At 45.0% G+C, this 118,179-nt stretch overlaps 1 protein-coding gene and 1 pseudogene across 8 annotated transcripts; both read right to left on the bottom strand.

Annotated features, from left to right (window-relative positions):
- Positions 1–1,454: 1,454 nt before the first annotated feature.
- On the bottom strand, positions 1,455–99,358 carry Eva1c (eva-1 homolog C). 8 transcript variants are annotated; one of them, XM_063252504.1, is made up of 9 exons: positions 99,021–99,356; positions 97,829–98,253; positions 54,543–54,739; positions 51,713–51,833; positions 43,877–44,029; positions 18,139–18,282; positions 11,901–11,981; positions 10,980–11,069; positions 1,455–2,029 (listed from the first exon to the last, which is right to left on the bottom strand). In XM_063252504.1, exons 2-9 carry the CDS (start codon positions 97,986–97,988, stop codon positions 1,653–1,655), a joined length of 1,323 nt encoding a protein of 440 aa, XP_063108574.1. In that variant the 5' UTR covers positions 97,989–98,253; positions 99,021–99,356; the 3' UTR covers positions 1,455–1,652. The 8 variants fall into 8 exon arrangements, with proteins under 8 accessions (XP_063108574.1, XP_063108573.1, XP_063108577.1 ...); XM_063252503.1 differs by having other exon boundaries at positions 51,713–51,836; positions 99,021–99,354; XM_063252507.1 differs by lacking the exon at positions 43,877–44,029 and having other exon boundaries at positions 99,021–99,358.
- Positions 18,289–43,870, bottom strand: LOC134476824 (rho GTPase-activating protein 11A-like; annotated as a pseudogene).
- Positions 99,359–118,179: the final 18,821 nt, after the last annotated feature.

Below are 118,179 nucleotides of genomic sequence, written 5' to 3' on the forward strand. Positions count from 1 at the left end.
AAGAGGGTAACACCCCGGCCCACCTTGGTTTCCCTCCTTCCTTCATTGAATGGGAGCCATGGGATTTCCCTCCATGCTGCCTGTCACTGTTTTATGCAGAGTTTATGAATGTTCACAGCAGCACTATTCACAACAACCCAAAGAAACAACCCCAATATCCACGAGCTGGTGACTGGGGAAATAAATTGTGGTCCATCTATACCTGAGAATATGACTTAGCCATCACAGGTATGCCATACTGACACATGCGAGAGCCGAGAGAAGCTCGAAGACACCATTTGGGCTGAAATGAGGCAGCCACAAAAGACTATGGTGTGTGGCTCCCTTAATAGATTCAGACCAGATAAATTCATAGAAAGCGAGCAAGAGGGCAAGCAAGAGAAATATCTTTTTATCTGGCACTTCCCAGCTGTAAGCCTCCTGTCCACCAGGGAGCACCCTCAAAAGGAGCCGGCCACCAGTTCTAACAAGAGTCTGTTTCCTGGAACTCTCATTGTTCTGCTGCTTCATTGGCCCCTCTGCCCTCTGGATGATGGCTTTTGCCACCAGAAGCTCTGCTGACAGTTTTTCTCCACAGATAAGAGTATTTCAAGCTTTCTGGGCCGTACTTTTTACAAATCCAAATCCAGCCTGCTGCTTGATTCTATAGAGCTCTCAAGCTAAGTTTTTTTTTTTTCATTCTTAAATTGTTGATTTAAAAAAGAAGAAACCTAATGTGGCATGCGAGAATTAAACGCAATCCTTACTCCAGTACCTATGTGTAAAGTTCTGATGGAGCACAGCCACATTCACTGTGAGGTATCTATGGCTTCTTTTGGACCGCAATGGCTGAGTTGAGTAGTTTTGATAGAAACAATGCCTAAAAAGTTTATCATTGTGTCCTTTAAAATTTTTTGTTGGAAATAAATAGAACACACATGTAAACACTGTATTTTTTCATTTACGTGAGAAGCTGAAAGAAAAAACATGTTGAGATATATACAAAAAGAAAAAAAATTGTTGTTGATGTCTGCTTTAAACAAAGTTAGGAATCAAAATCCCTTGTGACATATTTCACTTCATGACTCAGGTCTTGTGTATCAGCTTATTTTTTATGGCTATCTGTGAGGGGTTTTTTTGGTCTTTTTTTGAGACGGGGTCTTGCTATGCAATTCAGGCCGGCCTTGAGCTCACTCTGTAGCCCAGGCTAGTCTCGAACTTGCAATGATGCTCCCACCTCAGCCTCCTGAGTGTTGGGATTACAGGCGTGAGCCACCACGCCAGGCGAGTTCTTCATGTGCTAAGTGACGATAATAGCACCGTCTTGTGAAGTTATTGTGAGGACGGAATGATTTAGTACACAGCAAGCACTTAGGCCAGAACCTAGAATTACAAGTGTCCAAGGAACTGTGAATTCTAGTTATGCATAGAGTTCTTAATGTATAGCCATGAATTAAAATAAGTACCAAACAAAATGACTTCTTCCCTCTTAATTTATTTTGGGATGTGCTGTAAACAGTTTGAAATGTCCCTTTGACAGCTTTCTGTTTTCACCAGTCTTGGGTGACATGACAAATTCTCCTTCATAGAAGGTACAAGTGAAACAGACCTGGAGGGACATTTTGGATCCTTCCCTCTTCAGAAAGTGGGATAGCTGAAGATCCATCTGGTTGTCAGTAGAACTGGGCCATATTCCTTGGGAGCGAGGCGTCCAGACCACTGTTCATCCATATTTCCTGAATGATTTGCTCCCTGCGCTCAATCCTTTCCGCCAGCTCTGCAGCTTCTATGGAGCTGTAGGCTGGGTATGAAGTCTTATGAAACCCTGAGGGTTCCCCTGGAAATTCAGAGTCAGAAGAGTCCTCTCCCTCCCCATCGTCCTCACTGTCCTCCTCAGCCTGGTCACTTCCGGGCACCAGGTGCTCCTTTCCCAGCTGCAGCTCCCTGAAGTCTTTGGTGCAGGACACTCTGACAACTAAGGCACACAATGTGAGGACCAGGCCGATGCAGACGCTGGACACAAACAGCAGGGCGGCTCTCTCGGGATGGGCTGTGGGAGGAAGAGAATATGTCAGGAGCTGGAGGGAGCCTTGGTCTTTACCAGCCCAGATCCCACAAGACTAGTCCTAAACAGCACCTTTAGAACCGACACTTAACTAACCCTGTCCTCCAGTGATTAAAGTTTTTGATCCCAGTCAGTAGATGCATGCATATGACAGGACACACACAAGAGGGACGTAGGAGCCAGATCCCCCTTGGTTTAAGCTCAGACCAGTTGTGGTCTGCATCTAAAATGACCTCAAATCCTCATGCATTTGAAAGGTGATGGGCTGGGGAGGTGGTTCACTGGGGGAGTGGCCCGGAAGGGCACATCTCTCTCCCCGGCTCCTCCCTTCTTTCCCAGTCACCATGACATGAGCAGCTCTCCTCTGCTGAGGTCCTTCCACCATGCCTTCCTGCCTTGGAGTGGGTGGGAAACCTCCCCTCCTTTAAGTGGAAGGTATTAGGTATTCATCCCAACAAGAAAGTGATAACCATGAGCTAATTCCTACAAATGCTGGCACATAGTAAATGTTCAACCACATCTTAGCTATCAGTAACAGTAGCCAATTATGCAGAATTAATTTATGTATGAAGCACCTACCTGAACGTTTTTTCCCTTTGGTATTGGGAATGGAGCCCAGGCCCTCAATGCATGCTAGGCAAGTGCTCTGCCTGCATCTTGAGCACTCACCACTTTTTGTGGTCCTGGAAATAGGGCCCAGGCTGCCTCTCTAGTTCTTTTTATTTTGTGGAGAAAAGGTTTTGCTAAGTGGCCTGGGCTGGCCTCAGACTGTGATTCTTCTGCCCCAGCCTCCAAAGTAGCTGGAATTATAGGTACATACACCACTGTGCCAGGCTATATACAAATTTAAGGAATAATATTACAGACATTTATAAAGCTTTGTCCCTTCATGCGTTAGTTTAAAAGTCAATAAAAGTTCTAGTAATTTTCCTGGTATCCAAGTGGATTTTTCTATACAATAATGACAGAAATAAAAACAATGCTAATATGTATTCTATGCCTTGGCCCAACCCTCATGAAGGCTTAGTCCATACATTCATTGGTCAGGGATGGCAAGGACTATATTACCCCTTTTCTTTTATCTACTTTGTGGTTTGTACCCCTTGAGGCTGGTACATCCATTCTGGAAAATAATGATCCAGTAAGTTCCACCCTGCTTTTGTTGTTGTGCCAGGGTCTTGCCATGTAGTTCAGGCTGGCCTTGAACTCATGGTCATCCTCCTGCCCCAACCTTCGAAAAGTGCTGGGATTACACGCATGCACCACCATGCCTGGCTAATTCTTTCCTGTTATAGAACAGAAGTTGGAAATTTTCCTGGTCAATGACCAGACAGTAACTATTTTAGGCTTTATGGGCCATTTGCATTTTGTTGCAAATATTCACTCTGCTGTTGTAATGCAAAAGCAGCCAGAGATCTTATGTCATGCAGAAGGCATGGCTGCATCCCAATAAAGCTTTATTTATACATTTGGGTCATGGGCCGTACTTTGCCAGCCACAGTAGGGATGCTGCATCTGAAGGCCAGAGGAAAGCAGCTGCCTGAGCTCAATGCACAGCCAGGGGTGGAGCTCGGATCTTAAACAGTGGCTCCTCACGGGGTTCGGGGTTTACTTGGGTGCCTTCCTGCATTTTCTCAGCACATCTCTGCTGAATGGGTCCCCCTCTAGGTGCACTGTCACTCCTTTGATTCTGGGAGAATAATGGAGACCATTGTCTTTGCAATTCCTGTTCTTCCCCAGAGGTCCAGGCTGGAGTTTCAAAACTGCTAAATTCACACAAGTCAAGGCATCCTGCCGATGCAGAGGTGGAACTGGGGCACCTTATCTTCTTGTAACTGGAAACCTCCCCAGTCCACTTCCTTCCCGGGCAGCTGAAGCCATCACTGGAGTGGCCGGACTCAGGTGTGCTGCTCTTTGTTGCCAGCGTACCCGCAGGACGGTCTCCTCACTCTGCAGGACACAGACGACTGCATTCAGCATTGAGCTTGGCTAGGGACAGGACGCCAGGTTGCATTTGCAGTGCTCTTAGTAACAGTCTGACTTTCTTCAGGGTCAGGTTTGTAAAGGGACTTGGTCAAATGGAGACATGAGTCCTTTGTGAGAGAAGTAAGGGCTGTTTTCGTCTCTAGGGGTGGTGGCAGGTTGGAGAGGTGGAGATGGTGGCACTTGGGATGAGGTCATTGAATGGTGTGGTACAAAAGATGCTAAGACCTGAGGCTGTGGCCCAATAGACAGAGCTTTTCTCCTCCTCCCCTGCAGGCTAAAGCGTGCTGTCCGACTTCCCCTCACCTCCTCCTGTAGCCTGGGTGTGGTGGGAGTGTCCCTGAGTTCATGTGTTGAAATACAGTTCCTGCCGTGAGGTATTAGGAGGGTGAACCATGATCTGACTACTGCTGTTTGGAATTGGGGCTTTGAGAGATTAGGGTTAGACAAGGTCTTCAGGGTGGAGCCCCCCAGATTGGTCCTTGTGGCTCTATAAGAAAAGAAGGCAGGCACAAACTCTCACTCTCTCTCTCTCTCTCTCTCTCTCTCTCTCTCTCTCTCTCTCTCACACACACACACACACACACACACACACACACACGCATGCCCTCTGTCTCCTGCCATGTGATCATGTGATGCCCCCTGCCTGCCTTGGGACTTGGCCAGCAAAAAAGCCATGGCCAGGCCTTGATCTTGCACCTCCAGAATCTGAGCCCAAAGAAACCTACTTTCTCTGTAACTCCCTGGCTGGGGCATCGACTTATCAGCCACATAAAATGAACTAAGACAGCTCAGTTCCCTTGAAATCTCTTCCTTCCTTCTCTCTCTGCCCAGCCCTTCCCACTGGCCCGTTTCTCCAGGGCTTTGGTGCTCCCTGCCACCAACAGGTGCAGCCACAACTCAACCTCTCTGTCTTGGAAAGCATCAACCTTGCTGGTCGCAATAATGCGGCACACTGGGGATGCTGCAGAGGGAACAAAACCCCCGTCATCTGCATCCTTTTCCAGCCACTGGATTTCTAGCTTCAGGCAGAGAGAACTTCAGGCTTCTGAAGAACAAGGATCACCCGCCCTCCCCCACCCGAATGTCCAAGCAGTGGGGTGGCAGAGGATGGAGTTGGGTTTAAGTTGGCTTTGCTACAAAGTAGATTTATTTTTGCATTTCTTTAGTTATTTTTAAAAGGATAACAGGGTTAAATTACTTACAATCATGACACATTAGTTAATACAGTCTTCCTTTGTATTTTTTTGCATGATGACTTTCAGTAGACCTGTGCTATGAATAAGCTCCCTATAGGCCTGGACCATAGCCTGTGGTTCCCTATCATTGTCTTTTTCCCTGTTGGACTGGTCAGCTGGCTGCAAGGCAGGAACATCATGACAGAAGGGCCCGGAGGAGGACAGCTGCTCGCCTCATGGCATCCAGGAAGCAGGGAGAGAAGGGGAAGAGCCAGAGAAGGCAGAGCTGGAGGCAGGCTCCTCCCTCCAGTCCATGCCTCCAGTGTGGTCCCATCTTCTAACAGCACATCAGCTATTACCTCGTTAATGGACTGGCCCACTGAGGAGGACTGTGCTCCCATGAGCTAATCACCTTCCAAAAAATCCCCTCCTTTGAGGTGTATTGTGTACACTTGTAATCCCAGCATTTGGAAGACTGAGGCAGGAGACTTGCTATGAGCTTGAGGCCAGCCTGGAATACATAGTTAGACTTGTTTCAGCCTCCCCACCTTGGAAAAGCCCCATTTCTGAAGATATAGTCCTTTTGGGGGACATCCAACCTTTTTACGGCACGCATCCAACCCTGTTCCTGCCTGACTTAAAACCTATAAATTGCCTCCCTCCTCTCATGAGCTGAGAGTCAAGCCCTGAGCACAGCTGGCGATGCTGCCTATAACCCAGCCCCTGCCACCCTCCACTCCCAAGAGGCTTCTTGTCGCTCTGCTCTCTGGCACCGTCCAGGCCTCTCAGGTGTCGGAGGGTTTCCTGCCTTGGTGTTTTTGTGCCTGTTCTTCCTTCAGCCTGAATGTTCTCTCTCCTGCCTCACCTGGTCCTCCATACCTCTCCCTGCCCTAGCCCAGGGGACGGGGTCGCGGGCTGAAGCCCAGGCTTGGTGCCCTGTGAATGGGGCTCCATAGTGAGGCTCTCCTTCCCCTTCCCCAGGGAGGAGATGCCAGGCCCTGACGCCCGCACAGCTTCTCACTTCTTCCTTGCTGCCTGTGGCTCACATACACGCCTGCCACACACTTGCTCCCTAGGGCTTGCCCTTATCAATGCGCCAAGACCCAGTGGCCAAACTCGAGCACAGGCAACTCCTGGCAAGCGCATGGGAACCAGGCACCTGGATCTGTTACTCTGAAGCTGCACAACCTCTGAACAGCAGTCAGAAGGGATCTCAGAGATGAGCTGGCCCTTCCACTGTAACTGAGTCATTTGTCCAAAGCCACCATTGGTTGGGCCCCCAGGTCCAGGCTGAGGCTTCCTACATGGGCCCAGGCTTTACACACACACACACACACACACACACACACACACACACACACCCCACACTAGCTATTTCCTAGGATCCATTGGATCTCTTTTCTATTACACACTCTGAAAACAATAATGTGGTTGAATAGGTTCTTCATATCGTGTTTTTGTTGGTATTGGTCTAAATTAACCATGCCCATCACAGGCTGGGTGGAATGGCTTTCATTTTGTCATCGGTAGTTTGTTCTTGGGACCCTCAGCACAGTGACCAGTGGCCTGTAAAGCCTCTTTGAACACTTCCATCTGGTTCCTGCTCCAATGTATTCATGTGTAGGTGAGACACCCGGGAGCTGGGCAAAGGTCTCACTTCTCGGGCTCTGCTGACATCAGAAGGAGCAGGCAGCAGCTAAGGCAGGGGCCTCTAAAAGACAGCATGCAATGTGCCAGAGCCTGGTCTGCAACACTTAGGGACACGACAGTAACTTTCTGTCATCATCAAACGGAAGATGGGGGACCGTGGGAATGCATCAGAGCCCACCTACACGACAAGGCACTGCTGAGCTCCGATGGTCCTCGCTGGCAGGGGATCAGTAGCTGTGACTTTGGGAGGTGTGATTAAACTTGTATCCTGCATGGGTCTGTCTGATACACAAGAGTTACTTTGATATGAAACTGTGATGCCTCCACACCCAGGGGACACTGTGAGCCTGGCCCCTCCAGCTCTGCCTTACCTATGGCTCCAGTTACCCTGGCGAGGTCTGTCACAAGGCTAAAGGCACACACTCAACATGGTCTCGAACAGTAAGGGTGGGGACGGAAGTACTGGGCCACGAAAGGCATTGCCTGCAGGCATCGATGAGGTAAATGCACGAAACCAGATGCCAGGAAGACATAATTAGGTTGGTTACTAATTAGGAGTGGGAGGGGGTCGTGTTCTGAAGCAAGACTGCCTGAATAAATAAGTCCCCTCAGGCACAATCTGCCAGGGGACAAGGGCTCGTGCTGAGCCAGCGAGCAAGGCGCCTTCCAAAGCACACGCACACATGCACACACACACATTCTAACTTCAATTTTTTCTGTTGGGAAAATGATTTCACAGATCACTCTGACAGCCCCAGAAGAAACTGTTTATCAGGGATCCTTGGAGAGTCTCATGACCCTTCTGCCGGCCTCTGTGTTTCCTGAGCACGGGACAAGGCCTTCGACTCTGACTTCTTGTCTACTTGTCCCCGTGTGTAGCTGACCACATTAATGCATTGAAATTATTTGCAGTCTGAACTGGGGAAAGGCCTTTTGGGATTCACTCAGCTTACCAACCACTCAGCTGGGCTGGGCTGGATCCTGGCCTGGCCACGCTCTTGGTTCTTTGCTGCTCCTGTCACTGGCCTCTCCTTTAGAGGGCACCCAAGACCTCCGTCCATCCCTCAGCTCATGCGCACTGCAGGCAAGGCTGTGCCTGAGAGCTGGCGGGCACCTCCTTCCAGCAAGGCTGACTTCTGTTAGTACGCCGTTGGCATAGGCTGGATCAGGTTCGTCTGAAACCACTGCAGAGCACTGCCCTGTGCCCATAGACTGAGCACTGCATGCTGCACACCTAGAGTTGTCATGTAGGGAGTGACATGGGCAGCCTAGAGGCACTTGTTCCACCAGGATCTTTGTGAGCCTCTGTAATGACCTCATTTAGCTGACAGCCAGTACCGCAAACATAGAGCTATTTTCTTCTGAGTACTAAATCAGGTCTGGGCCTGGCTTGCTGAGACAACTGTAACTAAACATATCTCAATAAAGCCAAATAACAGTCCATCGCACCCTCGTATTTTAAAAAATGATCTAAACATAGCAAAGACTGGGTGATGAGCACAGAATGGCTCACAATATCAGTTCTGGATGCATCACCTGGCCATCTGCTAACTACGCACTGCGTTCCTCTTCTGGACCAGCAGTGCCTATACACACAGATGTGACAATAAGTGAGCAGGCACTTGCCCCAAGGAGCTTGATAGCTCGTGAGGGAGACAGGCACTCTGCAAGTCAACCTAGCCCACAGCTGCTGGGACTGTGGGAGAAAGGTCAGACAGACAGGCTGAGCAAAGCTCCTATAGGTAAAGTAACACAAGGTCTCAGCCCAGGGTGAAGCCTGGCTGGGCCGCTGTCCATGGTGCCCTCAGATAAATGGCTCTACCCTGACCCTCTGCTTCTCCAGGCAGAACGGCAGATCAGGCAGATCAGAGTCTCATCTTTCAGGGGTGTTGCTATAGAATGAATTGTGCTTACTACAATTCGTGTGCTGAAGTCTCAACCCTAACATCACTAGTATTAGACATGCAGTTTTCAGGAGTTAGTTAAGGTTAAAGGAGGTCAAAAATGAGGGGACGTAATCTGACAGGATTGGTGGCTTGGTAAGATCTCTCTGTTGTCCTGTCTCCTCCCCTCTCTGCCATGTGAGAACACAGCAAGCAGGTGGCTGTTTGCAAGCCAGGAAGGACCCTCGCCAGACACTGAATAAGTTGGCACCTGGGTCATAGGCTTGTGGACCACGACGCTTAGCTGCTTCTCTGAAAGCTGAGCCGACCAAGCAGCTGCAGTGAGGAAAGCACAGATGATTTGGAGCAAAGCACACAGCACGGTTGTGGCTCCGTAACTGATGTCATTGTCACCTCTCTTCCATTGCCATCCTCTGGAGGAATTCCAGGAAGACTTTTTGCCCAGGAGGCTCTCTGGGGTCTTTGGAAATAGGGGACATTTATGACAATAAAAATTTCTCCATTTCTTAACTTTGACACTTATCAGGAACAACAAGACATGAAGTCAGACACCAGTAACCGGACACCAGGTGACAAACCTGCAGGAGGAACACTGAAGTGGGAAGACCATGGAAGCACTGTGATGAGACGGGGCTCTCTATCCTCTGTACTGACACTTCTTTTCTGTTGGTACCAGGAATTGAACTTAGGACCTTGCGCTTTCCAGGCAGCACTTATGCTGCTGAGCTGTATCCCCAGCCCCTGGGCTGACATATTTCCTCAAGCCTTTGCCTCCCTCTGAGCAAGGCTTAGTCCAGTTTCAGCTCCACCAGGCCTGAATTAACAGTACTGCCATGCATTTTATTAACGTGTGTTGATTAAATGTCTCAGAGGTTTGACCTCTGTCCTGGCTAGCTTAGTGTCTCCCTGAGATCTCTGTAGAAATTTGGTCCCCAGGATGGTGGCAGTGGGAGATCCTTTGGACTTTTGAGAGGAGGGGCCTATTGGGAGGTCTTTAGGTCATTGGAAGTGCACCTTTAAAGGGACTGGGGGACTCTAGTATCTTCCTCTCTCTGCTCTGGTTTGAGATGTGATTGCTTACTCTGACAAGTGCTCCCACCATGATGGGCCATCAGAGTGACAGATAGGGCAAATCCAATATTATACTTGAACCTGAAGAACCATGAGCCAAAATAAACTTTCTTTATCTCATATGTGGCCTATGTGAGACAGTTAAAGGGACTGTCAATATGACTGGCTGTAGAGCTGCCCAGGGAATTAGTAAAGCATACTTCTGAGTGTCTGCATGGGTCGTGGAGCTATAGCCTTGAGTACTAAATCTGGTCCCTCAACCCTGCCTCTCTGGCCTTGTTCTCTTGTTCTGCTCCTAGCTGCCATAACCTGAGCAGCTTTGCTCTCCTGTGCCCTCCTTCCACCATGACGTTCTTGCCTTTGAACCAGCTGACTATGGGCTGAGCCTTTAGAAACCATGAACCAAATTAGATCTCTCCTCCTTTAAGTGTTGAGTGTCAGGTATTTCTCTGAGCAACAAGCAAGCTGACCAATATGCTACGTCAGATATTAAGTGGCTGAAAAGCTGACTAGTACAGTCGCCCTAAACGGGGCGGGCAGGTATTGTGCAAACTTGCAGTTGACATTCCAAAGTATGATCAATCTTCAAATAACAAGACAGTGACAAGGAAAGATTGTTTGTACCTTAACAAAGAGGACCTTCAACATGAACAGGCAAACTTTTGGCCTTGCCAGTTCATAAAGATTGAATTTGATTGATTCTCGCAGGAGAGATTAGCAGAGGAAATCCTGACAACCATGAGAAATAATACCTGTGACTCGGCTTTCATGGGGCATGACCTGGTTCATTTACTAAGCGATCTGACTCACTTTTCTTCCAGTTAGGGATGGAATTCAATAATCTTGTGCCCTTCCAAATTTTAGCCCTGGGAAATGCATTCCAGCATTTCAGCAGAGGAAAAATACCTGTGGATCCCAAGCCCTAAACAGTGTGGCTCTATGTTTGTGATTCTCTGTTAGTTGCCTTGGTGCAGCTCTGCTTGAATTTGGGCTTCTGTGTTTCTGAATCCTGGAACACAGCAGACGCTGTGTCAAATTAAAAGCCACGAGCCTTTAGTTATCTGAATGTTTCTAATAGAGTGGTGCATATGTTAATAAGGCTTTAACAAATCTGTTAGCATTTCAGGAAGCATTGATTGATTGACCTACCTCTAATGTAAGCAAACGCTGCCAGGGAGTTGCTCACAATAATTCCATCTTTCCGCAGAACCCTTGATTCGCTTGGGTCAAAGTTTACACCTGTTTTATAAGAAATGCAAAAGCAATTAATCAGGGTTGTTCAGAGTACACTTGTCCTAAGATGCCCCTGCTGTTCCTCACCCAGAGTTGTCATAATAATCAAAAGTCAAAAAAGAAATCAAACAAATGGGCCTTGGGTTAAATTATGGAAGCCTAAGCCAAGAAGAATACTTAGTGTTCTAGTGTTCCTCTAATTCCCTAGAAGAACACTGTCAGACAGGGCGAGTGTTTACAGAATGATAAAAGGTATCTGAGACTTTAAAACTGTTGATTCCAACTTCTGGTAAGGCTCATCCACTCCAGTGCAGAAAAGAATATTCACTTTCCCATCTCAAGCGCAATGGCATTCTTGAAGGAGTAATAAAGGACATCTAATTTTAACCATGGAGCTGCTGTCTGCTCTGTGGACCAGGAGATAAAACAAACCTTGAACTATGGAGGGAAGTTGTGCTAAGCTGGGGTTTTTTGGAGATGACAGAAAAATTTGGGATGATCAGCTTCCAGATGATCTGCCTGGATGAAGCTTAATAACCTGGTGGCAGGCTTTCTGGGGGCTCTGGGGACCCCTGGGAAGTCAGACAGGGCAGATGTAAAATACAGATGTCTTAGCCATTTTCTTTTAGGAAGCAAATAGGAGAATGGAGGGAAAGCTTATTCTACTTAAGATTTTAAACGACTGAAACAAAGCACATGCTAGCTACCATTTGCTGCCATTGGCTCCAACACTGCTGCCAAGGTCCCCTTTTGTTTTGTCCAGTGTGTGCTAGATGGTGGTCAGGGGCCTGTGTCCTTACTTAAAGAGAAATGCTGAGAGGAAGCTGTAAAATTTACCGTGTTTACCATCTTCCTGTGTTGAAGTAGGCTTCAGATTAGCAATGGCTGGATCAATCGCTGTGAGTATGTTCTTAGGAACTAAAAATCAAACAGAAATATTTTTAAACTTGGTACACTTTTAAAAATTGTACATTTAATATATGTCTGAGTACTTCTCTGTCATAAAGAAAAGTAAACGTGAGCCATCTATAGGAAAATAGATGTACTCTGTGGCCATAACACTAAGTGAAATAAATCACACACACACTTAAGTATCACATAGTTTCTACCATAGGAGAAGTGCCAAATATAAAGAGCAAAACGAAGGATGATAGAAAGTAGGTAGATCTTTCTAAAAGGAGAAAGGGATCAAAAGATGGAGGAGGAGGGAGGAAAGAAAAAGGGATGGGGAAAAGGAATTAAGATGGATTATGTACACATACAAATTCCCCAAAAGGAATGTAAGCATTATGCACAAAAAACACTCTAATAAGAAAATAAAATATGTTTAAGGTATAATGTTGATAATATTTAAATTAGTTAAAGAACTGCTTACTGCCTTTCAGATATACATATAAACACCACACACACACACACACACACACACACACACACACACCCATATACACTAACGGTATCTGTATGGTCCTAAAATGTCCCCACAAGGTGAAATTATAAGCCCATTTTTGCCCTAGTAAAAAGAAAATATGGGAAACAAACACAAGTTATGGTATATCCACCCAGTGGAATGCAATTAATAATAATAAAATTAAGTATTACTACATGCTAGAAGAATGAGCCTCAAAAATATTATGCTCAGTAGGAAAAGCCAGGCACACAAGACCGCACACCGTAGGCTTTCGTTTATACGAAACATCCAGCAAAAGTAAAAGCAGACACAGAAATCAGATGAGTGATTCCCTGGGACCGGAGGCAGGAAAGGGAGCCGATTGCTAATGAGCCCAAAAAGCTGTTTGAGATTGTGGAAGCATTTTGAAGTGGGCCTTTTGGCTAAGATCAAGGTTAGTAACCTGGAGTGTGGTGACGGTGGCACAGCCCTAAATGTAACGGATATCACTGCATTGCATTTAGGGTGAGTGAATAACAAGATATTGAAGTAAGCTCTCCATAAAGCTTTTCACTCATACATACATGCACTTCTCTGAGCACACAACCCTGATGCCAAGACCGTGCAATGTCCAGGAAGCAGGGAAAGCAGCCGCCAGATGACAGCGGGGGCGACACAGAGCCAAGCAAGAATCCTGAAAGACCAGGCCCCTGCCTGCTGCAGCCTGGGAGAAGGGAGAGGAAACCGAAGCCTCTTGCTGCAGAGAATTGCTTATTTATGTTTGCCGTTGAGCCCAGCTGATATATCTGGGAGAAGTGGCCACAGGAAGTAGAAGCGAAGCCAATACAAACTGGCAGTTGAACTGCACTGCTTTTTTCAAAAAGAAAAAGTAAGACGTGTTAGCAGCAAGAAAACTTCATTTCCTTTCTCAGAGTGCTTAACTAAAATGCTGGGGGGTGTTCCGTGATCAACAGTCAGAAGACATTCCTGGATTGTGAATTGTCCATCTATAGGAGGCCTTCATGGACAGTAGCCGTGAGAGTCTCTTTCTGGAAAGGTGTGTGAAGAGGCCGTGACAAATGGCCTTTGGCTGATTGCGAGTCTCACCAGGACCACGACAACACCCTGAGAGCTGAGCTGCATTACCACGGCACGCTTTCTAGCTAAATAACTTTGTTTATCTCTGGGTCCCAAGAATGATGGCCCCTAAAGACAACATGTACTCTCTCCCTGATAGCAGCGGCACGTTCTCACATCTGGCTTTTGACTCATTCTCAAAGCATGACCTGAGAAGGACTTTTGCTTTGTGCAAATGCCAGAGACTTCACATCCAAGAAAGTCAGAACTTTATGAAGGGCTTGGGGAAGAAGGGTTTTCTAGGATGATTTTTGCAGAATAACCAGCCTCTTGAGGTTACATTGCCTGTGTAGAATAGAGATCATTTATGAGGAATTTGCCCATTTATCATGGGAAAATGGCTTTGATAGTGGAAGAACCTTTTAAGATATTTAAAATAACATGTGTCAGTACAACTGCCAGGCTTTCCTAACTGGTTTAGAATGAGGAGGAGAGCTGGGGTATGATTTATCATTCCCAGAGCCTGCTTCTCTCCACTTGTGATGCATTCATGAAAACCCTCGAAGCACTCTTCGTGGGATTCCTAATATGTACCAGATCCTGTCCTGGGTAGTTTAAATGATACATTTTGCATAATCCTTCTAGTGGCCTAGTGAATATGTGTATCATTCCCTTTCCTGCAGATGGGACAAGTAAGGCCCAAAAGTGCACTGTTTTAGGAAGAAGAAAGGCTTTAACTTGGTGTGCTTTGCACCACCCCCCCCTCTATCCACTGTGCTGTGCTGTCTAACCCTGGCACATTCAGCCTTTGGGAAGTAGATCAAAGATTATTGCAGAGGATTCTAAAGATGGTAAAGTGATTCTCACTCAGGCAGTCTCTCTTGAGTCTGTGTAGCTGAATCCAAAGATGAGGATTTTAATGGACAGGCGGTTTGCTAAATTTGGGCATAGATCTCATTTGATTTTCTCATTGATTTACTGGTTGATTGGCTCAATAAACCTGTGTCAAGCCTGATTTTAGGAAAGAAACCTTTATAGATTGAACTCAGGGTTCCCAAATGATTCTATTTTTTGTTTTGTTTTGACTTGTTTTTTGAGATAGGGTCTCACTATGTAATGCAGGCTGCCTTGAACTCACTATAGAGCTCAGGCTGGCCTTGAACTCCCAGCGATCCTATTCCTTCAGCCTCCCAAGTGCTAGGATTACAGGCGTGTGCCATCACGCCCAGCCCAAATGATTCTTTACATTTGTGACAAAAATTATTTCTATATGACAGTGACCACTTGTCCTCAGCAGGTGCCCCAAAGGCAAAAGCCCCTCCGAACCCTACACCACCATCCTGGCAGCCCTCATCCTTCGGGAGGAGTTGTGAGACCCCTGGGGAGGCAGAAAGGGTATCCTCAAAATGCCTTTTCCTCCTTACATCAAAAACCAAAATCCAAACATTGCCTCTCTGACCTCAGTCTCGTAACCTTCAAGTGGACTCACTAGATGCAGCTTTCTGCAGTTCATTTTCTCCTCCTTTTTCATTTTTTTTTTTTTTTTTAGATAGGTCTCACTACGTGGCCCAGGCTGCCTTGAACTCCTGTGATCCTCCTGCCTTGGCCTCCTGAGTGCTGGAATTACAGATGTGCACTACCACACCCAGTATGCAGCTCTGTATCTTGGCCAATCCTTCATCTCAGTTTTTCTCCAGCCTAGATTCTGCCCTCCACCATTAAAATCACTCACTGGAAACTCTCTCTCCCTGCTTGGTTGTTGCTGCTGAATTTGGAGGAATGCTCTTCTTCACACCTACTCTTGGGAACTGAGCCCCACTACAGGGAACCATACAACTGGGTAGACCAGTTGTCCCTGAGAATTTGGCCCACTAGTCCCACACAGGCTTTTAACACATTCTGCGTGCCCTGAAATGCCCTCCCATCTCCAATGGTACTTCCGTCAAACTTTCTCTCCACAGGGACCCAAGCCCCTCAGCTCATACTTTTTGGATTTTTTTGAGGAGACAGAGGCCATACGATGGGCACTCCAAGAACTACCTGCGTCCATGGTCTCTTCCCTCTTGTTGCAATGAAGGATGCACCCCACTCTTGTGTCAATGATTAGTGCATCCTCTCAGCTGCCACCACACCCCATCCTTCCATCATTGTCCTCAGTATCTGTCTCTCTGCTCCGTCATGGTCAGATCCAGCCAAAGATCGTGCCTGCCAGTGCCATTCTAGTCTGAGTCATGTTTGCCTCCTGCTTTTCACCCGGCCCCTGCTTCAACCCTGCCCCAATCCACTGCCCTGCTGCATGAGCAAAATCTTTTCTGTGGCATCACAAAGATGCAGAGCATGTGGGAGCTCACACTCTTACGTGTCCATCTAGAAGCAACAGCCTCGGTCACACCTAGTCATGTGTCTATTTCTAAAATCAAGGAGGCAGAGAAACACAGGCTCCCATGCATTCAGAATCTGATTACTGGGCTCCCCCATTTGAAACCTCCCAGGGCACCCACTCTGGAGAGCCCACAGGCTCTAACCTGGTCCTGTCCGGTGCCGCCTGACATGGTTTTCCTTCCCACCAGCATTTCTCTCCGCCAATCGCACTCACCCAATCTCCAGAGCGCACCTTGAAGTTGACCCCAGAAAGGCTCAGTTTTGCGACGTTTCTCTCACCAATGCCCCAGTCTACTAAGGCTTCTCCACTGTTAGCCTCTCTTAGTATCCCACCCAGTGTTGGTACAGAACTTTTCACACTGGGTAACGGTGGATTTGTCTGGTTGTTTGATGCCCCCCTGCCCACTACTGTGTTTCTCCGAGTACTACTGAGACCTTAGCACCAGCACCGCTTCTGCTACAAAGCACGTGCCTACAATATGCTGAGTGAGGGAGAGAAAGAACCAAGCTTCAGCTGGGACATAGAGACCCTCACACACACACACACACACACCAATGCCAAGCTCACCTTCTTGATGTTAGCTAAGGAAAGCCACAGCCCTCGTTACCATGCTTGCCTCACCCTCTAGGCACATTAGATTCACCTATGGACAAGTTAAAGTCCTGCGTTCTCATCCAGCACTCAGTGGAAGCAGCCCGAAGGCACTGGATTCTCAGGGTGAACTATGGTGGCTTCTAGGGAACCTCAGCCAGATGGCAGGAAAAAAGACTGAAGTAAACTCAGTCTTCCTAGAGTGTAAGCATGGGTGGAACTCTTTTGGGAATATGTTTATGTACTCATATCTCTGTACCTATTAGTATTGATATTGCAGAGAATGAAATTTTCGGTTTAATATATAAAAGTTTGGGGAAGCAGTGGAATATTATTAGGCCATGAAAAGGAATGAAGTAGTGACACATGCTACAAAATGCATGAACCTTGAAAACATAGACTAAGAAGCTGCACACAAGAACAACGTACCAAATCAGCCTTGACAATTAGAGATCCCCAATACCAGCCCCTATCACCTGGCCTTACCTGCCTCACAGAGGAGCCCCAGAGCAAGAGAATGGTGAGATACAATGGTGTGCCAGACACTGGCCATCACCATGGGAATGGCCAGCACTTATTCTGCAGTTAGGTCTTACTTTCAGGGAAGCGCGGCTGTGATTCCACTCATAGGAAACGTGCAGAAGAAGAGCATCATAAAGACACAAAGCAGACCCCTGGGTGCCTGGGGCTGGGGAGGGCGGCCTGGGTGGGGTGGGAGGATGCTGAAGAAAGGTGAGAGTATTCTCAAATGGACAGCGGGTGACAGCCACGTAATTCCATGAATATATTGAAAACTATTGATTTGTGTCTTTTAATGGGTGAATTGTGTGGTCTGTGAATTATATCTCAATAAAGCTGTAACTGCAACAAAAGGCTAGAGATATTTGGCAGGGTAAAAGGGATCAAGTTCTCCATCGATAGAGCTCTTTTTTCCTTTTTGCTTCTATGCTCATTTAGGGAGAAACAGTCAGAGTATTAGGATTACAAACTGCACATCCACAGCGTCTCAGAAAATGATCAACCGCTGATTTGCTTTCATATACCTCTGTGAAAGCAGAAGCTAAACAGAGGGGGCATTTCATTTTATACTAAAAGACATCAGAAAAACAAAGGAATGCTGCCATGTAACATTTTTAATTAGGGGAAGCATTTGATCTGTTGACTCAATGCTGTGGGTATGTAGATAAAACAGCTGTTGGCAGCATAGCAAGTTAGTCATTTAGAGCCTAAAAGCAGGGCTGGGAGGTTAAATAGAAACCAAACAATACTTCTGTGAACTTGCATGACACACCAATAAATTTCAGAGCTCCTTAAGAACCCAGATTAGAATCGCGGTTCTCAGCGACATCAGCTTCATCCCTAGCTGCTCATTCTTTCCCTGCTCTTCCTACCTGCTGCCCATCTGATTGCTAGCAGCTCTGAAAAACAAATTTTCACCACAGAAAATTCTGTTGCTTATCTGATGTGTACATCATACATAGGAATAAAGGGTAGACAAGGGGATCCGGAGAGTCTGGATGGCCGTGAGCTCTGGGCGTGGAGTTGCTTGGCTTGTTGCAGCAAACTCCTTCTGTCCACTTGCCGGCCTCTTCCCCGAGGGCCGGTGCTGCGAGGAGCCCCTCAGCGTCGGCTCTTACCACACGCGTAGGTAACAGTGAGGTATTTTTTCACTCCTGGCAGGCAGGGGCTTCCAAAGTGGTAATTGTTGACAAGGACTTTGCATCTCTGCTTCCCATAGCACCTTCTGGACAGTACTTGTAAAGCTGAGTAAGACAAGCAGTCTGGAAGGGAAAGAGCAATGAGAATTTCAGGTAGTGTCCTGCACGTGGCTGCCGCGTGCCTCACGGTGGCTTTGTAAGCGGCTACAGGTGGATGTCAAGTCAAAGATGGTTCAGCTCTGCTTATTTCCTGTCTCACAACAGCACCAAAGATAGACAGTACCAGGTTCATGGTCAGGGACCACAAAGCTCAGAGCTTAGTTTAATTTTCTGCTTGCACTTTCTTGAAATTATGATATATTTTTTTTCTAGAAAGTTCTCTTTAATGTCTTCACTAGGTAAATAACATTTACACAAAAGAGCACCCCAAGTTTTTACCCAAGTAAAATGTACAGAGGTACATCAACTATTCTAACTCATCAAATTCTAACATCAAATATCTGCATAGAAAAAAAAATCACCTTAATTTTTTTTCAAGTGTAACTATTCCTCTTTAAATAATTTCATTTCTATACTGGACAAAACACAAACACGTGTGTTTGTGCAAATTATCTTCAAGAACACAGTATGACTTAGAAGTAATCAATTACTTCTACATCATAAGAGCGCATTTCCCTGATCATTCTGCGTTAGCCGTTGTTTAGTTCAACGAACACAGTGCACACATACAGGAGACACAAGCCAGCACTTCTGCCTCAAACAGGAATACAGTATTAGGTTATGAAAGCAACTGAGTTCTAGGGACTCCGGTAAAGATAATGAACATTAATGTAATTCAAGACAATATCTGCGGGGCTTACCATTTCCCTTTACACGTTAAGTTTTACAAGACACCTTAGGTGACTTGGAGAAATAACAAGAAATAGACAAAACTGGTTTCACTTTCCCTCTCACACATACAACATGAACACCATGCAATAATTAAAAACTAATTTTTTATAAATCCAGCCAACAACTTCTTTCAAAAGGCAACGTGTAATGTTTGCTTTGAGATCCCCAAAATTGTTTTCATACTACCATAATTGAGACAAACCAAGTAATGATATATGCAGGGCAATTAAGATATTTCAGAGGAAACCCACTGCTTAGGAATACCCTGCGTTACAAGCTAACATGTACGTCGCCCTTGTATTACCAACTGCTAATTCTATTTATATTCATGACAAGTGTAACATTTGCCAATTACAAATCTATAGATTTACTTGTTGATAGTAATTGAGCCTCTTCAATAGAATTTTCTGGAGAACCTTTGTATCAAGTGCTTTCCTTTTCTGATGGTTTCCTAAGGCCCCTGTCTTTCATCTCAGAGAAAACCCCGTATCATTCTTTACAATAGATGTTAATATATCACGAGTGGTCAGGTCTCCCAGGGGAACCTTAACTTGACCATCAGATATCACTTCCTGCTTATAGACTTCGGCAGACACGAGAGAAGCATCCACAGAATCTGGGTGTCTCTTGGTCTTTATAGACTTTTGTTCTGTAGGGCCTAATTTGGTACATGACATAGTGGATTCTTTTGATGCATTTTCTGTACAAGAGATAAGAGTGTTGTCACAGCTCACAGATTCAACCAGAGAAAGGGCAGCGTCACCAAGATATGTCAACTTCTGCCTTACGGGTTGTCTGTGGCGATTTTCCCACAGAGAATGAATTCCTCCAGCGGACTGGCAGACAGGAGTACCCTGACCCTTCAGAGGAGATTCTGTTTTTGTTCTGTTTGACTCATTTGAAGAAAGCTGATTAAACCACTATATGGGACCCGCAGCCTTGCTATGCTGGTCACGTGTGCACTTTCCGAAGCCGTTTTATTGCACGCGTCCACCAGTGACTGCTGTTTAGCAGCTCTCCTGGCAGAGGTTTTGTCGAGTGTGTTACATTCCGCGGACTCTGCTGAGAGGAAGAGAGAATTCAGCCTCCTGGGCCCTAGGGGCTGCAGATTTCACTACATTCTCTTCAAACCTATTCTCATTCTCATTTGACCGACCATTCAGTTTATCTTTTAGGCACTGCACTTCCTTAATTTGTTCACCAATAGGGAATTTTATTTTATTTTATTTTTGGAGCGGTACAGGTAATCAAACTCACAACCTCACATATAGCTAAATCCCCGGCACCTCAATAGGGAATTCTGATTTGCTGTACTATACTATCTTTTCATATATCTGAATGAATGCCTTGTGATAGCCCACCTTCATCTGAGTAACATTTTATAGTTGTTTTCTCCACCAAACTATTGAGGTTGATATGGCATCAAGTCTCTTCCTGAAAAACAACTTTTGTCTTTAACAGCATGGTTTTGTACTTTCCTCTGATTCTCTGATGGTGAAATCATTAGTTTCAGGGTAGATTCTCCTTTGACCTGTATTCCCCATACAATGTTTCATTTACTTTCTCTTTTTGCGCATTAGTTATGGATGATTGCCTGTGATTTATCAATGTATGAAGATTATTTCCACATGCAGAAAAAGCTTTCTGACTCTTTACCGAAGTCTCTGTGGTCAGGTATCTTTCATCCCGCTAAGAGAGCTTCCCGTTACACTGCTATTAGTTTTGCTGTGGGAAGCAGAAGAGGTGAGCTCACAAAATACAGCAGCTGACTTTTCAGGCTGTCATTTGGGCTCCCATGAAAAGCTTGGCACCTCAGGAGTTCCCATTCTTGGAGAAGCTTCTTGAAAACCTGAATGGCTAAGGCTGTCCAAGTCATCCAGACTCCTTCCCTCTAGTCACCATGGAGTTACTAAATTTTGCTCAGATTTACAGATCATCACTGAACCTTTTTTTGGTAATCTTTTGTCAATATCTGGGCTGAAAAGCAGACCTGTTTTTACAGATTCAATTCTATGTTAAAACTTCCTTGATTTGATGTTGGAACTTAGGACACTGGGAAGCTAAGCAATCACCTCCCCTCCCTGGTAAGCAGCGGTGGTGTGGCAGACTGCGGCCCTTCCAGGGAGAACCACCAGCAGCTCCTGAGATCCATGCCATGTTGGAACTTACGAAGCTGGGAAACCAAGCAACCAGCTTGCCTCCCTGCTAAGCAATAGTGAACCTATCAGTGCACGGCCTAGAGTCAAACATCCCACTTCCTCTACCCACCTTATCTTGTCCCCTCGTTAGCAAATGGGAACCAGAAATCTGAGCATCTCCTGGGAGGTTGACCATAGCAAATAAGGAGGATTTCCTTCTACCATCTCTTTGAAGGCAAATATTTTTATTACTGTTTTGCTCTATTCTGATTAATGGTACTGCTCTATTCAATATTCTGTTTTGATATGTTCTATAATGTCCTGTATTTCATTTTATTTTGATATACGTGATTGAAAGAACAACTATTGGATAATGAAATATACTATGATACCTATTACTGTTAAAAAATAAATAAAATTTTCTTGATTTGCAAGTCTCTGACCAACATTTTCATATCTATTGATACTAGAACATCCATTCGTGTCTCTGTTTTTCCCCAGACTAAACTTCAAATGAAGAGACCTTCGAACCTTTTCACTATAACCAACTTTGGGCGAGAAGCAGCCTGCTTTTCTTGATCCCACCCTGCAAGCTTTTTTGTCCGCAATTCTTTTACTTCGTCTTAGCACAGCTGCACTGACCAGCTGGTTTCCCTGATGGTGACAGGAGAGAGTGAACACTGACATGACCCTTCTGTGAACCAAAACTGGTGCTCAACTGCTACTTAACACATTGCTTGGCGACGGCTCAAATTAAAATTGTGCTTGTTGGTCTTCCTCTTCTTGCTTGAGAGGCCGGGAGAAGAATCCACTGGCAGTTTGTGATTAGCATTTGGTGTAAGAATTACTGGGGATACGGATAGCTGGGCAGTTCATCCAGGTCAGGTGTAATAGGGGGAGTCCAGTTAGAATTAAGTTGATTTAGTGCTCCATTAACAAAATCTGTGGCACTGTCTTTGCTTTGTCTTACACTCTTCGGAGGTTTCATGTTTACCTTCTTCAAAGCCCTCCAATGATGGAAGCTGGTATCTTTTCCAGGATAAAATCTCATACTTGCCCAATATCTGAGGCAAGATCTCTAAGAGTCTGTACTCCCACAGCCTGTCACTGCAGCTTAATTTTTTTCTGTGTTTTCAGGCCCTTCACTCGTCTGAGGAAGACTTGGTGCAAATATTATTGCAAGATTGCTGCTATCCATGTTATTCTTCCTGGACCTGAGAGAAACATTCCCCAGAAAGTTAATGAAATGTCTCTCTACATCAACTGTATGACCAGCCACAAGGCAGGAAGGTAGCAAGGGACTGTGCTCTCCTCCCATCCTAACTATTGAGCTTTGAAGTGTTTTATGCAAATCAGCTGGGAGAATGGGTCTGGCACATTGTTAAAGAACTGCTTAAGAAGCATCACAAGGAGGTGTAGAAGCTACCTTCACCAGTGTCCAGTTTATTCTTCAGTGCCTGAAGGTAACAGATTCTGATTTCCTAAAAGCCCTTCGCTTTGAATATGCTCCTCGGCGGATGTGTGAGCATCCACAAGAGAGGCTGGATCGCGCCTGTGCTCCCTATTCCCTGGCCGCTGATTCACGTTTCCTGCCATAGCACGGCCCAGGCCACTCTTGCTGACCTTAATGACAGAGATGACTCTGATCCCATGTCCCGCATGTGTCATCCTCTCTCAGGGCAAGATCCGGGCCAGCCACCAAGCCTTCTAATTTCCTGACACTCTCACGTTAGAGCTCTGCCCAGGGCTGGCACTGCTGCAGCTGGGCCCCAGCTGAGTCCATGGCTTTACTGGGACATCTGTGCACTGCCACACACCCTCTGCTCTTGAGTCTGGGGTCCAGCCACGTCTCACTCCTTCACCTACACCGACCTTCTTTTTCTCACCTGATCCCTTCAGTTCCTCTCTGATTCCTCTCAGGACCTTGCACGGATGCCCGCTGCCAGCCTCTAACCACTTCTGACCATTTCCAGTGACTCCTTCCCTTCAACCTCACACCTTCAGACCTGCTCCTGCTTGCTCTGAAATGAAGAGAAGACCCCTGCTTCATCCTTCCAAGCTTGGTGGGCGCAGCTTGGTAGGTGCTCTCACTCGTTTCACAGGGTGCTTGTTTCTCCCCATCCTGCCTGTCACACCAGCTGGCACATCTGGGCACTATAAAGCCAAGAAGCCCTCTTCAGGCCCAGGCTCATTCCCTGCAGTCAGCCCGTGCACCGTGGCCCTTCCCAGGTAGTTTTGAATGAAGGTGCGTGCACCTTTGCTTTGAACTGGACCCCATTGATTATGTAACTGGGCACACAGGAGAGATAAAATATGTGCAGCATTGAATGAAGCTTCTAGTTTTCTTCTTTTGGTCTAGTGTTACTAAGGATGGAACCCAGGGGTGCTCTACCACTGAGCTACACTTCCATCCCTTCTTAGTTTTTATTTTGAGATAAGAGCTTACTGAGTTGCCCAGGCTGGACTTGAACTGATGATCCTCCTGAGCAGCTGGCATTATAGGTATATACCACCATGTCTGGATCACTTCTTGTATGACTCTCACAACTCTGTGAAATATTTCATTGATTTAAGAAACTCTCTCTTCTACATGAACTCCATAAGGGAATCCTATCTCATTCATCACCTGATCCCCACTGCTCGACCTAGTATAAGAGCCCAATAAATAACTGATAAATGGATAAATGGATAAATGAATAAAAGGAGCTAATAAACACTAGGACATGTTTTTCAGCACTTTGACATGATAACTTTATGATTAAGTCTAACTGAATAACTACTGCTATGGTTTGAACATATCACCCAGAATTATGTGTTGCAAAGGTAATGGCTCAAAATCACAAGTTAACGAGAGCTAGAGTCTTTGGGAAGTGATTGGGGTTAGATAAAGCCATGAGGGTGAGTTCCTGATGGCTCATTAATGGTTTTATAAGAGGCCTGAGTCATCCCCTTGCTCTGTCTTATCATGTAATGCCCATATAAGATGCAGCAAGAAGGCGCTCACCAAATGCTGGCCCCATTTCTTGGAATTCCTAGCACCTTCAACCAAATAAACGCCCATTCTTTACAAAGTACCCAATCTCAGGTATTTTGATACCACAAAAGGAAAATGACTACAACTCTTGCAGAGTGAGGTACCGTGTTGTGCAGTCAGAAAAACCAGCCAGAGGCCCTACACTTGGATTCACAGGATATGCAATGGAGCTAGACAGACAAAACTCAGGTGAGAGACAAGTGTCTAACAACAGAACAGTGTGAGTGACTACCACCTACTGGACCAGTGAGGACGGGTCCAGACAGAGGTCCCGAGGTCAGAGTCAGGGGGATCCTTGTTGCTGGAGAGGTGAGGACAGGCTTTACGCTAGAAGGGACATGGTCATGGAAGAAAGCGTGAACTGAGTGGAGCAGGCAAAAGAGACCAAGCCAAGAGCAACCAAGAGGGCTGCCTTGGTGTGGGTGAATACGGGGTGTGGGTGGGAGGGCATCACAGAAAACAGAGAGAGCACCTGGGGCAAGACACCTGCGTTCAAGTGCTTAGCCAAAGCCCCGGAGCTTTATTATGCAATCACAGGGAGCCTAGAGTGATGACTTCCACTGCTGACCTGAGGTGACACTTTTGGTCACCTGTGGATACCCTGGGGAGAAACAGGGCCAAAGGCAGGGAGAGTACTTTGGGAGGGGCTGAAGTAATACACACTGGGCAAGTTAAGGGCTCGAAGAGCAGGGAATGGAGGAGAGAGTTTAGGAAATTGCCACACTCCATTCACTTATAGGAACAGTTGACAGGTGCCAGCCACTCTTCCAAATGCTGCATGTTAGCCAATGGCCTGGCGAGACCAGCTGTTTGTAACACACCTACACACATGTTTTGCATTTGAAGAGGACAAAGTAGATGCAAGGAGGTTCTGGAAGCTTCCACAGCTGGAGAACAGAGTCACGTGGGTGTGACCATGGCAACAGAGCTTCAGAGCCTGCAGGTTTGAGCTCTGAGCTCTGTTCTCCGAGTCTGGTTGAAGAGAAGAGGAGAGAGAGAGGGAGGGAGGGAGTTACGCAGGATGGCTGCAGATCTCACTCAGCAGGAACAGGAGGACAATGCTCTGACCAGGACTGAGGGAGATAGTAGGAGCAGGCAGTTTGTAGGATACAGCAATTGTTTTAGTCAGTGTCACATTACTGGGGCACAATACCTAACACCCAAGAGAGAAAGGAGGAGTTTATTTTGGCTCATGTTTTCCATCCAGAATTGGCTGGCTTCATATCAGAAAGACCTGATCGGAGCGTCTGTCTGGTTGAAGCTGCTGTGTTCCTCCAAGGTCATACCCCCAGTGACCATAGATCTTTCTGACCAGGTCCTACCCGCCTAAAAGTAAGCCAGCTCTAAGCCCCCATAACCCAATCACCTTCTGAACAGGTGAGCTTTGGGCACCATGTCAGATCTAAACCATAGCAATGCTATGTTCACTAAGCAAAACTTACTGCCCTGCATTGGTGAAGCGAGGGCTCTCAAAAGCATGTGCTGATCTAGAGAAACCTAGGGGAGGTGACGGCCTGCAGGGCATGAAGGTGGGGCCTTGGGGATGTCGCAGGCAGCAAGGCGGGAAGCCCAGTGATCAAAAGTGTTGTGTGTATCTCTTCATATTTTGTAGATGACAAACCCAACCCTCCAACCATGCTGCTCTCCCACATCCCAGAAGCTTCTCAAGCCTGACCTTTCTTTATGGTCAGGCTTCCAGAAAGTATCCTTTCTGCCACTCCCCCTTCTCCTGCCTCTGCCTCTGCTGCATTTCTCCCCACTCCCACTGTCTCCCCTCCTTTCTCAGGGTGCTCTGTCCCATACATCCTGAAACTGATCTCTTTCTGGGGGTCACTGCCACTATCCTATACAAGAGACAAAAGCCAGTCCAAACCCTCTCTCGCCATTGGAACATCCGTGTCTAAATGCTCTTGTACAAGGATTCCTTGCTGACCTAGGCTCCCCAAGGTCCTTCACCCTAGCTTGTCTCTAATCCTTGTATCCCAGAGCCCTCTCCAGGACTGTTGCACTCTGCATGCACCTAAAACCAGTGCAACGGGGATGCTGCCAGCGTCTGCTGCCAGCTGGAGCAGTAGCCAGCCTTTCCTCTCTCTTGACTATAGGGGTTGAGTGCTTGGATCGCTGAGCACTCTGAACCTGATTGTTTCCAATGACAAAAAGTCTGAATATATATATGTACATGAAGATTATGGTCTGTTCCACATTGCCTAATAAGTGTGGTGGTAGGCAGACGGGGCACTTAGAAAGTAAATACTTAAACAGTGGATGGACAGCCTCGTATACCCACAGGGTATACTGCATCCCATATAACTGGATCTACAATGTGGTTTCCTTTTGGAGGCCAAGAGGGTGAGTGTGAACCTGCCTCCTCTGGGGACATCTTTAAACTGCCGTTCTTCTGTTTGGTTCCTGATCGGTGCTTCTCAACAGCTGGCTGTGGGTTTGGAATTAGTCCATCTTCCCTCTGTGTGCTTCAGAATACTCCAGTCTAAAGGACGCATCTCAGCAGACCTACTTTGGTAACTCTTTTGAGTGATGAGTATACAAAGCAAGTAAAGAAGTGGGTGAAGAGGAGAGAGGACGCTTGACGGGCCTTTCTATACCAAGTGCTAGAATGTCAAGCACACTTTTGTGAAGAACAAGTTCACTTCTGCTCCAACACCAAAGTGCTCCAAAACACAAATGCTTTGTGGCACAGCCCCCCAAGTGGAAAACTTCACACCATGACATTTTATGCACAAAGTATTGCTAATATGTTTAAATGATACTGTTTAAATGATTGTGGTATTGTTTAAACTTATCTTCACACATTGTATACAAGGGGTATATGAAACAAAAATGAACTTCATGTTTAGATGTGCATTCCTGTCCCCAGGATGTCTCATGTATATGCAAATATTCCAAAATTAAATTCCAGGAACTTCTGGTCCCAAGCATCTCAAATAAGGAACACTCTGCCCCCAGTACAGTAGAAAACATACCCCTGGGGTCCTCAGAGGCCACCCTTGCTCAAGTTAGGGCTTAAATAAGAGGCTGTTTGCAAAAGTGGGCATGGAAGGAAGGATGTGGTGCCCCACAGAACCCAAGGACTAGGCAGAGCTCTTGTTAGCAGTCTCCCTGAAAGAGCCCGGACAGAGATTTCCAGAACAGTGGGGGGAAGCACTGTGGAAAGAACTGCTGAACACAGCAGGGCCTCTGGCTGGTGTGGGAGGGTAGGCGTCCACTTGGTCAGCTGGAGTCTGTGGGGGACACACTTCTGGGTGTGTCTGGGTGGATTGTGCAGGCGGGCCTGTGGGGTCACTCCCGCCTCTCTGACACTGTTCCCCTGCTCTCTGTTTCCCAGCTGCCATGAGCTATTCAGCGTTCTTCCACGCTGCTCTTCCCCCACAATGTTCTTGCCATAGGCCTAAAAGCAACAGAACTACCCACCACAGACTGACACCTCTGACACTGTAAGCCAGAGCAAATCTTTCCCCCACTTAAGTGATTTTGTGACACCAACTGAAAGCTGAGCACACGGCGATGGCCAGGGGACATCATGCTAGAGTAAAAGTGGGCATGGAAGGAAGGGTGCCCACACGGTGATTTTAGGACACGGCCCAAGGTGACTCAGGTCTGACCCAGGTTTGATGGTAACCTTGTTCTCATGGATGCTGAAACAGCTGTGGCACCCCGCTGTGCTTGTTTTAGTGCTTGTTCCCCTCCTGCGCTAATTTTGTTTGCATCCTGGCAACACCCCCATACATGTGATGACAAGATAGTCAACCGTTTGGGTTTTTATTTTTTGGCAAAGGCTTAACGTGAAGACGGAAGTTAACTGCCCGTCACGGCCTGTGTTCATCCAGATAATTGTACTGGCTGCTCTTCAGTGGCCCAGTTTTGGCAGTGGGAGCTTCAGGCACCTTGATCTTTGGAAAAGCCCGGGCCTGCCCACACTTGGCCTTGGGACAGCCTCCACCAGCCCTTGAGGTCCACGGTGTGGTTTTCTCACTCTCTTATTAAGGAAATAGCAGAATCCTTGGAGGCCACCCAGAAAACGTAACCACAGCAGGAAATGACGCACAGCGAGGTACGGCCAGCCAAGGGGACTTTCTGAAGCCCGCATTCTCATGCTCAGTTCCCCGGGAAGATTCTACCTCCCTCCTCGTGTGAAAACGCTGCTTTGCCGTTCGCTAGGTGGGGACCCACAATGACCCATCACTTTCGCTGCTCCTTTCGGTTTCCTTTCACTGTGGGCTCTAAGCTCTGAGGGGCCTGACTTGCTCTAAGAGCTTCCAGAAATGCCGCTGGGTGAGCAGCGCTCAAGATGAAGAACCCATATCTAGCTCAATTTGGACCCATAGGATAGTAGGATGTCACTTTTTGGAGAAAGTCTCACAGCTGGCTTACTCTACTCATCTCTCCTTTTACTTAGAAGTAGTGGTCATTCACTTTCGTATTAGTTTCTTAGGTATACAACATCTACCATAGGTTTAGATGTATTTTTTAAATGGTGGCTTGAAATCCAAGATCAAGGTTTCAACAGGTTTGGTTTCCTCTGAGGTCTCCTTAACCTGTAAACAGTCATTTTCCTGTGTATGTGTCTGTATTTTGATTTCCATTTTTTTTTCCGTTGTCTTCTTGAGACAGAATTTTACTATGCAGTTCAGGCTGGCCTTGAACTCACTTTGTAGCCCAAGGCCCAGGCTGGCCTTAAACTTGCAGCAATTCTCCTGCCTCAGCCTCCCAAGTGCTGGGATTACAGGTGTGCACCACCACACCCATCCTCTTCTTATAAGGACACTGGCAGAGGGTTCAACCTTAGGACCTCTCTAAAGCATCTCTCTAAAAATTCTGTCCCCAAAGAAAGTCGCATGTTGAGTATTGGAAGTTTGGACTTCAACATACACATTTTGGTGAGGGGGCACATGTTACCCTAACAGCCTTCAAGATGGCCCCCAGTGACCATCACCTCTTGAAATTCAAGTCCTTGTGTAGCCGATTTCCAAAGTGCATAACAGCTGGTGTGTACAGCTCTATGGAGTCCCGTAGGGGCACGGTGTACACTTTCCAAAAGAGCAAGGAGAGACCACCGCCACAGCACCAGGGCACTCATGAGACTCGTGTATGAAAAACTAAAGCCTGCCACCAAACACCAGTACCATGTTGCCACCAGATGACTCGGCTACCTTGCACATCCCACCCACAGATGACTGCAGCCCAGGTGTAACCTCATGGGACCCCCTGAACCAAACCCTGGGTAAAAACTGTACTGCTAATCTACCCCTGACTCCCTCTCTCACAGCAACTGTAATATATGCTTCTTTTAAAGCAATCCCAGTACTTTGTTACAAAGCCACAGAAAACGAAAAAACATTTTGATACTTGGCAGCAGGCTGCTAGATTAAGAAAATTCTAAAACTGTGAGACTGGCAATGGGCTTGAGCTGGAAGGACCTCTAGCTGGAAGGGAGTTGCAGGAGGAGCCCAAGGACCTTGAAGAGGAAGCCCAGCACCTACAATCTGTATCCTCGAAGGTTAACTGCAGCTTTGAGGTGGCGCTTCCCAACACAACAGAGAATGGGTGCAGATATGCTGAGACAGCCCTTCCGGAACCCAGGCTGCCCGGCCATTTATTTTGGCTTTGAGCAGCTGTGTCTTCACCCTTCACCCCACTGTGCCACATGAACATGACTGCCATGTGCAGGAGGAGGGGAGGCGACCGGAAGCTCTGCTCAAGACAAGGTTTTGGTGCGTGACAGACACTGCCGCATCGTGCCAGGCTGACCCAGATGGCTTTCAGCTAGAACCCACTTAGGGTACCACACAGCCTGTTGGGACACTACTCTCCTCCCTCTGGGCTTTTCTGAGAAAATGTTTCGGAAATTCTCAGTAGAAGCATGTGTCTAACTGGAACAGTACTGATGACTAGAGATAGGGTCATCGTTGGGAGGCTTACAAGAGCCTGAGGGCTTCGAACCTATAAGTTGGGCTCACATACACATGCTTCTGACTTCTACTGGGGATCCCCTCTCCAAGCCACTCAGTTCCAGTTGAACTTATTCCATGTATGACATACACACATTTAAAAGAAAAAAGAAAAGTAAGCAACCACCCAAACTACAAAGCCAGAAATAATAGGCTGTGGAGGTGGGATATTTACTGTAGGAAAAGCTACATAAAAGTTAACTCTGTTTATTCTTGCAGGAGCTCCTTGATTAATAAATAAAGACTCCGACAGGAAAAAAAGAAAAGAAAAAGGTTAGAGAAACAATGTGTGCAAGAACAAACACAATAACCACAAAAACATGAGGGAACTCTTCAAGTCATTCATAACGCAAGAAAGGCAAATTAAAACAACATTGCAGGGACATTTTCTACCTCTTAAATTGGAAACATTCAGGAAAATCATACAGAAGGCTACCAAGGTTGCAAGGAAGCCCACCACTGTACCTCACTGCTTGCACATATAAATTGGTACCAAAGGTTTTTGGAAAGAACTCTGGGGATACCTATCATAAATTATAAACATGCCATGTCCTCTAGTAGAAAACATCTGAGAATTTATCCCAAAGAAATAATCTAGAAGGAAGAAAAAGCTATAAGCATAAACTCATTATGCATTATTTATAGTTGTTGGAAAGTTAGAAACAATAAAAATTATCCAGCTAGTAGAGAATAATTAAATTGTGCAATTTGCCCCTGTCACGGGGTGGTAGACATGATCAGCATTGTTAGGACCTTCTTGGACACACTGAAAAGCACTCACGATATAAAATTCAAGGAAAGAAAAGCAGAATGAAAATTGCCATTATGTAAAACCTTTTATGTTCAGACACCAGGATTTGGAAGAAATTCAGAAAAATAAATATCTTGTCTTTTGATGGGCAAAATCTGTAACAATCTTTTTCTCATTTCTGTTAAGTGTTCTTATGGTGTTTGTGCAGAAGATCAATAATGATGATGTGGATGATAATGGTTTAGAAAGCTCTGGAAGTGCTCTCTCCCTCAGGCCCGGGTGCTAAGCCACACCCTGCCACTGTGGGAACCACAGTGGGGGGCCCACTACTGGGTACTTTCTGGAAGCCTGGCGGGTCTTCGACGCATGTGCCTCCACTATGTTCTCCAAGTCCAAAGCACATGAGCTTGCCTGACTCTAGCTTATATGCAAGAGGAGAAGCACACAGCTCACCCCTTCAAACCAGATGTTCCAAGACACAAATTGCAGAGCTTGCGATGAGAACCAGTCCTTGGCTCATTCTCGTGTGTACTCAAACTCATGTCACGGTCTCAGGTTAAGGATAAATAGCCCCTTCTCTTTCTTCAGAGCCATTGGATTGAACTGCAGTCATAACTGGGAATGTAGAGCAAAGATCTCACACACATGCTGGCAGCCTATGGCCCGGATGTGGCCCGTAGGCATGTTTTGTTTGGCTCATGGAGTGTTTTAAAAGTTGGAACATTTCACATTTGTTTTAAACCCAGATTTCCTGCATCTCATAAGCAGCTAGAAGCTAGGACAGCACCAGGCCTACATTCTCAGCCTGAGAACAGACAACCATTGCTCCAAAGGACCCAGGTGTGGGTGACTCTACATGCCTAGGAAGGGCTCTGATTCATTGGTGCAGCTCAGGGTTCACATGGGTACCCACTCTGCACCAGGCACTGAGGATTCCACCCAGCGCCTGCACAGCTCAGCTTCTGCAGAGACAGACCATACACACATAAAGCAAACTATTTCCACCCTAGAAGAAAATCCATCAGAAGAATAGCTCAAAAGGGCAGGGGCAATGAGGCACTGAGCTGGTGGGTGCTGGGGAAACCTCTTTGAGATGACCTGAAGAGTTGTTTCTTGAATCATGACACAGTCTGCTACACAAAGGAATGAGGTAAGACCAATCTACATCAAAGGAACAGCTTGTGCCAAGCTCAGGGGTATGAATGAATTGGGATGCTCCAGAGCTAGGGGAGGAAGAGGACAGCAATGCAAGAACACAGCTGGGGACTCACTGCTTCTAATTACAATAGGCAGAGTGTAGGGCTTTACATAGGGAGACACATTATCTATTTAATTTAAATAATATCCCTTGGCTGCTGAGTGAAGAGAAGAGGCAGACTTAATGGCCCAGGTGCATTGCAAGGTGGGACCAAAAAGGACAGATTAGAATTACACTGCTGAAGCCTGAAAGGTTTATGGAAAGAGTGGATGGGCAGCTGGTAAGAGACGGAGTCGAAAGAGTATGCTGTTTCATTGGGTGACATTAAAACATGTTCACACCAGAAGGATAAACTGATGGTTGTATAGAGAGTACACGCTGAGTGCAGTTTAGAACTGCAATTGGGAAGTTTACCTGGGCCAAGGGCAGAGGACTTGTTAGCATTTGGTTAGATAAAGACAGTGTATCAGCAGGCAAAGGTTTGTACCTACATGGACAGGTAAGTTTCCACATAACACTGAGGGCTGGGATGAGCCAGGTTCCCTCAAGGGCCATGCTTGATCGTCATTTTTGGTTCCGTTGGCCCACAAAGGACAAGGTGAGAAATGCAGGGAAGAGTCTGGTGATCAGGGACAAAGCCCTCGATGAAGGGACAGAGGAACTAGAGCAGTTGATGGTGCAGGGCGGGAGGGCAGGGAGCAGGCCAGCAGGTTGTTTTTGTCAGTGCTCAAGCTGTTGAACCTGATTGGCTAAGCAGGGGGCACGGTCTTTATTCACAGATCTTCCCACATCAGTGATGTTACATGAACTAGCCCGTCGACCTGAGGATTCTTCCAAGTCCCCGTGGAAACCTATCTTTTAGCCACTCTGTCTGCTAGCATTTTATTTGCCTGCTTATTTTTCCCTTTTAAACTCAATTCTCATTCAACTTCCTGGGAAAGTATAAGGCAGCAACCCACTGCATGCAAATCCTTGGGCCAACAGATTTAAGTATCTGACCAAATAAAATGTGCTTAAAAGAGCAGCTGAGATAGCTGCTTATTGCTATTTCCTGAGGCACATGCTGCCAAGTTAGAGTCCACAGCCTGAGAAATGGGGTGTGTTTTCCCTATATGAAGTAATGAAATATGTGGCAGGGAACGTGGCAGAATACATGAAGAAGCAGCAGCTCATCACGCCCTGCATCACCTTCATGAGTCCTGTTATGGTTTATGTCAGCCCCCACCCCACCCGCCAAGTCTCATACAATCATAGACACGGCTGAGTCTAGTGTTGGTGACTGGTTCATTGTGTCGCACTGGGATCGGTGGTATGAGTGCTACACCCTCCGGGGGGAGCCAACATAGTGTAAGTGTGGGAAGAAGGCGTGTGTGTGTGTGTGTGTGTGTGTGTGTGTGTGTGTGTCTTTTGCTGTTCACAGTAGCCATGAACCACTACCCCTCAGCCATGTCGTTTTGCCTTGAATCCCACTGAGAATGGACTGAAATCTCAAAAACCGTAAGAAACAAACCTTCCCTTCCCTAACTTCAAGGCGTCAGGTATTTTTTTTCAATGAGAGAGAAAAGTAACTAAGATGGGAAAAAGTGATAAAAAGTTTAAGAATTTTTAAATAATGGAATCCTTTTTCTGCAAAAACGGATGAGATTAGCAGATCACATAGAGAGCCCCTGCAGGATGCTGAAAAGGACAGTGATGGATCTCATTTTGAGAAGGATGCCTCTGGCCACCCTGGGGAGAAGGACAAGCCTGAGAGTGGGGAGATTTGTCCAGTGGTCCAGGCAATGTTCCCTTTACGTAAGGCATCAGCACAGAGTAGGTGGATAGGGCTGGAGACAATGAAGAGAGAAACCTGAACCTGAACACGCTCAAGTGTCACTGGAGAGGGAGGACAGAGTTTCAGGAAGTCACAGGTCACTTTGGGAGAATGGAGCAGAGGGTAGTGCCAATGATAGAAAATGGAGACCCGCCCTCACAAGTGCCTCTTGGCCCATTTGGCAACCAAGTCTGTGATGCTAGGAACCCTGTCTCCCAGATCTAATGGGAAGTTAGATGCCCATGCCAGCCTTTCTTTAGGGTCTGCCAAAGTTGCACCCTAACAGATCACCCCCAGTCTTGACAGAGAAGCCTTCCTGGGACACTGACTATGGGCCTCTACTGATAAGTTTTTAGTTACTATATCGAAATGTCTGAGGCTGGGAACCTTACAAAGAAAAGAAATTTATGATGGCTCACAGTTCTGATCCATCATGAAGGGGCTGCAGGATGGCCTTCTTGGCAGTGTCCACAGGCAGCACAGCACCAGACATCACATGGCAAGAGACAAGGAACACATGTATATATCTCTGCTAGTCTCTCTCCTCTTACAGCTGTCAGTATTCAGTCATGGGAATTTCACTGGGATGAGTTTATCCATTCTAATCACCCCCCCCAAATGCCATGCCTCTAACCTCTGTAGTTAAATATCTACTCTCTTAATACCTCCCAGTAGGATTAAATTTCAGCACATGAATCCTTGAAGGGGGGACACACTCAGATCATTATGCAAACCATTCTGTCCCTAACCCTTCTCTTAAGACAATACAATCATCCCATCCCCAGTAGTGTCAGAGTCTTAACTTGTTCCAGCATTGATTCAAAAGTCTGAAGTGTCATGTGAAACACAAGCAAACTCCTTGCACTTGTGAGCCTTTAAAATCAGGACATGGAATCTATTTCTATGATGCCATGACAGGGCGGGCACAGGGTAAACATTTCTGTTCCAAATGAAAGAAAGGGAGAAACTGAAAGCAATCACCCCAGAGCAAGGCCAAAACCTGGGAGGGCAGACATTCCAAGTCTGGCATCTTTCCACACCGCAGTGAGGAATGGGCTCTAGGGCTTTCTAGCCACCATCATGGTTACTCTCTCATGTAGCCTTCCTCAGTGGGAGTCGCAAATGGTCCAGTCTGTACTTTCTGGAGTCCCTGCTGAGTGTTTACTCCTAAAGCTCCACTAGACATTGTCTCACTGAGGGCTTTCAACAGGAGCTCTGACCCCATGACTAACTTCTGCCTGACTTCTCAAGCTTTGCTTTGAAATCTCAATGGAAACACCAGGATACTGCAAAAGCTCTAGCACTCTAGATCTCAGCCTAGCACTGGCACAAGATGCAACCAGGCTTTCTTGACTCCAGGCCTTTTTCCAATTGTTCCAATGCAAAGCAACTGGTTCTTTTTAATCCACTGCTCACTCTAGCAGTGGTTTCTCAGCCACATCCTTACATGCCTTTTCTTAGCTCCTTCCTTGATCAGACTAAATTTTCCAATTTTTTCTGCTTTGCTCCTCTAGCTCCTGAATCTTACTATAAATATGACTAAAAGCCAATAATACCCACACTGCAGACTGAATACTTTGTTCTTTTGAAATCTCCTTTATACAAACAAACTAATCAATCCATCATCTTCAAATTTGGTCTTCTACAAAATCTTAGGCATCACTTGCATAGAAACAATATACACAGGTACTCTTCTATTTCATGACAAGGATGTCCGTTCCTCCACTTCCCAATCGAGTTCTCATTTCCACCTAAGACTGATTCCCTAGTTTCTTCTGAACATCACCAGAAAAGCGAATAATGCTCTCCGTACAGTAACGCAGGCCTGCTCCTCCACGTTCTTCCAACCTCTCCATTACCCAATTCCAAAGCCATTTCCACAGTTTCAGGAAATGGAACTCCTCATATTCCTAGTACCTGTTTTCTGTGTTAGTTTGTCTGCTATACTTGAGCTAGGAAATATTATGAAGAGGTTTATTTTGGCTTGCAGTTCTGATCCAAGGTCAAGGACCTACATCTGGTGGTAGCTTTCTTGCTGGCAGACTCATGTGGGAATGCAGGGCATCACATGACAAGAGACAGGGAACACATGTGTGTATCTCTTCTGGACTCTTTCTTCTTGTAAAGCCACATGGATTCAATCACATTGCAAGAGACAAGGAACACCCCAATGACCTTATCTAATCCCCACCTCTGAACACCACAGCCAGGTTAAGGTTCCACCTTCCTAAATCTGCCTCACAAGCAGAATTAAATGTCAGCAACCTGAACCCTTGAGGGACACAATGAAATCACATGCAAGCCACCACAAGGCCTTTGGAGACATGTGTTCCTCATGACCTGACTCTTGCTTGGTTTTAAGTGCTGGTACAGTTTAGGCCATTGATGTTATTTTTGGTTCAAAATATTACTTAGGCATAGATTTCACTTTTAAATTAATGTTTAATTTCAAATGGGACTTCCAGGAGAACATGGCGGACAGATAGCAGCAGCTATGGAGGTCTCTCAGAGTACCAGCTTGGAATCCAGGAATGGTGCAGAGTGGGGAGTCCTAAGAAAGGGGAGATATACCTGGCCGAGCCAGGAATGAACTAAGCTGAGAGAAAACAACTAGAAATGCAATCCCAGTGCTTTAAAGGGAATAGATGAAGTATCAGCATGGAAGCTGGAACCTGCGCCTCTGGAAGCTGTGATTTGAATTTCCTGATGCCGCTGCTGCATCTCAATAGGCACAGCAGGGAGAGAGAAGTGCAAAAGCCGTGCCAGTGGGAATCCGCGGACGGAGTTGAGAGCGGCACTGGTGGGGGGGCCCTGCATCAACCTGCGGTGAGTGGTGGGAGCAGGGACTCTTCCATGGACTAGGAGGCTCCAACAGGGGACATTCTGGGACCGGACAGACTAGCCGGAACAGGACGCTGCAGTGACTTTAGTCACATATTCCCCTCTCAAGCCGATTGGTGGAGACAGCTTGGCCTGGTGACACAGTGGAGTAAGACCCAGTAGGCTAGCCCAAACCAGGTCCCAGCGCCTGGTGGCGCACACTAGCAGTGAAGCCTTCAGTAGGTTGACTGACCTGGAGGGGCGGGCCCAGCAGAGGCTGCCCAGGTCTGTGTCTCCTTAGTACACTGCAGTGGGCGGGAACACCTAGCTGGCCCAATTCAAACAAACTGTAACCGACAAAGAAAAAAAAAACTGGGCCTCCTATTTACACTTATATGGAAGAAACAAAAATGTGGGAAGAGGAAGCAACAAGAAAGGGTCCTCGCCCCCCAATCCTGAGAACACTGATCCAGGAAAGGTAAATACAAAGGAGAATGAGGACACAAAACATGCAATATCAGATACAGCACCAATAGACATAAAGCAATATCTACAGAGCGTCATAGATGACTTCAAATGAAGTATTTAATGAAATAAAGCAAGGTATAAGTAGAATAGTTAGAGAAATGCTAAGCACTGCCCAAGAAAAAACAGATGGTGGAATGGAAGAACAGAAAAAAAGGGGAGAATTGTTTGATGGAGAAAATAGAGAAAACATACAATATGTGAAGCAGGTTCAAAGAAATTACCAGGAAACTAAAATTTCTATTGAAAGCTGGCATAACAGCTTGAAAGAAACTAAGGATAGATTATCTGAACTGGAGGACAGATTTGTAAGGTGGGAGCATGAAATGAAAAACTTCTTAAAAATAACAAAGAAACAAACAGCAATAATACAAAGGCTAGAAGATGATAAGAGGATCTGTAACTTAAGAATTAAGAACATAAAAGAAGAGGTAGGGACACAAACAAATGAACTACAAAAGCTATTCACAGAAATAATCCAGGAGAATTTCCCTAATTTAACAAAAGGTAAAGATACTCAGATATATGAGGCATACAGGACCCCAGTCACCTACAACCCAAACAGAGCTACACCTAGGCATACAATAATCAAAATTCCAGAAATCCAATATAAGAACAGAATATTAAAAGCCATCAGAGACGATAAACAGATCACTTACAAGGGAACACCCATCAGAATTATAGCAGACTTCTCGGCACAAACCATCAAATCACGAATAGCATGGGGGGAAATAATTCAAGCTTTGAAAGATAATAACTTCCAGCCAAGATTGATATATCCTGCACAACTATCCCTGGAAATTGATAGAAAAACAAGGTGCTTCCAGGATAAAGAGGAACTAGAGTAATATGCAACCACCAATCCAACTCTACAGAGAATACTGCAGGATTTTCTTAAAAAGAAAAATACGAAGAATCCAGAAATAGTGGCAGAGAGGCCACAATGAATGAAGTAGAAAGTGAAATGAAGAAGACAAACTGACAACTAATGACAGAAAAAGAGCTCAACAGAAATGAGGCAGAGAAGGTTAGATGGTAGGAACAGCTATTTTGGAGAAAACAAGACATCATAATAGCTAGTGCTGATTTAATATCATCTTGTTTTGAAGCCCCATCAAGCTTTTGTTCTTCTGTCTCCATAGGTCTTAACATGTTGTATCTTACTGGATTTTATTATATGTGATAATATAAACAAAAACTTTTATAGACAAGGAGATTATACAGAAGCCATTATTCATTTTCTGTTAGTTGATTCTAATTACCCTGTAATACTGTCATTCCCTTGAACAGTTTTACATTGCTTTGATATGTATGATGCCACAGTATATGAAGTTATACTCAAAGATTTCAAGGAAAGAGACACTATGGTAACTACTTTTAGGTAGGGATTATCTTGTGGTTAAACACTATTTTGCTTAAATGATTATGTTTTGACTTGTGTTGTTTTGTTGTTATGCCCCCTTTTATCTCAATCTCCATTTTATTATTTACTTTTATATTTTTATCCTTTTAATTAAGGGAAAAATAAAAATAGCAGGATATATTACAGTAACCCACTTTGATTTCCTGTTAACTTGATTTGAAACTCTGCATTGCTCTCACCATCTTGTTTTGACTGATTTTCCTCTATTCTGTTTTGCTAGATAGTACCAAGTTCGAAAGTATAGGCAACAACTATGAAGATAATAAGATTCATTATGACGCCCATTCTGGTTGACTATTATCTTTTTTTGAAGATCTGTAATGTCTCCCATGTTTTGGTTTTATTGGTTTTGTTCTTTATTGTTTTGTTCAATTTTATTATAACTGATGATATAGGCAATTCTTTTTAAGATAGCAAGAGGCATCATGGTAACCATTGTTGATCACCTTGTATTATGTTTTTACATTATATAATAAGTCCATCCTTTTGATGTGACTGACTCTATTCTGTTATGTCACATTTGGTTTTACTCTCTTCAAAAAAAAGTAATAAGAACTGTGGATGTAATGAAACCCAAAATGTGTAATTGTCATTGTACAAAAGAAAGGAAAAGAAAGTGCTCTAAAGGATATAACTACATATACATTTAAGTGTATAAGTTAGATAACCATATTACTGAGTTTTGTTGGATCATTGGACAGAACTGTTTGCAGTCTCACTATTTGAATGTCCACTTTATAAGCTTTAATTTTGTAACTTGAACAAATATTTCTAAGATGACAATACGTAATCTATTAACTAGTGACTTCCTACTGTTTATTTTTTTCTAAAATTCTATATAACTTGTACCCTTTTTCTGCTTTTTTTCTTTTTCTCCTTAAATAAAATTTTAAAAAATTTCAAATGCAACCTGTGAATAAATTGCAACAATTTAATTCATAAAGGAGATAATTTTAGAAGTGGACCAATATGTGCAACTCTGTAGGCTGTTTCACAGCCTGGTCTATTCTTTCTGGTAACACAGCAGAAGGACATAAACTTTTACACTACTGTAGGCTGGAGTGAGATGATTAACCTCACACATCAGTTTGACTGGGCTACAGTTCTCAGCTGTGGGTCAAGCACTAGGGCCAATGTGGCCATGCAGTTCTTTTTAAGATGTGACTAATATGAAGTTGGTAGATTTGCAGTAAAGCAGATTGCCCACCGTGATGTGAGTAGGCCTTGTGCAATCAGCTGATGGCCCTAAGAACAAAACTGAGATTTCCCTAAAAAGGAATTCTCCTCAAGATTTCAACATAGAAATTACGCCTGTGTTTCCAGATTGCTACCCTGCAGAATTTGGGCTGAAGACTTCAGTACAACCCTATCCTGGATTTCCAACCTGCTACTTGCATGCAAATTTCAGACTTGCCATTCCTGCAGTCTTGAAAACCTGTTCCTTGCAATCTCATATATATCCATATGCACATACATATGCATATCTTATTGGTTCTGTTTCTGGCCAATAATACAGGATGAGTTTCATGGGTGGAGCTATCAGACTCATATTATAGCATCATCTTTTATCCTCAAACTATAGATATCTAAGACTTATTTACCAAAATTCTCAACACTATCCAGTTTGTCCTTGTGTTAGCTACTTTTCTCTCACTGCTGAGACAAAATACCTGATACCCAAAATTAAGGAGGAAAGGGTTATTTAGCTCAGTTTTTGGAGGTTTCACTCTATACTCAACTGGCTCCAAGGCAGGGTGGCTCATGGAGAGGGCAATAGTTCATGGTAGTGGGAAAATAGCAAAAGCAACGAGAGCAAAAGGGACAAAAGGGACAAAAGGGAGGAGCCTGATAAAAGACTCTTTCTGTCCCTGATATTGTAAGTAGGCTACCCACCCTAAGGTGGGTGCAGTACTCACACACATAATCCAGCACTAGACAATGAATCAATCACAAACACTAGATTCAGCACCCCTGTGACTGCATGAGGCTTTGAGGGGATATCCAGACACAAACCATAACATTCTACCCCTGACCCCCCAAAGACTCATGCACATCCCTTTATGCAAAAGGAATTTTAGTCCATCTCCAAAGTCCTAACAGCATCAGCATTGCTAAAAACTCCATCTCCTCTGAGATCTAAGGCAAACTTAGCTGTGAGCCCCTGTACAAATGAATAGTTAAACACTTCTGAAATTCAATGGCACAAGACAAACATTGCCATTCCAAAAGTACAAATGGAAGATACAAAGGATTGGGACCAAAGCAAGCCCAATATCCAGCAGGGCAAATATTAAGTGCTGTACAGCTATGTGGAACATCCAAAGCAATCTGTGGTAAATTGTGAGCTCCAAAGCTTGTATGGATTTGTCCCTATGGCACTTCCAGTGGTTGTAGCTCCCAGGATTTCTCTCTTAGGTCCATTCTGCTTGATCCTTGCAGCTTTCATTACACAATCTATGTTCCTGGCTTTTAAAAAACTTTTAGGGTCTCCACTGCACCTCTGGCTTCACCCTTACAGCTTCTCATACTGCCCTCCCAGAGGCACACTGCCTGGCCTCTCTTTGAAATCTGGGTGAAAGCCTTTTTTTTTTTTTTTTGTCTTTTTTTTTTTTTATTGGTACCAGGGATCGAACTCACAACTGCCTGCTTGCAAGGCAGGCGCTTATGCCACTGAGCTAAATCCCCAGCCCTGTTGGAAGCCTTTTTAACCTCAGAACTTTTGCATTCTGCATGCACCTAAAACCAGTGCCATGTGGATGTCAAGATATGCTGCCAGCTGTAGCAGTAGCCAGGCTTCCCCTTCACTTGGCTGTAGGGGTCAAGTGCCTGAATTGCTGAGCACTCTGAATCTAATGCTAAGGAACAAGTTCTCTAGGCAACCATTATTCTGGAACATGGCGCTCTGCAGTTTTCTACTCAAAGCAGTCTTTCATTTTCGCCATTTTGAGGCTTCAAAGGGTAAAGACTTGTTGCTTCCTATGATGCCCTCAGGCTATCTTTTCTATTCTCCTGCTCCTTCTCAGCAGTCAAGGTTTTTTCAGTTCTATTTTTGCAATCCACATCATTACTGGAGCTTTCTTTCTGGTTAAACTCACAATGTTTTAAATCATCCTGCTGGGCTGTATGCTCTTGATTCTTAACATAAACCTGGCTAAAAGCCCTGAACAATAGCTATGCCACCACTTCAACATTCAACTGCCTTGAAGTTTCTTTGGTCAAATTAATTAGTGCACTATCCTTCTTCTCAGTATCAGGCAAAGTCTCTGAACATGAGCAAAATGCTGACAATCTTTCTGCCAAGCCATAATACACATTGTGTGGAGTCCAACAACCAGTGTAGTCCTTCTTCTCAGCAGAAATCTCCTGAACCTCGTCTTTACCAGAATGATTTCTATCAGCCTTCTTGTCTTCTGAGCTCTGACCAGAATCTCCCATACAGAACAGGCTACGGCATTCTAGCTCTGCTCTTTCAGCCTGCATCTCCAAACTTTTCCACAAGTCATTCCCAAAGATTTTTAAACCACATGATCAGATAGAGTTGCAGCAACTACCCTACTTCTGTCTTGCTTACTTTTCTCTCATTGTTGAGACAAAATACCTGATGCCTACAATTAGGGAAGAAAGGTTTATTTAGCTCACAGTTTGTGGAGATTTCAATCCATAATCAGCTGGCTCCAAGGCAGGTGGTGTGGCAGAGGAACAATAGTTCATGGTGGTGGTAGATACCAAAAGAAATAAGAGCAAAGGGGCAAAAGGAAGGAGCACTAGAGAAGACTCTGTATGTCCCTTATACTATATGTAGGCTATCCACCCTAGAGTTGGGCACAGCATTCACACTCAGAATCCCAGCACTAGATAATGAATCAATCACGAACTCTAGATTCAGCCACATCTGTGGCTGCATGAGGCTTTGGAGAGAAAACTAGACACAAACCATAACAAGCCTCAAGACCTTGAACTGGCCTTTCACTCTGCTAGAATGCTGATTCCCAGGTACCTGCAGGCTCACACCTGCTTCATCCAAGCTCAGCATGTTCCTCACTCCATAAAACTGCTCCTCTCTGCAACACAGCCTTCTCCACTCCCTTCCTTGGTGAGCTTTTCTTCTCAGATGTATCTGTACCTGAATCATGACATATACTCAACCTTCAGCAGACGTTGAGTTCCAGAATGCCCTGCAGGTACCAGAATACTCAAGTCCTTTATACAAGATGCTATTATATTTGCATCTAACCTATGCACATCCTCACCTGTACTTTAACTCTTCATAATACCTAGTACAATATAAAAACTATGTAAGTACTTGTTATATTATTTACAGAATACTGATAAGGAAAAATGTCTGCATATGTTCGTTATATGCAGATTTTTCCAATTATCTCTAATCTGTGATTGGTTGATTGCAAGTAGAACCCACAGGCATGGAGGAGTACATGTGTTAGTTTTTTCCTCATCTGTTTCTCATGGTCTCTTCCTCAGCTGCTGGAAGCTCAGGTCAATACTCTGCCAAATTTTCTGGTCATTGGTGGCTCTTCACTGTGTAAAACAGGGCTACATACACGGCAGGAGTTCAGTAACTGCTTGATGTGGAATGACAGAACAGTTGACAGATTCCAGAACTTGTAGCAGAAAGACATCTATCTGCTCATGGTAGGTCAGTAGCTCTCTGCCCTCAGCTTTCTCTCCAATCTGACTGCCTTGGTTACTTTTCTTTCATTGCTGAGACAAAATACCCAAAATCCAAAATGAAAGAAGGAAAGGCTTATTTAGCTCAGAGTTTGTGGAGGTTTCAGTTCATATTCAGCTGACTCCAAGCCAGGGCGGCATGGCAGAGGAGCAACACGGTGGCTGTGGCAGATACCAGAAGTAACAAGAGCAAAAAGAGAGCAAAAGGGAAGAGCATGCCTTCTTCTCTCCCTTCTATTATATACCAGGTGCAGCACTCATATCTCCAATCCCAGCACTAGATAACAATTCAATCACAAACACTAGATTCAGCCACCTTTGAAAGGTCTGCCCCTTCGTGACTGCATGAAGCTCTGCGGGGACATCCAAACCCAAGCCATAACACTGGATACTGGTCACAAAACAGTTTCCTTCCATGGAGATCCAGGTCCTAATCTCCTTAGCCCAATTATGCCCACGTAAGCACACATACCAAAGGGAGGCAGCCTCTCTGCTTCTGAAGAACACACATTCCTCTCCTGCATCCTTCTGCCATAGGTTGCAGAGTAGATGTTAAGAAACTTGGACTCGTGGCAGTGCAGTTTCAGCTCCTGGTCCTCACACACAGTTTTGTTTTTTAATTCATCTGAAGCAGAAATAAAAATCAGCGGCACCATCAGTTTCCCTAAGAAGAAATCAGTCAGGACAGCCCAATCCTGAGTAATAATACTCACTGAGCAGGTTCTCTCCACTAAGCTCTGTTCTAAGAGCTTTAGTTGAATTAATGAATTGCCCTTTGAGTGCAACAGCTGCTAATTCAAGCTGTTGCACTCAAAGAAGGGGACAGGTAGATGGCCCTACCTATAAGCAAAGCAACGGGGTGAGGGGTAACCTGCAGACAGCATCAGGACCCCTGGAATCACATTAAGGTGCAAAAGGGAGAGAAAGGCCAGTGATAGGAACAGAGCAATTTAGGTCCCAGGAAGGACCTGGCCATGCAGGGAGTTTCTCTCCACTCACTTAGGGCCCCAGATTCCTTAACTGAAGGATGCCTCTCTCAGATGTTGGCTGGGGACTCTAACGGGTGAAAACTTGATAGAAGCACCTAAGTAAACTTTAGCACCAATTCTACAATCAGCCTTCCTGCAAGTGTGAGTGCATGTATGTGCATTTGCATGTGTGTGTGTGTGTGTGTGCATGTGCATGTGTGTGTGTGTTTAAAAAGAGAGAAAGGAGTCTACCTTGGGCAACTAAATGAGCTTCTGACTCAAAATGAAAAAATTTTAAGAAGGGGTTGGAGAGAAAGCCCAGTGGTAGAGCTCTTGCCAAATGTATGAGATCCTAGGTTCCATCCCCAGCTCTGAAAAACAAAACAAAATGAGAGATAACACAAAAGCAAATGATGGGAGGACAGGAAATGGACAAAAACAAGGTGCTACCACAACTCCAAGCAGAAACATGAAAACAACACCCGGGACTTGGAAGCAGATTTATTTACACTGACAGGTACTGATCAGGATCATTCCTAAAATATCAGGCCCTAATTTCTGGTGAAGTGCAGAGGCAGAATGGCTTGTGAATTGGGGATTGGTTTATACAATGTGCATCACAGTGACCATCCATTTCTAAGAGACAAGAGCAAACGGAGCTGGAGCTAGAACTATTACCTGGGTAACTGACAAACTGAAATATACTTGGGGAGGGTGCATTTTCTGATATACTTTGTCTGTGAAGTCTGCCCTAAACCTAGTAACCTAGGAGTAACTGTCACTAGGGGCATTCCAAGTTGGGATCATTGGAATCGAGTGTGATTTGTTCACAAAAAATATAGGGGAAAATTTTGTCTGTTCAATCTGTTTACTAGAATAAAATATTTTTTGCAGTATCATGCAGTGATATCATAAACAGACTCCAAAAAAAAAAAAAAACCATGGACTACTGATGTTTTAGGGTGCACCCAAAATCACTCAATTAATACAAATTTTAATGAATATTTTATTTTCAAAGTATCAATTACTAATATTCCAGACACAATGAACTCTATATATTATGATTCCACAGGCAATTATAACACAATGGATAGTATCTGTATACCTAAATACATCTAAACACAAAAAAGACACAGTAAAAATACTAGATGATGGGAAATTTTTATCTCCATTATAATTTTAGAACCATTGCTATATGACAGTGGCCTGTCATTGAGTGAAATGCCTTTATGAAACATGTGACCATATACAAAATATCCAGAAAAGGTAAGGCTTTAACAGGGAGAATGTAGATCAGTGGTTTCCTGAGACTGGGGATGCCATTGAGGGGGCAGGAAATAGACAAGAAACATTTTGAGGTGACAGGAATGTTCTAGAGCTGCATTGTAGTCATAAGTATACAACTCAGGAAATTTACCAAAGATCATCAAACTGCACAGTTAAAATGGGAGAATTTTATATCATATAAATTATACATCAATTAAGATATTTTTACCAGGGTATGTTAGCAATATAGAATAGTGATGCTTATTTGGAGAAATTGGTGTATGCATACAACATATGTTAATTATTTTTTATTCTTTTACCCCTTCCCCTTATAGAATGAGTAATAATACTCACTGAGCAGGTTCTCTCCACTAGGCTCTGTTCTAAGAGCTTTAGTTGAATTAATGAATCTAATATACCAAAGCCCTTCTGGAAGCTACTTCTTTATATCCTTTGCATATTGTACGTTGACTTTCAGCAATCGTTTGAAGGAGTGAATCTTATATTCTAAATGTTAACTTTTATCATTCTGTGTTAGAAAATCTCATGGGGGCCAGGGATACAATTCAATGGCAGAGTGCTTATCTAACACATGCAAAATCCTGGTTCAGTCCCCTGGGCTGCAAAACAAAAAAAGGAGGAGAAAAACATCTCCCGGTCCATCACTTACTGTAAATTTTGCAAAACAATAGCAAAACAAAACATCAAGGGTATTATGATCATTTACTTGCAATACATATTAGGGTTATAGTAGCTGAGTGGATCTTTGTCGCCCAGAATCAATGATGCTTAAGCTTAAACTTAAAATATGAAAGAAAATAATTCCCAAACACAGACCTCTACATTTCCATAACTCAAAAATTCCCACAACTCTACCAAAACCAGAAAAACATCAGAGACCAAACTTTTGGGCTATCTGAAGGAAAATTTCAGACTCTCGACTTGACCAGTGGCTCTAGTGTGGCTAACACTCAGCACTGTTCTGAAACCTGTCACCCTCCCCTTAGCCATGGTTTTACTTTCTGTGGTTTTAGCTACCTGCGGTCGACCATAGTCCAAAATTTTAAATGGAAAATTTCAGAAATAAACAATTTATAAACTTTACACTGTGCAGTCTACTAAGTTGTGTATTGAAATTTCTGCTGTCTGGTTCTATCCCACCCAGGATACAAACTGTCCCTTTTTCCAGTATATCCATAGCATATATGATCCTCGTCATTCATCATTTAGGAGCTGTCTTGGTTATTTGATCAATTGTCTCAATATTGCAGTGTTTGTCTTTGGATTACCCTTATTTTTCTTAAAAATGGCCCCAGAGCTTTAGAGTACTGATGTTGGCAGTTTTGCGACAGTATGTTATAGTTACTTTATTTAATTATCCATCTTTGTTAATCCCTTCCTGTGCGTAATCCATAAATTAAGCTTTATCACAGGTATGCATGCATAGAAAAACCACGATATACAGAGAGCCCATGGGGCTCCTGGGACATATCTCTGGGGGATAAGGGTGGGAACTACTGGACATGAAATGGGGACATCTGAGATTAACAAAGGCTCAGAGCAGAAACTGGATTACAGATGTTCACAAAATCCTCACCCCTTCTAGCCATTTAACACACAGGAAAACCACCGTGAAGAGGGAAGTTAAACCAGTGGTTAAGGAAATGTTTAGCGGGCCCTCTGCCTGCTCACTGGAACCTTGGTGTCACTGGGAGCCAAAGAAAGTTTTATTTTCTTTTTCTAAATAAAAAGAGCACTGCATCTGACTGGGTTAGTCATTAGGGTGAGACAGTCCTCCACATTGGCAGGAGTTTCCAGCTCAGTGTAGGAGATCTGTAACTCTCACCAACACCAACACTTTGCCAGCTTTAAAGGCCCAGCGTAAATGTTGGCACTTGCCATAGACAGGAGGGCAAGGAATTCATTCCATGGAGCTAAAGCCTTTTCCCAGCCAGCGACAGTCTGTCCAGTGAAAGGGCAGGAGAAGGTGGGGGAAATCCAAGCTTTAGCTCGGCAAACTGGAAAGTTTTTAATGGGATTAGTCTTTTTTTTAAACTTAGAGTTTTTTTTTTTTAATTACAAGAGTATTTTCTCTTTAAGCACACGATGAAATGTACTTAGTAGCTACCTGTCCTTGATTCATTAAAGTGCACTGGATGAAAGTAGCCTCAATGCCAGCAAAACTCACCCCATGTAACACGACACCCAGGGTAAGGCCTCCAGAGATTCTGTTCCCAGATTACAGGCACATCATCTTCTGGAGTGGGGGGAGCCCCTGCGTGTCACATTACCTCCTTGGAGTTTCTGCTGTGTGATGTAGAGTCACTTGGTTCCCTGGGGATGAACTCACTGTCACCTAAAAGTGACATTTCTGGGCTCTAGAAGACAATGGGACTACTAACATGATTGCTACTCTACTTAGAGGACTAGACTTTGTTGTGGAGCTGGGTTCAGAGTTCTTGTTTGGTCTTGGAATAGAGGCAGCCTTCCAGACCTGGGTCACCAACAGGAGCTTGAAGAGACAGAGCCACGATACTGCTTGGAGGACAGGAGCAATGTAATTACCAGTTACAGCACTGTACCTGCAAACTCAGTTCACCAATAATAATACACACCCAGAGGCTCCCTGACATGTGACGGGGTTATGTCCCCATAAATTCATCACAATTTGAAAATATTATAAGCCTTCTTTGATTTTGGTTTTGGTTTTTCTTCAGAACTAGAGCACTGAACTCAATGGCACTCTCTTTACCATTGAGCTACAGCCCTTTTTGTGGTTTTTATTTTGAGATAGGGTCTTACTAAATTGTCCAAGTTTAATTCAAATGTGACATCTTCCTGCCTCGGCCTCTGAGTGCAGGGAGATAGGCATGCATGACTGTGCCCGGTTTGTAAGTCTTTTTTCTTTCTTTCTTTCTTTCTTTTTTTTTTTAACAGAAACAGGTTTTTGTCTTTTTTAGAAAATCAGAATTTAATGCTTTTAACACCCCCACTCCCCAACCTAAAGAACCTCATAGCTTAGCACAGTGCCCAGCAGAGTATCCATTGCTCACATGATCGAAAGACGGACCAGGACCTGTGACTCACTGCCACCACCTAGAACTGCAGAAGATCCTACTGCATATGGCTAGTTCAAGGAAAGATCAAAACTCCAAAATCACTGTGTTCAACCTCTGGCACCAAAATACAAATAAATAAACCAAAAACTAAAAATACAAAGAATGGTTTCTATTGAATGTACTATCATTTTTACACCACCATAAAGTTCAAAAATCTAAATGCCACCATCTTAAATTGGGGCCGTTTGTACATATTTGCATAGCAGCAATGACCTTTCAAATGTGGGCAAGGGGACTGATCCGTCTGGATAAGGATATTTTATTACTGGCCTTGCTTGCGGGGGCTAGTGCATGGCAGTGGTAAAATGCAGACAGACACTGATTGGTCCCTAGTACTGTGCTTTAAATTCTGCACAGGTAGTGCACCCTGCCCCACACTCAGGACAGACCACGCCACTCCCCATTTCTGCATTACTGCCTTTCAGTCATGACAGCTTTGGCAATATTGTCTTAATCTGCTTATTGGGATATAGCTACCAAAGACTGAGCTCAAGTCCACAGAGTCTTGTGCTAAGCATGTTCCCTATGACACTGCATATTTACAGTCTTTGCAACAGGCCCGTGGGGAAGAGGCATCATCTCCATTTACAACGGAGTCCTGAAGCCTCAGAAAATGTCCTCACACTGTCTGGGTCACACATTGATTAACCCCAGAAAAGAATGTGAACCTAAAGCTGCATAAATCTTCATCTGATGGAACCAACAGTCTCTGAAAGGTTAAGTTTTGAGGAGTGGAAGGAACATGAATCACACTAGGGAAAAAGTTTCTAGTGAAGTCACCAACCCACCCACCCTGATTTGTAGCACTTGCCAGTTTCTCTGGTGTCCATGTTGCCCCTAAGGAGGGTTTCACAGAGCTGGAACAGACAATGCATAACGGTGGGCAATCAGAAGGTCACACAGAGGCAGAACTGGGGAGATAGAGAGGAGCCCAGGAAGTAGGAGGGCTGCAGCTAAAGGACACGGGATGCACACAGTCTCACTTCCACCTGCTGGAGAGTCATGTTGGACTTTAATCCACATTGCAAAGTATTAAGATGGTAGAAACTTAGCCCAACTATAGTGTTGAGACATGGGGCCTTTGGAGGTGACTAGGATTAAAGTCACCAGGTAGAACTTCTATGATTGAATATGGGTGTCTTTATAAGGACAAGGAGAGAGACCAGTGGAAGCAGACACATGCACATACATGTACACACACACACACACACACACACACACACATTCCCTACTTCTTACCATGTGATGCCCTGAGTCACCTTGGGATTCAGAAAGAAGGCCATCACCAGGTACAGGGCCTTGACCTTGGACCAGAACCATGAGCCAGAATAAATCTCTTTTCTTTATAACTTACCTAGCCTCTGGTATTTCATTATAGTTACAGAAAATGGAATAATACACAAAGGATTTGCCAATATTACATGGATCTCCCAGTGTCCCTTAGAGGCTGGGTTTTTTCCAACATTTTACCATAAAAGATTTTTAAATGCCTAGGAAATGTGAAAGAATGTCATGATAAGCAGTTATATCCTTACCACCTGGATTCACCAGCTGTTGACATTTGAACAAGGGTAGTTTTTGAGAGGGATATTCTTTTTTACCATGAAGGAGGGACGTGGAAGATAGAAGGGAAAAATGAATGCAAAGCTCCTGGAAATCAAAGGCATAGTCAAGGGCATCTTTTTTTTGAGATGCAGCTTCAAGAGGGCCACAAAGAGTGCAGAGATCTGGAAATGACTTTCCTGGACCTATCAACGAGCCTGGAGTCAGTGGGGCACCTCCTGGCTCCCAGACACCTCTGCAGTGCTCTACTGTGGCCTATTTATTTGTGGACACTTGTGATTGTGTGTGCAGGTGAGTGTGGGTGGTATATATGGTAGTGTGTATGTATGTGCATGTGAGCAGGAGCGTGGCGGGTGGATGTGTGATCGTATGAATGTGTGTACTATGGTGTACGTGTGTATGGCAAAGTGTGTATGTCTGTTGGGTGTATGGAGAGCAAGTGACTATGCGTACAGCCACGTAGTGGTGTGAGTATGTGAGTGAATGTATGAGTGCGTTTGCACGTGCAGTACGAGGTACAGCTTCAAGGGTAAGTCCAAGGGATGTGGGTGCGAGAGAAGCCTGGATATTTCCTGAGAGCATCGGGGATCTCTCAGGTGTACCCACTGTCCCCCACCTCTAGCCGCTAGGTCCCCACTCTCAGGGAACACCGAGAGTTCTTGAGAGTCCTTGAACCACTGAGCACAAAAGTAAGAATGGCTCTGTTGGGTGGCGGGGAGAACTGTAAAAATTACTACGCCTTGTGTTTCGGTTAAGTCATTGTCATTTGCCTTCAATAAATGATTCATCAATGTCCCCTGATGCAATTCCCTGGGGTTTCTCTCAGGCACATCCTTCGCACCGGGCAGCTGATTCTCTCATCAAACAGTGATCACTTCTGGTTCACAAAACCAGTATGCAGTCAGTAGAAATGGCAAAAGGCAATGGAGAGAAGCCCAGGAATCAGAATAAAAGGGCCTGCTCCAGGCTTGTCCTCTCACCTCCTTAGACATGGGTAATAGAGTTCCTGCTGTCCTGAAAGGTCCCGAGCACCTGAGGCCATGGGCTCTGGTGACACCCATGAAGTCTGCCCTTGAGGAAAATCAAACCTCCCAACAAGACAGATTGTCTTCCAAGAGCAGAATTAGCTCCTGATTTTGAAGGAAAGCACCTGAAGTTCCTCAGCACCCCGATTATTCTAAGCCTCAGTACAACTGAGTTTCATAATTTGGGAAATGATTTGGTTTAAATTCATAGAGGACACACATGCTTCCCCTGCAGCTCAACCTGTTCCTATTGACAAAAGTTTCAAAGTTGGACAGATGCCCCAGGCAAGTAATTTTCAGCAGGAGTGTCCACGAAGCCAGGAACCAACCCCAGATACCACACTGTCCCCCCCCAGAAGTTACTTACTAGGTTGGCATTTAAAGGAGACCAGGAGATATTTACTGCTTCCTGGACAAAGGTCAGGTCCAAAGACACGGCTATTGACCAGAAGGTGGCAGGCCCGCTGGTTCTGGCACTCATCCAGCACCTTCTAGAAGGAAGGAGGGGTAGAAAAGGGACAGGCTTGTAAACTACACACAGTCTCTGCCAGACCCCAAACCTGGGCTGCTCTGGACTCTGGGGAGTGGGCTGCCTCCCTGTCCAACCTGATCAGTGAGGCAGGAAGGACACAGATGAGTGTGGTGAGCTGCCTGTCACCTGCCTCTTCCCACAGGGAGAAACCGGATGGAGCAGCACCAGACCGGGTGGAGAGCCAGTGAACTACAACCACAGCTGGCACCGTCATTGATTCTTTTGGCAAAAGTGCCACATACAGACGCGCCAGGGGACATGGGCAAGGTCCAGTGTTACTTGGAGTATTAGGCTGGAAGGGACTTCAAGGAGTGGCCCTAAATTTAGGATCCAAATAACAATAACCATCAAGAATCATAGCATACATCGATTGTCACCCTTAGAAATGGCCCTCCTTGGGCTCAGGAGCAGAGGGTATGGGGGGAGAACACCTCAGACTCCAAAACTCGTTCCAACAGTAAAAGTTAAAAAGCTGATTCCCACTCTGAGCAAACTCAAGAAACGGCCCATGTCTCTCTTGTAGAGCAACATCCTTAGTGGAATGCTGAGACATTCTGACATCCTGTTAAGCATTTGACCTAAAAGCGCTCTCTCTCTCTCTCTCTCTCTCTCTCTCTCACACACACACACACACACACACACACACACACACACACACATACTGGTTTTTTCCAAGCAACTCCCTCATTTGTGAATGAATCTGCCCCTTGGAAGCCCACGTAACACCCTACGCTGGTTCCCAGAAGGGTCCAGTGTTTTGCTGCTATTATTCCAGCTCCTGGTTAGAGTAACCAGAAACAGAAACCTGCCTGGAGTAAACTCAGAGGTCTCAGGTTTGGACCTGGTAAGAAAGACCCCATGCACAGTGAAGAAAAAAAAGTTCCATGAATCTACTTAACCCTCCAGGACTGGATTGAGGGTCCTTGGCTACACTCCAGAGTGGGCCCTGGACAGGCTGTGTCCAAATGGTGTTAAAAGCTGGAAACTGCAGAGAGAAGGACTTCCTGTTGATGTCGTCATGGACGCAGTCAGTGGTGGTCACCTATGTGGACATCAACCTGTCCTCTCCCTACCCTAAATACTAACCCCCGAGGAAGCACCTCGCCTCCATGCCTGGTACACTTTCAAAGTCATAAAGCAAAGGGCCTCTTGATCTCTGGATGAAAGAGCAGTGCGTGGGGATGTTTCTGGCAAACGAGCTCTCCAAACGGCATCAGGACTGTGTTCACAAATGCTAACTTGTTGGCCTCGTGGAACATCCCTGCCCCTCAGGGGTACCTGGCTAAGGCAGGGACTCCGGCACGCCAGGAGTTCATAGTTTCATGAAGTAGGCACTACTGCCGTTTGGGCACTGGCCAACGCTGTTTTCACGTGCTTGGGAAGGCAGCAGGGCAGTGTGGGTACAAGGAGGAGTGAGCAGGACAGACGGAGGGGGAATGAGGCAGGCTAACAGGGACGTGGCCCCTGAACAGAGCAGCAGGGGGAAGAATGGGAGTCGGGTGGGACCCATAAGGAAACAACCACTGGCCTCCCAAAGAAACCCTGCCAAGGAAACTCATTCACATGCATTCTTTCTGATTACTTGGTGTTTCCACAAATCACATGGCTACCTGAGCACTATGATTCTTAAAATGAAAGCACTAAACAGCATGAGAAACAGAAAAATCTCTGTGTATCATATTATTTTTGCCTCTCTCCTTTGGACCTTAGAAAGAATAACAGTATTAAAGCTACTTCTCTTTATCCTTAGTCCTCCTAGCAAATGTATCTTTATCCACATTCCCTATGGTGGGAAATGACTCCTCACTTAACATCTACTCTAAACACCATGCCTTCAAGGTTTTCATCTGGGGTTTAGGAGGCATTAAAAAAAAATCTAAGACCAAGTAATTTGGCCCATGAGCTCATTGCTATGGGACCAGGAATGGTGAAATAATTGGTTAGGTCATTTGAAACACATGAATATTCAAAAACCATTATTAAAATATTAGTTTCACCTTTTTCTCTACCAGTTCTTTTCCCAAATGTGCACCACAAGTGACTCAAAATCCCCTTCCCACAATTCCTAGTTCTGTCAAGAAGGACGATTTCATCAGAGGCTGCTCAAAATAACTTCAAGTGAGAACAGCATGGTCACCTACAAGTGGGGAAGCAAATGATAGAAAACGAAAGACAGTCATTGATATTTTTCTTCCTGAAGTTCATTGTCTAAGAAGTTGATTATGACCTCATATGTCTGCTTCACAAAGATGACTCGTTTCCACTGAAGAATGCCTTTTCTAAAGCCCAACATGGTTAAGCCCATATTGGTTGAAACCCAAGATGGTTACTCTCTGCTTCACTATCCTAAGGAGTTTCCCTGGAAGTAAATTCATATTGCAGCTGTTCAAGGGTGCTCCCCAATAGGTAGGAATTCTACTTCTAGTTGTATGGCAAAGAATTGTTTTAGAAGCAAATAACAGCTCAGTTGCAAAACTAGTGATTTTGTGAGTAATTGAGATTTTCATGGAACAGATTTGTTTCACAAATATATACTGGGAAGGGGGAAAGAGAAGGGAGACAGATATGAAGAGAGAGAGAGAGAGAGAGAGAGAGAGAGAGAGAGAGAGAGAGAGAGAGAGAGAGAACCATTTGATTATCTTAACACAGCTACACAAGGCAATACCTGCAAGGTGGTGGGTGCCACACAGTTTAAGCTGTCTTCCCTCTGGGAGTCAGGCTGCTGGGAAGTACACATTTGGTAATCTTGCCCATAAAATGCTGATTGAACACTTATCGTAGAATGCCGAGGGCACTGGAGATTCAAATGGTCCCCATCACAGGCATAGGCGGTGTGGTTTTGCAGGAGTTTGGTTAGGTAACCTGGAAAATATTCAGCTGGGTTACAAGAGGACCAGGAACCCACCACTCTTTCCTGGCTTTAGAAGCAGGGGGATATTAGTGCCCCGGAGAAGGGGCTTCTGCGTTTGGAAGATGTGGGGTGCAACCTCCACAGAAGCTGATGTGAAGAGGTCTCCAAGTGAGGCCTGGAGCTGGGGCTGCAGGGGCAGCAGCTGCCTTAGCTGGCCAGAGGCCTTGTGCTGGGATGGCCCGTTGTGAGGCTGGGAGGGCACCTTCTCCTTAGGGAGCACAAGGGGATTTTCCAGGAGCCACAGAGTCTGAAAGCTCCTTTCCAAAGAGGAAAATAAGCTGAGTGGGTGTCCCCAGGCATGTGGATGCCTGTCACAAAGGAGACTTGCATTCCCTGATCACCTAGGCCTTTCTGGAGGGAGAAGTGCATTTCTGCCTCAGGAAACCACTTCTGACCCTGCGTGGCCCTGGATAAGAAAGCCAGGTGGGGCTCTCTGGGCTGTGCAGAGCCTCTGGGAAGACATGTGGTTTGATGGGAAATGGAAAGTGAATGATGGGGCTTTGCTGTGGATTGAATAGGGTTCCCCAGATGTGTGTTCACCAGGATCCTCAGAAAATGGCCTTATTTGGAAATAGGGTCACTGCAGAGTTAAAATGAGGCCAAATATAAAAAGGGTCCCCTAAGACCATCTGACTATGTACTGTCCTTAAAGAACAGCAGGAGACTCAGAAGGAAGACAGCCCTGTGAAGCCTGGAGGGATGCATCTACAATCCAAAGGAAGCCAAGGATTTCTGGCCACCATCAAATGCTGGAAGAGGCAAAGACGGATCCTCCTCAGAGCCTTCAGAAAGAACAAGGCCCTGCTGACCTCTATTTCTGACTTTGGGCCTCCAGAACTGGGAGAGAATGAATTTTTGATGTGTCCAGCCACCTAAGTTCTAGAAATTTTTTGCAGCAGTCGCAGAAGAAACTAAGCCAGGCTCCCAATCCCAGCTTCCTCAGATTCTCCCTGAGGCAGGCTGAGGAAGCCATGATGTGCCTGTGCTCTGAGGAGCTCTGAGAAAAGGCTCACAGGCATTGGAGTTGGGAGCATTCCTCAGAAAGGAGGAAGGAAGGTTCATCCAAAATGTAGATTCCTGCCTCCCTCTCACACCTCAAAAGGTCAACAGCAAGCCTTCTGGGAGCATAGCCAGGGACTTTTCTTGGTGAGGTGTGTGGGAGACAGGGTTGGCAGCTATGGGGCTCCGAGAGAGAGAACAGCTAGGGAGAGGAAGGGTCATCTCAGAACACCGATTCCCACACCAATGACCCGTGCTTCCTTTACTCCTGCTCAGTTTCAAAATCCTCTCAGAGACATAATTCCTGGCAAGAGTCACCCAGCCCAGATCTCTGGGCTTCCAGGAAACCTACAGTCTAAGGAACCAGGGCATTCTGGCCTGAGGTGGTCCCATTTACCCGCCCAGAATGTTCTGATGAAGGAAGGCTGCGAACAGCTGCAGGTAGGCTCAGCCCAGGCCTGAGTTCCATTTCTGAACTCCTGTTTCCACTCTTGAAAACTCCTGGAGGAAGGGCACCAAAGTTAAGCTCATTTAGAGAAGCAAAGCTGACAGGAACAGCAAAAACCAATATGAGTTCCTGCTTTCCAGAACAGCACCAGCAGCCTCACAGCGCACCTTGCCAGGCTGCAATCTCGGAGGTCCTGGGCCACGAGGTATTCCTGTGGGGAACCCAGGTGGGCTCTGCTAAAGTGCTGAGCACCGACCTTTCCAGCCTCCTTCACTCTGCTCCCAGGGCCACACTAGCACTACCTCTAGGCCAGCATCCACCCTGAAGTGCCCCTAGTGGGTAACCCTCCTTGGTTCTCTTCAGGTTCCTTGTTAGAACTTTCTGTCTCTCACCCCACCATTCCCAGCTCCCTGCTGAAGGGCCAGCTGACTACAATGTCAAAGTAATTCTCAGACACGATGGGGTTATAGTTCCCAGTTTGTCCTCAAGACCATGTACATTACTCTAGCTAGACAAAGGAAATAGCAAGGCTCTTGGGGTGGCAGAGCCTCAAGACAGAAGGGCCCTTGGCCCCAGATTCCTACCTGCTCCATAGACCACAATATGAGTAAGAAAGAATCCTTGGCTGTGTTGGGCCATTACCTTTCTTTATGGGATTTGTCACATGGTCCAACGCCACTCAACAGAACTGGATCTCTTGGGACTATTTACATCAAAACACGGAGCATAGTGTGGCAGCATGGCAGCCTAAGCCTCCCACCCCCACCCCACGTTGTATTATTGTTTTGCGAGGGTTACTCTACCAGCAAGAGCCCAGAAGGTCAGGAAGGACAACTACAACTTCCCATTGGTTTAAGCAACATGGAGCCCTTGGAAGATCATTTTTGGATAACAGGTAGGAACATAAACCTGTTTAGAAGAACTTGAAAAGTGAGTGGAAGTTGGGAAAATAAAAATGGTTCACATAATAGATAGAAAAATGTTCCCTAAAGATGTCCTCAGGCCTAACTCCAGGGCTTACAATGATCTCACCTTACATTGTACCACTGTGCATGGCAGATGTGGCTAAGACGAGGGTCTTTATAGAGGGTTTACCTTGATTATCTGGAAGTACACAATGTAATCACAAGCTCTTAAAAGGAGACAAGTATGAGGGTCAAAATCAAAAAAGATGTCACAATGGCACTAGGGCTGGATTGATACAGCCCTGCATCTGAGTGCATCGACAGCCTCTAGAAATGGTGAAAACAAGCAGACGGTCTAGTCAACGCCTTCATCTTAGACTTTGACTTCCAGACCCATATGACTGAATTCGTGCTGTTTTAAGTCACTAAGTATGTGATACTAGCTACAGAAGCGAAGGAACGAATATAGTTAATATAAATGACTATTACAACAACCTGGGGAAGATAAAAGAAGGGAGGCTATAGGGCTATAGTTTTAAGATCTGATGTTCAGGAAGAAATTTTTAAATAACTGTGGTTGAATTAAAGTTGAAAGAAGCCAATGCGTGTGTGTGTGTGTGTGTGTGTGTAAATATGTGTGCAGATGAGTCTAGGTGCTGTGTCAAGTATTTCCTCAAATGGTTTGAGGTCCAACAAGTTGGAAAGTGAGGACTGGCGAGAGACTGCTTGAAATGATGGATCACAACTCCAATGCGAATACAGGAAGGCAATGAGCGTAGGAGAGGGCTGAGGCCCGGGATCAGTGCTGCTGAGGGCCAGGGCCAGACTGGCAATCACAGCAGCAACCTGGAGGGCCAGAGCTGCTGTCCAGAAGTCATAGAAATGTGTGAGTGGCCAAGGGGGACGAGGGGTGGATGGAGAGGGTTGCTGGAAATAAGAATGACAGGCTAAGTGACACCAGCTCCTGTCAGCATCCCAGGATGAAGGTGGGATGCAGGTGCAGCAGCAGCCTTCTACCAAAATCGGCCTGAACCAAAGGGCAGGTGACAGATGAGCCACTCCCAGCCTGACTTCCTTTGCAGTGTGCATGTGTTTTCCTAGTGACCACACCCACTCTTTCCAGTGGGCTGGGCACATTCAACAAGCCATTTAGCCTCCTCACACTTTGGTTTTTAGGCTGGTTCAAAAGAGAACATTAAAACAAACAAAACAAACAAGAAAAAAAAAAACAACTATGAATGCAGCTTTTGGTTAACAGTTATCTGGATCAAATTTTCCACTGTGTTGCATGAGTCCAAAATGCTTTATCTCTTAGCAGTTTCAGCCAGACTTTTTATAATCTAACTCTGCATTTACAGATAAGTATTCACTATCTGAAAAGAACATTCTTAAAGAGTCAGGCCTTGGAGTCCAGTACAGCCTGCAACACTGTGGTGATCCTGGCTGAAGGGTGGAAAGGGAGACATGGGAGGTCGCAGACTGTCTCAGTCAGCTTCACATAGTTCAGGGACCTGAGAACAGCTTGTGATGAACTCCAGGGATCAGCAGATACTCCTACAGCTACACCAGGCTGGAACCTTTCTCAGAGGAACATCTTGAAAGACTTGGATCTGGAAGATCTTACAAGTAGTTGAGATAAAGGTTTTTATGTGTTCATTTTTCAAGCAAAGAGTAAGCGTTTCTTGAGAAATGAGCTCGTGACCGTTAATCATGGTGTGTCGATTTGAGTGGATTAAAAACTGCTTATCAGATTAATAATGCATGGTTCTGGGCGTGTTTGTGGATGATTCACACTGTACATCAGCAACCCGAGCAGGGAAGACCCAGTCAGGTTGTGCTGCCAGAAACCAAAAGGCTTGTGACCTGGGTGGAGTAAAAAGGAAAAGTGGAAGCAGCCTTGTTTCAAAGAGCTCCTCTGAGTGGGTCTGTCCTTTGCGGCCACCGCCCTTTGACGCTAGTCTCCAAGTCCTGGTTTCTTCAACCTTTCAGTGAAGTCTTGTGACCCCCAGTGAGCGTCCAGGCCTTTGACCTTGCACTGGTGCTGCTCTTGTTCTTCCGTCTTCTTGACCGGGCAGCTGCCGGATCTATGGCTTTCCAGCATGCACCTCCAATCCTCTATGTAAATCCCTAATAGCTTATACCTATATTTTCTATGAATTCGGTTCCTCCAGATAATTCTGGTACAAGGCGCTAAAGAGCAGTGGGAGCTGTGGTCCATCTTCAGAAAGATACAGAGAAGTCATCCTTGGGATCATCACCCCCATCACACTGACCGTGAAAATTCATTTGCACACAAACAATTTAATGACTGATTTTCAAAGAATCATGGCAAGTGTCCTGAAGCATCCCAGGGGGATAATGGCTTACACAGAGTAGGCTAAAGAGAAAATCGGTGTGGGATGGATGGGTTTGACCAAGGCCAACACACTTCTCCCAGGATTTCTCACAGGGAGTTATGCTAGTGTGTCCTGGGACTTCAGAGACCAGAGCACTCTCACATATGGGCCAACCCCCACCTTTTTGCAGCAGGCAGAATTTATGGGTTCAGGTTAAACACAGGTTTTCCTCAACTTTTTGTTAGTATAATTTTTGCAGGACATAGGAAGTACATGCATCGTGGTTGAATTGGCACACACACATACGGCAACTTGACTCTGATTCACTGATCCTTTTAGTTTCAATTTCATTCATGAATTCCATTCATGTCCACCCTGGTCTTTAAAATTTCTTTCCTTCTATAATTTTCAGATCTGGACTGTTCTTTCTAGGACCTTGACAGGCATCATGAGGTTATTCATTGAGGAATGCTCTATTCTTATTACATGTGCATGTACAGCTATAACCCTTCCTCCACAGGTTTTGGTAAGAACATACTGTTCTTAAGAAAGCAGTCACTTGATCTCTGTGAAGGTCAGCATCTAAATCAGATGATTTCAGAATCTCAAATAGCTTCAGAATCTTCATCATGAGCGAGCCTGTGATGCAGGTGAGCAAAGCAAAGGGTTAAAAGTGTCAAACTAAGCTTCAAATTGGGATTAGAGCGCATGCTGACGCCGCTCAGAATTGGTGTCCTCAAGTTCTGTTAGAAGAAACAAGTGATGTGGTGGGCATAATTATCAGTTATCCAGCATAAACCCCTGTGTAACTCTAAGGTATTATTATGACATTATAAATCTTGAATAACACAAAAAGTCATAGAGCTCCCATTGGTAAAATGCTAAACCTGTTTCTTGTCTTGGTCTTTTATTTTCCTTTTTTTATTTTGAAGGAATATAGATATGTTCTTTCTAAATTATTGGAGAAATTTAATGGGTTAAATATATATTTATTTTAAAAACAAAAAATAAAAATGATGATACAGAATTTCAAAACAAAATAATAGGAAATTAACACTGGTAATAAATATATTGTGTATTGTTCTTTTCAAAGTAGTTATTAGATTATAAGATATAGGCATGGGAAAATGACCAAACTATGAAAGTGTTCTTTTTGAGGAACTAGCAGAGATTAGTATAATTATTGAATATATATACAGATATATTTTTATATTTTATATATATTTTCCCTTCTTTTTTTTTTTCTCCTTTTCCCATCCCAATGGTACTTTCCTTTTGAGCAGTTTCTTTTCCTTTCAGTTTCATAATACATTTTGGATCTTATTTATTCTTTCAGTTTTTTACACTAGAAAGATAATACACTATTTACACATGCAAATCTCATTTATTTCACTTATGAGTATTGCCTCAAGTTGTGTCCATTTACTTATAAAAGCCTCAAGTTTATCCACATCTTTTTCATCCATTCCTCAGTTGATGGGTGCTTGGGTTGTTTCCAAGATTTAGCTACTACAAATTGTTGCTATGAACATGAGTGTACATATATCATTGTTGCATGATGTTTTCAATTCTTCTGTGAAAATACCCAGAAGGGGAATATCCGGATTGAATGGGACCTCCAATTCTAGGTTTTTGAGGACTCTCCACACTGATTTCCACAGTGGTTGCACCAGTCTGCATTCCCACTAACAGTGGGGAAATGTTCCTTTTTCTCTACAACTCCACTAGCATTTGTTATTGCTTGATTTGTTGATGACAGTCACCCTTTCTGAAGTAAGATGGAATCTCAACATTGTTGTAATTTGCATTTCTCAAATGACCAGTGATGTTGAAAATTTCTTCATGTATTTATTTGCCATTTGTATTTCTTCATCTGAGAAATGCATGTTCATCTCAGATGCTCATTTTTGGATTGGGTCTTTGAATTTGGGGGGTTCTGATGGTTTTTAATTCTTTATATGTTCTAGATATGTGTCCTTTGTCTGAGGAAAAGCTGACTTAAATTTTTTCCAATTCTGTGGGTTTTTTCATGCTTTTGGTGATTTTTTTGATGTGCAAAAACTTTTTAGTAAGATGAGATCTCAGTTGTTGATTCTTTGATGTACTTCTTGTGCAGTCTGTGTTTTGTTCATGAACTCTCTGCCTATCCCTATGTTTTCAAGATTTCTGCCTATCTTTTCTTCCAATAGATTTAGTGTTTGTTTTAATATTTAGATCTTTGATCCATTTTGTCTTTAGTTTAGTGCATGGTGATACACATGGGTCTATCTTTTAGTCTTCCACAAGAGGAAAGCCAGTTTTTGCAGCACCATTTATTAAAGAGGCTATCTTTATTCCAGTGAATATGTTTGGCCCCTTTGTTAAAGATAAGGTGGCTGAGTATCTATGTAGTCAGGTCTGCAGCTTCTAATCTGTTCCACTTATCCTCAGGTCTGTTTTTTTTTTTTTTTTCCAGTACCATGCTGACTGTATCACAGTAGCTTTGTAGTATAATTTCAGGTCTGGGATTGTGATGCCTCCTGCCTTGCCTTCATTGTTTTTGTCTTTTGAGACAGGTATCACTATATAATTCAAGCTGGTTTGAACTCCCCATGTAGCTCAGGCTGGCCCCAAACTCGCAGTGATCCTCCTGCCTCAGACTCCTGAATGCTCTTAATCAGCCCACTTGGGTTCTGGACAACTCAGAAACAAGTACACAGCCCAGTAACCACCCTCACGGTCCAGAAATGCCACACTGAGCCTGTGTAGAAGAGGGGTCGTCCTCTCTTTCCTTTTCTCCTTTCCTTTCTTTCTCCTTTTTGCTTTCCTTTCCTTCTCCTTTCCCTTCCTCTTTTCCTCTCTCAGTCCTTCTTTCTTCCTTCCTCATAATTAAGGTCTGATAACACTTAGAAGAGACCAAACGGTCTGTGAATTCTTTTCCCCTTTCTTTTTATGTGTACGTGCACAGCTATAACCTTCCCTCTCTGTTTTGCTAAGAACATATTGTTCTTAAGATAATGGTCACTTGAGCTCTGCATAGAAGAAGAGAACGATCCAGAGACTCTCCCACAAAATCCAGGGCCAAGGGCTGAAGTTGCCTGAGTCACTTTGAGAACAGGATGTAGGTACATCAGTGATTGCCCCACAACCATGTGCTGAAGTCCCCTAACCATCAAGACTAATTTCACAATCTTACTACCGGGAAGAGAATGGAATTCAATTGTTGTATCTTTGCCGCCTCCTCCTCTTCTTTCTTTTTTAAAATTAAGTGGTTTTGTAAATACTGTAGATAAGAGAACACACCCTTTTATTCACAAATAGTGGTGTCTCTACATGTTTGAAATCCTTTTCCAGAAAGGGTGCTTTTTCTCCTTTGTGTTTTCAACTTTGTTTAGAGCAATGAGTCAGTGTTCCTAGGGCTGTAAGAGAGGCCCCGCGGTGGCTAAACAGTCCAGGCCTGGGCTGTGTGCACCAGGAGCAACACGATCAAAAGGCGAAGTTAGAGCAGAAGATTTTTTCAGCGTACAGCACTTGCCTAGCATGCCCAAGAGTCCTGGGATTGCCCTAGGTTTGATCCCCAGCACTGCAAAACCAAACCAAAACAAATGAAAAAGTGAAGTTAGACCTGAGTTTAGGGCCTTAGTCTGACCCAAGTTTGTACTAAGATGTTGAACCTGGAGGTTAATGACAAAGAGAGCTAGAGCCATCATCAGGCTATCTCCTCGATACCTGAGGGGGAAATCACCAGCGGAGGATGCCAAAGGCAGTGATTGCTCACAAGTGATGCGCTCAGATCGCCATCAAACCAAAGGAGGAGAGTAGTTAACGGAGCCTTTTCTGGATGGGAGGAGTACACTCTCTAGCACTCCACCACAAGCTGGTGGCCAGTGGAAGGTTCTGGCCATAGACAGTAGACAGAAGCAACGCTTGCCAATCGCAGGTTGACTACATAGGGCACAGCCCCCGACCTTTTCCAGTTGCACAGGATAGTGGCATGAGCAGGAAATAATCGTTTATTCCATTATACCAGAGACTTGGGTGTTGTTTGTTTCAGGAGCTAGCCTACCCTGAGGGTACTCTAGCACTGCCAGCTGGTGCTGGTGTTAAGTAGAAAGACACGAAGACTTGAGAAACACCAATAAAAGCTTTTCACAAAAAACACCTCACTGGTTGGTGTTGGGATTGTCGACCCCCATTCCACGTGACCTCCTATCTTTATTGGGGGAGCAATTTCTTCACATTGAGGCCTTGCTACTGCAAAACTACAATTAAAATATATTAAGTTAGTAGGATATTCAAGGGCTTTGAGGTTTCACTAATTAGCCTTTCACTCACACTGTTTACCATGCCACTACTTAAAAATTATACAGGCAAAAGCAGAAGTCATGGGCTCTGGGAGAACCCTCACGGGAAATACCGCTGACCAGTGTGGGGATGAGGGGGGACAGAGGCAGGCTGGTGTAGTGCTCCAGGGGACTCAGCCTGCCAGAGGGCTTTCCACAAGGCAGGAATCTGGGTTCCGGGACACCTTAGGTCAGTGCTTATCTGATACATTAAGCATTACCATTTAGCTCTGTTTCTGCCTCCATAAATGGGAGGTTTTTTTGCCTACTTTAGAGTGGATGTATATGTGAAAAGAACAGAACACAAGTGCTACGGTTTACCTATGGTTTGAAAGTGTCTCCCAAGGGTCCATGTGCTAAAACTGAGGAATTAAGAGAGTAGAAAGTTAATCTGACTGTGGTGTTTAGAGGTGGTGTTTTTGGAGATAATAAAAATTAGACAAGGGATCAGAGTGGAGGCCCCCCACTTCCCCAAGATTTAATGCTGATGGCTTTGTAGGAAGAGAGATCAGGGTGGGTGTAGTGACACACGCCTATAATCCCAGCACCAGGGAGGCTGAGGCAGGAGGATCACTACAAGTTTGAGGCCAGTTTAAGCTACATAGTGAGTTCAAGACCAGCCTGAACTGCATAGTGAGCCCTTATCTCAGAAAACAAACACACACTATACTGCTAATCTCTATTAATTCATTTTAAAAGAACAGTTTGTTTCATTGTTTGATCATTTTTTCATGCCTAAATTTTGTAATCTGAACAACTACTTTGCAGATAACAATATGCAATATATATATATGCAATATGCAATATATATAGTGTTAATTTCTTATTATTTTGCGTAGGAATTCTGTATTATTTTTATCTTTTTTGTTTTTTTTTTAAATAAAGTTAAATGGCTGAGTATTTAGTTCAGTGGCATAAATACCTGTTTGGCAAGCCCAAGGTCCTGAGTTTGATACCTGATACCAAAAAATTAAATTAAATTAAAAACAAACATTAACAGGAGGATTATTTTGAGTTTGAGGCAACCTGGGCTATATAGTAAGATCAAGTCCAGCCTAACTTACCTAGTGAGACTCTGTCTCAAAATATAAAATAGAAAGAAACAGAGAGAGAGAGAGAGAGAGAGAGAGAGAGAGAGAGAGAGAGAACAGATGATAGAGACATATGTATGCTCTATTTCTTTTATCATGAAATATCTCATGATGCCTTGAGACACTGTCACCACCGAGATATAATGGCCCTTGACCTTGGACCAGAACCATGAGCCAAAATACACCCAATTTCTTTATAAAATTACCCAGTCTGAAACATTTTGATTGTAATAATTATAATAACAATGATAAATGGATTCATGTAATGAGGATATGAGGAGAAAAAGAAACTGGGTGGAAAGGGGACTCCTAAAGGAGATAAGGATTTGGTTTTGGGACTAAGACATCTAGGGAGAGTGGGTGATGTTTGCTTTCATGTTCTGTAAACTATCCCAAAGGAAGGGCTCATTTACACGAAGGGGATTATGCCATGAATCATTTGCCCCAGGTCTGAAGTTTCAGAAGCATTTTTTATAGAACTGAACACAACGCGCCCTGAAAAGAATCAGTTAAGTGCTAATTTGAATGCATTTGCTGGCTTAAGCCATGCAACTTTCGAGCCTACAAATTCCCGAAACCCACTTTCCACACATCCCTCCTGAAACACAACTATGTCCTTACAACCAAGCCGCCCGGTTGTCTTAAAATCAAGTAATTCTGTTTCCAAAAGCATAAAACTATAAATTTCCCATCCACGCCACTGTTTCAAAAGTATTCAAAGGGATTTCGAGGTGTATGGGAATAAAAACCTCTCAAATTCCTCAATAATGGAAAACACAAAACCTGGAAATTGTCTGCTAAGATTTTACAACAAAGCCCTGGCTCTGTGACTTTTCTGTCTCAGGAAGTAAGCGGGTCTGCGTCTTCTGGGGGCGCCACACGACACCTGGCTGCCATTTCCCACCCACACCGAGACAGTGCCTTCGAGCTCCTCCACGTAACACTGGTTTTAAATAGTCACTCACTTGACGGTCCTTATCATTTTGCCTCACTTTGTCTCCTTGTTCGTGTTTTCCATACACTGACCTGCTGACTCATCAAACCCTCTGCCCGCCCCTACGCTTACATACAAATTTTAAGTGACCTTTTTCTGCATAGATGCCCACACATATGCAGTCATGCATCACTGAAAAACAAGAATACGTGATGAGAACTGTCATTAGGCAATTTCATAGTTGGGTGGACATCAGAGAATGTACTTACACAGACTGAGGTGGGGCACCCTACCACACACCTAGGCTGTATTATAATCCTGCAGGACTACCATTGTGCATGCGGCCCATTGCTGACTGAAATGTCATTACATGGCGCAAGGTTGCATTTATGTGTGGGTGGCAGATCCACCACTTCCAGGTCTTTGTACAGCACTTTGTTGTGATTTCACACATAGACACAGAGGGTCTGTTTCACTCGGGATTTAGCTCAGTGGCATAAGCACTTGCCTGGCAAGTGCAAGGTCCTGAGTTCAATTCCCAGTACCAAAAATAATTTTTTCCTTTGGAATGTAAACAAGGAGTCTGCTTTATTTTTTGGCTACATCCTTCTTACCTAGAGTCTGACATACAGTGGCACTGACTGGTTTTTGCATTCAGTCTAAGCTGTGCAGAGATAGTAAGAAAGGAGATAAAGAAAGGCCTTTAATGTGAGCACGGGACAGACACACACACTGAGAATGTGGGAACTGTCTCTTTGGACAAAGGGCTGGGGCTGCTTATGTAGATTACCTCTTGAGGAGGGGTCTGGTTGGCTGACAGTGATGGATCAGTGCTACGTGTTAGTACGTGCAGGTTGGGGACTGGGGACTCTCTGGTGTGCGCGAGAAGGAAGGACATCGAGTCTGGCTTGGAACAAGAAGTCTGATAAGGTGTCTCTCAAGAACAACAAACCATTTTTGAATGAATAATGGTAAGAGAACAAGTGAGGAAGACCAGCGGAGCAAGAGCTGATCAGAGGTGAATGAATGAGAAACAAGGCCAAATTAATCCTTATCAGCAGCCAGAATTACCCAGTATTTAAAGATTTCTCTACATAATACACATATACAGCCAGGCATGGTAGCACATGTCTGTAATCCCAGCACTTTGGAGGCTGAGGCAGGAGGACTGCCGTGAATTTGGGCCAGTCAGAGCTACACAGTGAGTTCAAGACCAGCCTGCATTGCATAGTGAAATCTTGTCTCAAAAGAAAAAAGTCCTATAGGCATGTAAAGATGGCAGAGGGGGGCACATGACAAATCCCTGGGTACCCTAATAGCTCCTGCAGACATTCAAATAGCCAGATGCTTATACCCTTTATATGAAATGTCACAATATCACATAAAACCTATCTCCCATATACTTAACTCGTCTCTAGCTTACTTGTAATACTTAACACAACATAAATGCTGTGTATATGTTTATACTGTATTAGAAAACACAAAAAACTATGTGTACAGTACAGATATTAGTTTATTCAGAATTTTTAAATTTATTGTTGTTGTGTGTAGATAGATGGGAGAGAGAAGTGAGGAGAAAAGCGAGAGAGGAATCAATTTAAAAACTACTGTAAATTAGTGTGGTGTTAATGTGCCTGTAATCCCAGCACTCTGGGAAGCCGAGGCAGAAGGACTGCGAATTAAATCCCAGCCTGGGCAACTTAGTGACTTAGAGAGATTCTGTACCAAAATGAGAATAAAAAGAAAAATAGGGCTGGGAATGTAGCTCAGTGCAAAGGCCCTGGGTTCATTCCCCAGTGCCACAAATAATAGTATTAATATAATAATGGTAAACAATTTTTAAAAATTGCTCTAAATCTGTTGGTCTTGAATTCCAATCTTCAGGTTACATTCACTATTTTATTCCAAACAGGTCTGGTAGCAGCTCCTCTGTGCTTTTTCAACCAAACATTTTCAGTCCTACAAAAATGAACACCTTACTTAGTGAACAGGTACTGACCTTAGAAAGCTATTCCAAGAACACCATCTGGATTAGATTAGTTTAGAGGTAACTGGATCAATCCCCTTTTTCCCCAAGCATCTAAACAAAACACCTTTTCTTTTCTTTGGGATTCAGAGCAAACCCCCAACCCTACAGTTACTTGGCGATGAAGCCGGGATCTCAGTGCATTTGATAACTTAATGCAACTTTTACCAGCACTTAAAACTCAGATATGAAATCTATACTTCTGCTTTTCTGCTTGGAATTGGCCAAATTAGTGGCTGTTTCCCTGTGTACAACAAAGGCTCTCAGAAACACTCAGGGTCACTGATCAACCAGAAGGACCAGTCGAGCCAACCCCAGACAGGAGAGCAGGGAGGTGCTATCTCCCAGCCACCTCCAGACAGCTTTCAGCTCGGGACAACGCATTTCACCTCTGCCTGTTCAGGTGTGTAGGATGATCAAGGCAACCATGCTATGCTCAAGGTAGAAATTAAAACGGGAGGGCATGTATTTAGTGTTTTATTTCATTAACTGGAAAATTATATAGTAATTTCACTGCTCTTAATAATGATACCTTTCTTTCATTTTAGGGGTGATGTTTCAAGAACAGCATTATAAACCTCAAAAGCTATTTGGAAGGTGAAAATGATTGGGGTGGGAAGAGGATAGCTTTGTTGTACTCCTGACTGAACATGCTTTATTCTGAGTAGGCACCAAAACCAGTGCCTGAGGTTCCTAAAATTTCAAACAGATGTTAACAGCTGTTGTGAGCAAGGTTGAGAGACCAGCTGACTCCCTCATGGGCTCAGCAGAGGACTGCAGACAGGTCATTCTGCCTCGGTTCTTTGGCCTTACAATAAAGGAGAGGCCACCGTGTTCTTTCCCTTGTACTGTACAGAAGCAGAGAGGCTGGATCCATAGTCGGCGAATGTACAGAAATACAGGTGCCTGCACGGTAATTAGGGTGGGCTGGCCTCACACTTCATGTTCATCCTTAATTGACTCCCTGGCATGCTCACCCCAAGGCTGGTTTGCAACTTTCCCTAGCAGGCTCATGTAGGGAGCCCTTGAACCTGGAGATTGATCACATGTGTGAGGCTAAAGCAAGGCCAGCCCAGGAAGAACAGAGAGACCAAAACAAGCTAAGGAAACAAGTTGTTCCAGCACCAAGAAGGCAAGGCGCCCAGGCCTGCCAATCAATGCGTTGCTAGGCAGAGGGGCTGAAATTGACATTAGCCTTCCCAGTATATAAATAAAGGCATTACAGTGGTTGAGCAGTTCCTTTCCTCCCATCAGGAGGCTAAGGGCTTCACCTGACCCCAGCTGTGTCTCTTCTTGATTTTTCTCATCTTCTTGCCAGTCCTTAACCCCAAGAACCTCAGGAGCTGAACTGAGTCATGGCATATGGCACCAGAACACAGACGGGGTAAGAGATTGAGGGCAAGGGGACACTTCTCATGTGTACACGACGAGGGGGAAAAGTGCATTGGTACAGGTCAGTAGTCATCACTGGAGTGTATTGATATTGGCTTCATCAGGTGTAAAGAGTGGGGCACTGAAACTTCCTCATTCTCTAGGGCCAGTTATAAACAGGCCTGAGAGAAACCCCTTCCCCTGAAAAGAAAACAAAAAGGTGTATATTGATTATATCAGCTGTCTAACTATGGGACAAACTTTTCCAAAAGAATCACAAATGTATAAGGACCTATTCATTGTATGCTTGATTCCAGTATTTACATTCCTTCTGTGGATCTGGATGAGACAGGGTCTTAATAACCTTAAGTTTCTTGAGACAGTTACAAGGGAACTGGCTCAGGCATTGCTTCAGAATCAGGTCCCAAGCAGGGAAAAGATGGCGGCACAAGCACCACCCTGATAACTGAGCCACTAACTGTCCATTCAGCAAAGCCTTGTACTATCTGTCCAAACAGTATCATTGGGCCACTCAGTGTAAATTCAAAATTTACAATTCCAGCAGGGCCTGCAGCAGCCCTGCCAAAGAGTAGGGGTATGAGGGCTCAGGCAGCTCCCCAAGATGGCCTGGCCCTGCTTGGCCCAGCAGGCTCTAATGGTTGGGGGGTAATGTGCTCCTGATTTGTGGTTTGCTGATTCCTGTTTACAAAATGCTCTTACAAAAAACAATTTCAAACAACTAATATGACAACAACTAACCTTTAAAACTTCTAAAAATTCAACATTTGGCTTTCACTAGCTGATAACAGGCTGGTTCCAGCATATCACTGTCTCACTATGGCTTTGCAGTGGGTCTTGATATCTGGTAATATAAATTCTCAAACTCCATTGTTTTTTCAAAATTGTTTACTACAGAGGTACTTGTTTCAAATTCGCAATTAATGTAACTCTACATTTATTTAGGTCCCTTCTGCTTTCTTAAGTCAATTTTAGTTGTCAATGGACTGACACTACATAGCTTGCTAAATTTCTCTTGAGTTTGTCTCCAAGAAGAAGAAATTGTAAATTTAAATGGGAGGAAATTGAAAAACAGCTTAGAGCAAGACTAGGGATAAAACAAACCAACAGAAATCAGCTGGCCCTCTACAGATTTGAAGGGGTATTTAATAAAACTGCAGCTTTCTGCTCCTCTCACTACTTCTCACAGGCCCCCACGCAGGGAGGCCACCAAAGCCTCCCCTGAGCCTGGAATTTGGCCCAGACAAGGAAGGTAAAGAAACAAAGTTGCTTGTTTCAGCTGCAAGGGAAAATCAAGGTTATGGTTCAGTCTACTCAAAATACAGTTCAAATCTCCCTAGATTATCGTACTGCTCAATTGGTTATTCTTCCCTTGACAAACACTGGAAAATCTACAAATAAAGAAAGGTTACCTAAGGATTTGGGATCTTCTGATACTTATTAGAGATACTTGTTAGAGAGGTGGGACACGGCTCTGGTCTGCCCAAGCCACCCTGGTTTTTCCTATTGCCTGTGCACATGCTTTATGAATCAAAAGTTTATGCTGCAAGGGAGCTCAGATCCCCAACAACAACGGGGTCTCCAGCCCGGAGCTGGAGTACCACCTGCATGTCACAGGAGACCCCCAAGGTACCCAAATATAAAATGTAGTTTCCATTTTCTTTATACCTTACCACAAAGATTCTTTACAATCTTCAAGTCTAAAAGTAAGCTAACTGTGCTCACAAATTAAATCTCAAAAAAACAAAAGGAGGGTTCACCTCATAATAGATTTCACTTGGCAATATATACCATTTAAAATATTTAAATTCTAGTAAAGATGTAACTACCTCAGCAGATAGATAATATAATCAAATAAATCAAATCTAAGGAGTCCATTGGAATGATCTTCATACTGGACAATGAAAGCACCCAGGCAAGAGCTAATGTGGGATCGAGAATATGCTTGTGTTTTTCCAGGAAAAGCTAACTGGCCTATCTGGGTGCCAGTGTGTGCTGTCTGGCTGTATCATGGGCCCAAACCAAGAAAGGAGTTGATTCTACCTCTCAAGACGGTGATGCTCGGTCCTATGACAGTGATGCCTTGGGGACCATGCCACAACCCATAGAAAAGGATGAAGCTAGAACCAACTATAATTGACCCAAAATGCCCAGGAGATGGTAACCAAAAATAAAAAAGGTCCAAACAGATGATAGAAGTCTTATGGCAAAATATATGTTAATTATAGGTAAGATTTTGTCTTTTTCAAATTCTTTGATAAAAGATCTCGGCTAACTAACCTATAACAAATGTGATTAGTCTATTTAAAATTACAAATTCTACAATTGTAAAAAAATTTGTGTAATTAAATTTGGCTAAAATATATTTGAGTGCACTCTGATTGTGTAAGATGTTCATCAGTCTGCCTGTGAATCTGTCCGTCTGTTTATCCAATCTGTTAAGCTGTTGTTGGAAGTCACTGAGCTAGTGATCGCTCATACATGTGGAGCCAATAGCACAAGGGCCTGTGCAGGAGTGCCCAAGTGGCACGGGGTGCCTGAGAAACACCCTGAGGGCATGGGGTGCTGGAGGTGACAGGTGTTTTAACCCCGAGGACATGCGTGTAAGAAGTGAGCTAGTTCAGCAAAAGGGCATGAAATAGCCCCCAGGAACTTGGAGAGTTCTAGTGGACACTGACAAATCTGCGTTCGTTTCTACGTCTGTTTGAATTTGTACAGAATGTCTGTCCATGTTTGTCCATTTGTCTGTAAACATCTTTTTATTTTGAGCTCAGCAATTTTCCTTTTTCGTTTGCATTTATAGATAATTTAATCAAGGTTTATTTGAGTTACAGAATTATGAAACATGATGCTAAAGTCAGTTTTATAAATGTAATGTACATTGTTATCATAACTTGAGAGTCTCATTCAAAAATATGTTAAATGTTATGATTGGAGTTTTCTTAAGAAAAAATTATTATAAAAATTATTAAACAAAAATCCCTTGGAGTTGGGATTATTGGACAGGACTTCAATTGATGAATAAGAAAGTGGCCACCTGGTAACATTTTACCAGTTCTTGTTCATTGTTGGAGGCCCTGATGATCTCCATAACCTTACGGGAGATATCCCCAACTAAAGTTATATAAATATTACTGTAATATGTTCACATTGGTCATCATTAAGAGAAATAATACAAAAGCTTTTGATTTTAAAAATGCCCATACAAAGGTTTTCATATGGTTATGACAAATGATTATTGTTAACCTCATGGTGTATTCATATATTTATGCCTCCAGATGTACAGGTCTTTGAAAATGTAAAAACAGATTGTTTATGGTGACAAACTTTTGGTTCAGATTCAGGTCTCTGCCTCTAACATATGCTTATGAAATCTACATCCCACTAAACATCAACAAATTAGGTAAAATCTTTTATGTATTACATAGGAATGATGAGCCAAAAGGGTAGAATTTTATATCAAAATGAAAACTCAAGTATGTTACAAAATGTCATCATAGTTTTTATGCTGCAATGTTGTATATGGTTTGATTTCTAATTTTTTGTGTAAAATATGTAACTTAATATTCTACAGATATTCAAATATTAAAACATCCATGGTTGTTAAAAAATAATGGTCCTATTTTATGTTGTAAGATGTTGGATATTTATATAAGCTAATAATACCTCTAACTACATTGCACTATTATTAATCTTTTCTTCTGGATGTTCAACACCTGAGATATAGAGACCAATAATTAGATACATGAGGAGAGCCATTGGCCCTAGCCCTCTCTAGTGGTTGATGGATTGTGTCAACTTGAGACAGTTAGAAGCTAACTAAATGGGTTTAGCAATTCTACACCCAAGGATGTAGAAGAAGACCCACCCTAGGGTGAGTTATCACCTCGAGGTATAAAAGGAGAGGAGGAAGGACAAATCTATGCCATTCTTGCGAGAAGCTCCAGTCTTCGCCTTTAGTTTGGACCTCACCTCCTGGCTTCCAATACAGACTCTTCAGCTGCCCAGCGTAGACTCTTCAGCTTTTCATCACAGAGCCTTCGGCCTTCTGTCGCGGACCCATCAGCCTGCTGGTGTGGACTTGCACAAGACACTAGGGTGAACTCCAGAGATCTTGGATTGAATCCTTCAGCCTCCAGTGCATAGACACCCTCTGCACGCTTCTTCATCGGACTCTGTGACTGACTATCGTAAGCCAATCTTGTTGTTTCTGTATATTCTGGGTTATATCTGTTCTCTTTAGTAAAACCCTGACCAATACACCCTCCAAAGTCAATGAGGACCCAGGACATAAGAGGACCTCTGCTTTGTCATCCTGTAGTCCGTGAGTCCCTGGTCTTCTGATCAAGAAGTCTGTAAGACCACTGAGGAAGGTGATCATTGGTGTGTGGTGTGCCTAAGGAGAGTGACCAGGACAAAGATCTCCCAAGCTTTCACAGAAAGCAACTTGGTCAAGCAATGGCTATGACTCATCCGAATGGCTGACATTGACCGAAGAACTAAGAGTTGCCATAGCTGCTTCCAAGGTTCTCCAGAGGAGACCTAACTGACTTCGATAGATAACAAAAATTGATTGTGTTTAAAACAGGTCTCACCTTAACCTGGTCTTGAACATCCTGCAGAAAATGTATAACTACTAGAGGATATAAAACAATGCTAAAGTAACACATTATAAAAGAAACCCAAATCACTAATACCTTTTGGCAATTATCAGCTACACTGGTAGCTGACTACTGTCACAGATTAATGGACTGCACAAGGTTTCAATTGCAGAATGCAGAGACTTAAAATCTTTGGATTGCACTTAAAATAAAAAGATCTACAGAGCTCTCCAACACAGCTCCTCCAGCTTAACTGACCACCCATCCTGTGCAACAACAAAACAAAAAAGAGGGATATGTAGGGAGCCACTGAAGCTGGAGATTGATCACATGTGTGGGGCTAAAGCAAGGCCAGCCCAGAAAAAAAAAAAGACAGACCAAAACAAGCTATGGAAACAAGTTGTTCCAGCACAGGCAAGGGGCCCAGGCCAGCCAAGCAATGGGTTGCTTGTCAGAGAGGCTGAAATTGACATCAGTCTTCCCAGTATATAAATAAAGGTGTTACAGTGGTTGAGCAGTTCCTTTCCTCCCATCAGGAGGCTAAGGGCTCCACCTGACCCCAGCTGTGGCTCTTCTTGATTTTTCTCATCCTCTCGCTGGTCCGTAACCCCAAGAACCTCGGGAGCTGCACTGGGTCGCAGCAGGCTCAGCTTCATGGAGAGGCCCCAGCAACCCACACTCTCTGCATTCCCCTGTGGGTTCTTATTCACTTGGGTTTTTTTTTTTTTTTTCTGACCCAGTTCCTCCAACTACCCTCATCCTGTTCTCCGTCCATTGCCTTTTTTTACACATTCTGTCCCTGACTATCTTTTGGACATCCAAGCTGAAAGGCAGACCACAGTTCAGTGGTGGAAAGATGACAATCAGACCCCCAGTTCACTGACGGATAAGATGACGATCATTGGTGTCTACATGATCGCTTCTTGGCATTGGTGGGCTATGCTTTTGCAAACCAGGCTACTCCATCACATACTTCTAGGGCTCCTGGACATGGGCAGTGTGGTAAGAAATTCAAGTCTCCTACATACTGTTCCTCTGGCTGAGAACAAGACAGTGCTCAACCTTCGTATCTCAGCTTTCATACAATAAACAAGAGTCCACGTCATGGCCTAGTTAGGGCCATGTTTTTCGCATTTAGGGTTTTTGGTTACTGCTGCGGTTGGTGACTTCATCATGTAAAATGGCCTCTAACTATAGTGCTGAGGTGCTGTCTAATGTTCCTGAGTGATGTGGCTAGTGGAAAGTACATATTTAAGGAGTTTCATTCAGGCAAGCATCCCATTGAACTCTGGCTTCTGGTCCAGTGCCTTCCCAGATTGACAGGCCTTCTCACTGAGCACTGAGTGCAGGATTTTGGAACAGGGAGTATTTTAGTCACTTCCCCATCACTGCGACACAATACCTGACACCCATAACTTAAAGGAAGAGGATCTATTTTGGCTCATGTTTGAGAGGTTTCCGTCACTGCATCATCAGCTGGATCCGCAGCAGAACAGCCTGGCAGGGGAGCACACCAGAGGAGAACTGCTTATGGCATGGCGGACAGGAAGAAGAGACAGAAAGGAGGTGCTGAGGAGGGAAATACACCCCTCCAGGCCATGCCCAGTGACTGCCTCCTCTGACCAAACCTCGCCTCCAACAACAAACCTGTTTCCCACAACCCAATCAGCTTCCCAACACAGAAGGCTTTGGGTGCCATTTTAGATCTAAACCATAACAGGGAGGAATGCTCAATGCCTCTCAGTTCCACTAAAGTTTGTTTACAAAATTATGCTCAAGTTTATCTTGAACGTACAGAAAAAGATAGGTTGGCGAGAAACAGGGACTCTGCCTGAATTAATAAAATTGAGCTAAAGAGAAACTGGATCTATAGAGAACTCAAATCTCTGAGTGTTGCCAGGTGTGGTGGTGCATGCTTGTGATCCCAGCACTTGGCAGGTTGAGGTAGGAGGTTCAAGGCCAGCCTGGGGTCCACAGTGAGTTCAAGGCCAGCCTGGGGTCCACAGTGAGTTCAAGGCTAGTCTGGGCTACATAGCAGGTCCCTCTCAGAAAACAAAACAAACAAGCAAAACATCTCTGGAGGCCAGGCATAGTGGAGATGAATGAAGCTGTGGGAAGAAAAACATCTTTAAAAACCAGTTGCTTTACCTGATAGACTCAAAGAGGAAACAGCCAGGAGTGGGAAACCATGCCCTCTTCTAGCACTTGGACAGCTTAGTTTTGAGAGACCTCAGGGCTTCAAACTAGAGATTCACTAGAGTAGCTGGAAAGCAGAAGTGCTCACTTATCCATTCATTGCTAAAAAGACCAGCTGCGAGCCTGGCCTTAAGGACAAGAGTTGCCAATTGCTTATTGCACTTCAGCAGACGAACGGTGCAATAGGGGAAGCACAGGACACATGCGAGGAGGTTGCAATATGTATCTAACCTGCCCCTGAAGTGAGGAGGGCTTCCAAGTAGGAGGTGACACCTTCAAAAAGGGAAGAAGATGACCAAGAGGAAAGAATCCTCAGGCAGCAGGGACAGATCTGGAGAGACTTCAAGCAAGGTTCCCAATATCCAACAGCTGGAATGCAGGGTAGGATGTGGGAGTGCAGGCTGGGAGGAGGCAGTGCCTTGTAAAGGGGTTCGGACTTGTATCTGAAGGCAGGTGAGAGCTCCTGCAGGATGGGGTGCAGCAGGCGACGCTGGTCAGATGTACAAGCAGAAAAACCCTGGGTGGCTAGTGTGAGTGGACCACGGAGACTCACGAAGGAAACAGGAGATGGATCTTTGAGGGAAGACAGGAAGACAGATTTCTCTGGGCCAGTGTAAGGCAGAATGACGCAGAAGGGGCTGAAATTCAGGTTAATTCATGAGTGCAGAGTCTGGATGATCACACAGAGTCCTGCACACTGAAGGGACTTGTGATTGCTTTAACATTCTGCCGTCATCACCTTGACATTCTTAATTATTTTTCAACTTGTATGTTATCAGTGTTCCAAGCGGGCAACAGAGCCTGAGTATGAGGAGACACCTGCTGTGTGAGTTACAGTCATTCCTGGTCACCTCTTTCCCACAGAGCGGAATCCCAAAGGACCCATAGTGGACAGAGGCCCAGCAATACCTGAGGAGAGCACAAGACAAGCATGTTATGGGTACAACTGCAGCAGATGCTGACAGCTCTAACGGCCTGTACTTTTCAGAAAAAAACCAGAATGTGCTTCAAATGCTAAGGAAGGTAATGGCATGGCATGCTAGGAGCCAGGGACCACCCAAGGTCTTTATCCTCCCTTACTCTTTTTACTCTGCTTGTTAGCCAGCCATTTACACAATATGAGCAACAAACTCTGAATGTTTACAATTACTTTAAAAGTTTTAACAGTGGAAGATACATTGCCATTAATCCCCCTCAAAGTACTACCCCTCATTTTGAACACACCTATTCTGTCATTCTTGTCTTTTTCTGAAGCGGCTCCAGAAGTCCTCCCCGTGAGTGTTTTCACAAGGTATGATGAGAAATAGGGAGGCATCCAACAGAAAGACAAGCTTGTAAAGCAAGATGGATGTATTCTCATCCTCCTCCACCTTGTTCACTGGATTTGGCACCATGTGACTTCTGATTCTCCCCTCAAGTCAAAATGACCATGAAAGGGTAAGTGTTTTGACCTTACAACTAAAGACCCTCATGAAAGAAGACTCCAGAACTGCTTCAGAATGTGGCAAGGGTGGTGGGATAAACATGCATCTGAATCAGGGGTATTTTGAGGAAGATTAATGGCATTGTGTCTTTTACTGTAATAAATTTTTAAAAAACTTTTAAACATTAGCTGTATTTTTCTAACCAAACCTCATGTGCTAGAAATGATGACATAGAAGGAAGAGAGAGGGCCCCCAGTTCTTTATCCTTGGGGTTCTTCTTGATTCACCATGAAGCACAGAACAGAGGGGCAGCAGACGGTGCAGGGATGAAACTAGGACATTTGAATTCGTTTCCTTCAGAATTCTCACTGTCATAGTAGAAAAAAACACGTGAAAAATACAAACTACATTATTTCTGTGGTTTCACAGCCAAGTTATGCGCTTATGGATAACTTGTGTCTGTTCTGTGACATTTTTTATCTCCAAGTTAAATGCTCTTCTAGTTACACTGAAAACTGGCACTGCACAATAGAAAGACAAATGGTTGTGCTAATCATTCATATGTTAACTTTTTTAACTCAGGGAAACATTAAATGTATAACATCATCACAAGGAGAGAGAGGCAGAGAAACAGAGAGACAGAGAGAGAGCACAGAAGAACAGATTATACTGTAAGTACCGCTGGAGGGAGGGCTGAGGTAGAACCAGAACCTTCTGTGTGCCAGGTAAGCACTCTACCACTGAGCTACAGCCCCAGCTTAAGTAACTTCAACAAAATTTTTCTCTTGGTTTTGAAATGAGAGACCTACCTTATTGTATTTATTTGTGGCAATGCTGGGGACTGAACCCAGGTCCTTGGGCATGCTGGGCAAGGGCTCTACCACTGAGCCACACCCTCAGTCCCCTGTCGTTTCCATTCTGCACCAGGCCTGGCAGCTGTTTATGACTGTGAAGAAGGTGTAGAAGCTCAAGTGTGGGTGGTGACCCTGGGCATAGGGAGGGGGAGGGTTGGGGCATGTCTGCTGAGTTTTGAGCTAGTGGTACCATTTGCTCTGGAAATCCAGTACTGAAGGGCAGGCTTTGTGATTCTGTTCTGCAGAGGCTGAGTCGAACCTGCCCACGGGGCATCTCAGAAGGATCCATGGTCAGAAGTTGTGAGCATCACCTTGGGGGAGGAAGACCAGCAAATCACCTACACACAGATGATGCCTGACCCCAGGTAAATGGCTGTGTGACAACTGTGTGGATGGGGACACTGGCGAAGGCAGGCATTTAAGATGTGAGACACCAAACAAGGCCCCTTGTACCAGAGACTGAGGCAGGGGTGGGCAGAGTGTGACAGGAGGGACAGGGACAGATGACAGAAGCTAGGTACCGCAGAGTTAACCTGGGAGGTTTTACTAGCACACGTGACCTGGAACAAACTCTGATGCAGATGGTCATTATTAAAATAAAGATAACGACACTCATCTCGGGGTCACAGAGGAGAATAAATAAGCATCTATCACGAAGCACTCGGACACCGCAGTATCAGATTCCTAGGGCTGTTGGGCAAAAGCAACCAGTGGCTTGGAACAAGAATGACAGATTCACACTTCTGGAGGCAGAAGTGTGACATGAAGGTGTGGGCTGGCCAGACTCCCTTTAAAGACTCGAGGGAAGGATAAGTTCCTGGTCTTTCTCTCAGCTTCTAGAAGGCTCTAGGCTCATGGCAACAGGACATCAGTCTTTATGTGACGTCCTCCCTGAGTGCTGGTCGCTATGTCCAAGTTTCCCCCTTCTTGAGGACAGCAGTCATGGTGGATCAGGGCCCACCCCAATGACCTCACTTTAACATGATCTCCAAATAAGGTCGCATTCTGTGGTACGAGGGTGTTCGGATCCCAGCATGTCTTTTTGAGGGGACATAATTCAGCTCAGAGCAACTCCTCTGGCCCAGCATCAGCTCTGGAAAAAAAATGTTTGTCTTTATTGACATTACCTCCACTGTTTGTTGTTTTTGTCAAAGGCATGCGGAAGAGCCCAGCAAAGGGACTCCCTGAAGCTGCCAGCTTGAGCTGGAGCCACAGTCTCCACAGCACTAGAAGCCCAGGCGGAGGTAAACAGATGAGGTAAGAAGGAACAAAGGAAAGAGAGGGACACTTTCTGATAGCCCCAAACAGTGACAGGCAGATATCTGGACAGCAGTGCTCATAGGGAAATGCCCATAGCCCCATCTCCCTCACCTCTGCCCAGGGACCAACAGGAGACCTGACATGCCAGGAGGCCACAGGAACAGGGCCCCTGTCCACCACACACTGCTCCTGCACACATGCAGGGAAAAAGCCAGGCTTGGCTCACTTCTCAAATCAGCCGGTAATTCGTGTCTGTGGGGTAAGGTCTTTGCTAGCAGCAAGGGGCCTGCCTCTGGCTGCCAAGTTCTAGTCTTCCTGGAAACAGGAAGGACTGAGTCTGATCCAGAGATGGGCATAAACAAGGTGATTTGCCAGAAGTGCCGAGCAGGGAATCACCTTGGCAGGAATGGTTCCTGGGGCCAATCCATGGGAACCACGGATCCCAGAGGAAATCACACAGGAGCTGTAAGGTGAGCCAAAGCTCAAGGGGAAGGAGTTGCTCTGTTTTGGTGGAGAACTGAAAAGAAAATGTTGGAAGTGCAGCAGTGAGCTCTGCGGGCTGTGGGCTCCGGGCTCCATGGCAGCCTCCGCCAGGCTCCAGATGGGCAAAGGCTGGCTCTCTTCCCACCCTCCTCCTAACGCAAAGCCCCTCCCAGGCCAGCGCTCTCCTAGGCCCGGCCTGCCGTCCTAACTGTGTGCGTGCTGCCTTCCCCAGGTCTTGCCTCTGGTCAAAGTGCCAGGCTCTAAACCTTTCCTTCTTTCCCCCTTCTGTTTAGGACTTGCTTGTCCTGAATTCAAAACTCTTCTAGCATTGCTAAGCAGATGGCTAAGTGAGAGGACCCATGAAGCTCAGGGAGTCAGGCTGATGATGGCTTCCGTGACTTAGAAAAGGCCTTTACCCTACCTATCCCCAAATATTTAATGACAGTTACTTCAAGATGGTGCAGTCAGTACCAGGACATTCATCTGGGGTGATGCAGCCAGGACAAAATACTCTGGCTGTGACAATCCTGCCTCAGATGCATATGAATACAACCAGGAATAAACAGCAAACAAAGGGGAATTCTACAAAATATGTGCCATGTATTCTTCAAGAATGTGGTGTTGGTCAGTTTTGCATTACCACATCAAAATACATGAGGCAATTAACTCATAGAGAGAAAAGGTTTATGTAACTCATAGTTTGGGAGGTTCCAGTTCAAGACTGGGCAGTGCCACTGCTTAGAATAACTAGCAGCCAGTTTGGTGGTTGATAATATCAGGTGAGAGAATTCTAGACTGAGGACTTTCTAAGCCCTGCATTCAAGAGCTGACCCTGGGCAAGTTGGTGACACAGTGGTGGGCTGCTGTCCAGATATCTTAGAGCCAGTTGTGAGGGTACAAGATGGCAATGACAGGGAGCACCCAGGGGGGCAAACATCAAGACAGGAAGTGGTGAGTGAGCAAGTGAGAGAGAGAGAGAGAGAGAGAGAGAGAGGAAGAGGAGGAAGAGGAAGAGGAGGAGTAGAGGAAGGGACTAAGGAAGGGAGAGATGGAGAGAGCAAGAGAGACAGAGAAGGACCAGAATCCTTCAATCCCTTTCAATTCTCTTTCAAAGACACCTCCAGTGACTTAAGAAATCCCACAAGGCCCCATCACCTACAAGGTCCCACAGCTCCTAGCACTTCTACCAGAGCAACAAACTTACTTGGGCCTTCAGGAAACAGTCAATATCCAAACTCTATGGCCAATGCCACGTCATGAAAGATAAAGACAGCAGAATTGCTCCAGGTTAAGGGGAGCCTACATATTCATGGCAAGTAAAAATAACACGTGCTCTGGGATGGTCTTTTGCTCTAAAGTACAGTCAGCCATCCACATCTGTGGGTTGTATAGCCATGGATTCAATCAACCACAGACCAAAACGCTTTCTGGGGAAAAAAAATCACATCTGTACTAAGCATGCCTAAACTTTTTTTCTAGTACTAAGGAGTACAGTGAAATCACTATTTATAATAGAATTGACATTGAACTCAGAGGCGTAAGTCAATTAGAGATAACTTAGACAGAAGAATGTTCATAAGTTAAATACTAATGTGTTCCATTTTAGATCAGGGACTTGTTTCTACAGGGAGTCCTGGAACCTGTGCCCCTTTGATACTGCAGAACAACTTGACATTTTTGTGATAACTGGTGAAGTCCAACCAAGGTCTTTAGATTAGAAAATACGATCATAGCAGGGTTAATTTCTTGATTGTTGTTACTGTCTTGATGGTGTAAGAGACTATGTTCCTAAGACACACACAGGGATATTTAGGAGTGAAGGAGTTCTTGCCTGTAATTTATAGAAAAAGAATAAGGCAAGCGTGGTAAAATGGTATTATTAGGGAGTTTGAGTGAAGGGTACAAAGGACGTCTTTTTACTATTTTCACAATTTTTCTGTGTCTGGAAAACTGTAAACAAATATTGAACATTGAATAAATAAATAGATGCAAGAATGTGCAGTTCTTTCCAGAAGGTCTCAGCGTTGGCTGGACATTAGAATTAACTCAGGAGTTTTTAGAAAATATCAGCGCCCAGGCCCCAGCTCAGAGATTCTGATCTAATTAGCTTCCAGATGTCAGTATATCTGAAACACATGGAAGATGTGCATAAGATAATTCTAGAGTGAGCCCAGAAGAATAACTAGCAGCCAGTTTGGTGGTTGATAATATCAGGTGAGAGAATTCTAGACTGAGGACTTTCTAAGCCCTGCATTCAAGAGCTGACCCTGGGCAACTTGGTGACACAGTGGTGGGCTGAATCTTGGTTCTGCCACTAGGAAGCCTGGAGATCTTCAGTGAAATTCCCTCAAGCCTGGGTTTTTTCTGCTGTGGAAGGAGGACTAATAGAATCTCGTCCAAGGTTAATGAGTAGGAAGAAGATGCCCAACTCGACAACTCTTAGGTACCTGGCCCCCACTGTGGGGTCTACACAGCACGAGAGCCTATGACAACCAAATGGCAGGAGGGATTTGGGGATGAGTATGGCTGACTGATTTCTGGCATTGTGGGCAGGTCCTGCCAGAGTTACACTGGCTTCCTGCAGTCCTGTCCCGTCACAAGTACTGAAGTCTGGGAGGGTTCTCGAGAAGGCAGGGCAACACCAACTGTCCTCTGAGTCACAAGCAGACAAGCTGGAGAAGCCAAGCTCCCATGGATAAACTGAGGCACCCACCACTGGTCTTTCATGAGGCAGGCCTCACTAAGTGTCTCCATCTGAATTCTGTTGCTGATAATACAATACCACAGACTGCATACCTTGTAAGAAAAAAAGTTTATTTAGCTTGTAGTTCTGGTCCAATATCGAGGACCTGCATCTAGTGATGCCTTTTTGGTGGTATCCCACACCAGCACAGGCCATCACATGGTGAAAGACAGGCGTCCCACAAGAGACCTAACCAAGCTGGCTTCACAGCAGACTGAACTCTCAAAATAACTCATTAATCCATTAATCCATTCATGAAAGCAGATAGTCACCTCTTCAAGGTCCCTCTTGGTCCTATGTCTTAATATCTGATAATGGGAATTAAATTTCAACCCATCTATTGGAGGGGACAAGCCATACTCAAGACTATAGCCTCCAACTTGGGGTGGGTGGTGGGAGGGGAAGGTGCCCTCACCAGAAGTTGCCACACCAGGCCTGAGGCTCCACCCTGATCCCTGCTTTATCCAAGCCCTGCCCTAGATTTCCCTCAGGCTACACTGCCCAGAATGGTGGTCACAGGCCACACTCAGCTCCTAGGTACTTGATTGAGATAAGGACCCTCTGAATTCAGATGTACTATAAGCGTAAAACACACACAGGACTCCCAAGTCTTCACAAGCTTACCCAAGTCTTCAAAAAAGAAGACATAAAATATCACATCAATAGTTTTTTAAATATTGATTAACGTTGAAATAATAAGTATTTTGATACCCTGGCTTAAATAAAATTTACTATGGAAGTTCATTTTACCTCTTTTTTTTTCAATTTACCTCTTTCCTTATGTGGCTCCTGTCACATTTAATAGTACATAGATTAGGTAGCTGTATGCTAAGGTCTGCATGTTGTCCTTTGATGACTTGCTTTCTCCGTGATAATTAAGTCCAGGAAGGATTTAGTATGCAGTGGAACCAGCCATGAGCCCTGAATACTCTTCAGAATTCCCTTTTGGTTCTTCTGTAATTCCTACAAATTCTCTCCCCCCGTCACTGAAATGTAGATACTGACATAAGATGTTCAATTCTCACAGCCTGCTTGAGTACTACTAATAATAATTACACTAATTTAAAACCTAACCTCCAACTCTGCAATTTTAACCTAGTCTATGAGACTGAATCACAAACATTTGACATTCTTTACAGTAGAGCTCCCAATTAGTACATCAGACTGCCTAGTCCCTACCTAATAATTTATCTTCCCACAGAATGAGAATATGCAAGTAATGAAAATAAATGGTACAGAGTAGACTTTCATCAAAGAATACTTGGCAGTAATGAGTCACATTCCAGAAGGTTCCAGAAGGTTCATAGAAGATTGTAGTTTGGGGTTGGGTTGTACACAGGTCACTATTGATTATCTCCTAGTGATGACGCTCCATGGCTCATGTTAGGCTCACACGTAGGAGAAGTGAACTCAGGAAATTTTCCTTAATCAGGGCTTCCTCATAGTTTATTTGTGTCTATTTCCAGAGACTGACCTTCTTGTGCAGAGTCTGGTTTTATCTGTCAGCCAGCCTGGTATAATCTATCCTGTATGCTGTGCAGGGGGTTTCCAAGTCAAATTTCTTAATATGAAAAAATAGAAGGAGCTATAGTAGAATTTTCTGGAAACCAGGAAGAAGGAAAATAGAGGTTGTTTTGCTGGGAATGGGTGACATTAGATGTGGGGCCCAAATGAGAGATTTGAGTAGAAAGCTACCTCGGCACAGACAGTTGCCTACATCCTGAGAAGTTTTCCTAGCCCAGAACCTATCACCCATTTGTGGTTCAGAGGAATCCAGGGCTTGAGTATGATGCTTTGTTTCTTTTATATGTCTATTACATAATCTTTATTAACAAGAAAAGCCAGAGAGGAGGAGAACCAAATGTGTGCTCTACATAAAACATATATGTGGTGAGAAAAATCACTGTCTACTGTTCAACATCCCGGAAAGAACACTTAGGAAAGAGCATCCTCACATGCAAGTTTTTCTGGTGCTTTACCCAGAAGTAAGTAGGTAGTGCTTAGATGAGGCATTGGGGAAAATCAATAACATCTCTAGGCCTACATTTTTCAAAACCATGTTGAGAAAATAAATAGTAATTTCTTTATAATATGATTCTCTGGAAAAAATTATATATATATGATTATGACATATATATCATAGTCAATCTCCTGTATCCACAGAGCTCACTCACCCAACCAACATTAGGGAGAAAATTCATGTCTGTGTCAAATACACACAGACTCTTTCTCTTGTCATTTATCCCAAAGCAGTACATAATACCAACTATTTACACAGCACTTTCAGCATTATGAGGACTCTAGAGATAAGTTAAAGAGTACAGGAGGATGGGGTAGGTTCCACACAAGGATGGCACACGGAATTGAGCATTTGAGGGTTTGGGCACCGGTGAGGGTACACCTAAGAACATGGTAACCTGTTATACCTAAGGTGTCGAGAGAACAGATGAAAATGGAATGGAGGTCCCACAGCAGCAAAATGAGCAGAGACGAGGAAATGAGCAAAGCCCTCCAGTTGGGCAGCATTCTTATATCACCCACTTGAAAATTAAATCTGAAACAGAGTTCTGACAGGCCTGCTATTTTCTCCCCTGCCAAGAGCCACACAATAGACCCTTTTTTTTTTTTTTTTTGTAACAAAGCTCTTAAAATGCTTGGAAATTCAGATGGACTGAGTCATGAAGCTACACAAATACTGCACACCCATTCCTGCTGGTGCCCCACTCCCTCTCTTGGAAACAATACTATATTTTCTGTGTTTGGCAAAAGAAATATTTTGAGTAGAGCTGCGACTTGCCTGTACAGGGGAGGATGGGTGGAGCGCGGTCTGAAAGTGGGAGCTGTCCTCAGGTCTTGTGACCTCTGAGATGAAGGGGTAGTTCTCTTTTCAGAAGAATGTGGGGCTCTCCTACTCATGTGGGACCCTAGTGTTGTGCTGAGTTTCATGGCCACAAGAGCTCTAAATGTGCCGAAGTATACAGTATGCAGCACGGAGCATGCACTTTTACAGAGAGGTAACACGCACATGTGCGAGTGTGCCAGAGCTGCCTTGCACATGCATGTGCAGAGGCACGTGGGGTGTGCACAAAGGGGCAGGAAGAGTAAGTGCGGGGGAAGGAAAAGGGGAGACACCAAGGGGAGGAAGACTTGCTACAGTTCTCCCGACTTCCCCCCACTCTCCCTCTTCCCTACCTTGGACTGACAATGGAACCCAGAGCCTTTGCTCTGAGCTACATCTGTAGCCCCCTTATTTGTTTCAGACAGGGTCTTGCTAAATTGCCCAGGCAAAGCTTGAATTTGAGATCCTTTTGCCTCAGCCCTTCGGAGTACTGGAATTACAATGGGCTATCACACCTAACTACTCTGCCTTTTAAAAATGTAAATCAAATTGCCCTTCCTGGGCATGGTGGCTCAAGCCTGCAATCCCAGCACTCTGGAGACTGAGGCAGGAGGATCATTGCCTGGGCTACAAAATGAATTCAAGTCCATCCTTAATTGCATAGTGAGACCCTGTCTCAAAAAGACAAAACAAAAATAACACCACAAAAACATTGCCTTAGCCTTGCACTGTGGTTTCATTGAGATTTCAAAATAATTTATATGTGTCACAAATGCATCCCGACTCATGCAACTTGTACAACTTCAGGGCTGAACGCTTCGCAGGGTAGTATTTTACTCTGGCATTAATATAACAAACGCCTTAAAGGCACCAGAGGGCAAAGGTCCCTTGGGCTGCAGAAGGCAAAGTGGGTGTGAGGAGAGGAGCCACAGAGTTGTGTCACAGGACTCCTGACGCGACTCTACCTCTGAAAGGGTTTTCACTTTTCAGGTTGCAAAAGTGAGGACAGGTCCTCTGCTCTACAGAGTTCCTCAACCTTAGCAGGAGGACTGCTATGGACATAGGAGCTGTCCTGGGACCGGGAGGGTGAGTCTTCGTCATGGAAGCTACTCCAGGAGCTGCCAGATGTATAGCAGCCTCCCTGATGCCGCTCACTAGATTCCAGCAACACTGCCACCTAAAACAGTGAAAATAAAATTGCCTCCAGATACTGCAGAATATTGCTGAGGGGTCCTGGATTGAGAATCACGGGTTTTGACTAAAATCCAGAAAAGCTAAGTTTTCATTGACTAAAGTTAGTCAACTACGCTAGAAACCATACAGCCCTTTGGGTAAAGGTCATCAAACCCGAACAATCCTCCGTGAGCAGTCAGAGAGAAACACAGAAGTCCACAATGAAAGGAGACCTTTTGCCTCAAAGCTCTGTTTATAGCTTTCAAGAACCATTACACCATTTAAAAATAATCCCGGAGCCCTCACCATAAAAGGGATAAGACAGGAAATCAGAAGCAAAGGATCTTCGAGCTTGAACCCTGAAGTTGAAAGAGGCACAAACAGGCAAGAACACAAGGTGTGCTCAGCTCCCGAGATCTGTAATTCCACACAGCAGCACCTGCAGCATTGGGGTCTTAGAGGTGCCTGCCTCTCTCAGAGGTGGAGCACCCTGAGACTGCATCCAGTCTGATGTGTCCGCAAATACTTCACACTGTTTGCTTTGGGAGGGGCGTTTAAGCATTCAAATCCCTGAAAATTGAAAAGGATATTTTAACAATAAATGTCCCTTCATTTTACAAGCAAATAGACAAACAGAAGCCTGTGAGCCTAAATGTGGATTCAGTGTATCTTTTTAAAAACCAAACAAAACAAAACAAAAAAAGGAAAAGGATCGTAAAACCACGTGCATTCCACAAAGCAGATCCCTCAAAAGCTGCACAAATTGGCTTTTCAGATAAGATCGTGCGTTCTCCTTTCCACCTGTCTCCCTTCCAACATGCAGAGAAGGAAGAGGACTCAGTGACCTGAGTCACTGCTGTTGCTCGGCACTGGATGATGATTTATGATTTTGAAGCCTGAGAATTTCAGAAGGAGCCGAACATGAAAAGAATGAAAAATCTTCTAAGTCAAAAGAAAGAAAAGGGGATGACTTGGTTAGCACAGTGTGAGCTTGTCAGACTGCAACACTCCTCTGCAAGCCGTCTCGAGCAAGCATCGTGTGGGACCTTGCTGACAGAAAGGGTTATTTTGTCCAGATTATTCGCCCACATTGTGGGAGCAAAGGGACTCATTTGTAATCATCAAAGGAATGCTGACAGACTTGAAATGGGATTACACTCTATTATACTCACCCAAATTAAAGATCTGTTTTGAAGATCATTCTTAGATTTCTTCCTCCCTGTTCCTCCAACCCCAAATGAGGCCATTTGTATTCATGGGACATTGGAGGCAGACACGAAATCAGACTGTTCGCAAACATACATGGCAGACCTTAGGAGCCTGAGTTTTGAATTTTATTGTTGCTTCATTTTCTGTGCAAGGAAAAATCTGACTTTTGGGTCACAATGAGCTGGGAGTGTCAATTCAATCTCTGACTTAATGCAGAGAGGATCGGTGTCAAGGGTCTGCGTGAGCACAGGTTACAGGTGTCGGACAGAGCACAAATCAGAAATGTACATAGGGAAATGCAAAATCGATGCACAGGGAGAGATGTCTGGCAGCTGTGTGGACATGCTACTAACCCCACAGTTCCAAGGCTGTGCTCTGCTTCCTGTTTTAGAGCATATGCCGTGCCAATTTATTGCTTACTAAATAACAACTCCTTTGTCAGTATATGTATGTTCATGAACCTACCAAAAGCAGGCTCTCCCAGGGCAGGAATGACTCTTTGGAGAAGCCCTGTTTCACATCTAGAATGGAAACTGGTGCCTAAGACAGTTTACAATGTCTCCTGTCTTTTCCAACAGAACCATCACTGGGTAGTCACCCTGGAATTGAGGTGCCCCTGGGAAGACACCTGCATGCTCGAGGCTGAAAGGTATAAGTCTATGGAAGAGTTCAAGTGGATGAAGAAGTGTTCTATGACTTTAGCTTCCAAAACCCCCAAAATATGTGAGACCATTGTCTCTTAAATTAGAGATGTCACTCTCTAAGTAGGAAGACAAAACTAGGAACATGGGGAATGCACCTTAAAAGTTGCACCATTTTAATTTTTTTTTTTTTTTTTTGCTAATCATTTCTTTCTGTCTCTTGTATTCATTCTAGACTTAGCTTCCTTCTTCAGCAAACAATCCTTTGTAGTTTTTTCAGTAACGATTTATTAGTGGCAGATTTATCTTTATAATCACTCTTGGAAATAATCGAGCTGTGTGTGTAGTTCTAGGCTGACAAGTTGTTTGGCTTTTTTCCCCACAGAACCTGGGAATTTTATTTCTCTGTCTTCTGGCTCCCCTTGCTACTGTTGGAAAGACTTCGCAAAACACATTTTTTGGGTTTTTTTTTTTTTTTTTCTCAAATTGCTCTTAAGATCCGCATTTTGTCTGTAGTATTTTACAGTTTTGATATGGTACTCTACAAGTTACTTATCTTCTTTGGGATGCTTGAATCAGAATCTTTCATTAATTCTTGAAAATTAATTATAGGATAGCAACACTTTGTGTATTTCCATTCCCTCATTTTCCCTAATCTGTTTTTCTAAAATGTTAATCAGTGTTTGTTGAACTTTTCATTCCATCTTCTATGTCTTATCAATTTTCTTCCATATCTTACATGTCTTTATCTCTTTTGCTTCACCTTTGATAATTTCCCTAGCTTTATTTTCCAGCTCACTGTTGCTCAATTCAGCTGTATCTAACCTGCTCTTTTACTATCAAACATTAAATTTCAGTCAACAGATTTCTCACATTAGTAGATATATTTGAGGGTTTTTTAAAAATACACTTCCTCTTTCTTGATAGCCTTTCATTCTTTTCTCATGTTGGGGATTCTCTCTTTTATTTCATAGGAACTCTAGTGTTGATTTTGCTGACAATTGCTTATATAGCGTAATTTTGAGTTTTGCATTCACAATCTGCAGAATTTCATCCCAGGAATGTTATAGAGCCTCTGTGGCTGATGTTCCCATGCAGGGAGCATCCTTGTGTTTATTCTGTGGCACATCTTCACTACTCTCTCAGTTTGGGTTTCCCACTAAAGGTAACATGGCACACATTCTCAAGAGAGATTTCCCCCCTTCCAATCCTCAGCCCAAATTGAGACATGTGTCCTCATCATAAAGGCTGATTTGTTTCTTGTCCACCTTTTTATGTAGGTGGAGCCCTGCAAGGTCACGCTTGCTTGCAGGACCCTTTATTCATACTCCTCTCTTTTCTCTGGTCTGGTGCCTTGTCTTACTGCCCCTGTGCAACCCTGACTTTGAGACCATCAAACATCCCTAATGGGGCCATGTGCTCGGTACTAACTAACTTATGTAGTTCTCTCCTCTCTCTTCATTTTTGCTCCCTGGGTATTGCTCATATTTAATCATTCATGTATGCATTTAAGGGATATTTGTTATATTTCATTCTGCAGGTGTGAGTATCTTATGGGGAAATAATTTCAGAATAATTACAGTTTTTTATCTATAAATTCTTGGGGGCTGCATGTTGTTATTGTTGACAGATGTGGAATGAGCAATATCTGTTAAGTTCTAGGAAAGATTTAGATCTGGTAGATTAAATAAAAACATTATAGTCTAAAGAAATGTTTAAATGAAAACACTGCTTTAAACTACCTTTGGGGGGGCCAGAGGAAGATTAAGGCCTAATTGGCCTCCTCTGACAGCACAAAGGAGAAAGGCGTCATGCAGGGGGAATGGCACGTAGCAGGTTCTAGGGAAGTTTATACAGCTGCGATTAAGTGGTTTATCTGGGCATGTACTAAGAGCAATAAGAGGCCGATGAATCTGGTGTTACTTTAATTGCTTGTGCCCAGGTTTGAATGGATAAAAGTAGGGCCGGCCAGAGGCTCAGGGCTCCTCTGCTGGCTAGAGGAAAGAGCTCCCTTGCGGCCTGTATGTTACACTGACTCTGTGTCTCTTTGTCACTGATCCTCATTGGCCCCCAGATCAGGGGAACAAGGTAGCAGGACTAGGTCCTGCAAGCGGCATGGCAGTGGGGAGAGCTCAGAAGAGCTGGCTGCTTCCCCACAGGTGGCACCTGGAGCAAAGACCTGGGAACGATGGCATAGCCGCTACAAATACCTGTAATTATTTATTTTCTCTCAGTATTGGAAAAACTGCCTGGACTCAAATCCTTAAAAGTTACCTAACCTCTCTTTGCCAGGTTTTCTTCCATTTTTTAAATAACAGTAATAAAGATTAAATCATTTAATGTACATGAAGTTCTTTGAACAGTGTCTGGCATACAGCAATTTATGTGCCTGAGGAAACAGCTATGTTTAATTCTCCGATGCCTCCTGCTGTACTGGGACAGAGTTTTAACGGGACATGGTGCGCCCACGGGGCCCAGCGAACGCCTGGTAGAACAGCATGCTCCTGTCTCCCTTAAAACAAAAGGTTAGGCTCACTTCACCAGCCACTGTCCAATCTAAGATCCCTCTTTGGTACTAATATCCTGGTGACTAGGATTTATGTTCCTGAGATAAGCTATTTCCTTGCAGACAGACACAAGTGCCCCAACTCCATGACAGGAGACACGGAGACCAAGACACGCTGGGACGCCCTCACCTGCCTTCTGCAGGCATTGCTTACCCTGAACAGTGAGTGTCAGGACCTCAAAACTCTACCAGCACTGGATTCACATCCTGACTCCTAAGCTTTACTTAAGTCTTACACCAGCTGTGGGGCTGGTGAGAGAAGGAGGCGAGGTATGCAAAGGAGTGAGCAGTGGGGCGGATTTCCCACAGCACACGTTCCCCTCAAACTACTGCCTTTCTGACAACACTAGCGGTGCTAAGCAGTAAGCAATGACCTCCACTCTCCACCGTGAAAATAATGTGGGAGTGCTTCTCTAACAAAGACTTGTTTATAAATTGTACACTGTCCTAGGGCCTATTTAAATGTCATTTATACCTAAAACTTAACTTTTTAAAAGACAGGACAACAAATACAGTTAGTCCTTGATCTGCTTGGATTACATATCCATGGATTCAACCAACTGAAAATCAAAAGTATTTTTTAATTATATCTCTTCCAAGCATGTACAGACTTTTTTTCTTGTCATAATTCCCTAAGCAATACGTTATAATAACGATTTACATAGTGCCATGGTTTAGATCTAGACAGTCCCGCCAAAGCGTCGGGGTTCAGAGGTGGGGCTCTGGCAAGGAGATTGGATGGTGGGATGCTCTAGCTGAGAGCTGTGAGGAGGTGCCATTTGGTTGGAGGTGGGCCACTAGGGACATGACTGGAAGGGTATATTCTTGTCCCTTCTTCTACCTTCTCTCTTTGCTTCCTGAGTACCATGATGTGAGCTGCTTTCCTCCACCAGACCCTGCCACTGTGCCCTTTCTGACCTGGAGTCAGACACCTATGGACTGAATCCTTTAAAACCAGACCAAATTAAACCTCTTCTCCTTTGAGTGATGAGTGTTGGGTATTTTGTCTTAGCCATGAGAAAGTGACTACGACACATAAGGTTCATGTCAGCTGGGGATTTAGCCCAGCAGCGTAAGAGTCTGCCTGGCAAGCGCAAGCCTGGGAGTTCGATTCCCGGTCCAAAAACAAAAAGATTTATGTCATGTTAAATATTATGAACAATCTAGAGATGACTTAAAGCATGCAGGAGGACTGTGTGACTTATATGCAGGTGATATGTCATTTCATATAAGAAACTTGAACATCTGAGAACGGTGATACCCACAGGAATCCTGGAACTGCGCACCAGTACATATGGAGGGACGCCCATAGAGAAGCCAGAAGCTCTCACATATTCTAGTGTTCTAGTGCATGACCTGCAACTACACCCACCATGAAATGACTGTGACAGGGCGATGCTGAAGGATGGAACAGAAGGCATCAATTTCCTCGATGGACCACAAACTGCAGAGATCACCCCATGAGCTGGCTAGAAAGGTTACTCCACTCGTGGTGCCCGTTTTTCTGGTCTTACTCCTAGAAACACTCCAAGGCCAAGGCCAGGGCTGGAGGCTTCCTCTGCCCTGCTGCCTCACTGGGTGGTCTTAGGCATGTTAGCTGCCCTCTCTGAGTTGGTTCTCACCAGGAAATGAGAATACTTGCCTCATAGGGTTGCTATGAGGGTGAAGGCAAATAACACTGAGCTCAATTAATTTTTACTCTTGCCTTTGTTTCTATCCTGAAACGGCTGCTAGGCTGCCCTTTCCCATAGAGCACCTGGGAGACCGAAGCCATCAATAACGGGGTTGCTGGTGAGCAGAGACATCTCTGCTCTGCCTCAGAAAGAGCCAGCAGGGCCTTTCTCAGATGCAGTCACTTTCCATGGAAACAGACAAGCGGTTTTGGGTGCTCACTCTTCATCCCTCTTCCTTTGTGACAGCTGGAAAACTCCTTCGGACATGTGGCTTGCTTTTCTTTAGTTACCAACTGCTTCTTCATCCCATAAAATGTTTTACAGAGAAGACAACCCCAAATAAAAGAATAGTGTGGTGGAGGCATAATAAAATTCAGAGGCGTGTGTCTGTGTGTGTCTGTGTGTGTGTGTGTGTGTGTGTGTGTGCACATGTATATGTGTTGGAAAGTGTGACAGACAACAAGACAAGCTGGGAAAATACTGTCCTGGTCTCCCTGGTGCTGAGCCTTGGGTTAGGGAGTGCAGGGGGCCCCCAGCCAGCCACGTGTGTGTCCCTGGATGCACACAGACAGCTGACAGCCCTCCACACTGGACACCAGGCTTGGAGTCCTCCGCTCAAGCCGCACATTAGAATCATCTGGAGAACATCAGAAAACAGACCACTGTCTGGTGCTTCCTGGGTCAGTTAGATCAGAAGCTCTGGGGTACAGCTGAACACCTGTAAATTTTTTAGTCTCTTGTAGTCATTCTATGTGCTTCTGGGTCCCACACTATTTGTGAGCATAATAGGAAATGTTATATTACCCTGAAATCAGGAGGTAGCCCCACCCCAGAACTCCTAAGAGCCACTGAGTTACCATCTTCCTACATCTGCAATTCCTGGCCAGTGAAATAAGGAGGCACCAGTCATGTTTATTTGTTGCGATGTAAATGATGTTATGTTGTAGGCTGACTTGTGTCAGCCTAAATTCACATGCTGAAGTCCTAAGCTCCAGTACCTTTGAATGCAACCATCTTTGGAGGTGCAGTCTTTAAATAGGTGATTAAGTTAAAATGAGGTTATTGATATGGGCCCTGATTCGGTATGCCTGTAGAAGAAGAGAGGATTAAGACAGAGGAGCACGTGCATATGGAGGACCCACATAGGGACATAGCAAAAAGAAGACAAGCCGGAAAGAAGGCTCCACCAGACTGCCACCGCGCCCTTTCTGCATTGGAGTCAGCCACCTCTCGACAGAATCCTCTAAAAACTGAACCAAAATAAACCTCTTTTCCTTCAGGTGGTGGAGGCTGAGTATTTTATCTCAGAACAACCCTGCCAACACCTTGATTTTAGGCTTCCAGTATACATGACCATGAGACAGTAAATTCCTGTAGTCAAAGCCGCCCAGTTGTGGGGCTTTGCTATAGCTGCCCAAGAAAATGAGCACAATCTGGAACCAAGCACCACTCACTGCTTGCTGGGCTACCGATGACAGAGAGCAGAACATCTGCCCTGGGGACCACTTCCATCATACAACGATCTTTCTTGGAGGTCTGGGGACAAAGAAGATCTTACAAGGCTCTCCATTTTCCTTGTACCCATCCCCTTTCCCTCCTGCTTCTCACACCCTCCACCATGTGCTAAAACCGGGATGCAACCAAACATGGTGAGGACTACTTTGTTCAAAATTAGGACAGCTCTTTAGGAACTCCAACTCCAACTAGAACAATTGGTACCCTTTTCTTTTCTCTCTCCTACCTCAGTCCTTCGAACTTCTTTGAGGAAAAAAGGGAACAGAAAAGAGAAGGAAGGAAGGAAGAGAAGACCCAGCTTGCTTGAGCAAAATGACCCAAAATTTCAACTATTGAGGGGCCATTGCAAACCAAGTCCAGAGACAAACTGAAGCCTGCTCTTTAAGGCAAGGCAAATGTGGAGAACCCCTTGTTTCTTATGGTAGGGACCCCAAGAGGTAACCCACCCTCCTCTCAGCTCTCACCCCTACTATGGCTCCCTGCCTTGGTTTCTGAACAAAGAGCACAGTAGGGATTCCATTGGATTTCCATTTGCTTTCTTAAAAAAAAAAAAAAAAATCAATGATCAGTTTGGACATTTCCGGCCAAATCCTCAATTTGGGAATGCAGTCAAAAGAACAGAAAACTGCTTCTCAAAGAGGAAGGTGGATAGAAGCCAAGCACATCTGAAGATGGGCTTAAGGATCAGAGGTGCTAATTTTGCATGCAGCCCTCTTGCCTTCTCTGGGATCCGTTTTTAATGCAGTGATGATAGCCTTCCAGGGGCCACTAGCAACATCTCAAAATCTTCAGGGAGGAGAGAGAAGGGGGTGTTGGGGAAGGCTGTGTTCCAGGAGGCTTGGAAAGGTGATTAGCACAAGTCATGAGCGTGGAGGGGGAGGAGGGCTGAGATGCAACCTCTGGGTTAAGAGATGTGATGCTGGAATCCCCAGGGCAAAAAAAAAAAAAAAAAAAAAAAAAAAAAATCAGTGAGAGAGAGAGAGAGAGCGCGTGAGCAGGAATCGACTTTCCCAAAGTGCTTAGCTGATCTCCCAAGCTGCCCTGTCGTGCACAGACTATGGCTAGGCCCCTGATACTTTGACATTTTCTTTTACATGGACACAACATCCTCCCTTCTCCTTTGCAAGGCAAATGGGTCCCAAGTTTCTTCCATCCTCTACTGGCTTTTGATGTTTCCCTTATTTAGAAAACAAGCAAGTGTCCACATTGTCAGACTTGCTCTTGGCCTCCAGCTATTGTCATAAGGCTCCGCGGGGAGGGTCCACTGTCTCAGGGTAAGCCTCTGTTCCATCTCTGTACACTCTGCCAAGTTCATAAAAAGAAACAGGACTGCCTGTGCCCAGGAAAGCAGGCAGCAAACTTTGAGGCCACAGGGAACTACATGATCAGGATTTCCCAAATGGATGCTAAGACAGACATTTTTGGAGTTTAGGAATTTCTCTCTGCACTTTCATCCCACGATTGGGGGTCTTTAAAGGGTTCTTAAGTTTTAAGACAAATTAGGCAACCTTGGAGGACTTCATCTTTCTGTCTTCCGGAGGCATTTCTAATATCTTCCCAACCCCACATTATACAGAATTTGAGTTTGAACTTGAGCTTGACTACAATTTGAAAGACCTCGTGTCTTTTCATGTCCCCAGGGAAGATCCCTGAAACTTTCTCAGGTCCCCAGAGTGCTACTCAGATCAGAAGGAAAATGGAGCCTGGCTGTGGATAGACCTGGCAACACCACCCCCTGCTGCTGGCTCCTGGAGTTTGAAACCTTGGAAACAGGGTTCTCAGGGAAAGCAGAAGGAAAAGGCTTTCATCCTTTTTACTATTTAGAAAAACTTGTGTCAAAACACTGCCTTCTTTCAGGGTATCTCCTCCAAGTTTGATAGCTCCAATCCACTGTTACATAGTTGCCATACATAGACAGACAATTCCAGACTTGGGTGGGTGGTAACCTATTGCTGTTAGAAGAACTGTAACAGTTTCCCTAAGGAAACAAATTCTAAGTGTCTGTAATCTGTGAAAACAATCTAATGGTTACACCAAAATTTGCCTGAAGCTATACTTGTTCAGTGACAATGATGTCACCAGATGTCAGCTTTTCATTCTTGCTTTACAATATACAGAAAGAGACAGTGAGTGGTAGGATTCAGGACTGTTAGCTATAGCTTAAAGCAGCACAAACCAAGCTTTTCTAGCAGCCAAGAAAGTTCTACTACAGAAAGAGAGAAAAGGGGTGGGGGTGGAGGAGAAAAAGTTAATAGCACTTGAAAAATCCGATGCATTTCCCCAGCACATTTACCACCACATTTTGATCCTCTGGGGTTTGATTTTAAGGGCCACAGTTCGCTTGCCAAATAGGCATATCTTGGCTCCTTTTGCCAGGCAGGAACACTGCCTTGATATAAAATATTCAAAGCAAAGAACCTCTGACCTAAGGGCTCTCAGCTAACAATGACATTCTCTGTAAGTAAATCAGAAACCCAACTCAGTGTGGGCTTTGCCAGTGTTATTGGCCACGTACTAGTCTACTGCATAAATAGGATTGGGCAGTGACTGTTTCTACCTTGATTCTAGCGAAACAGATCCCGCACTAGGGTCTGTGCAAAGCCTGGACTCGCCAGAAAATCCCTGGAGATTGCAGAGTGTAGGACTGCCAGCGTCTTCCTCAGCTGGGCTCTAGCTTTGCCTGATGGAGACCAAGGGTCCTCACAGTGGCACGGACATTTGTCACCTTACTCAAGCGCTACTACCTTAAGCATATGTTCCTAGAGCCATCCTCAACCAGAAACTTCTTTCACTATGCCAGGCCACACCTGCCACCTCAAGACTATTAAAGATCTTTTGGGAGAGATTGGATTGTAAATGTGTGTGTGTGTGTGTGTGTGTGTGTGTGTGTGTGTGTGTGTGTGTGTGTGTAAAGCATCCGGGATCAGAAACAGGGAGGGATCCTGGCAGTACAGTTAGGCCCTGGAGTATCTTTGTCCTGTGAGCATCTGCCCATCCCTCTCCATATCTCCAACAGCCCTCCCCTCCATGTCTGCCTTCTCCGGCTTCCCAGCTTCCCATGTGACCTGGGCCAGGCTGCTTCCAGGAGTGCCCAGGAGGGAGACTGGGTCGCACCCTCTCAACGTGGGTGGCAAAAACTAAGTTCAACTCCCGGGGCCACAACACGTGTATCTTCCAGTGCTGGGCGCGGCACGGAGCTTGGCTTTAGGGCACCTCTAGTGAACCTGCGTGCATCAATCAGTCCTCCTCCTGAGGAGGACTCCATGCAGCCACCCGCACGCAACCATCTATATGTCAAGGGCTCCCCTCCGACAAGGGGAGCTTCAACTTCAATCCAGCCCACCGCGCCCCTCGGGGCCTGCCCTCCTCCCCCGAGCTCTCCAGGGGCGCACGGCGAGGGCGGGTGCTCTTACCCGAGAAGTCAGTGAGGGCTGCAATCTCCTTGGAGCAGACCAGCACTGTGCAGTAGAAGAGGCGCAGGAGTTGTCCGGGCGGCTCTACTTGCCTGCGAAGGCCGGGATGCTGCGCAGGCTGGGACGCGGGCGGCGGGCGCGCGTGTCCCGGTAGGAGCATGGTGCTCGGCTCGGCGAGCCGCGGGCCCGGGAGGCGTGGGGGGATCACGGAGAGGAAGACGGCGTCACATGGCGGGCATCGTCCGTGGCCAGCAGCTCTGCTGCCCCCCGCCGCTCCTTGGCCCAGGCTACTGGAGCCTCCTCCCCGACTCTGCCCAACCCGGGATCCCCAGCAAAGGGGAGGGGTCGGAGACCTGGGGCGGGGCGAGGAGCCCCGGGAAGGATCCGCGTCGTTTCCCGGGCAGGAAATCTCCGCGGCCGCCGCGCTGGAAGAAGCGAGGGGGGCGGTGAGAGGAAAGCGCAGTCCTTGCGCTCGCGGAAGCTGCAAAGGGTCGTCGCCCGCGCGTGGCCTGTCCCAGAGGACGCCCCCAGCAGCGCTCCGGGTCTTCGCAACTTGAGCGCCTTCCACGCCCGGGTCCCAGTCTGGGAGACGGCCCTGCACTCCTGTGGCCCGGCCTGCGCTGGCCCCGTGCCAGCCTCACCCTGCCCGGCGGAGCCGCGCGCCGGTGCCCGTGACGCACTTTAGAGCCAGCGCCGCTCGTGCAGCCGGGACGCTCAGGCTGGGGCCGAGCAGGCACCGCGGGCAGGCGGCGTTCAGGAGGCTTGGGAGAGACAACACCACCCCCGCCTCTGTCACCTCCTGCGCTGCGCGCGATCGCCAGGCCCGGAGCGGACCCCATTTCACCGGATAGGTGACGGATTTGCCTGAGCTCTGCAGCCAAGGAAAGAAGAGCTGGGGCACCGGGGCCCAAGTGGTCTCCAAACTGTTCTGATGGCTCGGATCAGGTCCCCCGGACCCTCCTTCCAAGCGCTGCTTGTCATCAGCGCTGGGGGACCTGACGCTGAGCCGGCAGAAACAGCCGCTGAGTGCTAATAATTGGGCTTTGTTTTTAAATGGGCCACAGCATCTTTAGGAACCTCTTAATTATGCGCGGGGCAACCCACGTTGGGGCGCCTGGCCCGAAGGCGAAGAGTTCGGGGAACCGAGGACAAGTGCGTGGGAGCCCTGTGGCGGGGCAAAGGGCGCGCGTACCTTAGCGCACAGCGACCCGGGCCCTGTGGACTGCGCGGGCCGGTCCCGGCAGGGCGGTGCCGGCGACGGGGAGGCACAAAGTGTTCCCGATCACCGCCGGGAGGGCCTGCCAAGTTCACGCAGCGCCAGTCGCGGAAACGTAGATAATGAGGCCCAAGGGCGGAGCCAGGCGTCGGGCCCCGGAGAGCTCCGGAGCTGTGGATGCCCCAGAGGGGGCAGGGAGGCAGGGAGACTGAGCAGACACCACTGCCTGGCCCTGAGGCTGCCCTCGGAGGTGGCCACAAAGGCCCGGGAGGGGCGGACGACCTTGGGTTCCGTGCAGGACTCCCCCAGGAGCTGGGTTTCCCTCCTTGGGCTTCTCAGCCCCTTCCCTGTCTGAGGACCGGGTGGCGAATGCTAAGTCAGTCCAGTTAGACCCGGTCTTCCAGGATCAATGATTTCTAAAATTCACATTAAAATAAAACCCTGGGGCAGATATTAATATGCACTTTTTAGGCTGGAGAAACTGAGCCTAGGGGTTAGGACGCTTAACACACAGGAGCCACGCGGAAGGAAAGTTTGTTCAGAACTCAGATCCATCTTGGGCTTTCTGTTCTGTCCACTCATCACTCACCCAGGTTAGCTAGGAATCCAATCGGAGATCACTGTAAGCCAGGATCTGTGCTAGGGCCTGGAGATGACGCCCAGGGAGGGAACAAGGGACCAGCAGCCTTGGTCTGTGGGTCTGCAGGGCCTTCCGGTTGCCAGCGTACTCACTGTGAAAGCGATTGCATCCTGGGCATCTCTTCACCTGCGAAGACCGCAGACCTTCTGCAAGGAGTTAATAAGTTGACCCCATGATGTGCACAAAATGGCCTGAAATGTAGCAAACGTTCCACCAATTTAGTCATGTTAGAGGAGGGAAAACAGACATTGAACACTTAATGCCAAGTGAACAGAGTCAGGAAAGACAGGGGGCCAAAGGTAACAGTAACAGGGAGGAAACATACAGCAAGAGGGGTGAGAAAGACGGGAAGAGCTTCCTAAGAATATCAAAAGCTGGGTGTTTGGGGAAGATGCACGTTTTAGCCTAAGGGGCCAGCATGTTGAATGTAAAAGGAACATGGTTCTGAAGAAGGACCGAGAGAAGTCTGGGGTGGCTGGGCCAGAGGAAAGGGCAGGGCAAAGTGACTTGGACAGTTCAGCAGGTCAGAGCTCAGGAAACTGGTGGCCTCGTGAGACACTTCCATCTTTATCCAGAATTCTCACTTAGTGGGTAATTTTATCCGACATTGTCAAAGTGCAAGCAGAGGAGTGATGTGACTGGGAAAAGAATTTGTCTAGCAAATGGTCAAAGCCCGGGGTTTGATGGCCAGCAGAGAGAGAGAAAGACACACATACACACAGAGAGAGAATGGAGAAGGAGGAGACGAAGAGGAGGGGAGGATTACTGAGGGTGTGGAGTACTGATGACATCAAAAGTGGGCCCAGGGAGTTTATACTCACTACCCAAAAATCAAAAGCAGGAACTCAAACAGATATGAGTACACTGACATTTATTGCAGCATTATTTCCAGTAGCCCAAAGATGGAATCAACCCAGATGCCCATCAGTGAGTAAGTGGAAAAGCTGAATGTGAAAGATTATTCAGCAAAAGAACAAGAAAGAACCTTGAAGACATTATGCTATGAGAAATAAACCACACACAAAAGCACACATAGTGTATGAGTTCACCTATATGAGACACTTAGACTAGGTAAATTCATGGAGAAAAATGTAGAGTGGGGCCTATATACAAAAAAGCTGGAGGGGATGGAATGGAGAGTTATTGCTTAATAAATACTGATTTTTCAAAACCAGGCATTCTGGTATATGCCTGTAATGCCAGCACTCAGGAGGCTGAGGCAGGAGGCTTGCAAGTTTGAGGCCAGCCTGGGCTCCAAAGTGAGTTCAAGACCAGCCTGAACCATATGGTGAAACCCTGCTTCAAAAAAAGACCAAAAAGCCCCACTGATTTTTCATACTGAGTGTGGTGGCACACGCCTATAATCCACAAAAGTGAATTTGAGAGTAGCCTGAACTACAAAGCAAGACCTTGTCTCAAAAAAAAAAAAAAAGAAAGAAAGAAAGAAAAAAAAAAGAAAATTGATTTTCTTTGGGGATGATAAAAAGATTTTGGAAATAGTGTTGATGGTTGCACATTTGGAATATAATTATGGCCACAAGAAATGGGCCGGCTTTACCGGCTATGAACTGCACGAGAAAAAGTGGCTAAAATGGCAAATTTTATGTCATATAAAAGCACTGAGTGGTACATTTTATTATTTATCATTTATACTGCATATTAGTTACACAGATTAGTGAGTTTCATTTTGCTGTATTCATACATGCACGCTTCCGTCAGCCTACCACTGACCTCCCTTTTCCTCCTGCTCCCTCTGATCCTCTTCCTCCTCCCTAACAGTCTTCCTTCCTCTTTCCTGTGTCATCTCTCTCCCCCTCTAGTTTCCTCATATGAGAAAAAATGTGATATTTGATTTTCTGAGTCTGATTTATTTTACTTAACCTGAAAGACATCCATTTTGGTGCAAATGACATGATTTTGTTCTGCATGACTGAATAATATTGCCTTATGATGTATTGGCCACTTTTTCATTGCTGGGACTAAATATCCTACATACACAAGTAAAAGGCTTATTTTTGCTCGTGATTTCAGAGGCTTCAGTCCAGCATCGGCTGGCCCCCAGGCAAGAACACCCATCATGGCAGGACAAGGGAAGCTGCTTGCTTCGCGGGGGGCAGGGAAGTACAGCACAGAAGAAAAGCACTGTTACAGATTAAAAACTGGTGGTCAATTTAAATGCCAGTGGAATTAAATCAGCATGGTGCTGAGCACAGATGCTCCACCTGAAGGAAGGTGCCAGCATAAACAGAGACGTGAAGGAGAAGCAAGGCATTGAGATGTTGAGGCATCATGGCTGATAGAACTGTGGGGGACCGGTGGCAGCTGAAAAGATAAGAAGTATGAAATATAAATGACCTTTGTTTTGAGAATGTGGGGAGAGACACTCCCTACCCCCTGGGGCATGGCATCTCCACCCCGGGGTCGGCGATCTCTCCATGGAACACGTGGAGTGAGGCACATAAGTAGCCTGGTTTGCGGTGGAACCTAAGGGGGCATTAGGGATGCACAGATAGCCCATTGGTCTTTGTTTGGCACCATAGGTAAATTCCTAGGGGAGGGGAGATAGGAGCTCCTTGGCTTTACCGGCTACAGTGTCCTGTCTGGGCCAAAACTCTTTCATATCCCATTTTATGATTATTATTATGAAAAGGGGTGAAGATTTCTCTCTTTAACTACTTCCTGCTGGCAGAGGGTGCTGTACTGGGGTCTAGGGGAGTCAATAGGATGATGGTTAACGCCCATGTAGAAGCTGGTGCCAGGTGTTTTAGCCAGGACAACTTCACTGGTGAATGCATGTATGTTAGACTGGAAAAACAAAGAGACAAGATGTTATGAGGAGACATGGCACTGTCACATTTAAGGACCCAGGTGAGGTAAAAGGGAAGTGCCTTCAATTTAGACATGCCATTATATCAGGACCATGTTGAGGTAGAAACATTTCCACGGTAAGGCAGAATTCTGAAAATTAAACATGGGGTTAGGAGGAGTGAAGTTATGAGAAGTGTTTAGTCCCCCATCTGAAAGGGTAAAAGTTAAAAGGGTAGGTAGGTAAGGCTTGTCTCTGGTATGCATGACGTTGGAGTCTTTAGGAAATACTGTTAAGAGTCCTGCTGTAAAAGAATAAGAAATTAGAAACTAAACTGAATAACAAAACATGACAGCCTGAGAGTCGTGGCCGTGAGGCCTTGGTAAGGCAGAGATGAGTAGGAAAAGGATGGTTAGATCTAGGGCCTGAGTGATTCGAAACCAGGATGGCAGTCTAGCAACTTTGATCACTGTTGAGGTTGCCAAGAATATCAAGCTGGTATGGGTCACTGTAACCTGGTTGTTGTCCTTGGAATGATTTGCTATAACAGAACTTTAGCAAGTATATCATCAGTTTCCCTGGTTGTGGGAAAGGCTTTTATGTATCCTGAAAAAGTATAAATAAAGTGAGAAGACAAAATTTATCTGCCAGTCTTGATCAGGGTTGCCTGAGAAATTGGTGAATAAGAAAGGAAGGGGGTGGTCTTATATCACTGAGGAGAGGTTTACTAGCAATAACAGGTATAAGCTGTTGAGGCCTCAGTGTGTCTAAGTCAGCCTCTATAAACACAAGGGAATAAAAGGCATTTTATGATTTAGGACTGGGACCTGCATGAAATAGGCCCTGTTTGTAAATGGCATAGGTTGACCACCAATACCCCATCACAGAGATTGAGGACTTAGTATAGCAGCCTGAAAACTCAGGAAGAACCCTGTATATATGGCCTCTATGTCCACAGATATAGAGAATGTCTTACCTGAGAGTTTTAGTGCGACTTGGACTCTGAGATACACACCCATAAAAGGGGCTGTTGGCCCTGAGCCCCATCAGTCTTCGGCAGCAAGTTTCAGTGATGAATCTGGAAGTGCTGGCATTTCCTGTGAGGGCTAGAAGTTAGGATGGCTTACCCACTCGCTGTTGGCTAGGACAGTCCAGTAGCCCTGGGGTAAGGTCTCAAAGAACGCCAGGATAGGGGCTGGTGATTTAGCTCAGCAGCATAAACACCTGCCTTGCAAGCAGGCAGTCGTGAGTTTGATCCCCAGTACCAATAAAAAGGAAAAATACCAAAAAAAAAAAAAAAAAAGAATGCCAGGACGGGGCGCTCTCTTGCCCAATGTCTTCTGCTGCATTTGAGCATGGTCAATGGGAGGGGGGCCCAGGCAGCTCCACCTTGTGTCGGTTTCCCTACCTCAGAACTCCAAGTGTCACTGTTATCTCTGTTGTTGAAAACATGAAAAATCATATTAAGATCTCTATAAGGTTTGAAGGTCAAGTTTTGCCTATTTGTTTAGGATTTGGACTACAGTAGAATGTATCTGTAGAATTAAGTATGCAGGAGCCAACAGAGTATTTATAACTTTAGTAATGACTTCCCATAAGGAGGACAAGGTCCAGAGAACTTTAGGAACTGACATGTTATTTATGTCATATATATAAGTATCTCTTTATGGTATTAAAATGTCTAATGCCATCTGATTTTTAGAGGATGGCCTGTTTATTAACTTTTACTCTTTTATTTAGGAGAGAAATGAGCTACGGTGTTATATAGGCTGGGAAAAGGTTTAAGTTTAGCTTCTGCTGCAGTGCTGGCCCCGCTGCCCTCTTTGAGTGGCCTGCAATGTAAACATGGTTTTGTCATCTTACATCAGAGAGCAGGCTTTATCTGATCCGCTTTTTTCTAGGGTGCCACGTGGAATTACATACTTAACAAAAAGGCTTCAGTCTGCCCTCCTCCTTTTGGAGTATAATCTCATTTTAATGGAAACATTTTGCAGTAAAGGTTTACCAATCTTATGAATAAATCTACCAAAACTGATCTAATACTGTCAAATTCTGAACACATTTACTTCTTTTTAAACCTGTTATTTGCAGTACTATGAACCAAGACAAATAAAATTCACATCTTCTCGAGCTTTCTACAACTTCCTATATACCCTCAAGTTGAGCTTTTCCTATCTTCTTTCACATTCTGGCACAGCCAGACATTTTTACTTGAAGACAAAACCACTTTATTCACATCTGCTCGAGCTTTGTACAACTTACTATATACCCTCAAGTTGAGCTTAAATTCACATCCTCTCGAGCTTTCTACAACTTACTATATACCCTCAAATTGAAGACAAAATCACTTTCTTTATTTACATCTTTTCGAGCTTTTTATAACTTACTATAGACCTCAAGTTACCAGTCAATTACCTTTTTCTCACTTCTCAGACAACATTAAAACTTTCAACAAAACCCTTGTCTTGGAACAGAGCTAGTGGTTCCCAGCAAAAGGAATTTATAATTATCTGGATCTAAAAGAAAATGTTTGTCATGGCTGGAACACACACAAAAAAAAAGGCAGCAGCAACAATCTGAACTTAATATCTGAAAATGCAAACAGTAAGATGAACTGTCTGTTGTGACTTGTTGTGTTTGTCTCCATGCTGGGAGCCAGAGCCGCGCTTGAGCTTGGAGGCCGGGACTAGTCTGGTGCACGGTTAGAGCATGCCCAGCGTGTGGGTGGTGCACGCCGGGACGTAGGGCGCAGGGCAGGCTGAAACTGCCCTCGGAACTGCACAAGGAGGCAGCAACGACAGCGCACAGGGGATGAGGCAGGGCTGGGACTGCCCCCAGAAACACGCAAGGTGGTGGCATTGCCGACAGGCTCACAGCAGCAGCAGCTGTAGCGGGCAGGACTGGGAGGCAGTGTGAAGCTGGGACTTTACATGCTGGGACCCTGTCCGCCGGGCACCGCGCAAAGCTGGAACTGCTCGTGGGGCATGTGGCAGGCAGCCGGACTGATGCAGAGCTGAACTGCCAAGTGGAGCCTGAACTGCTTGCAGGGCACGTGGATTAGGGTGTGGCATTTAAAGCCAAACCGCGCAGACCTGGCCACAGGAGAGCCGAGACATCGCGTGGATCCAGGAGGCAGTGCGAGAGCCCAAAGCTGCCCAAAAGCCCAAAGCAGTTTAAAGCAGTCCTGCGCGTATCTCTCAACACTGCCTGGGCTCGCCCCCCACCCCAGCGGGGAACAGGCCGGTGCACACGGTGGGTGCGGTGGGGGGAGGGGAAGTGGCAAGGAGACAAAGGGATGGGGACACTGGCAGGAAAGGGCACATTCTGAAAACAAAGGCTTAAAGACAGACAGTTTTGTAAACTTGTCGTCAGTGTGATAAGCCATAGATAGGTATGGTTTTTTGGGGGGGGACAGGAAATGGTCCCCAAGATAAAATCTGGTGTGGGGTCTAGCCCACAGAGTTGCCAGATGAGGCAATGGACTGTGGGCAGCCAAGTTTAAAGTCATCACTTTTTACTGAAGACCAATTGGTATATTATATGGCTCCAAAACTCCTAATAATTGGCCATCACCAATATTATGAATGGACTTCACGTGGGTGAAGTCCATGAGCTCTGCCCGTGAGAACTTAAAAAGCTCTGAAGGACATGAGGATTGGTCCAGGAAAACTCTGCTTTGGGCTATCCGAACCCAAAGGATGTGAGAGTCCTCTAGTGTGGACACAGGTTGCCCAGAAAGACCCTGCCTTGGGCTATCTAAGGACGTGAGAGTGTCACAGGAACCCACGGAAAGGAGGAGAAAACCCACCCGGGGCCTGGCCCAGTGGCAATCTCCAGGAGTTGCTCCCCTGTGGTAAATTGGGTTGGTGTTGTTTGCGAACCAGCAGCGACAAGCTTACAGCTCCCAAGTGTAGAAATGAGGAATTAATGCAGGATGCAGTCTGGTCCTGGTCCTGAACGGCAGGGGACTCAAACTGGGAACCAGCCCCAGGAGTCTCTCATCTGCCATTCCCAGTCAGGGAACCATATGATAGAACTGTGGGGGACCGGCAGCAGCTGAAAAGAAGTATGAAATATAAATGACCTTTATTTTGAGAATGTGGGATGAGACACCCCCAACCCCCCAGGGCACAGCATCTCCACCCCGGGGTTGGCGATCTCTCCATGGAACACGTGGAGTGAGGCACATAAGTAGCCTTGGTTTGGGGTGGAACCTAAGGGGGCATTAGGGATGCACAGATAGCCCATTGGTCTTTGTTTGATGCCATAGGTAAATTCCTAGGGGTGGGGGAGATAGGAGCTCCTTGGCTTTACCGGCTACAGTGTCCTGTCTGGGCCAAAACTCTTTCAATGGCGTTGTGGGTTCTCCTATGTGTTGCTGTTTGAGCCGTTGGTTCTCCTGGAGAAGCCCTGGTCCTCACATCGAGCATTGCTTCCTGGCTCCAGAGGGTTGGTCTCCAGGATGAACTCGTCATGCTGGCTTCCTGGCATGTACTGGACTGTATTTATCGTCAGAGGAGTTCCGGGCCTCTGTGTCACTGAGGATGGCTGAGGTGCTTTTCAGGACAGCCTTGGTCTTTGTTGTGAGTGTGACTTCTCAGCTCCAGTATAGAGCCCTCATCCCATCAGCTCCTTCACCCTGATGGCATGGACTTTCTGGCTTCCACCAATGACCTTTGGATCTTTCCAGCACGGATTCATAAAAGAGACTGGCGTGAGTCCTTCTTGTGGGCTCTAGACCTCCAGTTGGTCTTGTGGGAATCATTGTCATGAGCTCTGGGTCTTCATCTGGACTCATGCAGGACATCGCTGTGGGATTCAGGCTTTGGTTGATTATTCTATGTCTTTAGTGTTGTGGATAGATTTTCTGCAGTCTCGTTTTACCTCTAGGTGACCATCATAAAACAATATTGTAAATTCCATGTCCTAATTCTAATTGTTCTCCTCACAACCCCTGACTACAACAAGCACAATGGAGAAATGTCCCCTCTGCAGGTGGCACCCCCAGTGACCTCCTTCCGCTTGGCCCTCACCTCCAAACATCTCATTCCTCAGTAAATGATCCAGTCATCTCTCCCAGAGTCTCTCCATCTACCAGAGTTGACAATGAAGTTTAACCATTAGAATGTGGAGATATCACAATTTTTTTATCCATTCATCTATTGATGGGCATCTAACTTAGCTAGGCATCTAACTTAGCTATTATGAATGAGGCTGCAATAAACACGGGTATACAGATACCACCATAGCAGACTTATGTTAATTCTTTTAGAAACGTATCAAGGGATGATATAACTAGATCAAATGGTGGCTCTCTTTTTAGCTTTTTGAGGAGCTTCCATATTGATCTCTATAGTGACTGAACAACTTACTTCCCCTCCAACACTGTACATGAGTTCCCTCTCCTCCACATCCTTGGCTTTATCATTGTCCTTATTCTTGATGATAGCCATGCAGCCTGGGGTAAGACGGAATCTCAGTGTAGTTTGGATTTGTGTAACCCCGATGGCTGAAGATGTTGAATTTTTTTGTATATCCATTGGCCATTTGTCCTTCTTTTAAGAAGTGTCTATGAGTTGCAACTGTTGAGTGGGTGAGTTAGATAGAATATCAAATATTCTACGACGCTGATGTTGAATAACCTAACAACACAAAGTGAATCTGCAAAGAGGGCGTTGAGACAGTGCCTTCAGGAGAGTGCAACTGTGCTCTGGCTTGAAGCCTTGCAGACCTAGAGACTAAAGAGAGAAGTAACCAAGCGGCAGAGATGTGTAGGAGTGTGGTGGACAGCACCACATGACCAGGAGTTTGTGGGGCATGAGAGAGTGGAACCTGAATGTAGGTTCCCTGGCCTCCCTCTGCATTACTTGGTGTTAGCACTCTGCTGTTAAATGGGTAGATTTTAAAGTCCTAAGCAACTCCCTTTAAGATTCTTTAGTTCCATAAGAAAACTGACTATGTTCATCTTCCCACACCAACTGAAACAATACCTCCTGCCCCATTCCTTTGCTCAAAATATTACAGAATCAAATATCTAAATTCTGGAGCCTTGTAAAATTTACAGGAAGCAGGGCACAGTGGCACATGCCTATAATCCCTGGTACTCCAGAGGCTGAGGCAGGAGGATCTTGAGTTTAAACCCAGCCCATTGAGATCTTGTCTCAAAATAAAATATAAGATAAAATAAAATGGCTAGGGATGTAGGTCAGTGGTCAAATGTCATATATGCCTGTCATTTTTGAGACTCTGGGTTCAATCCCTTGTATGGAAAAATGAACAAATCACCTTCAGGGAACAGAAAAGAGGGGAAGAGAGCAGAGGCTTCAAAGAGACAGGGCCATGGAAACTCGTCTAAGGCATGGAAGAGGAAGGATCTTTTCTATCATGACAGTGTTCCCCTAAACTGCTGAAATATAAAAGCAGTTATTGGTATTCGATTAGTTCCAGCAAAGTTGTAAGGGATGCATTCAGTCTGAGGAAGAGGGAGCAAAGAATAAAAGTCTTTCCAAATGTTAATACAACCTTTTGAGGCTGCTAACCACTACACGGCATAATTGATGGCGTGTTACTAAATGAAGGGGGACATTCTTAAAAATTATTCAGAATTCCAAGATTACAACAGCAGAGCATTAAAGCAACACTGAACTCTATGCCCAGGACCCTGAATGGTTGACCAAGTGACGTGAAGCTGGCCCTGCTACCTATCAGGACAGACGAAATAAAGGTAGATAGAAAGGGAGCAGGGAAATCATACCCTTAAAATTGTACTTTTAAGATGACTGCAATTTCCACTACCCAAAGCCACCCATGGCTACTCAGATCAGCCTTCCCTAGGTTAAACTTAGGCTGCCTTCCTTCCAGACCATCACACCAGGATCCCTCAGGAACACTCAAGTCCATAAATTGGCTTCATTGAGAAAGTGAAGTAAAGAACAGGAAGCTGGTCATTGGATAAAGCAACAGCAGGTTGAGAGAATTCAAAGAATGCTTAAATTATCCAGCTTAAAAAAAATAAAACTGGGCTCATACCTGTAATATGGGGGCGCACTTTTCCTGGTTTTTCCGCCCCTCAAGAGAAACATGAACGTTCCTCATTCCAGGAAATAACGGGCCACTCCCTCTTGAGTACCCACACTCCATTTCTTTGAGTGCATATCTTTGAATTTCTGGCTAATAAAGCCCTCTCTCATCCTTGCCCCTTTTGACGTGTTCCCAAAATTCTTTTTCTGCAACAGAAATCGGTGAACCTGTCAATGATCTACCAGTGGGGCGGGTTGGCTTCCTGTTCCTGTGCAGCTTCCGGAACCTCCTCAGAACCTGTCCAGTGACCCCACTAAGAATCGAGGACACAAGCTCACACAGAGCAGCCGAGTCTCTTATGCAGCAATCAGGGATGGTTGCTAAGGAACAAGCATTCCCTTCCGCATCGTGCACATTGGGCCATCTTGCTGCCTCTTGTAGGAGTTGGAGATGTGATGTGACTGCCTGTCACCAGCATTCATTCCATGTGTGTGAGGCCCCCTCACAGTGCACTGTAATTAGTTTTTCCCTCCAGACTCTGTTTTCCAGTACTGGGGACCAAACCCAGGGCCTTTGCAATGAGCTAAATCCCCAGGTCTCTTTCTGCTTTTAATTTTGAGGCAGTCTTGCCAAGTCATTGCATTGCCCAGAGTGCTGGGATTATCAACATAAGCTGCCACTGTTTTATTTCCTCTCTCTCTTTTTTCCCCTCTGTACTGGGGGTTGAACTCACGACCTTGTGTTTGCCAGGCAGGCGCTTAAGCCACTGAACCGAATCTCTAGCCCTTAAAATACATTTTTACTTTTAGTAGTACATGTCCACAGTACACATGACTGTACTTGTTGTGAGCTGTTGGTTTCTACACATAACACGGCTTAAGTCTTTTTCCATCCCGGGCCCCTCTTCTCCCTCCCCCCCCTCACTGGGCCTTCCGACTCTTGGTCACCTTTGCATTTGCAAAAGCTCTATCTCCACTATTTTTTTTCTTCCAGTTCTTTTTTTTCACCCCATTTTCTTCTCATTCCTCCTCCCTCTCTCCATCTCTTGTGTCCCTTCCCAGTTGAAAAAAGATTTCCCTACTTTCTATTGTCTTTTATTGTGTTCTTTATATTTTGGATTTCTCATATAAGAGAAACCATGCAATAGTCAAGCATGTGTGTCTGATTTATTTCACCTAATGTTATGATCCCAAGGCACATCCATTTATGTCTGAATGACTCAAGTATATCCTTCTTCGTGGCAGACTAGTGCTTCATTGTATATAAATACACTCCGCTCTTTTTCTTTTCTTTTCTTTTCTTTTCTTTTCTTTTCTTTTCAACACTCTGTCCATCTTCCAGTTCCAAGTTCCACCCAGGATGTGCAGAGGGATCCCGGCTACATTCCTTTGCACATACCTCAGCCTATCTTGGGAAATGTTTGCTCTCAAACTTTGGTTCTGTGTCCTTTCATCTGGGCCATCAAGATAGGGACTACTAGTTTTTAACAAAGATGGGCCAGAGCAACTGTTCTGAGAAGACACACCCACCATGTGACAGCCTCAAAAAACCAACCTTTAGCTCAGGATAAGGGGGCCAAACGCTGTCCAGAGCTAAAAGGGTTATTTTTGGAGAGTGGCACATGATGGGGTTGTTCCTAGAACTGTTACTGCAGAGCCACAGACACAGGAAGGAGTCTGCCAGGTGAAGACCGCAGGAATTGGGATGCATAACAGACATTGCATGGGGAGTGCTAGATCCGCAGCCTCCCGAAAAAGGCCTTTAAGAGTGTATGGGCAAGCTGGGCGCAGTGGCGCACGCCTGTAATCCTAGCACTTGAGAAGCTGAGGCAGGAGGATCACTGCAAGTTGAAGACCAACTTGGGCTACAAATGAGCTCAAGAATAGTCTGAAACACACAGCGAGACCCTGTTTCAAAAAAGAAAAAAAAGCACATGGGCAGGGGCTCACTGAGTTCTGGGCCTGCAGCCCAGCTAAAGTCAAAGGCTTCTTGCACAATAGTGGCTCCTGGTGTTCAGATGGCAGTGCCAGAGGCTGAGGCCAAGTCCAGCTCTGCCACTGAGAGACAGCTGCCCACAGAGGAATCTGATCTTCCTGCCTCTCCCTTCTTTTTACTATGCAAAATGAAAAGTCCATTTTGGCTCCATAACTTACTTGAAAGAGAAGTAGGACTTCAGAAAACTGGGTTACATCTCTACTGACCCTTGATTTCTTACGTTTTCTTATGTATGCAGTTTTTATATTTGCAGTCCATTTATTTAGAGACAAATCATATTTTCCTTTCTTGGAAAACTTTTCAGGGTTCATGGAACACAACGAGTGCGTAGATTCTGATATAGGGAACTTTTCAATGTGAGAATTTGGAGGTATTCAGAAATCAAGCCTGTCCCCAGAGAAGAGCAGAGGTCGCCCCCTACCTTCCTTTCCCTTTCGGCCCAGGCTGGACAGTTCTGGGTCCCCAGGAAAGCCCTGAGGCTACTGCTGGTGACCTGCTGCCTTCTCAGACTTTCTGCTTTCTTAGCTCCACCTGGAAACAAGGGACACCTGCCTCCAAAGATCCCTCCGCACAGCTCCTCCCTGCTTTCTTCTCCTCCCTCCCACTCGGGGACTGGGCCCTCTTCCTACCCAGGTCTGTGGCAGACGGGAACGTGTGCTGATGGAAGGATGCTTGTAGCACGTTGGAAAGCAGCATCTTCGATTCTGGGCACAAGGCTTGCCCTGCGGGCTGACATAGCATAGGCAGTGGCTAATACTGTGGGCTCTGTGGTTGGTGCAAACCCCGGCTCTGCCAACTCTGGTACTTGCGCTGTGGGCAGACCACAGAGCTAAAAGAGCCGGTCAGAGTAGAAGCTTCATACATGGGTAGCCATGGTGATAATCATGTTATGAACATGGCATATTATTATTTACTGAGCATTAGGTGGTGTTTGGTCTTAACTTGCCCCACTTGGAAACGTCTCTATAATCAAATGGCACGTCATCTTCTTAGGTAAAGACGGTTATAGCTTCCCACTGGTCCCCCTGGGTGATGGCGTGTCTGGGGTGCTGGGATGGCTTTCTCTGCCAGATGTCTACCTCTTCCTGTGAGCTGGCTGGGACGCTCCCTCCAACCCAGCTTCTGAACACCTCCTTCCTCTCCCCTCCCCTGCCTATCAGCCTGCTCAGATGTGGCTCGCTCTTCACCCTCTTCCTTTGCTCAGTTGTGTCCCTGTCCCCCAGCCCTCTGGGACACACCTCAGGTTTTAGGACCTGGCTTTCCTCTGAAATGCCAGCTGAATCTGACTTTAGCTCTTCAAGTCCTCAAAAAGCCATATGTGTACATAGGTACATGATATATATTTAACCTTTTAAATTTGTTTTTATTGTATTAAAATACACATAACAAAGAATTTGCCATCCTAATCATTTTCAGTGCATGATTCAGTGTCCTCAAGGACACTGACAATGCTTGCAGGGCCTGGTGGCACACACCCGTAATCCCAGGACTCGGGAGGCTGAGGCAGGAGGATCCCTGCAAGTTCAAGGCCAGCCTGAAATACATAGCGAGATACTGTCTCAAAAAAACAAAACAAAAACAAACAAGGAGAAGAACACTGACATTGACACCCCTATAGGGCCACCAACCCCACCCCCAGAATCTTTTGCAAAATGAATTTTGCAAAACTGAAGCTCGGCACCCATCAAATACTTTTCATTCCCCTCCCTTCAGCCTCTGAAAACCACTGTTTTGATTTTTACTTCTATGTGTTTAACAACTCTGGAGACTTCATATAAGAAGAGCCGCACAGTACGTGTCCTTTTCTGACTGGTTTGCTTCCCCTGGAGTATTGTCTTCCAGATTCATCTACATGAGAGCATGTGTCAGAATTTCCTTCTTTTCTAGGGATGAACGCTGTTCATATCATCCATGACATTCACAACACGCACGTGGGTCCTGTGTTAGCCCTTCTAGTGACTTAGCCTCTCCTGGAAGGAAAAGAGAAAAGAGTATCCACGTACTATCCGTGTCCAGTCGGTGTCCCCTTGGTGAACCAAGGTAAAAAGTCCTGAGCAAAAATTTGGGAAGGGGGAGGAAGAGGCTGGGAAGGCCAGGCCCGTGGCACAGACAGGTGCTACTGAGGGAAAAGCCTGAGTTTCAGGCAGGTTTCATATGTCACACCCTGGAATGTGCTACAAGAACCGCCAATGGCGACCTCTGTAGGTAGAATGTGTGTTTCTGTTTTAGGGATGAATTTAAAAACAAAACAAAAATACACACACACACACACACACATATCCTACCATTATTTTTCCATCTTACCATTATAAGTGCACATTTCAGTGGAATTAAACAACTTCATATTGTTGAGTAACCATCACCACCATCCATCTCCATTTCAAACTGAAACTGCACCCATTAAACACTAACTCCCCAACCCACTCTCCCCAATCCTGGAAGCCCCCATTCTGCTTTCCATTTCTGCAAGTCTGATTACTCTCAGGTCCTAGAACAGTGAAATCATGCAGGATTTGTCATCCTGTGACTTGTTTTACCTAGCATCATGCCTTTAAAATTCACACACATTGTACCATGTGTGAAAATCTTCTTTTCCTCCTTCCCCACACCTTCTTCTTCTTTTCAATACTGGGTGCTGAAACCAGGGCTTTCACACTGAGCAACATCCCAGCCCTTTATATTTCATTATTTTGAGACAGGGTCTCACTAAGTTGCTAAACTGCCCAGGCTGGGCTCCAACTCATTGTCCGGCTGCTTGGGCTTCCCAGAGGGGTGGCATTATAGGTGTGCACCACCACACCCAGCTTGATCTCCTTCCACTTTCAAACTGAAAAATAGTCTATTGTATGTATTGCCACAGTTTGCTTATCTACTTAACCCTTAGTGGTCATTTGGGCTGCTTCCATGTGAATAATGTTGTTTTGAAGCCGTATAAAAATTAAAATTTGTAAATGATTATTCACAAGGGAAAACAAAGTTACCAAAAGAAAGTTAATCAATGGCCCAAAGAAAATTCACAATCAATGGAACTGAGCTCTAATTAAGGGTACAGAGCAGAAAGCCCCAGACTTGCTCAGTTTCTGGTGCCCTTAATATCTCCGTAATTCTTCACTGTACTCTAGGCAAACAAGCAAACACCCACAGCAATGAAATGAACTCTTAAACTTTTGTTAAATACTATAGCTAAATCTAAACAACTTCTAAGTATTTGTTCTAATAATTAAACAGCACTTTGAAAAAAATGTGCATATAAGTTGAAAATACTTTTGCTTTATTCTTAAATAATCACAGTTATTTACTAATGGGGTGTGGAAGCCTGTTAGACATCACTATTTCTCCCTTGACTTCCTGTTCCATGTTGACTCTTGCTTAATCCTTGCTTTTTATCACAGTGAACACTGAAACCCAGATTTGTGAGGCTGTAACTTCAATGAGAAAAGAACCTTACAATCTAATGTTGAAACTATGTACTACCTCAACTCGTAGTTTGCCTGGTAAGGAAATGTCAAGCATTGCTTTTTTATTGCACGTAGTGCAAATATTCTAAAGCAACCTGTGAGATTCTCCCACTGTTTTGGCTATTCGGGGAACTAGGAACCTGGATAATTCAAATGTTACCGAGAACTTACTTTTCCCCAAGATCCTGAATGATTTATTCCCTCAGCTCACTCTCTAAACAACTTCATTTTTTTTTTTACCATTCTTGTTTCTTTATATTCCAGGCTGCCATGGTTTGCATATGATTAAACCGTGTCTTCCAAAGTTTCATACGTTAGAAGGCTGTTTTGCAATGTGGTACTGTAAGAGTTGACTAAACTTATAAGAAGTGAGGCATAGTTTGAAAGGATTAGGTCATTTGGGGCACAGCCTTCCAAAGGAATTAATGTAACTCTCATGGAATCCTGATTAGTTCTCACATTAGCTTTCTGGTATTATAACAAATCCCTGAGATAAATCAATTTATAAACAGGAAGGGTATTTGGCTCACAGTTCTGCAGGGCTCACCCTATGACCACTGGCCCCTTGCTTTGGGCCCCTGATGGCACAGGGCATCATGGTGGGAGCATGTGACAGAGGAAGCCCATTCACCTCCTGGTGGCTGGAAGGAAAAGAGAAAGAGACCAGATCTCAGAATATCATCCAGCGAGCTAAATTTTGCTACTGGGCCTCACCTCCTAAATGTTTCTATCTCCTCCCAATAGCGCCATGGGCTGGGGACCAAACTTATAAAACATGGGCTATAGGGGGGTGTGCCAGATCCCAAATATGACAGCTACCCTGAGAGGGTTGCTCTAAAAGGCTCCTTTTCCCACTGGTTCCCTCTCCCCCAGTGTGAGCTCCCACCTGTGTGCCCTCCCACCACAATGCAGCCCACTGTGACAGTGCTTTGTGCCATACTGTTTGCACTCTCAGTCTCCAAAACTCTGAGTTGAATAAGCTTCTTCTCGTTATGTTACCTCAATGAAGAATGAATGATCCCCAGGCACACTGGCCTCTCTGCATTCCTTCCCCACTCTGTTCCCATCTCAGGTTCCTGCATTTGCTGTGGCTTTCACTCAGAATGCTTGCCTACCATGGGCTGCCACAGTATTTCGGTTACTCTCATCACTGAGACACCATATCTGCCATCCCCAACTTAAAGAAGAGGTTTATTTCGGTTCGTATTTTATAAATTTCCATCCTTGCATGATCAGTGGCTTGATAGAAGGGCCTAGGTCAGTGATGGCAAAACTTTTAGAGACAGAGCACCCACACTGTAACCCCGAATCCGCTTATTTATCGTAAAGTGCCAGCACTGCCTGCGTATGCACTGTTATCTAATGCGTGGCTGCTAGGCAATGCTGGGGCAACTTGGCTTGCAGGCAACAGCGAGGGCTCTTTGTGCCCATTGAAGCACGTAGGTTCGCCACCGCTGGCCTAGGTGGAGGAGCACTGCTCACGTCATAGCATCCAGGAAGCAGTGGAGAAGGAAGGAATTGGGAGGGAAATAAACCCTTGCTGGCCATTCCCCCAGTGACCTGCTCCTTCTGACACAAGCCAACTACACACCCATAATCCAATCACCTTCCCAAAGTCCCACCTTTATGAGGCTTTAGTGGGACATCTAGTTGTGGAACACACCATGCGGCTTTCCTCTCTTAACTCCTTCAAGTCTCCTGTCACTTCCTCCCACCTCAGTTCTCCTCGACCACTTTCCTCATCTGCAGGGTGCTCATGGGAACCCGCCAGCCATTCCGTCAGATTTCCTGCACCTTCAGGAGTGATTTCTCCAAAATAAATCTCTCTCCCAGCACAATTACATTTGAATTTAGTGGTCTGGGGTTACTTTGAACTAACAAAGCAGAATTATAGCTTGATGCAATTGAAATGTTAATACGCAGAAAGGAAGCAAACTAAATAAAGTTAAGAAAATAATACAAATACATGAAATTGTTCCAATTCAAACAAACAAGGCAAGAATACTAAAAGAGAAGTTAAACGAGGAAATGACAGTCGTGTGCTGGCACTGGCACCATCCTGGAGACCTGCACATCCAAGGGTTCCCCCAGCCTCCGTATGAGGAGAAAAGCTCTGTATGCCCTGAAGGGAGCTCAAAAGTCAGACTGCAAAGTCATGCATGTGAAGGTAGAGGAATTTGTGCCTACATTTTGCCATCTACTGCATCCATTTTCTCACCAGTTTTGGGCACAATCTTTATATCAAATTCCTATTCTTCCCATTTCTTTCATATTGTCAAATACAGGATTTCCTACTTCTCAGGGCTGAATAATATTCTGTTGTAGCTATATACATATTTTTATTATTCACCTGTCTATGGACATGTATGTTGTTGCTATAAGTAAGCAATGTGAATAATGCCACAATGGGTGTTAAGTATCCTTTCAAGAGCCTGGTTTCCATTCTTTGGGCTGTATGTTGTGTATTAAGCTAGTCAAAGAAGGAGAAATACTACATGACTCTACTTATATACAGAACCTAAAACAGTCATACTCATAGAACTAAGACTACACAGGAGTTTACTGAACAGTTTGTATAAAGGTGCAGTTATACAAAGTCAATTAGCTCTAGAGAGTTGCTACATAGGTTAGTGTCTATACTCAAGAATATTGCCTGATGAGCTTAAATGTGTTAAAAAGATAGATCTCATATTAAGTTTTTGTTGCGTTGTTGTTTTGCTTTTTTGAGATAAGGTCTCACTGAGTAGTTCAGGCTGGACTTGAATTCATGGCAATCCTCTTGCCTCAGCCTCCTGAGAGCTGAGATTACAAGCATCCACCACTTAGCCTAGCTTCATGCTAAGCGTTCTTAACACACACATGCACACACACAAAGACACACATAACACCTTAAAAACACATTCAAAGGGACAGAAACAAACTTTGGGAGATCATGGAAAAGTGTGTTTTGATTGTGGTAATGGTTTCACAGGTACAAACTCATCAAAGTGTACACAACAAACATGCTCTTTAGTATATGGCATTTATATCTCAATATTGACTTTTTTTATTTTATGGAAAAAGTAAAACAATATTTCATAAAAGAATAGAATAATAATAATAATGGTTAATACATTGAGTATTATTATCTTTAGTTACTCAGAGTACAAAATATGGGCATAAAAATTCTCCAGACAATATTAGCACAAATTTTTCTTTTCAGAGAACTAAGAGAAA

The sequence above is a fragment of the Cavia porcellus genome, unplaced genomic scaffold (assembly GCF_034190915.1).
Source record: "Cavia porcellus strain 051 isolate PalLab524CR breed Dunkin Hartley unplaced genomic scaffold, mCavPor4.1 scaffold_7, whole genome shotgun sequence".
Classification (NCBI taxonomy): Eukaryota; Metazoa; Chordata; class Mammalia; order Rodentia; family Caviidae; genus Cavia; species Cavia porcellus.

Excerpts from the sequence above, each read along its gene's own strand:
- Eva1c (XM_063252503.1), bottom strand. The coding sequence starts at position 97,988 with ATGCTCCTACCGGGACACGCGCGCCCGCCGCCCGCGTCCCAGCCTGCG. Across the intron at positions 44,030-51,712 it reads CTCCTTTAAATGCCAACCTA|ATGAATTAAAAAACAAAACT; the intron begins GTAAGTAACTTC and ends TTTCTGCTTCAG. Across the intron at positions 18,283-43,876 it reads AGAGAGGCTGCCTCCCTTTG|ACTGCTTGTCTTACTCAGCT; the intron begins GTATGTGTGCTT and ends TTTCCCTTCCAG.